This window comes from Mustelus asterias, chromosome 9, assembly GCF_964213995.1.
Source record: "Mustelus asterias chromosome 9, sMusAst1.hap1.1, whole genome shotgun sequence".
NCBI lineage: Eukaryota > Metazoa > Chordata > Chondrichthyes > Carcharhiniformes > Triakidae > Mustelus > Mustelus asterias.
In genome coordinates, this window is record NC_135809.1 from 114,260,062 (window position 1) to 114,404,240 (window position 144,179).

The window sequence follows — 144,179 nt, forward strand, 5'->3', positions numbered from 1 at the left end:
TGAGTGAGTGAGGGGTTAGTGAGTGAGTGCAGGGCTAGTGAGTGAGTGAGGGGTTAGTGAGTGAGTGAGGGGTTAGTGAGTGAGTGCAGGGCTAGTGAGTGAGTGCAGGGCTAGTGAGTGAGTGAGGGGCTAGTGAGTGAGTGAGGGGTTAGTGAGTGAGTGCAGGGCTAGTGAGTGAGTGAGGGGCTAGCGAATGAGTGCAGGGCTAGTGAGTGAGTGAAGGGTTAGTGAGTGAGTGAGGGGTTAGTCAGTGAGTGAAGGGTTAGTGAGTGAGTGAGGGGTTAGTGAGTGAGTGGGGTTTAGTGAGTGAGTGGGGGGCTTGTGAGTGAGTGAGGGGCTAGTGAATGAGTGGGGGGCTAGTGAGTGAGTGTGGGGCTAGTGAGTGAGTGAGGGGTTAGTGAATGAGTGAGGGGTTAGTGAGTGAGTGAGGGGTTAGTGAGTGAGTGAAGGGTTAGTGAGTGAGTGAGGGGTTAGTGAGTGAGTGAGGGGCTAGTGAATGAGTGGGGGGCTTGTGAGTGAGTGAGGGGTTAGTGAATGAGCGAGGGGTTAGTGAGTGAGTGAAGGGTTAGTGAGTGAGTGAGGGGTTAGTGAGTGAGTGAGGGGTTAGTGAGTGAGTGAGGGGTTAGTCAGTGAGTGAGTGATGGTGTTTGTGAGTGAGTGAGGAGATTCTGAATGAGTCAGGTGTTTGTGAGTGAGTGAGGGGCTAGTGAATAAGTGAGGGGCTAGTGAGTGAGTGAGGGGCTAGTGAGTGAGTGAGGGGTTTGTGGGGGGGTGGTGAGGGGTTTGTGGGGGGGTGAGGGGTTTGTGGGGGAGTGAGGGGTTTGTGGGGGAGTGAGGGGCTAGTGAGTGAGTGAGTGGCGAGTGAGTGAGTGAGGGGCTAGTGAGTGAGTGGGGTGCTAGTGAGTGAGTGGGGTGCTACTGAGTGAGTGAAGGGCTAGTGAGTGAGCGAGGGGTTAGTGAATGAGTGAGGGATTAGTGAGTGAGTGAGGGGTTAGTGAGTGAGTGGGGGGCTGGTGATTGAGTGAGGGGTTAGTGGGGGAGTGAGGGGTTAGTGAGTGAATGAGGGGTTAGTGAGTGAGTGAGGGGTTAGTGAGTGAGTGAGGGGTTAGTGAATGAGTGAAAGGCTAGTGAGTGAGTGAGGGGTTTGTGGGGGTGTGGGGGGTTTGTGAGTGAGTGAGGGGCTAGTGAGTGAGTGAGGGGTTAGTGAGTGAGTGAGGGGTTAGTCAGTGAGTGAGTGATGGTGTTTGTGAGTGAGTGAGGAGATTCTGAATGAGTCAGGTGTTTGTGAGTGAGTGAGGGGTTTGTGGGGGAGTGAGCGGTTAGTGAGTGAGTGAGGGGTCAGTGAGTGAGGGGTCAGTGAGTGAGTGAGAGGTCAGTGAGTGAGTGAATGGTTTGTGAGTGAGTGAGTGAAGAATTTGTGAGCGAGGGGTTAGTGAGTGAGTGAGGGGTTAGTGTGGGAGTGAAGGGTTAGTGAGGGAGCGAAGGATTAGTGAGCGAGGGGTTTGAGTGAGTGAGTGAGGGGCTATTGAGTGAGTGAGGGGCTAGTGAGTGAGTGAGGGGCTAGTGAGTGAGTGAGGGGTTTGTGGGGGGGTGGTGAGGGGTTTGTGGGGGGGTGAGGGGTTTGTGGGGGAGTGAGGGGTTTGTGGGGGAGTGAGGGGCTAGTGAGTGAGTGAGTGGCGAGTGAGTGAGTGAGGGGCTAGTGAGTGAGTGGGGTGCTAGTGAGTGAGTGAAGGGCTACTGAGTGAGTGAAGGGCTAGTGAGTGAGCGAGGGGTTAGTGAATGAGTGAGGGGTTAGTGAGTGAGTGAGGGGTTAGTGAGTGAGTGGGGGGCTGGTGATTGAGTGAGGGGTTAGTGGGGGAGTGAGGGGTTAGTGAGTGAATGAGGGGTTAGTGAGTGAGTGAGGGGTTAGTGAGTGAGTGAGGGGTTAGTGAATGAGTGAAAGGCTAGTGAGTGAGTGAGGGGTTTGTGGGGGTGTGGGGGGTTTGTGAGTGAGCGAGGGGCTAGTGAGTGAGTGAGGGGTTAGTGAATGAGTGAGGGGTTAGTGAATGAGTGAGTGGTTAGTGGGGGAGTGAGGGGTGAGTGGGGGAGTGAGGGGTTCGTGAATGAGTGAAGGGTTAGTGGGGGAGTGAGGTGTTAGTGGGGGAATGAGGGGCTAGTGGGAGAGTCAGGGGCTAGTGAGTGAGTGAGGGGCTAGTGAGTGAGTGAGGGGTTAGTGAGTGAGTGAGGGGTTAGTGAGTGAGTGAGGGGTCAGTAAGTGAGTGAGGGGTCAGTAAGTGAGTGAGGGGTCAGTAAGTGAGTGAGGGGTCAGTAAGTGAGTGAGGGGTCAGTGGGGGAGTGAGGGGTTAGTGAGGGAGTGAAGGGTTGGTGAGTGAGTGAGGGTTTAGTGAGTGAGGGTTTAGTGAGTGAGTGAGGAATTAGTGAGTGAGTGAGGAGTTAGTGAGTGAGTGAGGGGTTAGTGAGTGAAGGAGGGATTAGTGAGTGAAGGAGGGGTTAGTGAGTGAGGGTTTAGTGAGTGAGGGTTTAGTGAGTGAGTGAGGAATTAGTGAGTGAGTGAGGAGTTAGTGAGTGAGTGAGGGGTTAGTGAGTGAAGGAGGGGTTAGTGAGTGAAGGAGGGGTTAGTGAGTGAGGGGTTTGTGGGGGAATGGTGGGTTAGTGAGTGAGTGGCGGGTTAGTGAGTGAGCGAGGGGTGAGTGAGTGAGTGAGGGGTGAGTGAGTGAGTGAGGGGTGAGTGAGTGAGTGAGGGGTCTGTGAGTGAGTGAGGGGTCAGTGAGTGAGTGAGGGGTTAGTGAGTGAAGGAGGGGTTAGTGAGTGAGGGGTTTGTAGGGGAGTGGGGGGGTTAGTGAGTGAGTGGGGGGTTAGTGAGTGACTGAGGAGTTAGTGAGTGAAGGAGGGGTTAGTGATTGAGTGAGTAGTTAGTGAGTGAGTGGGGGGTTAGTGAGTGAAGGAGGGATTAGTGAGTGAAGGAGGGGTTTGTGGGGGAGTGGAGGGGTTAGTGAGTGAGTGAGGGGTTTGTGAGTGAGGGGTTAGTGGGGTAGTGAGTTTGGAGTGCTGAGGTGGTTATTTACCCCTGCAGCACTGATCATCAACCCTCTTTTCCCATTGGGTGTCTGTCCTCAGGGTCAGAGCTGACCTCTGCTGCCACCACCTCCCAAGTCGGAGTGGTGAAGTCAGTGGGCCTCCTGCGGCCAGAGCAAAGGTACAGGGCATCGCACGGGGCCTCCACAACATCGAGCATGCGTTCGGGGAAAGTGTGACAGAACCCGGGTACTGCTGTCTTCTTGGTCTTTGGGGCAATGTCTTCAGTGAAGTAGCCCTGGGCTGTGAGCATTGAGAAGGCCGTGCGCTGCTGATGTTTAAATATGGCGGCTGGAGTGAGGAAGCATTGAGGTCAGGGCTGGGCGGGAGAATCTGAGGCCACCCCATCCACGATCTGCCGTGTCTCCCGTGCATACGTAATTAGTGAGGCGGGAACGGACAAAATGGTTCGAAAACCCACCATAGCAGCCGGCAAGGAAAACACTGACCGGAATTCTCCCATCCCGTCTGCCACTGGAATTTTAGCAGGCGGGTTGTGGAGAATGCGAAACGCCATTGATGGTCGTGGAGGAATTTCCAGCTTTTATGCCAGCGCGGCTGGAGAATTCCGTCCACCGTTTTTCACCCTCACTCCCACACTCAGGGCAATGTGGGGGGGATAATACCACCCATGGTCTTGTGCCTATATCATCCCAGGGGAATATTTTATGCCACCTAAATTCCAGACAAGTTATTTACATTGGCATCACTTATAGAGTATGCCTTTAAACTACACATGTTGTTAAATAGTTTTCAAATTGTTAATCATTTTAAAGCACTTTGAACACAGGATGATCCATCGATCACAAGTAGGGAAAGACCTCATACATAGTGTCTTCGTGCAGGAGTCGGCAACATATGAAGACATTTCCGTCTCAAAATTGAGTTGTTCGAGACTGGCATCAATTCTGTATTGCTCCTTCTGATTGACATAATCAGCAACTGCCCCCTGTTGGATATCAATGGAACATCCCACTCTGCACAATCAGCTTCATTGCCCATTCTTCGGGGCCTGTCTGCAAGGATTGGCAGACACGCAGGATTCCTGACAACTATTGGCACACTTCTGGGACCTCGTTTAAGTATTGGGATACTCCCGGTGACTCCCTGCAAATTCTGACACATGCCCAGAGACACCCTGAAAATATTAATACACACCCAATGGACTCCCTGCATGTGTTAACGCAGAGACTAACTGCAATTAACAATTATACACCCCGGGATTCCTGCACCTATCAACACAGCGCTGGGGAGCCCCTGGGAATATTGACACACTGCCAGGGCCACCCCCCCACCGTGAAAATATCCCAGGGCTGATCTAATCATAGCATCACTTAAAGTGATATATAGCACGTAATAAGGGTAAGTGTGTGTGTGAGTGTGCATGTGAGAGATGAGTATGTGTGTGAGCAAGAGTCAATGAGTGTGTACATGAGCACAAGCAAGTGTCAGCATGAGTGCGTGCGTGTGTGATCGAATATGAACATGAGTGAGTGACAGTGTGCATCAGTGAGAGTGAGCGCAGAAACAAGAGTATGAGTGTGTGCGTGCGAGAGTGTGCGCGTTTGTGTGCGCGAGCGAGCGTGCACGCGAGCGATTGCACGAGCAAGAGCCCGAGCGAGAGCATGCGCGTCAACATGAATGAGGATGTGTGTGTGAGCGAGCAAGAGCGTGTGTGTTTGTGTGCGTGCGAGCGAGCGTGTGTGTACATGAATGAAGTTTCATAAAGAAAAATCATTACTCCAAACTTGGGGCCTCGCTCTGGACCACTCCAAGCTACCCACAATTCCACATAGTTCCTTATTTATAGTGAATCAGCTGGTCAGCTGACTATTACATCTTGTCCCCATTGGTCACATTACATCCAATACAAAGTTGTCACTGGTTACATTCTAACAAATTCCCTTTGTTTTAAAGAAAAATATTTTCAAAATAATTTAAGACAACCATCCTCCAGTGTTCTCAATAACTTTCCAGTACCTGCACCCCCTTTTGTAAAAAATCGGATACCTCTAGATTAGCACCGACCCAGTTAAGTTTGGAAACTTCCTTGTTTTCCAGCATTTGCTTAATGCTGACCAAATCAATTCTTAATCTTAGAACATAGAACATAGAACAGTACAGCACAGAACAGGCCCTTCGGCCTATGATGTTATGCCGAGCTTTATCTGAAACCAAGATCAAGCTATCCCACTCCCTATCATCCTGGTGTGCTCCATGTGCCTATCCAATAACCGCTTAAATGTTCCAAAAGTGTCTGACTCCACTATCACTGCAGGCAGTCCATTCCACACCCCAACCACTCTCTGCGTAAAGAACCTACCTCTGATATCCTTCCTGTATCTCCCACCATGAACCCTATAGTTATGCCCCCTTGTAATAGCTCCATCCACCCGAGGAAATAGTCTTTGCTACACTTTTTGTTGAGTGAACATTGTCCACATAACACTCAATTGGTACTTTCTTACTTGATGTGCCCATAAAAAATAATCCTGTTGATGTGTCTGACAAATATACCCTCATATCCAAATCCTCCACTAATGCTTGGGTTTCCACCGCCAATGTGCTTTTGACTACACTTCTTGCTTTCTTTGCTTTCCAGGCCAAGGGGCAACATTTTCCTTCCTTACCTACCAGGAATATTATGAATCCAGCACTGCTTGAATGTCCATCTGGTGGATTGGCATGTGAAGCATCACTAAGCACAACCAATTTCATATCTTCCGGTTCTCCTAGTGCTGGGAATTTAATTACACATTCCTCTAATTTTAACTTTTTAAATGCTTTATTAGCCTGTAAGATCTCTCTGACTGTGGCGCACTTTAACATATTACTGAGCTCGAGGACATTATAGCTCCCATCTGGTCTTGTCTGTGCATAGCCAATTTAGCTGTCCTATCATACTCCTCAACAACTCCATTTCTTTTTCATTGGCCCCATTCCTCTTTTTCCATTGACCTCTCTCTGGTGATGGGAATGGGATAAATATTGTTTGGATTTCCCTGTTGATTCATCGTTACCCCAAATGTGCTTTGTCAAATATCGAAACCAAGATATCGAAAAGCACCAGCTGCTTGAGTTCCTACTTTACATTCTGTTTTCAGCTTCTCAATTATTCTTTTTTCAAATTCTTCTGTGCATTATAAAAATTCCAGCTAATTTTCCTTTAGTCTTCCAGTAAAACATTGCTGGATCTGCTTTTAACTGGACACAGCCAGTCTTCAGTAACACAGATCGTACAGAGAAATACCAAACCCTTGATGCATCACTTAACCCATATACACATTTATTTAATTTTCACAAATATCCCTGTGTATTACCTGCTTCTTTGGGTGGCCTCAAAAAAACTTTTCTCTGAAATGTTTCGCCCTGCAGAAATGCTGCTTTGATATCAACTGATTTACAATCCAATTATGAGATGCTGGAACAGCAGAAAAAAATTTCAGTGTCACTTTCCCTGCTGTGGGTGAATCAACCCTAATGTCTCTCCCATCCAAACGTTCCTCATACCCAAGGGTTACTAATCTGGCTTTAGCTTTATACGTTCCATCTTGCAAAACCTTCTCTGTGCAAACCCACCTATGGGACAAAGCAGGCTGCCCTTCATCTGCTACCTTAGTGTACACCCCACTCCTTCCAACTGTCCAGCTCCCTTTGTTTGGCCTCTCTTACTTCCGCAAGCTCCATTTTGTTTGCAGCTGTCAATGCTTCCTTATCATGGGGACTTCTACTCCAATTCCTATCATTGGTTTGATTCCTAGTCTCTCTCGTTAAACTCCGGCCTCTACTGCCGTGTCTGTTTCTGTCAGGGCTGCTACTCTCAGACTGCTGTTCTCTGTTGACACACCTTTGGTCACCGATTCGTAACTTTTTTCTGGGTTCACGAATGCTTACTGTCTCATTCTCAGGACTTAGGTCTCACACAAACACACACTCTCGCTCACACAGAAATTTTTTTTCCCGCCCCCCCCATCATTTGTAACAAATGTTTCGCGTGCACTGCCCATGCTAATGCAACCTACAATTTACAGCCCGGTTGATCCACCAAAATGTTATGCAACATGTCATCTATAACTGCGTGATTCCTTTCACAGAGACCATTGCTGAATGGGCTCTCTGCTGCATTATTACAATATTTAAATTTTCACACATATCTTGAAACTCATCATTTGCGAATTTGCCTCCATTGTCCGTCAAAAATTTAGACGATTGGTGCCCCCAATCCTGCTCCAATCCAGTGGGTCATAATTTTATTTATAATGGTCTTTTTATCTATGCTGTAAATCACCGTGGATACGCTAAACCGGGTGGCCATGTCCACAAAGTGCAATAGATAGACGCTTTTGTCCTTGTCCCATATCTTTAGATCCATCGCCACTACATCATTGAAATCTTGTGCTAATGGTAGACTCACGACTGGACGCGGAGGTGTCCTTCTATATTTTATGCAAATTTCACACTGGGCTGACATTTGTTCTATGAGATCATTATATTCTTTGTCCAGCACACCTGCATCCTGCAGCACTGCTCTCAGTCTCTGTGGTGCTGGATGACCAAACCGCTTATGGAGTTTCAGAATAATCTTCTTTTTGTCCACCGTGCTGTTGTCTGTTAGCCTCATGAATCCTTTGGTCGGATAATTTTGGTTCACTTAAAGGAAGACAATAATGGCCAGACCCTGTAAAATGTAGGTCCACAGCTTTCCCAAGTACCACAGCTTTATCCTTTTTCAAATCGATGGCCATCTGAGCTTTCTTCATTCCAGACCTGCTTGACAACAATGGTATATCACTGGAAACTACATCTGTACTTATAAATAAACTGATTCCCACAATCTCACAGGAAAGTATCACCTTTTGGAGGATGTTAGACTGTTGTCATCTCCAAATCTAAAGCAGGTGGAACTATCATGCTCTTTTACTTTCTTTCAGTCTTTATGATCAAGAGACCTTAAATAACAATCTAGCCAATCTTGGCCGCAGACAGTGGATGTACATCCACTATCTAAAACAGCACAGTTGAAAGAGTCTATCATCAGGACACTCATTATGGAACTCAACATTTCTGCCACCAAAACAATGCCTTCCTGGTCCTTATCCTCGTCACTGTTGGTTTCCACGTCTCTGTGTCACACGTGCAAAGACCCAATTTCTCCTTTTCGGACAGTTTACAATGTATTGGTTTGGGGAATCGTATTGGAAACAGCGATTCACAATCTCTCTAGCATTCCTTCGATTTAAACGTCTTTTATCCATATCCCAGGTGCGTCCCCATTTTCAAATCGGTTATAACCATTTTCGACACAAGGTTTGTTATTAACATAACTGTCTCTGTTTAAAGGCCTTTGTGCACCATTTGGTCTGGCACACAGTTGAGTCATCATTAACTCCTCTGTTCTGGGCGCTATGGCATTCCGGTCTGTATTGAACAAGGTGGCGGGGAAGGATTGTTTCCCAAAAACTTTTTTAATGCTGCTGCCATTTGATCAAAGAGAGGCTCTGTTCCCTTTAACTGTATTCCAGTCATTACTAAAAGAGTATCCGTATACGACAGACATGCGCAGTCCAACAACTTAAAGGCCAATACTGCATCTGGAATCTCCAAACTAAATTTCATTAGCCCCTATCAAAATTCATGATATAATCTTCCATGGGCTGGGTGTCTTGTCTCCTAATCCTGTCAAACATCACCCATCCTTCATAATTCTCCAAGAACTCATCTTTCTGGTGAAACTTATCTAAGCATTGTAGCAGGAGCTGTAGCCCTTCTTCTCTATTCAGGGCATCTACTGTCCAATCTGAAAATACTTTTCTTCTTTTCTTACTCCTAATTGGAAGCGACAAAGCTAATGCCATACATTGCTTTTTTTCGGTATTGTGGTGACAAGGGTCCACATTTCCACCTCTGCTTCCATTGCCCATATGGTTTGGCATCTGAAAAGACAGGGGGACAATCCAATCCCACTGGTTTACTTCTACCATCTGCCATGGTTGTTTCTTCAAAAACAAACACCAAGTTACAATGGGTTTTCCTCTGCTATCAATGTTTCATCAGAAGTAACTCTTCACAATGCAGCTAATGAAAATACAACTAAACTTACTCCAACTTATAAATCAAAGAAAGGGTTTAATTGAGAAACATCATTACTCCAAACTTGGGGCCTTGCCCTGGGCCACTCCAAGCTACCCACAATTCCACATAGTTCCTTATTTATAGTGAATCAGCTGGTCAGCTGACTATTACATCACTCTGTAATTGGTTCCATGTTTTACTGGGTCAGCTGACCCTTACATCGTGTTCCCATTGGTCACATTACATCCAATATAAAGTTGTCACTGGTTACATTCCAATAAGTGCGTGTGAGTGAGAGCGTGTGTGTGTGTGCGTGAGTGAGAGTGTGTGCATGTTGCAAACTGCATTTTGGTAGGACTAATTTAAATGTGGATTACAGGGTCAAAGGTAGGGTTCTGAAGACTGTGGAGGAACAGAGAGATCTTGGGGTCCATATCCACAGATCTCTAAAGGTTGCCACTCAAGTGGATAGAGCTGTGAAGAAGGCCTATAGTGTGTTAGCTTTTATTAACAGGGGGTTGGAGTTTAAGAGCCGTGGGGTTATGCTGCAACTGTACAGGACCTTGGTGAGACCACATTTGGAATATTGTGTGCAGTTCTGGTCACCTCACTATAAGAAGGATGTGGAAGCGCTGGAAAGAGTGCAGAGGAGATTTACCAGGATGCTGCCTGGTTTGGAGGGTAGGTCTTATGAGGAAAGGTTGAGGGAGCTCGGGCTGTTCTCTCTGGAGCGGAGGAGGCTGAGGGGAGACTTGATAGAGGTTTATAAAATGATGAAGGGGATAGATAGAGTGAACGTTGAAAGACTATTTCCTTGGGTGGATGGAGCTATTACAAGGGGGCATAACTATAGGGTTCGTGGTGGGAGATATAGGAAGGATATCAGAGGTAGGTTCTTTACGCAGAGTGGTTGGGGTGTGGAATGGACTGCCTGCAGTGATAGTGGAGTCAGACACTTTTGGAACATTTAAGCGGTTATTGGATAGGCACATGGAGCACACAAGGATGATAGGGAGTGGGATAGCTTGATCTTGGTTTCAGATAAAGCTCGGCACAACATCGTGGGCCGAAGGGCCTGTTCTGTGCTGTACTGTTCTATGTTCTATGTGTGAGTGTTTGTGTGTGAGTGAGAGTGTGTGTGTGTGAATGAGAGTGTGTGTGTGTGAATGAGAGTGTGTGTGTGTGAATGAGAGTGTGTGTGTGTGAATGAGAGTGTGTGTGTGTGAGTGAGTGTGTGTGTGTGAGTGAGTGTGTGTGTGTGAGTGAGAGTGTGTGTGTGAGTGAGAGTGTGTGTGTGAGTGAGAGTGTGTGTGTGAGTGAGAGTGTGTGTGTGAGTGAGAGTGTGTGTGTGAGTGAGAGTGTGTGTGTGAGTGAGAGTGTGTGCGAGTGTGTGTTTGTGTGTGTGAGAATGTGTGTTTGTGTGTGAGCAAGAGCGTGTGTGTTTGTGTGAGCGAGAGTGTGTGTTTGTGTGAGCGAGAGTGTGTGTGTTTGTGTGTGAGTGAGAGTGTGTTTGTGTCTGTGAGCGAGAGTGTGAGCGAGAGTGTGTTTGTGTGTGTGAGTGAGAGTGTGTGTTTGTGTGAGCGAGAGTGTGTGTTTGTCTGTGTGAGCGAGAGTGTGTGTTTGTCTGTGTGAGCGAGAGTGTGTGTGTTTATCTGTGTGAGCGAGAGTGTGTGTGTTTGTCTGTGTGAGCGAGAGTGTGTGTGTGTGTGAGCGGGAGTGTGTGTGTTTGTCTGTGTGAGCGAGAGTGTGTGTGTTTGTGCGTGTGAGTGAGAGCGTGTGTGTTTGTGTGAGTGAGCGTGTGTGTTTGTGTGTGTGAGCGAGAGTGTGTGTGTTTGTGTGAGCGAGTGTTTGTGTTTGTGTGTGTGAGTGAGAGCGTGTGTGTTTGTGTGAGTGAGCATGTGTGTTTGTGTGTGTGAGCGAGAGCGTGTGTGTTTGTGTGAGCGAGAGTGTGTGTTTGTGTGAGTGAGCGAGAGCATGTGTGTTTGTGTGAGCGAGAGTGTGTGTGTTTGTGTGAGTGAGCGAGAGCATGTGTGTTTGTGTGAGCGAGAGTGTGTGTGTTTGTGTGTGTGAGCGAGAGTGTGTGTGTTTGTGTGAGCGAGAGTGTGTGTGTTTGTGTGTGTGAGCGAGAGTGTGTGTGTCTGTGTGAGCGAGAGTGTGTGTGTTTGTGTGTGTGAGCGAGAGTGCGTGTGTTTGTGTGAGTGAGAGTGTGTGTGTTTGTGTGTGTGAGCGAGAGTGTGTGTGTTTGTGTGTGTGAGCGAGAGCGTGTGTGTTTGTGAGTGAGCGTGTGTGTTTGTGTGTGTGAGCGAGAGCGTGTGTGTTTGTGTGAGCGAGAGTGTGTGTGTTTGTGTATGTGAGCGAGAGTGTGTGTGTTTGTGTGAGCGAGAGTGTGTGTTTGTGTGAGTGAGCGAGAGCATGTGTGTTTGTGTGAGCGAGAGTGTGTGTGTTTGTGTGAGTGAGCGAGAGCATGTGTGTTTGTGTGAGCGAGAGTGTGTGTGTTTGTGTGTGTGAGCGAGAGTGTGTGTGTTTGTGTGAGCGAGAGTGTGTGTGTTTGTGTGTGTGAGCGAGAGCGTGTGTGTTTGTGTGAGCGAGAGCGTGTGTGTTTGTGTGAGTGAGCGAGAGCATGTGTGTTTGTGTGAGCGAGAGTGTGTGTGTTTGTGTGTGTGAGCGAGAGTGTGTGTGTCTGTGTGAGCGAGAGTGTGTGTGTTTGTGTGTGTGAGCGAGAGTGTGTGTGTTTGTGTGAGTGAGAGTGTGTGTGTTTGTGTGTGTGAGCGAGAGTGTGTGTGTTTGTGTGTGTGAGCGAGAGCGTATGTGTTTGTGAGTGAGCGTGTGTGTTTGTGTGTGTGAGCGAGAGCGTGTGTGTTTGTGTGAGCGAGAGTGTGTGTGTTTGTGTATGTGAGCGAGAGTGTGTGTGTTTGTGTGAGCGAGAGTGTGTGTTTGTGTGAGTGAGCGAGAGCATGTGTGTTTGTGTGAGCGAGAGTGTGTGTGTTTGTGTGTGTGAGCGAGAGTGTGTGTGTTTGTGTGTGTGAGCGAGAGTGTGTGTGTCTGTGTGAGCGAGAGTGTGTGTGTTTGTGTGTGTGAGCGAGAGTGTGTGTGTTTGTGTGAGTGAGAGTGTGTGTGTTTGTGTGTGTGAGCGAGAGTGTGTGTGTTTGTGTGTGTGAGCGAGAGCGTATGTGTTTGTGAGTGAGCGTGTGTGTTTGTGTGTGTGAGCGAGAGCGTGTGTGTTTGTGTGAGCGAGAGTGTGTGTGTTTGTGTATGTGAGCGAGAGTGTGTGTGTTTGTGTGAGCGAGAGTGTGTGTTTGTGTGAGTGAGCGAGAGCATGTGTGTTTGTGTGAGCGAGAGTGTGTGTGTTTGTGTGTGTGAGCGAGAGTGTGTGTGTTTGTGTGTGTGAGCGAGAGTGTGTGTGTCTGTGTGAGCGAGAGTGTGTGTGTTTGTGTGTGTGAGCGAGAGTGTGTGTGTTTGTGTGAGTGAGAGTGTGTGTGTTTGTGTGTGTGAGCGAGAGTGTGTGTGTTTGTGTGTGTGAGCGAGAGCGTATGTGTTTGTGAGTGAGCGTGTGTGTTTGTGTGTGTGAGCGAGAGCGTGTGTGTTTGTGTGAGCGAGAGTGTGTGTGTTTGTGTATGTGAGCGAGAGTGTGTGTGTTTGTGTGAGCGAGAGTGTGTGTTTGTGTGAGTGAGCGAGAGCATGTGTGTTTGTGTGAGCGAGAGTGTGTGTGTTTGTGTGTGTGAGCGAGAGTGTGTGTGTTTGTGTGAGCGAGAGTGTGTGTGTTTGTGTGTGTGAGCGAGAGTGTGTGTGTTTGTGTGAGCGAGAGCGTGTGTGTTTGTGTGAGTGAGCGAGAGCATGTGTGTTTGTGTGAGCGAGAGTGTGTGTGTTTGTGTGTGTGAGCGAGAGTGTGTGTGTCTGTGTGAGCGAGAGTGTGTGTGTTTGTGTGTGTGAGCGAGAGTGTGTGTGTTTGTGTGAGTGAGAGTGTGTGTGTTTGTGTGTGTGAGCGAGAGTGTGTGTGTTTGTGTGTGTGAGCGAGAGCGTGTGTGTTTGTGAGTGAGCGTGTGTGTTTGTGTGTGTGAGCGAGAGCGTGTGTGTTTGTGTGAGCGAGAGTGTGTGTGTTTGTGTATGTGAGCGAGAGTGTGTGTGTTTGTGTGAGCGAGAGTGTGTGTTTGTGTGAGTGAGCGAGAGCATGTGTGTTTGTGTGAGCGAGAGTGTGTGTGTTTGTGTGTGTGAGCGAGAGTGTGTGTGTTTGTGTGAGCGAGAGTGTGTGTGTTTGTGTGTGTGAGCGAGAGTGTGTGTGTTTGTGTGAGCGAGAGTGTGTGTGTTTGTGTGAGTGAGCGAGAGCATGTGTGTTTGTGTGAGCGAGAGTGTGTGTGTTTGTGTGTGTGAGCGAGAGTGTGTGTGTCTGTGTGAGCGAGAGTGTGTGTGTTTGTGTGTGTGAGCGAGAGTGTGTGTGTTTGTGTGAGTGAGAGTGTGTGTGTTTGTGTGTGTGAGCGAGAGTGTGTGTGTTTGTGTGAGTGAGAGTGTGTGTGTTTGTGTGTGTGAGCGAGAGTGTGTGTGTTTGTGTGTGTGAGCGAGAGCGTATGTGTTTGTGAGTGAGCGTGTGTGTTTGTGTGTGTGAGCGAGAGCGTGTGTGTTTGTGTGAGCGAGAGTGTGTGTGTTTGTGTATGTGAGCGAGAGTGTGTGTGTTTGTGTGAGCGAGAGTGTGTGTTTGTGTGAGTGAGCGAGAGCATGTGTGTTTGTGTGAGCGAGAGTGTGTGTGTTTGTGTGTGTGAGCGAGAGTGTGTGTGTTTGTGTGTGTGAGCGAGAGTGTGTGTGTCTGTGTGAGCGAGAGTGTGTGTGTTTGTGTGTGTGAGCGAGAGTGTGTGTGTTTGTGTGAGTGAGAGTGTGTGTGTTTGTGTGTGTGAGCGAGAGTGTGTGTGTTTGTGTGTGTGAGCGAGAGCGTATGTGTTTGTGAGTGAGCGTGTGTGTTTGTGTGTGTGAGCGAGAGCGTGTGTGTTTGTGTGAGCGAGAGTGTGTGTGTTTGTGTATGTGAGCGAGAGTGTGTGTGTTTGTGTGAGCGAGAGTGTGTGTTTGTGTGAGTGAGCGAGAGCATGTGTGTTTGTGTGAGCGAGAGTGTGTGTGTTTGTGTGTGTGAGCGAGAGTGTGTGTGTTTGTGTGAGCGAGAGTGTGTGTGTTTGTGTGTGTGAGCGAGAGTGTGTGTGTTTGTGTGAGCGAGAGCGTGTGTGTTTGTGTGAGTGAGCGAGAGCATGTGTGTTTGTGTGAGCGAGAGTGTGTGTGTTTGTGTGTGTGAGCGAGAGTGTGTGTGTCTGTGTGAGCGAGAGTGTGTGTGTTTGTGTGTGTGAGCGAGAGTGTGTGTGTTTGTGTGAGTGAGAGTGTGTGTGTTTGTGTGTGTGAGCGAGAGTGTGTGTGTTTGTGTGTGTGAGCGAGAGCGTGTGTGTTTGTGAGTGAGCGTGTGTGTTTGTGTGTGTGAGCGAGAGCGTGTGTGTTTGTGTGAGCGAGAGTGTGTGTGTTTGTGTATGTGAGCGAGAGTGTGTGTGTTTGTGTGAGCGAGAGTGTGTGTTTGTGTGAGTGAGCGAGAGCATGTGTGTTTGTGTGAGCGAGAGTGTGTGTGTTTGTGTGTGTGAGCGAGAGTGTGTGTGTTTGTGTGAGCGAGAGTGTGTGTGTTTGTGTGTGTGAGCGAGAGTGTGTGTGTTTGTGTGAGCGAGAGTGTGTGTGTTTGTGTGAGTGAGCGAGAGCATGTGTGTTTGTGTGAGCGAGAGTGTGTGTGTTTGTGTGTGTGAGCGAGAGTGTGTGTGTCTGTGTGAGCGAGAGTGTGTGTGTTTGTGTGTGTGAGCGAGAGTGTGTGTGTTTGTGTGAGTGAGAGTGTGTGTGTTTGTGTGTGTGAGCGAGAGTGTGTGTGTTTGTGTGTGTGAGCGAGAGCGTGTGTGTTTGTGAGTGAGCGTGTGTGTTTGTGTGTGTGAGCGAGAGCGTGTGTGTTTGTGTGAGCGAGAGTGTGTGTGTTTGTGTATGTGAGCGAGAGTGTGTGTGTTTGTGTGAGCGAGAGTGTGTGTTTGTGTGAGTGAGCGAGAGCATGTGTGTTTGTGTGAGTGAGCGAGAGTGTGTGTGTTTGTGTGAGTGAGCGAGAGCATGTGTGTTTGTGTGAGCGAGAGTGTGTGTGTGTGTTTGTGTGAGCGAGAGTGTGTGTGTTTGTGTGAGCGAGAGTGTGTGTGTTTGTGTGTGTGAGCGAGAGTGTGTGTGTTTGTGTGAGCGAGAGTGTGTGTGTTTGTGTGTGTGAGCGAGAGTGTGTGTGTCTGTGTGAGCGAGAGTGTGTGTGTTTGTGTGTGTGAGCGAGAGTGTGTGTGTTTGTGTGAGTGAGAGTGTGTGTGTTTGTGTGTGTGAGCGAGAGTGTGTGTGTTTGTGTGTGTGAGCGAGAGCGTGTGTGTTTGTGTGAGTGAGCGAGAGCGTGTGTGTTTGTGTGAGTGAGCGTGTGTGTTTGTGTGAGTGAGCGTGTGTGTTTGTGTGCGTGAGCGAGAGTGTGTGTGTGTGTTGTCTGTGAGAGCGAGAGTGTGTGTGTGTTTATGTGTGTGAGCGAGAGCGTGTGTGTTTGTGTGAGTGAGAGTGTGTGTGTGTTTGTGTGAGTGAGAGTGTGTGTTTGTGTGCGTGAGCGAGAGTGTGTGTGTGTTTGTCTGTGAGAGCGAGAGTGTGTGTGTGTTTATGTGTGTGAGCGAGAGCGTGTGTGTTTGTGTGAGTGAGAGTGTGTGTGTGTTTGTGTGAGTGAGAGTGTGTGTGTGTTTGTGTGAGTGAGAGTGTGTGTGTGTGTGTTTGTGTGAGTGAGCGTGTGTGTTTGTGTGCGTGAGCGAGAGTGTGTGTGTGTTTGTCTGTGAGAGCGAGAGTGTGTGTGTGTTTATGTGTGTGAGCGAGAGCGTGTGTGTTTGTGTGAGCGAGAGTGTGTGTGTGTTTGTCTGTGAGAGAGTGTGTGTTTGTCTGTGTGAGCGAGAGTGTGTGTGTTTCTATGTGTGTGAGCGAGAGCGTGTGTGTTTGTGTGAGTGAGAGTGTGCGTGTTTGTGTGAGTGAGAATGTGTGTGTTTGTCTGTGTGAGCGAGAGCGTGTGTGAACATGAATAAGTGTGAGTGTATATGTCAGCTGCCCCGTGAACGCAGTTTTGTGGCCATTCGCCTCAACTACACCCTGTGGTGGCAAGTTGCACATGCTCATCGCTCGTAAAGAAGCTTCTCCTGATGTGATGTGGGAAACGTAACAGTCAATCTCTGCACAACAAGATTCCCTCAAACACATATGTGGTAAAGATCAGATTATCTGAAATGAGGATGAGTATTAATCAGGTCACCAGGGAGAGGAAATCTCCCCAACTCTACTTTAAATAGCGCGATGGAATCAGTTACATCCGGAGTGGGTATTGAACCTGGAAAACGATTTGAAGATGACTTCAGTATCGCTTCCTCCAGTTGAACGCACCATCCACTTTCTGCACATGCTCTTTCCCTTCAGAAGAGTCTGAGGCTGTGTGCTCGAACCTCATTTCTGAAAGGGAAATTTATAATCCAGGTTGACACAGTAATGAAGCTGAGGGAGCTCTGCACTGTCGAAGGTAGTGAACTTGTAAACTGGTGCCATGTCTCGACATAATGTGGCCCTATTCTGAAGACATCGCAAAGGGGCCTGGACAGAGTAGATTGTGAGCAACTGTTCCCATTGGTGGAAGGACGGAGAACCAGAAGGCCCAGATTTAAAGCAATTGGCAAAAGAAGCAATGGCGACATGAGGAGAACCGTTTTCACGCAGCCAGTGGTTAGGATAAGGAAGGCACTGCCCCAGACTGTGGTGGAAGTCAATTCAAATGAGACATTCCAGAGGGAATTGGATTGCTATCTGAAAAGGAAGGATGTGCAGGGTTACAAAGAGAAGGTGGGGGAATGACATGAGGAGAATCGTTCCTTCAGAGAGCTGGTCCAGTCATGATGGGCTGAATGGCCTCTCCACGTGGTGGAATGTATGATTCTTATAGAACAGGCAGGACAGTCCCACCTAGTGTCCTGACTTATAGTTATCTCTCAAACAACCTCACTGAAACCGAGGTGATCTGGCTATTAGTATTTTGCTGTGTTTGGGATCTTGCTGTGTACAAATTGTTTCCTGTATTGCGACTACACCTTCAAAAAGTACTTCATTGGCTGTGAAGTGCTTTGGGATGTCCCAAGGCTGTGATGGCACTTTAGAAATGCAAGTCTTCTTTGACTGTTTTAAAGTTTTTTTCATTTATTACTTACAGGTAGGGCTAACATTAACACTGCAATGAAGTTACTGTTAAATACCCCGAGTCGCCACACTCCGGCCCCTGTTCGGGTCAATACATCCAACCAGCACGTCTTTCAGACCGTGGGAGGAAACCGGAGCACCCGGAGGAAACCCACGTAGACACAGGGAGGGCATGCAAACTGTGCACGGACAGTGACCCGAGCCGGGAATCGAACCCGGGTCCCTGGCACTGTGAGGCAGCAGTGCTAACCACTGTGCCACCGCGCCGCTCGTATCTTGGCAACACACAAGGGTAAGCACAGAGGCCCCTGGTACTAGGATTCCAGGGTGCTCCTGAGGAGTGAATTAGTGAACATTTCAGACTCTCTTGGTCATGCACTACCACAGTATTTCCTCTTGGAGGCAGTGTTTGCTCTGTTAGAGTTTGCCAATGATGTACATGTAGCAGACAAACTGCAAACTACCCTCTCCGGGAGCAGCTGCACTTTCGCTTTTTATCCAGTGTGATGTAAATGACTGTGTTGGGTCTGATGGGAAAACTAAGGAGTGGGTGCGATGGTTTAACTCACCTCTTCCCAGGAAAAAATAGACGGCGCCTGTGCGAGGCGACTTCTTGCATGCTGTCCCCAGCATAGTCTCCATCTTCTACTCTCATTCTACATTCTTCAAATTTGACTCCAACTCTTTTAAACTTTTCTGGGGTGGCCCGGTAGCACAGTGGTTAGCACTGCTGCCTCACAGCGCCAGGGACCCGGGTTCGATTCCCGGCTTGGGTCACTGTGTGGAGTTTGCACATTCTCCCCGTGTCTGCGTGGGTTTCCTCCGGGTGCTCCGGTTTCCTCCCACAGTCCAAAGATGTGCGTGTTAGGTGGATTTGCCATGCTAAATTGCCCCTTAGTGTCAGGGGGACTGGCTAGGGTAAATGCATGGAGTTGTGGGGGTAGGTGGGATTGCGACTGGTGCAGACTCAATGGTCCGAATGGGCTCTTTCTGCACTGTAGGGTTCTAGGATTCTATGATTCTCTGATCTTTCTCTTCACCCTATCTGTAAGTGCAACACTATGGGGGCGATTCTCCCAGCCCGCTGAGCTGCTCGAGTAGCACAGCTGGCTGGGAGTTAACAGCGGCAGCCGTTCTGCAGGATTCCCACTGGGCATCACGGCACTGACTATCAGAGAGAAATGTCATTCAAATTGGCATTTCCATATGATTAGCGGGCCTGGGACACAATTCTCCGGGCCCGCTAGTGTCTCCCCGCCCCTTCCTCCACCCTCGCCAGGAGTGATTGTTAACCCTTCCAGTGGGATTAACAACTCCTCCCCACTAATGGGGAACAGGCACCCTGACCCCACTGGAGGGAAGAGTGGCCATTGAGGCTCCCCCGGGAAGTCGAGGATAAGGAGGGGTGCCCTTTGGGCAGTACCAGCCTGGCATTGCCAGCCTGGCACCCTGGCACTGCTCAAGGGGCACAATTGCACTGCCAACTGGGCAAATTGGCACTCCCCAGGGCCAGAGGGGGTTGGGGCCTATTGGGAAGGGTGATCGGTCGGTTAGTGGGGGGGCCCGCTGCCACTTTGCAATTGGGATCGCTGGGAGAGGGACAGAGCAAGAGTGATCGGGACTGACCATCCAGGTGGGGGTGGGGCGGGGGGGGGGGGGGGGGGGGGGTGGGGGGAGGGTGAGGGGGGGGGGTGGGGGGAGGGTGAGGGTGGTGGGGTGGTAGGGGGGAGGGGAGGGGCTGCCGTGGTGGGGGCGGCTCATAATTGGGGCAGGGAGGGACTGTCGGGAGGGAGATTGGGGCTGGTTGGGGGGGGAGGGAGGGAGACATCAGGGCTGGCTATTGGGATCGGCGCAAATGTTTGGTACAGTTGGTGGTGGTGGGGGGGCACGGTCGTGGAGATCGGAGCTGGCTGGTGGAGGGGGGGGTGGGAAACATCAGGACTGGCTATCGGGATCGGCGCGAGGGTTTAGTACTGTTGGTATGGGGGCACGGTCGGGGAGATTGAGGCTGGCCGGTAGAAGGGGACACAGGAGCTGGTCTGGGGTGGTCTGGGAGGCTTGCGATCAGGGGGTGGGGGTGTCGGAAAGCCAGTGATAGGGGGTTGCGGGGCTGGTCAGCAATCGGGAGGCAGCAATCGGGAGGCAAGCAATGGTGGGGGCGGCCACTGCACATGCCAGTCTTGGTGCTGACAGATCGGTGCACGTGCAGTGGCGCCCTCAGCACTATGCTGCCGGCCTCTCGGGCGGGAATAGGCCCCATCCACCACTTTTCAGTCGCAATCACGCTAGCGCACGTTGTGATGCGCAGAGTGTTGGAGAGTCTCTCTGGTATTTACACTAACAGGCAGGATTTACTCCCGTTTTCCCACACGTTGGGAACTTGGAATTTTTTTGGGAGCATCCCGGCCTATATTCTGCACTCTCTCCTTTCCTTCTACCTTATGTACTCTATGAACGGTATGTTGTGTCTGTATAGCGCACAGCAAACACTACTTTTCACTGTATCCCAATACATGTGACAATAATAAATCAAATCAGATCAAGAGGGAAACAGATAGTCTGAAGCATTTTCCCAGGGTGGAAGAGTCAATTACTAGGGGGCACAGGTTTAAGGTACGAGGGGCAAGATTTAAAGGAGATGTACGAGGCAAGTTTTTTACCCAGAGGGTGGTGGGTGCCTGGAAATCACTGCCGGGGGAAATAGTGGAAGCGGATACGTTGTGACTTTTGAGGAGCATCTGGACAAATACATGAATAGGATGGGGATAGAGGGATATGGTCCCCGGAAGGGTAGGGGTTTTAGTTCAGTCGGGCAGCATGGTCGGTGGAGGCTTGGAGGGCCGAAGGGCCTGTTCCTGTGCTGTAATTTTCTTTGTTCTTTGTTCAGACAGTACTGGATCAGATGCCTGTTCCAGGCTTTGCAAAATCAAGCAGGATATACACTTCAGAAGAACCTCATTGACATGAAAGAGCCCTGAGATCGCCAGCGGTTATGAAAGGTGCTTTAGAAATTTAACTATTTCTTTTCTTTTTTCTAATTGGGGGCAGCCAATTGCTCCCTAAGCCCGATCATTGAAGGATGTTGGTTGTGAAATGTTCATAGTTTGCAAATTACAGCTGTTGAGGGCAAGGGTGGGCAAACTCTCCCCGTGGCATCCATCTGCCATCCATTTGAATGGAGGTGGGACACAGCAGACAATTTGTGCACAGCAAGGTTCCTCAACCAACACTGTCGACAACTGTGGCTCAGTGAGATGTACTCCTGCTTCTGAGTCAGAGAGTTGTGGGCTCAAACACTTCATCTTCCACCTGAGAGGGCAGATGAGGATCTCGGTTTAACATCTCATCTGAAGGACGGCACATCTGACAGTGCAGCACTCCTTCAGTACTGCACCGGGAGTGTCAGTTTGGGTGACATTTCCATTCTAGGGCTGGATCCCAGATGTTGCAGTCTCTTCCAAATGCTGATCCCGCACTGCGGCAACAATGTGTACGGCATTGCAATTTCACGAACAAAAGAGCTAATTGATCGAGAGTTACATTCTGGGAATGCCCCTAAAAAGGGGCTAGGAATATAATCCACCACATAATCACTTGGTGAAACTGCAATTTGATAAATTGGATTTGATGAAACAATAATAATATCGATCTCCACTGCATCGGAGGGGGGTATCCCAAAGAGGTGATGGGTCACCTCACATCCCCCTGAGGGTCCCCTTATAGAGAATGCACCACAATTGCCTGGGACGTTCTAGCTTCCGGTGGGTAATTGTTCCCCAATTGAAACTATCCAAAACTCAGATTGAAATCACAAACTTCGGATGGTTCTTTCAACAATAGAAGTTGGAAGGATTAAAACCACTTTTATCTGCTGGGTAACTATAATGTTGGCACGTCTCCCTCCCACTGGACCTCCCGACTACCCTCAAATCCTGACTAATCCCCCAAACACACTCCCCTCACTACACTCCCCATCCCCAATGGAACTTTCCCCAGCTTCGAGTTCCCCAGGACCCCAGACAATCCCCCACGTTCCAGACAGCCCTCCCCAATCCCTGACTACACCCCGCATCCGTTCTCTGGAAAAACAACAGACTCTGGAAATGTTGGGGACTGTTGTTTCAAGTTTCCATGTTGACATTCCAATGTTGATGGAATGGTGCCTTGTAGAATAGAATAGAAACCCTACAGTGCAGAAAGAGGCCATTCGGCCCATCGAGTCTGCACCGACAACAATCCCACCCAGGCCCTATCCCCGTATCCCTCCATATTTTACCTGCTAACCCCTTTAACCCTCATATTTACCCACTAATCCCTCTAATCTACGCACCCCGGGACACTAAGGGGCAATTTAGCACAACCAATGAACCTAACCCGCCCATCTTTGGACTGTGGGAGGAAACCGGAGCACCCGGAGGAAACCCACGCAGACACGGGGAGAATGTGCAAACTCCGCACAGACAGTGACCCGAGCCGGGAATCGAACCCAGGTCTCTGGAGCTGTGAAGCAGCAGTGCTAACCACTGTGCTACCGTGCCGCTACTGTGTACCAGTTAAACTGTGCAAAGTGCTGGAAAATGGCCCTCCATATCAGTTAACTAAAAAAAAATGGCCTAAAGGTTCAAACAAGTGGGTGGCACGGTGGCACAGTGGTTAGCACTGCTGCCTCACAGTGCCAGGGACCCGGGTTTGATTCCCGGCTTGGGTCACTATCAGTGTGGAGTCTGCTCATTCTCCCCATGTCTGCGTGGGTTTCCTCCGGGCGCTCCAATTTCCTCCCACAGTCCAAAAATGTGCGGGTTATGTGGATTGGCCAGGCTAAATCGCCTCTTAGTGTCAGGGGGACTAGCTAGGGTAAATGCATGGGGTTATAGGGATAGGGCCTGTGTGGGATTGTGGTCGGTGCCGATTCGATGGGTCGAATGGCCTCCTTCTGCACTGTGGGATTCTATGATTCTAAGCGATTGACACAGGGCAAACTGCCAGCCCCTAGAAAGAAAGATTTTGAACAATGATTGGAGTCAAGTCCTTATTAGGCAGTCGCCTTCTTCAGAAAGTAGATGGACCAAAGAAGGTAGAGGAAGACCAGGGTGGGGAGTTCCCAAGCACTTCAGCTAGAGAGGCGGCATGGTGGCACAGTGGTTAGCACTGCTGCCTCACAGCTCCAGGGACCTGGGTTCGATCGCGGCTTAGGTCACTGTCTGTGTGGAGTCTGCACATTCTCCCCATGTCTGTGTGGGTTTCCTCCGGGTGCTCCGGTTTCCTCCCACAGTCCAAAAGATGTGCTGGTTAGGGTGCATTGGCCATGCTAAATTCTCCCTCAGTGCACCTGAACAGGTGCCTGAGTGTGACGACTAGGGGATTTTCACAGTAACTTCATTGCGCTGTTGATGTAAGCCTACTTGTGACGTTAATAAATAAACTTTACTTCAGAGAGCAGAATGTTGCTATCACAAGCTAATGAGATCAATATAATCTGTGCTGATCGTCCATTCAGCTTCTGGGGTCAGTGAAGCGCTCTTATCTGTATAATTTTCCTGCTATTTAGCCAATGCATCATATCTAAAGTGTTGTAAAGGGACAAAGCAGACTGTCTTTCAGACAGTGCTGACCTTTATTCTGCTTTTAACGCCTACTCTTCGCCAATGCCTTGTTTCTTTACGACTCTCAATCTCATTCTCTTTGCCTTTCGTTCCATGACATTTTTGTAATTTAACCTCCCCCCCCCCGCCCTCTAATCTATCGCTGACCTTCCCGTTCTTCTCCACCTCACCCTCCCTCACGTTTTCAACAATATAAAATCAATCACATCAAACAGTATAAAATCATCAGACTCATCTGATGAAGGGGCAGCGCTCTGAAGGTTTGTGATTCCACATAAACCTATTGGACTTTAACCTGGCGTTGTGAGGCTTCTTACTATGAGTGAGGAGAATAGTGTGTGGAAGTGAGGGTGTGGGGTTGAAGAGGGGAGAGTGTGGGGATGAGGGAGGGGAGAGTGTGGGGATGAGGGAGGGGAGTGTGTGGGGATGAGGGAGGGGAGTGTGTGGGGGTGAGGGAGGGGAGAGTGTAGGGGTGAGGGAGGGGAGAGTGTAGGGGTGAGGGAGGGGAGAGTGTAGGGGTGAGGGAGGGGAGAGTGTAGGGGTGAGGGAGGGGAGACTGTGGGCGTGTGGGAGGGGAGAGTGTGGGGATGAGGGAGGGGAGAGTGTGGGGGTGTGGGAGGGGAGAGTGTGGGGATGAGGGAGGGGAGAATGTGGGGGTGAGGGAGGGGAGTGTGTGGGGATGAGGGAGGGGAGAGTGTGGGGGTGAGGGAGGGGAGAGTGTAGGAGTGAGGGAGGGGAGAGTGTAGGGGTGAGGGAGGGGAGAGTGTAGGGGTGAGGGAGGGGAGACTGTGGGCGTGTGGGAGGGGAGAGTGTGGGGATGAGGGAGGGGAGAGTGTGGGGGTGTGGGAGGGGAGAGTGTGGGGATGAGGGAGAGGAGAATGTGGGGGTGAGGGAGGGGAGTGTGTGGGGATGAGGGAGGGGAGAGTGTGGGGGTGAGGGAGGGGAGAGTGTAGGAGTGAGGGAGGGGAGACTGTGGGCGTGTGGGAGGGGAGAGTGTGCGACGAGGGAGGGGAGTGTGTGGAGATGATGGAGGGGAGAGTGTGGGGGTGTGGGAGGGGAGAGTGTGGGGATGAGGGAGGGGAGAGTGTGGGGGTGAGGGAAGGGTAGGGAGGGGATGAGGGAGGGGTGAGGGAGGGGAGAGTGTGGGGATGAGGGAGGGGAGAGTGTGGGGATGAGGGAGGGGAGAGTGAGAGGATGAGGGAGGGGAGAGTGTTGGGGTGAGGGAGGGAAGAGTGTGGGAGTGAGGGAGGGGAGAGTGAGGGGATGAGGGAAGGGAGTGTGTGGGGATGAGGTAGGAGAGGGGGAGGGGATGAGGGAAGGGAGTGAGTGGGGATGAGGTAGGAGAGGGGGAGGGGATGAGGGAAGGGAGTGAGTGGGGATGAGGTAGGAGAGGGAGAGGGGATGAGGGAAGGGAGTGAGTGGGGATGGGGAGGGGAAGGGTGGGATGAGGGAAGGGATTGAGTGGGGACGAGGGAGGGGAGCGGGAGGGGATGAGGGAGGGGAGTGGATGGGGAGGGGAGTGTGTGGGGATGAGGGAGGGGAGTGTGTGGGAGGGTGCGGGGAGGAGGATAGAGGATGTAAATGATCATAGTTGTCAGTGAGAGGAGAATGTTTGCAGAAAGACATCTGGGTGAAATGAGCTTGGAGTTTTCTTTCATTCCTGCGTCCTTCCGGTTTAGTCTAGTTTTATGAAACTATTCAATGAAATCCTGCGGCTCGGAAGGATTTTAGTGCCAGTGACCGAGGAGACAGACATCACTGTCATTCATAATAGCCAGAAATTCGAATGTACTAAAAATCATCGGCTCTTCCAGCTGAATGTAACTCCTGGCTTTGTATTTTTGTTCGCCTGCCCGTCCTGCGGTTATTCTGACATCATCATTTCATGTTTTTAAATTTTATTTAGTCGCTTAATTACGTACATATAACGATTCCTGTCGTGAGAGTGGCAAATATGGATTTCATCAGCTCTCACACCAGGTGGCGAAAATGCAGCAGACATTTTATTGTCAATTAAATATAGAAAAACCCTTTTGTAAAATTTTCCACTCACTATAACAGTCTGCCTACATGTGGAAAATTAGAAAACCCTTGTAAATTTTAATTAGTTCTTAAAATAAAATTTTACTTTGAATTCCTCTGGCATGAGCCCAGGTTATATTATAGCCCAGGTGTCTCAGAACTATTTCACAGCTCCAGCCAGCATCACACTGTATGGGATATCAGTCAATGAGCAAAGAGGGATGGTAGACGCCTGGTCAGCAAGTTTGCGTGTCACATCTACCTTTTTGTCTGGAGCTGAGGACTTTAACTACATTCTAATTACTGGATACTATGAATGACAGTGTATAAGTATCTCCTTCGTCACTGACTCTACACTCCCCAATAGCTCCAGACAAAAAGGTGCTGACGATTTTACAATATTTGTGACAGCTTAACCAAATACGCATTTTTGGAATGATGTTTGTGAGGGAACAACTTTTCTTCACTCATTTCAATAAGTTTGTTTTTCCAAGCTCCGACATTGCCTCGAAAGAAGGTTTTGCCTTCTAAAGGCATACTTTGTGATAGAAACATAGAAACATCGAAGTTAGGAGCAGGAGGAGGCCATTCGGCCCTTCGAGCCTGCTCCGCCATTCATCAGGATCATGGCTGATCATCCAATTCAATAGCCTAATCCTGCTTTTTTCCCCATAACCTTTGATCCCATTCGCCCCAAGTGCTATATCCAGCCGCCTCTTGAATACATTCAATATTTTGGCATCAACTACTTCTTGTGCTAATGAATACCACAGGTCACCACTCTTTGGGTGAAGAAATGTCTCCTCACCTCCGTCCTAAATGGTCTACCCTGAATCCCCAGACTGTGACAGCTGGTGCTGGACTCCCCCACCATTGGGAATATCCTCCCTGCATCTACCCTCTCTAGTCCTGTTAGAATTTTATAAATCTCTATGAGATTCGCCCATCATTCATCTGAACTCCAGCAAAAACAATCCTAATCTAGTCAATCTCTCCTCATACATCAGTCCCACCAACCCCGGAATCAGCCTGGTAAACCTTCACTGCACTCCCTCGAGAGCAAGAACATCCTTCCTCAGAAAAGGGAGTATCCTTCCTCAGAAAAAGATCTCAGGACGTCCCAAAGCCCTTCCCAGTCACTACTGTAATACAGGAAATACAGCAACCAATTCACGCTCAGCAAGCTCCCACAGCTATAAAACAAATAGCCAGTGAATTTGGTTTTTACTGAAGTTGATTGAGGGATAATCATTGGTCCACGAATACCAGGAAGAACTCCATTGCTTTTCTTTGTAATAGTGACACTGCATTCTTTGCATCCACCTGAGTGGGCCTTGGGTTAATTTTTTTAAATTCATTCGGGGGACATGGGCGTCGCTGGCTGGCCAGCATTTAGTGCCCATCCCTAGTCACCCTTGGAGGGCAGTTAAGAGTCAACCACATTGCTGTGCCTCTGGAGTCACATGTAGGCCAGACCAGGTAAGGACGGCAGATTTCCTCCCCTAAAGGGACATTAGTGAACCAGATGGGTTTTTCCAACAATCTACAATCGATTCATGGTCACCAGTAGATTCTTAATTCCGGATTTTATCTCATCCAGGTCATCCATCTCCGGTGCCGTTGCAGTGAATGGAGTTTCGACTCAGAGCCAAATTCCCCATTCCCCAATGGCAGCGGGGCAGCCACGGAAGAGATCGGAGAAACCCATCCATAAATTTTTTAAGGGCTTGACAGATTAAGGGTAGAAGCTGAGAGGCTGTTTCTCCCGGCTGGAGAATTTTGACCACAGTCAGGATAAGAGGTCAGTCATTTAGGACAGAGGATGCGGAGAAACTCTTCATTCAAAAGATTGGGCTTATTAGAATTCTCTATGGATGGCACAGTGCTTCGCACTGCTACCTAACAGTGCCAGGGACCTGGGTTTGGGTCACTCTCTGTGCGGAATTTGCACATTCTCCCCACGTCTGCGCGGGTTTCCCCTGGGTGCTCCGGTTTCCTCCCCACAGTTCCTCCCCAGTCATACAGAATGTACAAATTCCGCACAGACAGTGGCCCAAACTGGGAATCGAACCTAGGTCCCTGGCACTGTGAGGCAGCAGTGCTGGTTAGGTGCATTGGCCATGCTAAATTCTCCCTCCTTTTAAAGTTTATTTATTAGTGTCACAAGTAGGCTCACACTAACACTGCAGTGAAGTTACTGTGAAAATCTCCGAGTCGCCATACTCCAGCACCTGTTCGGGTACACTGAGGGGGAATTTAGCTTGGCCAATGCACCTAACCAGCACATCTTTCGGGCTGTGGGAGGAAACCAGAGCACCCGGAGGAAACCCATGCAGACACGAGGAGAACGTGCAGACTCCGCATAGACAGTCACCCAAGCTGCGAATCGAACTCGGGCCGCTGGCGCTGAGGCAGCAGTGCTAACCACTGTGCCGCCATGCCGCCCTAACAGGCGCCGGAGTGTGGCGACTAGGGGATTTTCACAGTCGCTTCATTGCAGTGTTAATGTAAGCCTACTTGTGACACTAATAGAACATAGAACATAGAAAGCCACAGCACAAACAGGCCCTTCGGCCCACAGGTTGCGCCGATCACATCCCCACCTCTAGGCCTATCTATAGCCCTCAATCCCATTAAATCCCATGTACTCATCCAGAAGTCTCTTAAAAGACCCCAACGAGTTTGCCTCCACCACCACCGACGTCAGCCGATTCCACTCACCCACCATAAATAAACATTTTAAACAGAGGGCATCCAACTCCCTTGATACAACACTGAAGTGCATTATTAAGCAGTGGGGAGGAGAAAAGAGACTGAAAAGGGTTATGTGGCAGGTTACGTGAGGAGGAAAGAATTTGGCCGATGGAATCCAATGTGAAGGAATGTGAAGTTAGCCACTTTGGAAGGAAATATAGGAATATGGAATATTTGTTAAATGGTCAGAGACTGCGTGTTCAGAGTACCTGGATGTCCTTGTACATGAATTAAAGAAAATTAGCATACCAGTGCAACAATGTTAGCCTTTTTTATAAAGGGATTGGAGTATAAGAATGAATGAGCATTAGATTAGGGTCGTGGTTAAACAACACCTGAGTACTGTGTACAGTTTTCATCTCTTAACCTAAGGAAGGACATGCTTGCATTGGAGAGGGCGATTAAGGAACTCACCAAGGTTCCTTTGACAGCATCTTCCAAACTCATGAACACTTCTATCTAGAAGGACAAGAGCAGCAGATACTTGGGAACATAACCATCTTGAGGTTCCCCTTCAAGTCATTCACATCCTGACTTGGAAATATGTCACCATTCCTTGATTGTCGCTGGGTCAAAATCCTGGAATTCCCTCCCTAACAGCACTGTAGGTCCACCTACACCACATGCACTGCAGCGGTTCAAGAAGGCAGCTCATCACTACCTTCTGAAGATCAACTAGGGATGGGCAATAAAGAGTGGCCTAGTCAGCGACACCCGCATCCCGTAAATAAATTAAAAAAACACTTGGTTTACTTTTGGGCTGAGGAGATTGAGTAGACAAGGTTTACATACCCCTGAGTTTAGAAGAATAAGAGATGATCTCATTGAAACACAGACCTCTGACCTGGTCCGCGGCTGGCATTATCCGGTGCCGCTGCAATGAATGGAGTTTTGGCTGAGAGTCAAATTGCCCATTCTGATTGGCAGCAGGGTGGCCACAGACAAGATTGGTGAATCCTGCCCATAACATTTTTTTAAGGGTTTGACAGATTAAGGGTAGAAGCTGAGAGGTTTTTGCCCTGGCTGGAGAATTTTGACCACAGTCCCAGAATAAGAGGTCAATTATTTAGGATGGAGGATGAGGAGAAACTCTTCATTTAAAAGATTGCCCTCATTAGAATTCTTTACCACATGGAGCTCTGAGCTTGATTACTAAGGGGATTAAGGGATTAGGTGGGAAAGTGGTCGATGGTCATCCGCCTGGAATGTCAGAATTGATCATGTGAAGTGGTGTTTGAACCCAGAATATCCTAATTCAAAGACAGGTTCTATCAAGTAAGGTAGCTGAGACCCGCAGTGGAATTTGGTTGAATGTCCTCATAGAACCAAAAGGCTTATAAAACCAAAGGAGAGATTTCAGCACATTTAGTTTGTACTGGCTCATTGCTGGAGATACTAATTCTGCTGTACAAGTGTCTTCCCACAGCCCAATGCTTCTAATAATTATCAAATTTTCCTTTAAAGATTGTGGTGGTCACTGCTTTAAGTATTCCCTTTGGCAAAATATTCTACGCTCCAGCAATCCACTGTGCAAAGGCAATTCTACATTCTCTCTCCTTACTCTTAGCACAATTTTAAATTCATAGAATCCCTACAGTGCAGAAAGAGGCCATTTGACCCATCGAGTCTGCGCTGACTGTCCGACAGATCATCCTACCCAGGTCCACCCCCTGCATCATTCCCTCATTTACCCTGGCAATACCCCTGACCTACACATCTTAGGACACGATGGGACAATTTAGCATGGCCAATTCACCTAACCTGCACATAGAAACATAGAAAAACTACAGCACAATACAGGCCCTTCAGCCCATAAAGTTGTGCCGAACATGTCCCTACCTTAGCGATTACTAGGCTTACCTATAACCCTCTATCTTACTAAGTTCCATGTACTTATCTAAAAATCTCTTAAAAGACTCTATGGAATCTGCCTCCACCACCGTTGCTGCCAGCCCATTCCAAGCACCCACCACCCTCTGTACCTACTCCCCAGCACCTTAAACCTGTGTCCTCTTGTGGCAACCATTTCAGCCCTAGGAAAGAGCCTCTGACTGTCCACTCGATCAATACCTCTCAACATCTTATACACCTCTATCAGGTCACCCCTCATCCTTCGTCTCTCCAAGGAGAAAAGGCCGAGCTCACTCAACCTATCCTCATAAGGCATGCTCCTCAACCCAGGCAACATCCTTGTAAATCTCCTCTGCACCCTTTCTATGGCTTCCACATCCTTCCTGTAATGAGGCGACCAGAACTGAGCACAAGTACTCCAAGTGGGGTCTGACCAGGGTCCTATATCTTTGGACTGTGGGAGGAATTCGGAGCACGGGAAGAAGGTGCAAACTCCACACAGTTACCCAAGGCTGGAACTGAACCCAGATCCCTGGTGCTGCAAGGCAGCAGTGATAACCACTGTGCCGCCCTGACACCTGTGATCATTCATCACAGGCTTTCCAAGCTGAGGAAATAGTCTTTTCTACATTTGTTCGATCTGTCTCCCACTGTCTTGATGTTTGACTGATATGTCTGTGTGACAGGAGGAGGCAATTCAGCCCCTCAAACCTGTTTGTCCCTTCAATGGAATCATGAATGATCCAACTCCAAATCCTCCCTGGTTGCACATCCCGTAGCTCATAACAATCTATCAATCACTGACTTGAAATTATAAACTGAGGTGGCATCTATTGCTTTTTGTGGGACAGAGTTCCATTTTTGTAGCCTACACCTGACTCATGTCCAACACTGTACCCATAAGTCTTTGTGAATACCCACTGAACAGCTGATGAGCCACCTATATTCATAAACAATTGCTGAGGCCCCATAGTGAAGGACAATAAATTCCCAAGAACAAATTGAAACAGAAACAAGATATTTTGGTGTTCTGTCATTTATTTCTACTTACATAGCATAACTTACTGAAATCTGAAAAATAGAGCTCAGTCATAGGATACGATATGGCTTACAGTACAGACTGGTGATGCACACTGGATGTGCTATAGTGCCACCATTGGTAGGAGGGTATAATTACAGTGTGACATTTTCATGTAGACGTTTCCATTGAAGATGTGGAAGTTCGCAGAGACATAGGTCACGATCTAGTGGCTGCGCTGGCCGTGGGCGCAAATCCTGTAATGGCTGCCAAATTTACGAGAGGGCCAAAACAGGATTTGCGCTAATGAGGTCTTGGAACGAGGTCTTCCCAGTCCCCACCCACTGCCGATGATGCGCAGCCCTGATTAGCATATTTTAACATAAATTTAAACCTATTTATAGGGTTTTAACACCACTACTTCAGCCCTCTCCGCATGATCCCACCCGATTTTTTTATTTTTTGCATTATTTTTAAAGCAGCAGCTGGCAAGGGCTGGGCTTGCAGTGGACAGTTACAACCATGAAGTAGCACCTTAAAACAACCACGAGGTGTGTCAAAGCGCTTCACAATAAAGTGTAGCCGGTGTAGTAATGTAGAAAAGGCAGCAACCAATTTGCGCACAGCACGTTCTCACAAACAGCCTTGAGCTGATAATCCGTTTGTGTGATTTTGATTTGTAATAGTGCCGTGAGATTGAGAAGGCAGTCAGGACCTTGGTTTAAATGCCGCATCCAAAAGCCAATTCATGTCTGTGTTTCTTGTGCTGTGGAATTGGATTTATTGTCACTACTGCCCAACAGACTGATCTCCAAAAAGAAGAAAGCTTAGGCCATTTTGCCTTCCTGATTTTCCGGCCGCGCGCCACAAAAACCAGAAAATCCCGCCCGAGATCAATGGGCTTTGTATGGTCCGTCCCCTGCCCGCTGCGATTCCGGTGGTGGGCAGGATGGGAAAATTCCCCCTAGTATCTGCAACGGCGCAGCACTCCCTCAGCAGTGCATTTGATTTTTGTGCTTAAGCCCTGAAGCCGGACTTGAATCCATAACAGTCGGACGCAGATGGATATTATCCACTGAGTCACAGCTACGTGGCTAGCATTGCACAAAAGTATTTCTATATCGTTGGAGTCACTTCACACTTGTGCCTTTTGAGAGGAAAAACACCGTTCATGAATGACAGGGCTTATTACAATGACTGTGCAAATAAACTGTGTGAAACAAAATCAGTAATGCAGATATTGTCGCTGTATATTTTGATTTTATAATTTTGTAGGTGAATTTACAGGGGTGAGAAAATTGCAGTTGTGTTACAGTCTGCTGAATGATTGGGAATTGGAATTCAGTCCTGCCCCATATTTACACATCATGAGCATTGTATGAAATGCTTGATTCAGTCACAAAGAACTCGCAAGTTGGGAGAAAAATTGTGTGAGGCGCCAGCGTGTATTTGGAGTGTGGAGAAAAAAGACAAGCTCAACCCTGAGAAGGGGGGAAGACTGGAAGACTGGGCGGCACGGTGGCACAGTGGTTAGGGACCCGGGTTCAATTCCGGCCTCGGGTCACTGTCTGTGTGGAGTTTGCACATTCACCCCGTGTCTGCGTGGGTTTCCTCCGGGTACTCCGGTTTCCTCCCACAGTCCGAAGATATGCAAGTTAGGTTGATTGGCCGTGCTAAATTGACACTAATGTCAGAGGGTTAGCAGGGTAAATATGTGGGCTTATGGGGATAGGGTCTGGGTGGGATTGTGGTTGATGCAGACTCGATGGGCTGAATGGCCTCCTTCTGCACTGTAGGGATTCTATGATTCTATGATAGCAGTCAAAACGTAAGTAAAACACAATTAATGATAAATATATTTGTTTAATTGTATAACTCATTTTTATACAGAAAAAATAGTTGCGTTACAGTGGGTCCCTGGAACTTTATAACATGGGAGGAGACCTTCACAGTTAGGCCGCACTTGGAATATAGTGTTCAATTCTGGTCGCTGCACTACCAGAAGGATGTGGAGGCTTTGGAGAGGGTACAGAAATGGTTTACCAGGATGTTGCCTGGTATGGAGGGCATTAGCTATGAGGAGAGGTTGGAGAAACTTGGTTTGTTCTCACTGGAACGAAGGAGGTTGAGGGGGTGACCTGATAGAAGTCTACAAGATTATGAGGGGCATGGACAGAGTGGATAGTCAGAAGCTTTTTCCCAGGGTGGAAGAGTCAATTATTAGGGGGCATAGGTTTAAAGTGTGAGGGGCAAGGTTTAAAGGAGATGTATGAGGCAGATTTTTTACGCAGAGGGTGATGGGTGCCTGGAACTCTCTGCTGGGGGAGGTAGTGGAAGTAGATACGATAGTGACTTTTAAGGGGCGTCTGGACAAATACATGAATATAACAGGAATAGAGGGATATGGTCCCTGGAAGGTAGGGAGCTTTAGTTCAGATGGGCAGTATGGTCAGTGCAGGCTTGGCGGGCCAAAGGGCCTGTTCCTGTGCTGTAATTTTCTTTGTTCTTTCTTCTTTGTTCACCCCAGATTTAATAGATGCTTCAATTTGCTTGAAATCGGATGAGCTTTGAAAATGGTGAGTGGAGAGGGTTAAGCAATGGAATTAGTCACACTTTAATGAGGCATAAAAAGCTCACTGATTGCCCACAAAAGCCAGCGTGCTGAATGCATTGAAAGCAGCGCCTTTGTCATTGAACCGTTCAGCAATGGAAAATGGTTATGGTTAATTGCCTGCTACAGATGGTTACCTATTCTAAACATGGTGGTGGGGACTTCAACATCTTTATAAATGAGAAACAACTTCACTAGATTTTTAAGCAGGAAACTGCAGAGACCTAAAGAAAAATTAGCCTCCAGAAGATAGAAATGCAAAATTAGAGGTAAAGGGGGCTTAATCATCCTCAGGACCAGGAACTGGAAAATCAGGAAATCTCTTAACAGGACATGATTAATTTTGAGAGGAGATGATGGGGTGCGCAGAGGGAAGAGCGAAAGATATAAAAGAATCTGCTCTTTTAGTGCCCTCTCGCTAACTCGTGGACATGACCTTGGAAATCACCCTGTCCCCATCACCACTGACCAGCCACTCAATGCAAAAAATCGCAACCAGCTCACTGGCCATTTGACTCAGAAGCTGCCCTTCGTAACAGGAGCCACCTGTCCTGCTCTTGTCTGTGGAGCAGAAAATGTACAGCAGAGCCACAAAACAACTGATATTTAATAAGTAGTGGCCCCAGGATGATCCTTCCCGTACCTGCTGATTGAGTTATTTCCTGGAGCGGTGAGGACAATGTCGTTAGAAGTTACAGCAGCAGATTAGGACAGTCTGCTGCGGAAATGTAAATGATATACTGCAGATCTGTCAATGATTGGAAACAACAAGGACACTGTCCTCTTGACTTGAGCTGTATCCTTATCCCACCTGTCAATACCTCCCTTTTCTCATGACAGATATGATTAGTCCGACTGTGTATTAGCAATTTCAGTTTGTTATCTGTCCTTTTTTTTTATCCATTCACGGAATGTGAGCATCACTGGCTAGGCCAGCATTCATTGCCCATCCCTAATTGCCCTTGTGAAGGTGGTAGTGAGTTGCCTTCTTCAACCGCTGAGGTCCATGTAGTGTAAGTGGACCCGCAATACTGTTAGGGAGGGAGTTCCAGGATTTTAACCCAGCAACAATGAAGGAACAATAATGGAGTTCCAAGTGGCTTGGAGGGGAACTGCCAGGTGGTTATGTTCGCATGTATCTGCCTTGTCCTCCTAGATAGAAGTGGTTGTGGGTTTAGAAGGTGCTGTTTCATCAGAACTAATTAGTGAAATAGTGGGGAAGTGAACATCTCTGGCAAGGTCTAGCATTTTTTGCCGTTCCTAATTTCCCTTTAGAAGATGGTCCAGAAGATGGTACAGAACCGCCTACATGAATCATTACATTCCCTGTGGTGTAGGTACACCCACAGTGCTGTTAGGGAAGGATAACAAAGGGAAGGCAATATACTTCCGAATCAGGATGGTGTGTGTGACTTAGAGGGAATCTTGCAGGTGGTGGTATTCCCAAGTGCCTGCTGCCCTTGTCCTCCTAGCCGGTAGATAGTTCTAGGTGGATTTGGAAGGTGCTACAGATGGAGCCTGGGTGAATTATTGCACTGCATCTTGTAGATGGCACACACAGCTGCCACTGTGCATTGGTGGTGGAGGGAGTGAATGTTTAAAGTGGTGGATGGGATACCATACAAGTGGGCTACTTTATCCTGGATGGTGTGGATTTTCTTTGAGAGTTTGGAGCTGCACTCTTCCAGGTAAGTGGAGAGTATTCCATCACACTCCTGACTTGTGCTGTGTCAGTGAGGGAGAGTGAGGGTGAATTTTTTTAAAAAGCCAGTCGTTCATTTTGCACGTTATATGAATTGAGCTGCAGGTACGATAACCATTGGTCAGCAATTTAGGCCACTTTATAATAATGCGCGTAACTATAAAAAGGTGGAAAATGATTAGAAAGTAGGCCGACTTTCCAGTTTCTTTTTTGTGATGAGTTTGTAGATTGTCTGATAGCCTTCATCCCAGGCATAGAGCTGGCGCTCCCGGTGGTTGTAGTGGATCATGGAATGTCTACCGTAGCGCTTAGGGAAGTACAGGACTGGCAGATCGCTGCTGGTGACTATGTCGGTGACATCGTAGATGCATTGGACATGAGAGCGACTGCCGTGATGGGTGTTGTAGACAACGTAAAGGGTGCCGCAGACCATGAAAGCCGCCTCAGCCCCCTTGCTGGAGCAGGAGGTGTCCCAGGAGTGCTCCACCGCTAGGCTGCCATGGTCAATCTTGGTGATCACAATGGTGCCACCACCATCGTCCGGCTCGGCATGGATGGCCCAGAGGCCCTGTTCATCCACGGCCATGTCGATGAAGGTGTACGGCGAGAGTTGGTAGACCGGCGTGCGGCCCGCCCCCTGCAGCAGCATGCGGTCTTTGACCGTCCCGTTCCGGATGTCAACCTTGACGATCTGATTGAGGGTTCCATTGCGGTGGTAGTACAGGAAGCCGTTGTATGCCACATGGCCCGTCCCCTGCCAAGCGAAAGGGAGGACCACTCTTTTAGCCGCTTGTCTGCCCGCGCTCTCTGTGAAAGACCTGATGCCCCCAAATTCAGCGAGAACATTGCCGCTGGTTCCACTCAAGAAATAAATCTTCTGAAAATCTCGGGCTGGGTCCTTTATCCAAGAGCCCTGGGTATCACCCGCTTTCTTAACGATTTTCAGTGATTTGATGCCAGTGAGCAAGAGGTCACAATCTGCAAGAGAGAGGGATGGAGGCAGGGGAAATAAAAGAAAATAGAGAGAATTCTTTTATAAAAACAAGATTAAAAATCTGAAGAATTTGCTTTGTAGCGATTACTGATGCAAACATTTTTTTGATTGGACCATGCAGGAACAGAGGAACAGGGGGAGGCCATTTAATCTCTTAAGTATGTCCTGCCATTCAATGAGATCACGGCTGATGTGTGACCTTTCACCACATACCCACCTTTGCCCCATATTCCTTAATACCATTTGTTCACCAAAGCCTATCTAACCAGGTTTTAAGATGGTAGAGATAATGGATGGTGTCAACATTGGCTGGCTTCATGTAGAGTGGATAAATCAACTGGTCTGGATGGCTTTGTGGAATCCTAGAATCCCTACAGTGTCGAAGGAGTTTGAGCCTGCACCGACTCTCCCACAGAGCATCTTACCCAGGCCTACCCCCCACTCCATTCCCTTAACCCTGTGCATTTACCCCACTAATCCCACTAACCTACACCTCTTGAGACACTAAGGGGCAGTTTCAGCATGGCAAATCCACCTAACTTGCACACCTTTGGACTGTGGGAGGACACCAGAGCACCTGGAGAAAGCCCACGCAGACACGCGGAGAATATGCAAACTCTGCTCAAAGCCGGAACTGAAGTCGGGTCCCTGGCACTGTGAGGCAGCAGTGCTAACTGCTCTGCCATCAAGATAAGCAAGGGTGAAGATAAAGAAAGGGCTTAGCAGAATCTTCCGACCTTCTCTTGATATGGCAAAGACGCCAGAGCTGTGGAGAATGGCAAATGTGACACCATTATGCAAGACAGGTTATTCGGACAAGATCTAGTGGCAACACACTGGTCAGTTTAACATCAATGGTGGCTGAGTTTTTAGAAACAATATTCAGGCAAGAAGTGAACAGCTACTTGGGTGATTTGAGTGAATTAAGGAGAGCCAACATGGATCTATAAAAGACAGATTGTATTTGACTAATCTAATTGCATTTTTGAGGAACAGGAAAGTTTATTTATTAGTCACAAGTAGGCTTACATTAACACTGCAATGAAGTTACTGTGAAAATCCCCTAGTTGCCACATTCCGGCGCCTGTTCGGGTACACTGAGGGAGAATTTAGCATGGCCAATACACCTAACTAGCACGTCTTTCAGACTGTGGGAGGAAACCAGAGCATCTGGAGGAAACCCACGCAGAACATGCAGACTCCACACAGACAGTGGCCCGAGGCCGGGAATCGAACCCGGGTCCCTGGCGCTGTGAGGCATAATGTTAGGCTGGAGACCTGGGACTGTTCTCTTTGGACCAAAGAAGATTAAGGGGAGATCTCATAAGTGGTGTACAAGATTTTGACAGGTTTAGATAAGGTGGACAAAGGAAACCTGTCCCCATGACTTTATGGTAAAAGGACTAGGGGACACAGGTGTTTGACTTTTGTGCAGAGGTATGGAAGGTCATTCAGAAAGACTTTTTTACGCAGCAAATGGGAGTGACCTGGAACTCGCTGCTTATGGTGGAGGGGATGGAAGTGGAGACTGCTAACCACTGTGTCACCGGCCGCCCCGTGAAGGGTAGACAAAGGAAATGAAAGGAGGTGGTATATTTGTGATAGGATGGCATCAATGTCAGCTTGGATTTAAAAAAAATTGACTTTTGGACAGAAAGCGGCGAGTCATGGTAAATTGTTGTTTTCAGACCGGAGGATGCAGACAGTGGCGTTCCCAAGGGTCAGTGTCAGAACCACTGCATATTTTTGATTTTTTAATATAAGTGACATGGATATTGGAACACAGAGTAAAATTTCAAATGTTGTTGATGATACAAAACTTGGACAAATGGCTGACAGCGAAGAGGGTGTTAACTGATTGAAACAATATATAAATAGGCTAGCAGAATGTGGCAGGTGGAATTGAATACAGGGAACTGTGAGGTGATGCATTTAGGCAGAAGAGAGAGAGAGGGGGTACGCACTCAACGGCACAGTTCTAAAGAGTGTATAGAGAGACCTGGGGATTCGTGTACATAAATCTTTGAAGATGGCAGGGATAATGAGAGAATGGTTGGCAAAGCATATAAATCCTGAGCTTCATAAAGAAAGTGCCAAAGTAAGGAAGTTATGCTGAACATTTATGAAGCCCTGCTTAAGGAGCAACTAGAGTACTGTGTCCAGTTCTGGTCACCACACTTCAGGAAGGACGTGACTGTCCTTGGGAGGCTGCAAAAGAGGTCTATCAGAATGACTCCAGGGATGAGGGAATTTGGCTATAATGTTAGACTGGAGATTTGGGACTGTTCTCCTTGGACCAAAGGAGATTAAGGGGAGATCCCATAAGTGGTGTACAAGATTTTAACAGGTTTAGATAAGGTTGATAAAAGAAACCTGTTCCCATGACTTTATGGTAAAAGGACTAGGGGACATAAGTGTTCGGCTTTTGGGCAGAGATACAGAGGGGTGTTCGGAAAGACTATTTTAGGCAGCAAGTGGGAATGACCTGGAAGCTGCTGCCTATGCCATGGAAGTGGGGACAATCACTGACTTCAGAAGGAAATTGGGTCGGCACTTGATGGAAATAAACTTGAAGGCTGTGGGGATAGACCGGGACTGACTGGATCTCTCTGTAGAGAGCCGACACAATCTTAATGGGCTGTATGGCCTCCTTCTGTGCTGTGATAACTGCAAGACGCTGTGATCTAGCAACAACCACCATTTGCAAAAGAGAGCTCTGAGCTTCCATCACCCTTTCCTAAGAAGAAAAACCAAATACTTCAAATACTGGAAATCTGAAATAAAAGCAGAAAATGCTGGGAATACTCGGCTGGCCTGGCCTGGCAGCGTCTGTGGAGAGAAAAACAGAGTTAATGTTTCATGTCAAGGACCTTTCTTCAATTGTGCAAAGACCTGAACCTGGAATGTTAACTTTGTTTCTCTCTCCACAGATGCTGCCAGATCCTGCTGAGTATTTTCAGCCTGTTCTATTTTTATTTCACTACCGAAAGGTCTGGTTCTAATACTTAGACAATGTCGCACAAACCTTAGACTTCTCAACTAGAGGAAATTGTTTCTCTCTCTATATATCAATTTCCCTTAATATCTTGAAGACTTTGACATATTTGATACCAATATGTATCGCTGATAAAAGAGACATGCTGTTGAAGTTTTTGTCTTGCACTCATCGGATGACAAATGTAAAAATATCAAATTTCAAACGGAAGAACAATTTATACTGCATGTGAAAAGGAATGCTGGTTGATGGCAAGTCAGCTCCAATTCATTGAGTTGCGACCATCGCAAACGCACTACAGAGCTATTGTCCCCCATGCTTTTGTTTATTCAAAAGAGGTGCAACATTTGTACATATTCCTTTTGCCTGCAGGTTCCTGCATATGAATCTGTGTAGCTTCTATCAAACATAGGTTAGCTACATTGTGAGCCTGACTGATAATTTTACTTTGGTTGTTAGTATATTTCTTAGCACATTCGGGATAGTTCAGTAAGTGCTACCTAATTGCAGTCACATCAAACGTTTGACATAATGTTCTGGATTTTTGACATTCTTGCCTCTGTCCTGATGAGTTCTGACAAAAGGTTTTGACAACATGTTTCTATTTTTTCAGCAGTACTCAAGTTGTGACAGCAATAGTTCTTCTTTGCATTCGTCATCCTGTTTAAGAATACAAGAACATAATGAGATAAGAGGAGGTGTAGCCATTACCACTGCTTGATCCTGCTCTACCATTCAAAATGCTAATGGTGGATCTTCTACCTCAACTGCACTTTCCCCAAATCCCCTTAGTACCCAACGATCTGTCAATCTCTGTTTTGATTTTACTCTATACCTGAGCATTCACAACTCTTTGGGATACAGAATTCCAAAGATTTACCGCTTTCTAAGGGAAGAGGCACGGTGGCACAATGGTTAGCACTGCCACCTCACAGCACTGGGGACCCGGGTTTGATTCCTGGCTTGGGCCACTGTCTGTGCGGAGTTTGCATGTTCTCCCTGTATCTGTGTGGGCTTCCTCTGGGTGCTCTGGTTTCCTCCCGCAGTCTGAAAGACGTGCTGGTTAGCTGCATTGGCCATGCTAAATTCTCCCTCAGTGTACCCGAACAGGCTACGGAGTATGGCGACTAGGGGATTTTCACAGTAACTTCATTGCAGTGTTAATGTAAGCCAACTTGTGACACTAATAAATAAAGTTTAAACTTTAAGAAATTTCTTTTCCTCTCTAAATGGCTGACCCCTTATCCTGAAATTAAGTCCCATAATTCTAAGTGTTCCAGCCAGGGAAAAAAGCTTCTTAGCCTCTGCTCTGCTGTGCCTAGATTTCAATGGAATGACCTCTCATTCTTCTAAACTTCAGGATGTATCGGCCTGGACTCCCCATTTCCTCCTAATAGGACAACTCTCTCATCCCAGGAATCACTCTCGCGAACTTTCATTACACCCTCTCTAAGACAACTAAGTCCTGTCTTAGGTACTGAGAGCAAAAGTGTACACAGTCTAGGATGGCTAGTAATGACTGAAGCAATTGTGAATACATCTGCCTCCCACTGAGAGTAAAAGCACTGAGCAAATTATCCTCTCGGAACAGCTTTTATTGCAGTGAAATTTGAAAGGAAAACAATACTTTAATACTTACTGCAGAACTGATACAGGCAAAAAAATAATGCATTTGCCAATTTTGTAAGTGAACTGGGTGAAAAGAAAGACTTGTATTCATACAGAAAAGAGAACTTTGAGGGATGGCCTGATGGAAATTTACAGGATTAGCAAAGGATTTTGATACTGTAACCAAAAGAGAAAATGCTGGAAAATCTCAGCAGGTCTGGCAGCATCTGTAAGGAGAGAAAAGAGCTGACATTTCTAGTCTGGATGACCCTTTTGATACTGTGTTGCTGCTGCTCTTCCCACATCAAATGGTGAACAAGACAGGCTTTCATCTGGTGCCATTGCTAGTTCTACCTGGAACAGGTCACCAGTCTGTCGCCAGGGGCTTATAGCTTGAGGGTACCACTCCACATCAAACATGGCTGACGAAGAGTCACTCTTACTACCTGCCATTGACATGTTTTGGAATGATTTGCTGACTGCATTATAAACGTACATTCCTTGGCCATCAAGTCCTGGGGTAGGACTTGAGCCTGGAGCTTCTGGCTCAGAGGTAGGTACGCTCCCTACTGCGCCACAAGACCTCCCACCTTTGATGCGGCAGATGTAGATAAGATGTTTCCATTTTTTTATTCATTGAAATGCTGGCCATCGCTGGCTGGGCCAGCGTTTATTGCCCATCCCTACTTGCCCGAGGGCAGTTGAGAATCAACCACGTTGCTGTGGCTCTGGAGTCACATATAGGCCAGACCTGGTAAAGATGGCAGCTTTCCTTCCCTAAGAGACATTAGTGAACCAGATGGGTTTGTCTAACAATTGACAATGGTTTCATGGTCATCAGTAGATTCTTAATTCCAGATATTTTTTATTGAATTCAAATTTCACCATTTGCCATGGTGGGATTCGAACCCAAATCCCTCAAACATTAACTGAGCTTCTGGATTAATAGTCTGGCGATAATGCCATGAGGCCATCACCTCCCTCAATATCCTGATATGAAGGGCCCAACTTTAGCATTGTATGTGCCCATTTTCGGGTGCGAAAACTTGGTAAAGTCGGGTGTGAGGGTTTAGGGCGATCCATGCTCACCTCCGCGCCGATTCCCATTTTACCAAGGCCGAAAATGGCCGCGATCAGCACCGCACCTGAAACGGATGCAACGTCAATTTAAATGCATTTTCATGGCATTTAAATTGACTTAATGAGCTGGACGCCCAAACTTACCGGCATTTCGTTCTCTGGTGGTGGGGGCGGAGAGGAGGAGGGAGGCCAGATTATTCTCTGGTGGAGAGTGGGAGGCGGGCCAGATCATTCTCTGGTATAGGGGGGAGGCGGGCCAGATCATTCTCTGGTATAGGGGGGAGGCGGGCCAGATCATTCTCTGGTATAGGGGGGAGGTGGGCCAGATCATTTTCTGGTGGCTGGGGGGGGGGAGGGGGAGCAGGGAGGCCCGATCGTTCTCTGGTGGGTGGGTGGGGGGGGGGGGGGGGGGGGGTGGGGGAGGCCAGGTCATTCTCTGGTGGCGGGGGGCGGATGAATGGTGAGCCAGATCATTCTCTGGTGGGGGGCGGGTGCGGGGGGTGGTGTCCGCTGCCACTCTGCGGGCAACTAGTGGGGAGAAAGGGGGGCAGGGAGTCGCGATCGGTCTGGGTAGTGGGGTGGATAAGGGAGACAGTTATGTTGTGGGGGTGGGGCAATATCTGTGGGGGTTATCGCTCCCGGGCCGCTTTATCTGCTTTTTGCGGCCGGGTAGTGATGTGATAAGGGAGCATCTTTCAAAGTTTATTTTTTTACTGCGCATGTGCAGTTTAAGGCTCCGATCGGAGCTGCAGTGTTTTGGGCGCGATAAGCCCCACCCAAAGCGCGATTCAGACTCGCGACTTTTTCTTCAGGCAGAATGCGTATGGGGGCGCCTGAGAGCAACTTTACAAGTCGGATCTGAATTGTGCCCAGATTCAGGACTTCGAATCAAAATGGTGAAATAGGGCCCAAAGTGTCTGAAATTACTGACCAGCAAAACTAAGGACCACAAACCGATTGTCATTCATAAATTGAACAGGGAATTCAGGAATACCGTGTTTATTCAGAGTGGTTCGAATATGGAACTTGCTACCACAAGGAATAGTTGAGTCTTTAAAAAATTGGTATGTTTGGGAAGCGGTGATAGTTTGATGTTGAGGGTAAAGTTCCATTCAATGGCTTCGTCGGCGTGGTGGGTGTGAGTGGTTGTGATGCCATCAAAAAAGTAGTTAAGGTGAATGGCAAAGTTGGATAAACATAAGGAAACATAGAAAGATATGCTATTAAAATGAGATGGGGAGTGGTGGGTGTGGGCTCCTGTGGAGCATAAACATTGGTGTAGCAGTTAGAATCATAGAATCCCTACAGTGCAGAAGAAGGCCATTTGGCCCATCAAGTCTGCACTGACAACTATCCCACCAGGGCCCAATCCCCGTAACCCCATGTATTTACCCTACTTATCCCTCTAACCTACGCATCCCGGGACAATAAGGGGCAATTTAGCATGGCCAATGCACCTAACCCACACATCTTTGGAGCGTGGGAGGAAACCGGAGCACCCGGAGGAAACATACGCAGAAACAGGGAGAACACGCAAACTCCATACAGACGGTGACCCAAGCCAGGAATTGTACCCAGGTCGACTGGAGCTGTGAGGCAGCAGTGCTATCCACTGTGCCACTGTTCCTTCCCATTCAGTTCGACTGAATGATGTATCTCTGTGTTGTAACCTCTACGTACACAGCACATTTCCTGACCCCAGAACACCCCAAAGCACTTTCCAATCATTGTGATGTTGTCACTGTTGTAATGTGGGAAACAAAAGCAGAGAGCTTGTGCACAGCAAGCTCCCACAACTAACAATAAAATAATTGCCCCTTAATGTCCCCAAGGTTATGGGGAGAGGGTGGGATGCTGTCGGAGTGTCAGTGCAGACCCGATGGGCCCAATGGCCTCCTCCTGCACTGTAGGGATTCTATGATTCTATAATAAATCATCTGTTTCAGTGATGCTTGTTGGGAGTTGGTTATTTGTCCAATAATTCAGAATTCCCCTGTTCTTCTTTGAAGTAGTGCGCATGGAGTTTTATGCATCTACCTGAAGGCCCTTATTTCAATTTCTTATCCAAAAGATGGCATCACAGTACTTCGCCAGGGCTGTCAGACTGGATTATGTGTCTCTGGAGTGAGTCCTGTACCCAGGATGTACTGATTCATAGGTGAGAGATCTACCCACTGAGCTACAGCTGATGCACCAGCTAGACATAAAGAGATGCCTCCCTGACAAAAATCACTGAAATAAATAGGCCGTGAAATAATTTGAAATAGGTTAAACTGTCTGCTAAATAAGGAAGGGACAGAAATTGGCTCAATGCATTAAATGGTTTGACGTCAATGTCACACAGCATACCTGCGGAGAATGGGTCGCACGGTGGCACAGTGGTTAGCACTGCTGCCTCACAACGCCAGGGACTCAGGTTCGATTCCCAGCTTGGGTCACTGTCTGTGTGAAGTTTGCACATTCTCCCCGTGCCTGCATGGGTTTCCTCCAGGTGCTCCAGTTTCCTCTCACAGTCCAAAGATGTGTGGATTAGGTTGATTGGCCATAGTAAATTGATCCTTAGTGTCAGGGGAACTCGCTAGGGTAAATGCATGCGGTTAAGTGGATAGGGCCTGGGTAGGATTGTGGTCGGTGTGGACTGAATAGCCTCCTTCTGTACTGTAGGATTCTATGGTTCTAATGGTGCCTTACACCTGTTGCAGGCTGGAGGAGGTTACAGGAACCACAAAAGATCGTGAAAGAGGCCCAATCCATCAGGCAAACCAGCCTCCCGTCCATTGACTCTGTCTACACTTCCCGCTGCCTTGGCAAAACAGCCAACATAATTAAGGACCCCACGCACCCCGGACATTCCCTCTTCCACCTTCTTCTGTCGGGAAAAAGATACAAAAGTCTGAGGTCACGCACCAACCAACTCAAGAACAGCTTCTTCCCTGCTGCTGTCAGACTTTTGAGTGGACTTACCTTGCGTTATGTTGATCTTTCTCTACACCCTAACTATGACTGTAACACTACATTTTTCACTCTCTCCTTTCCTTCTCTATGAATGGTATGTTTTGTCTGTATAACGCGCAAGAAACAATACTTTTCACTGTATGTTAATACATGTGACAATAATAAATCAAATCAACTCAACATCAAAATCAACAAAGAAAGGGAGGCCATTGTGGGATTCGAAAACAAGGCTGGGAATTTTAAAATCAAGCCATTCACTGAGACTTACCGGTGCTGCTGTGGTAGGTTTTCCCACAGCAGATACAATGATCCATTTAAATCCTTTTTGACCTTGGCATGACTGGAAGATCCCGCCAGTGGGAAGGGCTGGAAATTCCCTCCCATTGTTTAACTGGAAGCCAATGTGGCTCACAGAGACCTAGGGCATCAATGGACCATCTCAGGTGCTCCTACTGGCCATCAGTTATTCAGGCACTAAGCAGATCCCTGTGAGTTGACCTCCTCCTCCACAGTCCTGAGATCAATTATTGGAACCATAGTTTGAGCTTCTTTCTGGATACCCTGGGCCTTAAACAATGACACATGAGTGTAATATTTTAATCAGCTGCTGTCCTATTCATGTTCGGCAGAGTGGGGAACAACGCTGCTATCTGTATTAAGATTAATTCAGTTACTGATTACATCCAACGCAATAATGTGAGACTCTTTGTCTTGATAAAGCAGCAGAGTAACTTGACACGAGTCATTATCTCAATCTTTAACAGCCAAACACAACTATAAAAAAGCAACAGAGTACAACAGAGTATCATGGCCATATGCATTTTACAGACATCATTAAAACCACGAAATTTGCTCATGTGGCAAAAATAAATCATGGCTAACAAGTGCTGTGATGAACTATAAATAAAATCCTCACATGATAGTGCTTTCCCTCTTTTCACCCTCTAAAGAAGCCATCTGGTCCAATTACCTCTTTCAAGGTTCCAGACAGATTACTGAATTGTAGAAGACAGGCTGATTAAAAATAATCAAAATGGCTCTGATGAATTTAAAGGCAGAGATTGTGGCGTCAAGTCTTGATCCAGAAATCTGAGCACATAATTCAGGCTGACACGGCCAGTGTTGGAATGCAGCAGTGTCAGAGGTGCACCTCTGACACTGCTGCATTCCAACACTGGCCGTGTCAGCCTGAATTATGTGCTCAGATTTCTGGATCAAGACTTGACGCCACAATCTCTGCCTTTAAATTCATCAGAGCCATTTTTGGATGAGACCCCAGCTATTCACAATGTATATCGATGATTTAGATGAGGGAACTGAATATAATATCTCCAAATTTGCAGATGACACAAAGCCTGGTGGGAGGGTGAGTTGTGAGGAGGATGCAGAGATGCTTCAGTGTGATTTGGACAAGTTGAGTGAATGGGCAACTGCATGGCAGATGCAGCATGATGTGGATAAATGTGAGGTTATTTACTTTGGTAGCAAAAACTGGAAGGTTGTTTTTTACCCGACTGGCTATAGATTGAGAGAGAGGAATCTGTAATGAGACCTGGGAGTCCTTGCACACCAGTCGCTGAATTTAAACATGCAGATGCAGCAGGTGGTGAAGCAGGCAAATGGTATGTTGGCCTTCAGAGCAAGAGGATTTGAATACAGGAGCAGGGATGTCTTGCTGCTGTTATACAAGACCTTGGTGAGACCGCACCTGGAATATTACTGAGTTGCATGATCAGCCATGATCATAATGAATGGTGGGGCAGGCTCAATGTCCGAAATGGCAAACTCCTGCTCCTATTTTCTACATTTCTATTATCTGCTAAAATCCTTGGAGTGGAGCTTGTACTCACAAGTAACTAATTGCGAGGCATGAGTTTTGGGCGGCACGGTAGCACAGTGGTTAGCACTGCTGCCTCACAGCACCAAGGACCCGGGTTCAATTCTGGCCTTGAGTGACTGTCTGTGTGGAGTTTGCACATTCTCCCCATGTCTGCATGAGTTTCCTCCGGGCGTTCCAGTTTCCTCCCACAGTCTAAAGATGTGCGGGTTAGGTTGATTGGCTATGCTAAATTGACCCTAGTGTCAGGGGGATGAGCAAAGTCAATGAAGGTTGAGGGAGTAGGGCTGAGGTGGGATTGTGGTCGGTGCAGACTCAATGGGCCGAATGGCTTCCTTCTATACTGTGGAGATTCTATGATTACCCATTGTGCCAAGGTTGTCACCTAATGATAATGTCCGGAAATAACCCATCCCTCCTGCCCCAGGAATCTTAGGGGCCAGGGCAGGACATTCGTTGGACCATAGAAATCATAGAAGTCATAGAAACCCTACAGTGCAGAAGGAGGCCATTCGGCCCATCGAGTCTGTACCGACCACAATCCCACCCAGACCCTACCCCCACCTATTTACCCGCTAATCCCTCTAACCTACGCATTTTAGGATTCTAAGGGGCAATTTTTAACCTGGCCAATCAACCTAACCCGCACATCTTTGGACTGTGGGAGGAAACCGGAGCACCCGGAGGAAACCCACGCAGGCACGAGGAGAATGTGCAAACTCCACACAGACAGTGACCCGAGCCGGGGATCGAACCCGGGACCCTGGAGCTGTGAAGCAGCAGTGCTAACCACTGCGCTACCACTGCGCTACCGTGCCGCCCATGTAAAGGTCCGTTGACCTCAGGCAGGAATTTCTGGTTTTTGGGCATGCGCGACTGGAAAATCCTGCCCAATATTTTAGATTTGTTCAATAAATTTGTTCAATAAATAACAATGAAGCTGGCTTTAATGAGTAGATAGCCCAGTAACTTGTGGCAAGGAAGCAATTTCCTGTGAATTGACACAAGATTTGCATTACTGTGCTGCTGGCTTCAGAGAAATTGGATCTAATAGAGGAAATGAATAGATTTAGTAAAAGAGGGTGGGTGTTGGTTTGTGCTAGAGTCCCTGCATTAGAGTAAAATCACATGCTGAATGATTGCTTATATCCAGAGTGAGCTTTACACACCCCAAGGATCTGGGATCAGCAAGTACCCTCCAGTAAGGCTGTGGTTGTTTACATCAGAGGAAATAGTCTCTAGCTAGGAGATAACAGTCCTGCTTTAGGGGAAAATATTTAATAATACAAGACTGGCAATTAAACAATGTTCTGTCTACTGATTAAACAGTGTGTATCTGTGACTTAGAAGAGGGAACTGTATTGAAGTTCTCTGCCTGTGAGAGCTGTGTTAGAGGGATGAGTGCTGCTTGGGGAGAATGCTGCTTTGGAGGTTTCCCTGGGGCAGTGCCCCCCCATGCTTGAAACCATGAATAAATAATTGTAACCTGTTCCTGTGTCTCCTGTGGTTAGTTGGAAGAAGTCCACCACAACACATCTTAAAACCTCCGTGAGTTTCATAAAATTGCTGGATTTACGCATTAGTTGCCCATTAAGCTGGCCCCAGAAAGGTCAATCTAGTAACTAACGATGTAAATTTTTAAATTTTATTTATTAGTGTCACAAGTAGGCTCGCATTAACATTGCAGTGAGGTTACTGTGAAAATCCCCCAGTCGCCAAACTCCGGCGCCTGTTCAGGCACACTGAGGGAGAATGTTAATCATGTGATTATTGTTAATGACTGCCAGAAGTGAGTACTAAAAATATGTAGGGCGGGGGATTCTCCGGCCGCTACAAAACCGGAGAATCCCGCCCGAGGTTAATGGACCTTTGCATGCCCCACCCCCCGCCAGCTACAATTCCCGTGGTGGGCGGGAAAGGAGAATTCAGTCCGTAGGCTCATTCCATCATGTAATGAATTGTTGTTGGAGATTTCAAAAATGCCAATATTAAATGTATTTTTTATTTGTTTTATTTCCCTCTCTGGATCTAATTTGATTCCAATCATCTGATTTCCTTCTCTGCCATTGCTCTGTTTCTTTCTCAATCCTAAAACCTCACTTGCTGAGGGGATAGACTGTTGGTCCCATCGCTCATTGGAATTCTGGATGCCTTGTTGCCCTCACTGCGTCACAATCAGTTTGCATTCCCAGCAACTTGGCGGGCAAAATCTTTCAAGCTGATGTGTGGAGGAAAAAGTTTAACTAATGGGGCCACGTGTAGGATGTCCCACTCCATCAAACTCGATCTCACTACGACCCAACAAATGATGTTAATGTTTCAAAATCTGTATAACACCAGGATTACAATCCGAGCGACTAATGTCAATATTTTGCAAAGTGAATTTGTTTTGTCTTGCAGAATGTTGGATGAGATTGTGCTTCACTTCCAGGAACTGCTATGGACTCCAGCTGTTAGTAATTGCTGGAACCATGTCATGAATGTTTGACTGGGACTGGAAATTGGAAACAGACCGCAACTAGCATTACAATTGGGAAAGTAACCTCGAACTGTATGAGTTGAAACTTCCCAGCTCTCTACATGTCTAATGATTTACTTTAGAGAAGTTTATCTACATAGAAGCAGGAGGAGGCTATTCAGTCCATCAAGCCTGCTCTAACATTCAATTAGATAATGGCTCACCTGTATCTTGTCTCCATCAGCCAACCTTGTTTTCCGTAACTCTCAATACCCTTACTCAACAAAAATCTACTAATACCAGTTTTGAACTTTTCAGATGACTTCCAGCCTGGAAAGAGTGGACGTGAAGAAGATGTTTCCAATAGTCGGAGAGGCTAGGGTCCGAGGTCACAGCCTCAGAGTAAAGGGATTACCCATTAGAACCAAGAAGAGGAGAAATTTCTTCAGCCAGAGGGTGGTGAATTTATGGAATTCATTGCCACAGAAGGCTGGAGAGGCCACGTCATTAAGTGTGTTTAAGACAGAGATAGATAAGTTCTTGATTGGTAAGGGGATCAAAGGTTATGGGGAAAAGGTGGGAGAATGGGGTTGAGAAACATGTCAGCCATGATCGAATGGCAGTGCAGACTCAATGGGCCGAATGGCCTAATTCTGTTCCTATATCTTATGGTCTAACGTCTTCTTTGACGGCGAAAGTTCCAGCTTTCCACTCCTCTTTGTGTGAACAAGTGCTTCCAGACATCACCCTTGAATGACCTAATGCTAATTTGAGGGTCATTTAAGACTTTTTTTTCACAGGAATGGGGGTCGCTGGCAAGGCCAACGTTTGTTGCCCATCTATAATTGCTGTTGGGAAAGTGGTGGTGAGTCGCCTTCCAGAACCGCTGCAGTCCATGTGGTGTGGGTACATCCACAGTGCTGTTAGGAAGAGAGTTCAAGGATTTTGACCCAGCGACAGTGAAGGAGCGATGATATAGTTCCAAGATAGTGTGTGGCTTGGAGGGAATCTTCCAGTTGGTTGTGTTCTCATGTGTCTGCTGACCTTGTCCTTCTAGGTGATAGAGGCTGTGGGTTTGGAAAGTGGTGTTGAAGATTCTCTGCCAGTTATAGAATCATAGAATCCCATAGAATAGCCCAGAAGGGGGCCATTTGGCCTATCAAGTCTGCACCAGCCTCAGTCCCTCCCAAGCCTTATTCCCGTAACCTGTAACCCGTATTTACCCTGCTAATCCCCCTGACACTAGGGTCAATTTAGCATGGCCAATCAACCTAACCTGCACATCTTTGGACTGTGGGAGGAAACCGGAGCACCCAGAGGAAACTCACGCAGACATGGGGAGAATGTGCAAACTCCACACAGACAGTCACCCCAGGCTGGGATTGAACCCTGCTCCCTGGCGCTGTGAGGCAAAAGTGCTGACCACTGTGCTGCCCTTGTTTTAGATTCCTCCATTAGAGGAAAATAGTATCATTCCATGAAACCGAACAACTCCTTCACCTGTCTTAAACACTTTAATTTCTTCTTAATCTATGTTCAAATTGCTTCACCAATGATCTTCCCTCCATTATGACTGGACATTGTTTGGTACCATTCATGACTCTGCAAATATTGAAGCAGTTTGTGTTTATTTGGGTTTATTTAGCTGGGCAATATTCAGGCTTGGGTTGATAAGTGGTAATTAACATTCATGCCACACAATCACCAAGCAATCCAACAAGAGAGAATTTAACCATATCCCCTTGACCTTCAATGGCATTGTCATTGTGAATCCTCATCATCAACACCCTGGAGTTACCACTGACCAGACAATGAACTGGACCAGCCATATAAATACCGTGGCGACAAGAGCGGGTTGGGTGCTGGGAATTATGCAGAGAGTAACTCACCTCTTGACTCCCCAATCCTATCCAAGGCACAAATCAGGAATGTGGTGGATTATCCTTCACTTGCCCGGATGAGTGCAGCTCCAGCAATGCTCAAGAAACTTGACACCATCGAGGTCAAAGCGGCCAACTTGATTGGCAGCCTATCCATACACATTCACTCCCTCCGCCACCAACGCTCAGCAGCAGCAGTGTGTACCATCTTTAAGATGCACTTCAGAAGCTCACCAAACCTCCTTCGACAGCACTTTCCACACTCACAAGCTCTATTGGAACTCCCTCCCCAATAGCACTTTAGGTGTAATTACATCATTAAGACTGCAGCAGTTCAAGAAGGCAACTCACCACCACCTTCTGAAGGGCAATTAGGGATAGGTGATAAATGATGGCCAACCAGTGATGCCTAAAGTTTTTTTTTAAAGCTTATTTATTAGTCACAAGTAGGCTTACATTCGCACTGCAAAGAAGTTACTGTGAACATCTCCTAGTCGCCATACTCCGATGCCTGTTCGGGTACACTGAGGGAGAATTTAGCATGACCAATGCACCTAACCGGCACGTCTTTCAGATTGTGGGAGGAAACTGGAGCACCCGGAGGAAACCCACACAGACACGGGAGAACGTGCAAGCTCCACACAGGCAGTGAGCCAAGCCGGGAATCGAACCTGAGTCCCTGGCGTGTGAGGCAGTAGTGCTAACCATTGTGCAACCGTGCCACCTATCTCCTGGAATGAATAAGAAAAAACCCACAAGAATACAAACCTAGTTTATAAACTTAGTTTAAGTTAAATCTTTTGGCCTCAGTATCATTTTGGTGAATCAGTGCAGCATCGTTTTCAAAAACAACATAATCTTTTCAAGATGCACGCTTAGAATGGAACAAGGTAGTTCAGATGAGGTCGAGGCAAAGTTTTATATAACTGTAAGTTAACTTTCAACGCTTTTAATGCTGTCCCCTTGTGATAATAGCATACAAGTATGAGGTAATATCTAATGATTTACACATGGAGATTAAAGGCCAACTCTTTCTTTATGATGAGGCTGGATTGAGGAGTTCCTCAGTTTCCTTAATGAAAATCAGGAGAGGTGTATAGCAGGCTGCCAATCTGCATTTTACACTATGGCCAGAACTTTATACTTCCCCATCGACAGATTTTCAGGCGGTTTGGGTGGAGGGTGGGGCAGATGGAAATTGAAGGAACGGGATTCCCATTGGGTTCCTGACCATCTTGACCACACAACAATTTTACACTGGCGCAGGCAAAGCCTCAGACAGGAAGCCCGCCCTTGCCCTGGTTGATAGCCCGAAGGGGTCAATTATTGGTCACTTCAGGGCTTTTTCAAATTCATCCTTAATTTTTGGAATGGTGGGAGGTTTTGAATGGTGGGGGAAGCTGGGAAATCAACAGAGTTGCATCTCGGGGTCCAGTTCCTTCCAGACCTCCCTCTCTCCTCCAGCCTCTCCCGCGGGACCCCAATTGCACCTCCCCATCCCCAATACCCTCTCCGCCCTGGGACTCCTTGAACTGACCTGTGCTTCTTGTTCCCAGACTTCAGCTTTGACATCGTCCTGCACTTCCTCATGAAGAAAGATTGAACAGATTGGGCCCATACCCATTGGAGATTAGAAGAATGAGAGGTGACCTTATTGAAACATTGAAGATCCTGAAGCGACTTGATAGGGTGGACACAGGGAGGATGCTTCCTCTCGTGGGCTGGGGAGTCTAGAACTAGGGGGCACAGTTTAATGTGTCTCCATTTTATGAAGGAGACGCAGAGAATATTTCCTCTCACGGGTTCATTAATCAGTTGAATTCTCTTCCCTGGGGAATTGAATTCATTCAAGGCTGCGTTAGATAGGTTTTTGATAGAGGAGGGGGTTATGGAGGCGAATGGGGGGAGCAAACAGCAATGTGGAGTTGAGACCACCAGATCACCATGATCTTATCGAATGGCAGAGAAGGCTCGAAGGGCTGAATGGCCCACCCTTGCTCTTAAGTCCGATGTTCCAAGTGATGATGAGCATTTTAGCCACAATTTACACCATTGCTTTTCTCTTAATCTGAAATATTTTTCTTCACAACACATTTCTTAAACACAACTCTTCCTTCTAAATCCGGTGAGGAAAAAGAAATGACAGGATGTGACTGGTTTACAGCAGTGCAAAGTATTCGGGGTGTTACGGTGGTCCAGTGGTTATCACTGCTGTCTCACAGCGCCAGGGACCCGGGTTCGATTCCCGGCTCAGGTCACTGTCTGTGTGGAGTTTGCACATTCTCCCCGTGTCTGCGTGGGTTTCCCCCGGGTGCTCTGGTTTCCTCCCACAGTCCAAAGATGTGCGGGTTAGGTTGATTGGCCATGTTAAATTGACGCTGAGTGTCAGGGGGATTAGTAGGGTAAATATGTGGGGTTACAGGAATAGGGCCTGGGTGAGATTGTGGTCGGTGCAGCCTCGATGGGCCAAATGGCCTCCTTCTGCACTGTAGGGATTCTATGATTAGGATTTTTGGTACTGTAATCCTGAATAAGAATGGTCAGTGCGTGATTCAGGTCAATTCATTGTGTATGAAGCACTTTGTGATGTTTCATGATAACAAGAATCGATAACAAAATCAACAACAACTTATGTTTGTATTGCGCCTTTAATGTGGTGAACCTCCCATGGCACACACAGGAGCATTATAAAATAAAAGATGATACTGAGACAGATAAGGAGATATTAGATCAGCTGACCAACAAATTGACCAGATAGGTTTTAAGGAGCAGCTTAAGTTTAAGTTTATTTATTAGCGTCACAGGTAGACTTACATTAACACTGCAATGATGTTACTGTGAAAATCCCCCAGTCGCCACACTCCTGTGCCTGTTCGGCTACACTGAGGGAGAATTTAGCATGACCAATGCATCTAACCAGCATGTCTTTCGGACTGTGGGAGGAAACTGGAGCACCCGGAGGAAACCCACACAGACATGTGGAGAACGTGCAAACTCCACACAGACAGTCACCTAAGCTGGGAATTGAACGCGGCCCCTGGCGCTGTGAGGCAGTGATGTCACTGTGCTGCCCAAGGAGGAGAGCGGGATAGAAAGGCAGGGATGTAAAGGGAGGGAATTCCAGAGCTTTGGGAGGAGTAAAATGAAGGCACGCTCAGCAGAGGGATTAAACCAGGAACCCTCAAGATGACCAGAATTAGAGGAGAGGAGATATCTCGAAGGGTTATCTTGAAGACTGAATGAGATCACAGAGTTAAGGAGTGGCGAGGCCGTGGAGGGATTTTAAAACAAGGATGTGCAAGTTAAGATGTTGCTTGAAAGGTAGCCAGTGGAGGACAGTTGAAGGATGAACAGAGATCAGTGTGAACTTAGACATGGGCTACTGAGTTTTGGATGACTTCAAGTTTACGGAAGTAGGATGTGGGAGAGCAGCCAGGAGTTTGTTGCAATAGTCAAGTCTCGAGGTCACAAAGGCTTCTTTGAGGATTTCAGCATCAGATGAGCCAAGACAGAAGCAGTGTTATAGAGGTCGAAATAGGCCGTCTTAGTGACCTTGAGGACATGAGGTCGGAAGCTCAACTTGGCAATTTGCATTTCTATATCACCTTTCATGACCTCGGGATGTCCCAAAGTGCTTTGCAACCAATGAAGTTCTTTTGAAGCGTGATCATTGTTGTAATGTAGGCAATGCATTTGCCAAATTTCCACACAGCAAGCTCCCACAAATGAGATAATGACTGGATAATCTATTTTATCAATGTTGTTGGGATGATAAATATTGGCCCAGGAAACTGGGAAGAAATCCCGGCTTTTCTTCCAAAAGCTGCCTTGGGATCTTATACATCTATCGGAGAGAGCAGGCAGAACCTCAGTTTAATATTTAGTCATAGAATCATAGAATTCTGCAGTGCAAAAGGAGGCCATTCGGCCCATCGAGTCTGCACCGACCACAATCCCACCCAGGCCCTATTCCCATAACCCCATGCATTTACCCTAGCTAGTCTCCCTGACACTGAGGGGCAATTTAGCATGGCCAATCCACCTAACCCGCACATCTTTGGACTGTGGGAGGAAACCGGAGCACCCGGAGGAAACCCACGCAGACACGGGGAGAATGAGCAAACTCCACGCAGACAGTGACCCAAGCCAGGAATCGAACCCGGGTCCCTGGCGCTGTGAGGCAGCAGTGCTAACCACTGTGCCATCCTACGTCCAAAAGATGGCATTTATAACAGTCAGTCCTCTTCCAACAGTACATTTCCTCAGTACTGAACTGAGCATTAGCCTGGAATTTGCTCTCACGTCTTTGGAGTGGGATTTGAACCCATGACCCTCTGACTCAGCAGCGTGAGTGCTACCCACAGAGTCACAGCTGACACCTAAATGCATGTGTTATTTTACTGCGAACAGGATGAGAAAGTCAAAAGAACGAGTTCAGCTCTTCTGACGAAAATGTTGATTAATTGTTTAACAGGAGGTCACACGTCTAAATGAGGAAAGTGCGCCTTGGATTTCAGTCTTCACTTCCCACCTCGCCAGTTTGACTGTGTGGAAGATTTGCTACATCAGAATATCGTGATGTCTGCGTGGAAAAATGTTGCTGGAGTGAAAGCTGGAAACCAGACAGGGGGTCCCAGTTTTAAAGTTGGTCTTGGTGAGGTAAATGTCGGCGTCTCTCAATAATTCTGCAGCACCTGGACAATCTGGCCTAGTTCTCTCTGCTTGGGCACAATGCCTGCTGACTAAAGACTTTAAAAAAAGAGACTGTGGGCTGACAGTGTGTCTGGGATAACAGAGGTGTGCTGAATGTCCTCCTGGTAATTCAATTATATCATAATGTCACCAGCTAAAGATGCTATGATAAAGTTTTAAAGTTTGATGCAAGACCAGACAAAAATAAAAGCCAGCTAATAAGAAAGACTTGAACTTGAATAGTGCCTGTCAGGACTTCAAGTTTATTTATTAGTGTCACAAGTAGGCTTACATTAACACTGTAATGAAGTTATTGTGAAAATCCCCTCGTCGCCACACTCCGGCGCCTGTTCGGGTACACTGAGGGAGAATTTACCATGGCCAATGCACCTAAACAGCACGTCTTTCAGACTGTGGGAGGAAACCGGAGCACCCGGAGGAAACCCACGCAGACACAGGGAGAATGTTCAGACTCCCCACAGACAGTGATCCAAGCCAGGAATTGGACCCTAACCCCTGGCACTGTGAGGCAGCAGTGCTAATCGCTGTGCCACTGTGCCGCCTAGGAAGTTCCGTGGTACTTTACAACCGACGAAGCACTTTTGAAGTTTAAACACTATCGTATGCAGGAAACATGGCAGCCAATGTTTATCACAGCAAGATCCCACAAACAGCAATGAGCTAATAAAAACAGAAAATGCTGGAAAAACTCAGCAGATCTTAGAACATAGAACATAGAACATTACAGCGCAGAACAGGCCCTTCGGCCCACGATGTTGCACCGACCAGTTAAAAAAAAACTGTGACCCTCCAACCTAAACCAATTTCTTTTCGTCCATGAACCTATCTACGGATCTCTTAAACGCCCCCAAACTAGGCGCATTTACTACTGATGCTGGCAGGGCATTCCAATCCCTCACCACCCTCTGGGTAAAGAACCTACCCCTGACATCGGTTCTATAACTACCCCCCCTCAATTTAAAGCCATGCCCCCTCGTGCTGGATTTCTCCATCAGAGGAAAAAGGCTATCACTATCCACCCTATCTAAACCTCTAATCATCTTATATGTTTCAATAAGATCCCCTCTTAGCCGCCGCCTTTCCAGCGAAAACAATCCCAAATCCCTCAGCCTCTCCTCATAGGATCTCCCCTCCATACCAGGCAACATCCTGGTAAACCTCCTCTGCACCCTCTCCAAAGCCTCCACATCCTTCCTGTAATGTGGGGACCAGAACTGCACACAGTACTCCAAGTGCGGCCGCACCAGAGTTGTGTACAGTTGCAACATAACGCTACGACGACTCCTAAATTCAATCCCCCTACCAATAAACGCCAAGACACCATATGCCTTCTTAACAACCTTATCTACTTGATTCCCAACTTTCAGGGATCTATGCACACATATACCTAGATCCCTCTGCTCCTCCACACTATTCAAAGTCCTCCCGTTAGCCCTATACTCAACACATCTGTTATTCCTACCAAAGTGAATTACCTCACACTTCTCCGCATTAAACTCCATCCGCCACCTCTCGGCCCAACTTTGCAACCTGTCTAAGTCTTCCTGCAAACTACGACACCCTTCCTCACTGTCTACCACACCACCGACTTTGGTGTCATCAGCAAATTTGCTAATCCACCCAACTATACCCTCATCCAGATCATTAATAAATATTACAAACAGCAGTGGCCCCAAAACAGATCCCTGAGGTACACCACTTGTAACCGCACTCCATGATGAATATTTACTATCAACCACCACCCTCTGTTTCCTATCCGCTAGCCAATTCCTGATCCAATTTCCTAGATCACCCCCAATCCCATACATCTGCATTTTCTGCAGAAGCCTACCATGGTGAACCTTATCAAACGCCTTACTAAAATCCATATATACCACGTCCACTGCCCTGCCCCCATCCACCTCCTTGGTCACTTTCTCAAAAAACTCAATAAGGTTAGTAAGGCACGACCTACCTGCCACAAAACCATGCTGACTATCACCTATCAATTCATTACTCTCCAAATAACTATAAATCCTATCCCTTATAATTTTTTCCAACATCTTGCCGACAACAGAAGTGAGACTCACCGGTCTATAATTCCCGGGGAAGTCTCTGTTCCCCTTCTTAAACAATGGGACAACATTCGCTAACCTCCAATCTTCTGGTACTATACCAGAGGCCAACGACGACCTGAAGATCAGAGCCAGAGGCTCTGCAATCACTTCTCTTGCCTCCCAGAGAATCCTTGGATAAATCCCATCCGGACCAGGGGATTTATCTATTTTCAGACCCTCCAGAATATCCTGCACATCCTCCTTATCAACTGTAATACTGTCTATTCTACTCCCTTGCAACCCAGTGTCCTCCTCAGCTATATTCATGTCCCCTTGCGTGAACACCGAAGAGAAATATTGGTTCAATGCTTCACCAATCTCCTCCGGTTCCACACATAACTTCCCTCTGCCATCTATAACTGGCCCTAAACTTGCCCTAACCAACCTTCTGTTCTTGACAGATCTGGCAGCATCTATGGAGAGAGAAACCGAGTTAAAGGACTCAAAGTGTTAACGCTGTTTTCCACTTATCATCACTTATGTCTTTAACAGGTCAATCAAGTACTTTGGTGCTTACGGGTTCAAAAACATTTCTTGATGGGACACTGACTGCTGGAGTGTCTCTCTACTCCTCATGTTTATGAATGATTCCTTAAAGGGACAATTACCACATCCCTTTTTCCATTAAATATCTCTGCCTTCCATCCTATCACAGACCTTCCCTTTTGTTCTTTCCTTTTTTCGCTGGGACTGGAAGCAGACTCGAGGTTTGCTGAGTATCTGCTGCATCTCGAATGTTCAGATAAAAGGCATCGACCTGAAATGTTAACCCTGTTTCGCGTTCCACAGCTGCTGCCCAATCTGCTTAGTATTTCCAGCACTTTCTGTTTTCATCCCTTCACTGCACTCCTTCGAAACAGCGTCAAGGGATCTTTTACCTCCTGTCAAGGGACTTGGTTTAACCTGCCATCCAAAAGGTGGCACATCCAACAGTGAAACATTGCCTCAGTGCTGTACTGGGAGTGTCAGGCAACACTTGTGTGTTCAAGTCCCTGGAGCAGGATTCAAAACCGCGATCATCGACGAGGCAAGAGTGATACTGAGCCATAACTAATAATGATAGTACAGCAATATAACATACCAGAACATTGTAGGTTACACGTTGTAACTGCGGTGCATTGTTCAGACAAAACAAAAGAAGATTACTTTATATCCCTTCATTTGTAGCCATGAAAATTAACTGGCTGGCTAAGCCACTTCATATGACATGAAGAATTAAGTATTAGCCACGGCTTAGTGGGTTGCACTCTCCTCCTTGAGTTACAAGGTTGGGTCCAAGCCCTCCTCCAGAGTCTTGAGCACATAATCCAGACAGACTCTCTGTGAAGGAACACTGCTCTCTGGGCAATGCTGCCTTTTAGATGAGAAATTAAACTCAGGCCCTATTTGCCCTCTCGGTGGGGGAGGGGTGGATGTGAAATCTTTTTGACATTGTCCAAAGACAAACACGGAAGTTCTCCCCAATTATCTGTCCAACATTTATTTCGTAACCACCATCACCAAAACAGATTATCTGGTCATTATCACTTTGCTACTGTGGGAGCTTGCTGTGCATAAATTGGCTGCTGCATTCCTGCTTTACCATAATAATTACACTTTAAAGCACTTCATTAGCTGTAAAGCACTTTGGGATATCCCAATGCAATGAAAGGCGCTATATATATTGCAAGTTCTTTCTTGTTGAAATGCCACATGCCAGTCTGACAGGGTAGGGCAGGCATGTTCCCCTGTCTGGAGAACATTGGCAAACCAGCTGGATTTGTACAGTAGCTTTCATTGGTTATTTATTTTCTGCTGACCTTGAGCCCACAAATTACCAACATTATTGAATTCAATTTCACAACTTGGCATGGGAGGAGTCAAGACATAGATTTCAATGTTACCGATCCAGCGCCATAACATCTACTATATCCGAGTGTCTCACTTCTACCTTTAGGAAATGTTGGAAGGCACTATATAAAATCTGGGTGCTTCCCTACAGGCGGAAGGGTAAAACCAACCCGTCCTCAATTGTTAGCTGCACTACTGCACCTCTTAGTGTCCAACAGAAGAACAGAGGGAACTAGCTCCAAGCTAGCACCATAGATCATTTAAAAAAAAATTCATTTGTGGGACATGGGTAACGTTGGCTGTCCAGCATTTATTGCCAATCCCTAGTTGGCCGAGGGCAGTTGAGAGGCCACCACATTGCTGTGGCTCGGGAGTCACAAACAGGCCAGACTGGGTAAGGACGGCAGATTTCCTTCCTGAAAGGACATTAATGAACCAGATGGGTTTTTCTGACAATTGACAATCATAGCCATCAGTGGATTCTTAAATCCAGATTTTCTTTTAATTGAATTCAAATTCCACCATCTGCTGTGGCGGGATTCGAACCCCCCAGAACATTTGCTGAGTTTCTGGATTAATACAGAACCATAATCATAGAACCTTGCAGCAAAGAAAGAGGGCATTCAGCCCATTGAATCAGCCAGCTCTTTGAAAGAACAACCCAATTGAGTCTTACACCCAAGCATTTTCCCCATACCCATGCAAGCACCTTCTCCCCAACTACATGATCAATTTCCTTTTGAAAGTTCCAATGAAATCTGCTTCCATTACTCTTTCTGGTGGTGTGTTCCAGACCTTAATCATCCCCAAATTCTCCTCATTTCCCATCCAGTTCTTTTGCTAAACCTGTGGTCAGTGAATGCTCATTTCCAAAAAAATCATTTTATGGGACATGGGTGTTGTTGGTTGGCCAACATTTATTGCCCATCCCTAGTTACCCTTAGGAAGATGGTTTTGGTGAGGTGCCTTCTTGAACTGCTGCAGTCTCAGAATGTAGGTACACCCACAGTGCTGTTAGGGAGGGCATTCCAGGATTTTGACCCAGTGACAGCGAAGAAACGACGATATATTTCTCAGTCAGGATGGTGAGTGACTTGGAGGGGAACATCCAGGTGGTGGTGTTCCCATGTATCTGCTGCCCTTGCCCTTCTAGATGACAGTGTTTATGGGTTTGGAAGGTGTTGCCTCAGGAAACTTGGTGAGTTCCTGCAGTGCATCTGGTAGATGGCAGACACTGCTGTTCATCCTTGGTGGAAGGATTGAATGTTTTGTGGAAGGGATACCAATCAAGTGGGTTTTTTTGTCCTGGATGGCGTCAAACTTCTTGAGCGTTGTTGAAGTTGCACCCTTCCAGGCAAGGGGAGAGTATTCCATCACACTCCTGACTTGTGCCTTGTAGATAATGGAAAGGCTTTGGGAAGTCAGGAGGTGAGTTACTCACCACAGGATTCCTAGCCTTTCATAGAATCATAGAATCTCTACAGTGCAGAAGGTGGCCATTCAGCCCATTGAACCTGCAGCGACAATAATCCTACTAGCCCCTATTCCTGTAGCCCCACGTATTTACTCTGCCAGTCCCTCTAACCTACACATCTTGGTAAACTAAGGGGCAATTAACTACGGCCAATCAAGCTAATCTTCACATCTTTGGACTGTGAAAGGAAACCCACGCAGACACGGGGAGAATTTGCAAACTCCGCACAGTCACCCAATGCTGGAATTGAACCTGGGTCCCTGGCGCTGTGAGCCAGCAGTACTAACCACTGCGCCACTGTGCAGTCTTTGACCTATTCTGGTAGCCACCGTATTTATATGGCTAGTCCAGTTGAGTTTCTGGTCAATGGTAATCCCCAAGATGTTGATAGTGGGGGATTCAGAGATGGTAATGCCATTTGTTGGACTTGATCCTATTTCACAACTACATGCTGCTCCTTGATGATACCATCCAAAAACAGAGTCAATTTTCACCTGTACTTGAATAACACCCAGCTCTACCTCACCAGCATCTCTCTCAACTTGTCCAGCATTCAGTACTGGATAAGCTGAAATTTCCTCCAATCCAATAGTAAGAAGACAGAAGCCATTTTCGGCACTCCACTGCAAAACCTGTTCCCTAGCTACTGTCTCCGTGGGGACTGTCTGGCAGTCATAGCAATCTTGGTGTCATATTTGACCCCAAGATGAGCTGCCAACCATATATCCACGTCATCGCTAAGACCATCTATTTCTGCCTTTGTAACATTGCCGGACTTCATCCCTGTCTCAGTTCGCCTGCTGCTGTAATCATAGTATTTTACAGCACATAAGGAGGCCATTTGGCCCATCATGCCTGCATCGGCTCCCGAAAGAGCTACCCAGCTAGTCCCATTCTCCAGCCCTACCTCCTTAGCCCTCTAAATTCATCACGCTGAAATATGTATCTAGCTCACTTTTGAAATCTCCTATGAAATCCGCCTCCACCACTCTCCCAGATAGCGCATTCCAAACCCCAAAACCTCTCTCAGTAAAGAAGTTTCTCCCCATCTCACTCCTAGCTCTCTTGCTGACCATCTTGACATTGTGACCCCCCTAGTCACTGACATGCCAACTAGTGAAAACAGAATATCCTTCTTTACCCTGTCAATTGTTCATAATTCCGAACACCTCAAGAAGATCACCTCTCAAATTTCTCTGCTCCAAGGAGAATAAGTCCAATTTCTCTAATCTTTCCTTATTCCTGGTATCATTCTAGTAAATCTCCTTTGCACTCTTTCCAGGGCTTTAACTTCCTTCCAGTGCCCAGAACTATATGCAATATTCCAAATGTGGTCTGACCAATGATTCGTAGAGGTGTAACATCATTTCCTTGATTTTATACTCTAGGGCCCGACTTTACCATTTTGATTCTAAGTGCTGAATCTGGGCGTGATTCAGATCCGACTTGTAAACTTGTTCTCAGGCGCCCCCATACGCACTCAGCCTGAAAAAAAATTGCAAGTCTGAATCGCGCTGTGGCGGGGCTGGTTGCGCCCGAAAGGCTGCAGCTCCGATCGGAGCTTTCAACTGCACACGAGCAGTGAGAAAAAAAATTGAAAAACGCGCCCCTGTCACATCGCCCCCGGGCCGCAAAAAGCGGATAAAGTGGCCCGGGAGCGATGGCCCCCACAGACATCACCCCACCCCCACAACATTACTGTCCCCCTTATCCACTCACCCCCTGCTACCCAGACCAATCGCGATCCCCTGTCCCACCTCCTCTCCACCGATCGCCCGCAAAGTGGCAGCAGACCCCCTCTGCCCCTGCACCCCCCCCACCAGAGATCCATTGAGCCTCCCTCCCCTCCCACTGCCCGAGATACATCTGACCTGCCTCCCTTCTCCCTCCCCCCCACCAGAGAACGATTGGGCCTCCCTCCTCCCCCCTCCCCTCACCAGAGAATGATCTGACCCGCCTCCCTTCTCCCTCCCCCCCCACCAGTGAACGATCAGGCCACCCTCCCCCCCCCCCCAACTGCCAGAGATACATCTGACCCGCCTCCTTTCTCCCTCCCCACCACCAGAGAACGATTGGGCCGCCCTCCTGCTTCCCTCACCAGAGAATGATCTGGCCCACCTCCCTCCCCCTCCCACCACCGATCTGAGTTAGAGAGCTGCTGGAAGCTCTGAACTTACCTCTTCAAAAGCTGGAGCGCCCGAAACAGACCTTTGCCGAGCATGTCTGTTTCATGCCAAATCTGGACGCGTGAACACGATGGTAAAGGGGGAAATACTGGTAAAGGTGGGGGGGCAGCCCATTAATTCAATTTAAATGCATGCAAATGCATTTAAATCGCCGTTGCGCCCGTTTCGGGTGCGGTTCAGATCACGGTCATTTTTGGGCCTTGGTAAAGTGGGCATCTACATGGGCGCGGATCGCGCTAACCACCTCACGCCTGACTTTACCAAGTTTTCGTGCCCAAAAACGGGTGCGACGCAATGATAAAATCAGGTGCTATGTCTCTATTTATAACCCAAAGATACTATAAGCCTTCTTAACAACTGTTTCAGCTTGCCTGACAACCTTCAGAGAATGATGCATTTGAACCCTGAGATCCCTCTGCTCCTGTCCTCCCCTCATAATTGTACCATTGAGCCTGTATTGTCTCCCCAAATTTCTTCTACCAAAATGCATTACCCTGGTTGGCCAGGCCTCAGCTGTCAAGGCCCTAAGCTCTGAGATATCCTCCCTATAGCTCCTTTAAGACACTCTTTAGAACCTACCTCTCTTGACCAAGCATTTAGCCATCTGCCTTAATTTTGCTTTATGTGACTCAGTGTCAGGTTTTGTTTGATAACTCTCCTCTAGGCACCTAAAGATGGTACATGAATGCAAGTCATTGCTGTTTTTGGTGGGATGCTGAAGTGTGAATCAGACTGTGGTGGGTGTTGTAACAACTCCTTTCTGAGGTTTGCCCTTTTGGCAAGTTGGATGGGATTAGGATTTGCTGCTTTAAAACAATATGAAAGCAAGTGGATAATCTGTTGTTGCTGCTGGAATACTTTTAAATACCTGTATAGGCTGCTGACTCTCACCAGTCTAGTTAACTGGACATTAGGCCATTGGCCCAATGGGTGAGGTATTCACTTCATTACAATGGTGTGACTTTCATACATTACCACAATGATTATACTCCACAAGAGGACTTAATTCGCAATTATAAAAAACATGTAATCATAGAGTCATAGAGGTTTACAGCATGGAAACAGGCCCTTCGGCCCAACTTGTCCATGCCACCCTTTTTTTAGCCTCTAGGCGAGTCCCAATTGCCCGTGCTTGGCCCATATCCATCTATATCCATTTTACCTATGTAACTGTCTAAATGTTTTTTAAAAGACAAAATGGTACCCACCTCTACTACTATCTCTGGCAGCTTGTTCCAGACACTCACCACCCTCTGTGTGAAAAAACTGCCCCTCTGCACCCCTTTGTATCTCTCCCCACTCACCTTAAACCTATGCCCTCTAGTTTTAGACTCCCCTATCTTTGGGAAAAGATGTTGACTATCTTGACTTTGGGATGTCCTGAGGTGGTGAAAAGCATTGGATAAATGAAAGTCTTTCTTTCCATATTGGAAAGCTGACAACACACTGGAAGCATGACCCAGTCGTAATGTAGTCTTGGAAATGGCAGTGTTACTGAGCTAGCAACCCAACAGTCACAAACCTAATTGTGAACAAAATAACAACCATGAAAACTGCAAAACTCAACTGTTCCTTTCAAGGTATGGAATGCGTGGATTTTGTACGTTCTCCCTGTGTCTGAGTAGGTTTCCTCTGGGTGCTCCAGTTTCCTCCCACAGTCCAAGAATGTACAGGATAGGTGGATTGGCCATGCTAAGTTGCCCTTTAAGTATCCAAAAATGTGTAGGTTAGGGGGATTGATGTGATACATATGTGGGGTTATAGGTATGGGGCCTGGGTAAGATGCTCTTTTGGAGAGTCAGTGCAGACTCGATGGACCAAATGGCCTCCTTCTGCACTGCAGTGTTCTTTGATTCTAACCTCTTTTGACTTTCTAATTAACCCTCAAAACCTCTCCAAAGTGGCCATTTATTTCATTGTACAAGATAATTTACCTCAAGATGTAATAGTAAGACTAGTGGTGCAAGAAGATGGCCGCCAGTACTTTCTTGAGACAAGGAAGAGTGGGTGATACGTGGGATCTGGCTGGAATCACCCACACCCTGCCAAGTTAAAAGGAGAGAGGCTGTTCCTTCAGGGGAAAAAATGGGGCAGGTTGCAAAATGGGGCCTCGAGAGAAGTAAATATAGAGTTTTCACCTGAAACCATCCGGAGCTTGGCCTTTTTCTTCTCCTCCGCTTGCTGGATCTGCTCTTCAATCAGTTTTTCATCGACTTCCACGCACGGCTGAGTGGGCTGCTGCGCCTCCAGATAGTCAATGTCTTTTTCAATCCTCTCAATTCTGGATCCCATAACCTCCACCTCGTTCTTAAACTCAGTTTTGTAAATGTTCAACCCATCCAAGCGGACTGTGATTTCTTTCCGGAAGTCTCGGAACTCCCTCACGTACTTGTTCATGTCTTGGTTACATTTCTCCAGCCGGTCCTGTTATCAAAGTGAATTCAGTGAAGAGATAACCTTGGTGTTAAGTGTTGAAGACTTCCGATCGAAAGGATTGGATAAGGTTGCCAATGTACAAATGACATTTTTGTGCAAGAATTAAGCATTGTCATGAAAGGAAACATGCCACGAATTAAACATTACCTGAAATATCCGCAGCTAGAATGATTCAGAAGTGGATGGAGGGTCAGCAAAGAAATGGTGTAGATTTAAGGGAACAGGCAGTAAAATCAGATGAGGAGATTTTTTTTTAAACACAGTGAGTTGTTGTGATCTGGAATGCACCGACTGAACGCTTTGATGGAAGCAGATTCAATAACAACTTCAATAGCAACTCATTTAAGTAATTGGCTAATTGCTTAAATAAGAGAAAATTACAGGGCTATGGTAAAAGAGCAGGGGAGTGTGACTAATTGCATCGCTCTGACAAAGAGCTGGCACAGACTTGTTGGCAGAATGGCCTCCTTTTGTGCTGTAAGATTCTATAATTCTGTGTATAATGGAGAGGCATTATTGATGTAGGCTGGTCCCTGATACCTTGCTTACAATTGTAACACTGGGAGAGTTATATAACTGCGTGCCTTGTCTATTGACATTTGTTATTTGCATTCCATACGTTCTATTTTTAGCAGATGTCTCCACATCTGGAACTTTCATAAGAACATAGGAAGAGGAATGGGTCATTCATCCTCTTGAGCCTGTTCTACCATTCAATTAGACCAGGGCTGATCTGTAGCTTAACTTCATTTACCTGCCTTAGTTCTGTAACCCTTAATGACCTTTAATGACCAAAAATTATCAAACTCAGTTTGAAATTTTCATTCGACATCCCCCACCCCTCAACAGCTTTTGGGGTGTTTAAGTTTATTTATTAGTGTCACAGGTAGGCTTACATTAACACTTGCAATGAAGTTACTGTGAAAATCCCCAGTCGCGGCCTGTTTGGGTACACTAAGGGAGAATTTAGCATGGACCTAATGCACCTAACCAGTGCATTTTTGTGCGGTGGGGTGTGGTGGTGTGTTCCAGATTTCCATGATCCTTCATGCAAAGAAATGCTTTCTGACATTGGCCCACCAGGGCCTGACTCTAATTTTTAGGTTTTGCCCCCACGTTTTGGGCAAACCCACTGGAGATAATATTTTCTCTCTTTCCTATCAAATCCTTTAATCATGGCAAAGACCTCAATTATTGTGGGGTGGCGCGGTGGCACAGTGGTTAGCACTGCTGCCTCACAGCGCCAGGGACCGGTGTTCGATTCCCGGCTTGGGTCACTGTCTATGTGGGGTCTGCACGTTCTCCTTGTGTTTGCATGGGTTTCCTCTGCATGCTCCGGTTTCCTCCCACAGTCCGAAAGGTGCATTATCCATGCTAAATTCTCCCTCAGTGTACCCGAACAGGCGCCGGAATGTGGCGACTGGGGGATTTTCACAGTAACTTCATTGTAGTATTAATGTAAGCCTACTTGTGACTAATAACTAAATAAACTTTTACTTTATATCAATCCTGAATCTAAGGCCCAGTCTATGCAACCTGTCCTCATAATTTAACCCATTCTCGGCTAGAAATTAAGAAGTAAAACACTGAGCAATGTTAGGGAGACCCAGCTTCAAAACACTGCTCCAACAAATAATTTGGCAAGCTATTTTATAAGTGTTCTGCTGCTCCGAACTTGACGTAATAATAACAATGTTAATAAAAACATAGCCCTCTGGTGAGAACATCATCGTACTTCAATATTACTTGAATAAATAACAGGAAACATTTAGCTTCTTGAGATAAAACTTCATGACCATTGGGAGCATTTGTTGATGATTTCCCCGCAGTGTTAGCTCACTGTTTTAGATACGGTCGAACATTTTTCAGAGTGAGTGTTTTCACGACCATCGCATAAGGTAGATCTGGATTTGCAGACGGAGACAGGATTGTAGGACTTCGTAGGACAGAAATTGTCTGACTGTTTTCTGTTGGTGTGCCAGCCATATGGTTGGAAATTATTGTCCCAACACCAGTCCTGCTAAAATCTGATTACAGGAGGAGAAATGAGCAAAGACGAGATGGCTAGAACTTCCTCCCATGGAGGAGCAATGTCACCTTGGTTCAGGCTAGTGCCTATGCATGTCCTACATGAGGCTGCAATGTGCAACTATCATACAAGGCGGCTCATGTGGAGTGGAAACGCCAACATGGACCTGTTGGGCTGAATGGTCTGTTTCTATGCTGTAAATACTTAGTATTTAGTGCCACAGATGCAGTCTTCTCAGTAGCACGGTAGTACAGTGGTCAGCACTGCTGCCTCACAGCACCAGGGACCCGGGTTCGATTCCAGCCTGTGTGGAGTTCCTATGTCTGCCTGGGTTTCCTTCGGGTGCTCCTGTTTCCTCCCACAGTCCAAAGACGTGCAGGTGAGGTGGATTGGTCATATTAAATTGTCCCTTAGTGTCCCATGATGTGTAGGTCAAGGGGATGAGGGGGTAACGGGGATAGGGCCTGGGTGCTGGATGCTCTGTTGGAGAGTTGGCGCAGACTCAATGGGCTGAATGGCCTCCTTCTGCACTGTAGGCATGCTATGGTATTGAGTAGAATTTTTTCCCTGATCATTAATTATTCTACCAATGTGTCATTTATTGTCCATCCCTTGTTGTCCTGCAGAGGAAGTGGTGAGTTGTCTTCTATGAACATTATTTTTCACCTAGAGGGTGGTCGTGGTATGGAACTGACCACCTGAAAGGATGATGAAGATATAAACCCTCATCACATTAATAATGGAACATTTGGATATGCACTTGCAATGCCATAACCCACAGGGCTATGAACTGGGGCCTGGAAAGTATGGTTAGGCATGACTTGATGGGCCAAATGGTCTCATACGTTATATGCTTCTAACTGCTGTGGTCTACATTCTTTCTAGCATTCCTAACAGTGACAGGAAGTAAAGGATAATAGTCAATGGGTGTTAGTGTGACTGGAAGTCTGTTTCCAGTGAGGTTCCGTGGGGCCCAGCACTGGATCCCTGGCTTTTCATGGTACATATCAATGATTTAAACTTAATAGCAGGGGGCGTGATGAAGAAGTTTGCAGATGATATAAAAATTGACCATGTGGTTGATAGTGAGGAAAAAATCTGCAGACTGGAGGAAGATGTCACAGACTGGCCAGGTGGGCGGAACAGAGGCAAATACAGTTCAATCCGGAGGGTTCTGAGGTAATGTATTTTGGGGAGGACAAATAATTAAGGTAAAGAAATAGAAAATAAATAAGAAATGTAGAGGGACAGAGGGAAGTTGGAGTGTATTTCCACAGCAGGAGGCCATTCAGCCCATTGTGTCCCTGCAAGCTCTTTGAAAGAGCTAGCCAATTCAATCCCACTTGCTCTTTCCCTGTAATGTTTTTTAAAAATTCATTTAATTTGCTTTGGAAAATTACAATTCAATCAGCTTCCACCTCCCTTTCAGGAATTTGGAGCATAAAACGCACCAAAGAAAATTATTTCTCCTTATCTTATCTTTTTTTCAATCAATGACCGCTGATTGCTGACTCTTTGTCCAGTGGAAAACATTCCCCTTATCAAATCCACTTATAATTTAATTAAAAAAGGCCAGTTTTCTGCTCGCTGAATAGAATGAATGCCATTGCTGAAATATTTAATCGCCATTGAATATCACAATTAAATAACCGATTAAGGAATGCCCAGGTACAAATTAACAATGCAATATTGATTCAAGTTATCGATGTTAGTAATTTGATAGGTTTTCTTTCAGTCTGAGTTCTAAGGTACATGAGGCATGCACGGCGTTGATGGTGTCACTTACCTCGAGTAGCATGATGCGTCTCTCAATGTATTGCATGAGTAAAGCATCTTGAGTCATCCGCTGGGCTTGTCCAAAGGTTTGGGTTAAAAGGAGAAACACCAACAGCCTTGGTAACAGGACCCAATCCAGCATGATTGGGAATCGGATCCCAGTAGTTCAATGGGACGAAATGAAATACCAAGCCCTGCTGCCTTTTTTTGTCCGAGGTCTTTAGTTTTGTCCTGCAACCAGGTAGCAACATACAATCGTTTGAAATTTCGATGGAGAGGTTAAGAAAACGAGTTCATTTAAACCGCTCGTTGCCAAGAGCTGGTAAGTCAGCACTTGAAAGCTTAAACAGACACAAGACTCTGGCTGTGTCTGAAGGGTGCATTTGTGTGTGGAGTCAGGATATTTTTTTCCCCCAGATCCTAATTGTTTCCATGTGCTTTGGAATGACTCATGCAGGCTCCGAACCAGCCAAATAAAACAGCAAAAGGCAATGAAAAGAAATAAAGCCATTTTAATTACATAACAAATCCTACACTATGCTTACATTGAGGAAACTTGGAGCGAAATAATTAAACGTGGGACAAATTTAGTCTCAGAATATACCAAGCGATCAACATCAGATAATTGCTTTGCAAATCTCTCCTGATTTCTGTTGTGTCAAATTTTCTGGGATGGCTAAAGAGGGTATATTTAACAATACTCAGTTCTCAATGCTTGTATTCTCATTAGTCGCAAAGATTAAGAGGTCATCTAATTGAAGGATTTGATAGGGTAAATAGAGAGAAATTCTTTCATCAGTCGGGGGACTAGATCAAAGAGGTGTGACCTTAAAGTTAGAGCGAGGCCGTTCAGGGTGATGTCTGGAAGCATTTCTTTGCATAGGGGGTGGTGGAAATCTGAAACTCTCTTCCCCCCACACCCCAAAATATTAAAAAATATAATAACTGCTGGTGATAGATTTTTGTTAGGCAAGATTATTCAAGGTTACAGAACCAAGACTGTAAATGGAGTTAAGATACGGATCAGTTCTGATTTCAGGACAGGCTTGAGGGGCTGAATGGCCTTCTCTGTTCCTATGTTCCTATCCTTGACTGGTGGAAATGCAAATGCGCAATGGGTGGCATAGCATCAGGAGGCCTGTCTGCGGCTTCTCAATTCCCAGTGATGAATATTCCAGCCCAAGACTCCCTCTGAACGTACCCTGACAATCCAATTCTTCGCCATTTGCTGCTGGGGTTTCATTTTTTGTTATTTCTCTTGGAGTTTTTCTGCCAGTGTTTCTGGATGCTTTGAGAAAGAGGGGCTGAACAAATGAACTGCATGCAATGTTTTAGAGCTGGCTGCTTATGAAAGGACAGACTTGTAGTTATATTGCACTGCCTAGGAATACATAGCAAGTATCGCACAGAAACACTCCTTTCAGTCCAGGCAGCCCTTGTTGGTATTTATGGACCACTCGAACCTCCTCCTGTCTTTCCCTATCTAATTTTATCAGCATAACCCACAATTCCTTTCTCCCTCGTGGATTTATTGAGCCTCTCCATAAATGCAGCTATACTATTGAAGGGGTTAACGTCATTGAACGAGGTAGACTTCCCCTGTGAATTAAGTACAGCACAGTTCCCAGGGAAGCTGCTGCGAAGATGCAGTTCCCACACTTACAGATGGGCAGTTCAAACAAGCTGACCAAGGGACAAGAGGGTGAGAACTCTGAAGACCACAAGGTGGTAGCCATAATAGCTGGTGTGTATGTAGCTATGTAGGCGTACCTCATTAGTAATTAATCATTATAATTAGACAGGCATATGGAGACTTTAACTGTTTAACTATATTCACCTGACATAAACAAAATAATCCGAACTAGTAATTGTAATTGGATATCAATGACTTCAGAACAATTGTATACTTGTGATTGGTATAAGCAAATGACTTATAAGATAAGCAAAGGTATAATTGTTCATGCCATGTATCACTCAGACAGTTTACACGCCACCTTGTGGAAGGCAGACTTCCTCACTATAGCTTGAATAAAGACTGATTTAAACTTCCGAAAGCTTTGTCTAGTCTGTCGGTGGTGTGAAGTATAAATCTCACTGAATAGCGGTGAAATTCCGTATCACCGGGGAACTCTGCTGTACTTAATTCACAGCGGAACTCTACTCAATGATTTTAACCCCTTCATTATTGACCTCAACTACTCCCTGTGCTAACCAGTTCCAAAGTCTGAGAGAAAAAGGACAACCGTCAGATGTCTCAAAGCGTTTAACACCCGATGAAGTACCTTTTGAAATGCAGTAGCTATTGTAATGTGGAAAATGCAATAGCCAATAAGTGCTCATCAAACCCCCCCCATAAACAGCAATGTGATGACCAGATAATCCATTTTTTTGTGATGTTCATTGGGGGAATAAGAATTGACCTGGGACACTGAGGATAACTAAACGCAAAATACTGCAGATGTTTGAAATCTGGAATGAAAGCAAAGTGCTGAAAATATTCAGCAGGTCTGTCAGCATCCGTGGAGAGAGGAAAACAGAGTTAATGTCTTGACTTCAATATGACTCTTCTTCAAAACTTTAATTCACAGCTGCACAGCTCCCACTACAGCACTTGGTGGAATTCAAATTCAAACTAATTTGGAATATAAGGGTAATTGTGATCATGAAACCATAGAAACCCAGTCCATCATGCAAACCAGCCTCCCATCCAATCACTCTGTCTATATTTCCCACTGCCTTGGAAAAGCAGCCAACGTAATCAAGGACCCCACGCACCCTGGACGTACTCTCTTCCACCTTCTTCCATCAGGAAAAAGATACAAAAGTCTGAAGTCACGTACCAACCGACTAAAGAACTGCTTCTTTCCGGCTGCCATCAGACTTTTGAATGGACCTACTTCGTATTAAGTTGATCTTTCTCTACACCCTAGCTATGACTGTAACATTACGTTCTGCACTCTCTCCTTTCCTTCTCTTTGTCTGTATAGTGTGCAAGAAACAATACTTTTCACTGTATACTAATACATATGACAATAATAAATCAAATCAAATCATCAATTGTCTTAAAAACCCATCTAGTTCGCTGAGGTCCTTTAGGGAAGTAAATCTCCCACCCTGACCTGGTTGGATCTGCATGTGACTCCAGATCCACTACAATGGGGTTGACTCTTAATTGTCCTCTGAAATGGCCCACTCAGTTCAAGGGCAATTAGGGATGGGGCAACAAATGCAGTCCTTGCCAGTGCCACCACAGCACATGGAAGAATAAAGATAAACTGTCCTGGGGTAAAGTTGCTTCTTCTGAATTCCCTGGTGGATTTCTTGGTGATTATCCTATGCATTGGCGCCCTCTAGTTTTGCTCTTTCCCATGAGAAGAAACATTCTCTCTTCTGTCCACTCTATCAAATCTTATATGCATTTTAAAAACCTCTATTAGTTCACCTCTCCCAACCCCCAGCTGACTATTTTTCCAGCCTGTTCGTCCTCTTTTGATAGGTATACTGTGACTATTTACAGTATACTTTGGGGACTGACCCAAAGTACTTCACAGTCGACTAATGGGCTTCGATGCACAGTCACTTTTGTCTTGTGAACAAGATCCATGAGAGGAATAAACAGTTATTATGGTAGTTTTCTTGGAAACCTGCAGCACAGGGGCGGCAGGGTGGCACAGTGGTTAGCACTGCTGCCTCACAGTGCCAGGGACCCAGGTTCAATTCCAGCCTTGGGTGACTGTCTGTGTGGAGTTTGCACATTCTCCCCGTATTTGCGTGATTTCCTCTGGGTGCTCCAGTTTCCTCCCACAGTCCAAAGGTGTGTAGGTTGGGTTGATTGGCCATGCTAAATTGCCCTTTCGTGTCAGGGGGATTAGGAGGGTAAATACATGGGGTTACAGGGATAGGACCTGGGTGGGATTGTTGTCAGTGCAGCTTTGATGGGCCAAATGGCCTCCTTCTGCACTGTAGATTCCATGATTCAGAAAGAGGCTATTGTGCCATTGCTGGCTCTTTCAAAGAACGATGGTGCTTAGCCCCACATCCTCACTTTTTTTGTCTTTAAATCCTGTCAGCTCCTTATCCTCAAGTACCTGTACAACTCTTTTCTCAAATTATTTGTTGAATCTGCTTCCACGACCTTTTTGAGTAGAACATTCTGGCCCCTGACAAAGCTCTGAATGAAAACATCCTCATCTCCATTCTAGGTTGGCTCACAATATTTTTAAATCAATGACCTCTGGTTATTGACCCACATGCCAGAGGGAATAATTTTTCTCTATCAAAACCTCATCGCCCTGAATAACTCTTACCCTTCTCACTTCTAAGGGGAACAGTCCTAATGTTTCTGACCCCTTCTCATAACTGAAGTGCCTTATCCCTGGTAACATTCTAGCAAACCTCAACTGTGCCCTTCCACAGAGTTATAGTTATTTACAGCACAGAAGGAGGCCATTTGGCCCATTGAGTCCATGCTGGCACTCTGTGGAAAATTCAATCAAGTTTGTGAGACATGGCCTCCCCTGCATAAAGGCATGCAGCCTGTTGCTAAAAGTCCATATTTTTCCAAATGTGGGTAAATCCTGTCCCTAAGAATCTTGTGCAATAATTTCCCTGCCATTTCCCTAATGTAAGACTCACCGGCCTGTATTTTCTCGGATTATCCCTATTGCCCTTCTTAAACAAAGGAACAACATTGGTTATTCTCCAGTCTTCTAGGACCTCTCCTGTGACTAAAGAGGATACAAAGATTTTGTACAAGGATACTCCTTTGTCCTTGATTGGACCTACACTTTCTCTAGCTACCACCTTGCTCCTTATATACAGATAAAATGCCTTCGGGTTTTCCTTAATCCTGTTTGCCATGGACATTTCATGGCCCTTTTAACCCTCTTAAATCCGAGTTTAAGTTCTTTCTTGCTTTCTTTTTATTCTTCGAGGATTCTGTCTGTCTTCAGTTTCCTAAACCTTACGTTTACCTCCTTTTTCTTTTTGACTAAGCTCATAATTTCTTCTATCATCCAAGGTTCCTGAATCTTGCCATCCTTATCCTTCATTGTCACAGTCACATGCTAGTCCTGAACTCTAATCAGCTGGCTTTTAAAAGATTTCCACATGACAGATGTGGATGTACCCTTAAACGGCTGCTTCCAATCTACATTCCCCAGTTCCTGCCCAATATTGTCATAGTTAGCCTTCCCCCAGTTTAATACTTCCACCCCAAGAACTACTCTTATCCTTATCCACAAGTAACTTAAAACTTATGGAATTAGGGTCAATGTTCCTGAAATTCTCTCCCACTGAAAATTTGGTCACCTGGCTGGGCTCATTCACCAATATCGGATCTCGTATTGCCACTTCCACAGTTGGACAATTTACTGTGCCACCATGCCACCTAGTAGCCACTGTGCCACCATGCCGCCTAGTTGGTACGTCAGTGACTAGGGGGTCACAATTTCAAGATGGTCAGCAAGAGAGCTAGGAATGAGATGAGGAGAAACCTCTTTACTCAGAGAGTTGCTGGGATTTGGAATGCGCTGCCTCGGAGAGTAGTAGAGGCAGATTCCATGAGGGGTTTCAAAAGAGAACTGGGTACATATGGATACCAGTGATGAATTTAGAGGGCTATAGAGATAGGGCTGGAGAATGGGATTAGACCGGTAGCTCTTTCAGGAGCCGGTGCAGGCATGATGGGCCAAATAGCCTCCTTCTGTGCTGTAAAAGTCTATGGTCAAACATATTGCTTCAAGAAACCCTCCTGGACACACATATCAAATCCCGCACCCTCCACCTCCCCCCCCCCCCCCCCGACACCCCCCCCCCCACCCCCCCCCACCCCCCCCCCCCCTCCCACCACCCTCATCAAAGTCTTAGAGAGCAACATTGTCTACTAGTCTAAAAAAAGAACCATTTACTGTGACTCGCTGTTTTCTGTCCTTGAACCAATTTTAGTACCCAGTTGGACACTGGCCTTCCTGTTTCATGAGCCTCAATATTATCGAGTGATGGGGCAGCCCTGAGGTGCCCTATGACCTACATCGAAACAATTATGTTCTTAGAGGAGGGAGTGGGCACTGAACACTTTACATTAATCCATGGAAAGGAGCACAGGAAAATTTCCCAGCTACTTTCTCAGGCCTTTGCATCTTTCCCTAAGTGTACTGCCCAGAGTTACCGACAGTGCATCAGCTGAAGTCTAACCAGTGATTTATAAAGTTCCAGCACAATCTCTTTGCTTTTGTATCCTTGTCTTCTATTTGTGAATGCAAATGGTTCAGATGATTTTTAACCGCTTTGTCAACCAGCCCTGCCACCTTCAAGGATTTGAGAATATGGTTATTTCACGGCTCATCTGCATTTTCAAAATCACGCCATTTACAAGATACTGTCTTTCCTTGTTAGCCCTCCCACTTCACACTTCTCCACATTGAACTCTGTCAACGTTGCTCGAGACATGCCTGTTGGGCAGGACACATATGTCAGATGTTGATTCACATATTTAACCATTAATCGAGGGCTGCGACTCTTCACTAGACAGTTGGCACTCTTAAGTATAGGCTATAAAAAGAGGCTTTGTAAGTAAGGAATGAGGAATGTAGGAACAGGAGGAGGACATTTAGCCTCTAAAGGCTGTTCTGTCATTCAGCGAGGCAATGGTCTGTACTGAAGAAGAATCTGAGTCTGATGTTGTGTAGCTTGATTTCCAAACCCTTTTAGAATCACCTAAATTTTAAGCTGGATGTTGAATTCCCTGTCATTATTTGGGATAAAGGTTAATTTATAAAATGGTAGCAGTTTAACCAACTGCCAGAACTTAAGGAGGTCCCTCAGGGATTTGTGTTATGACTCTTGTCCTTCACAACCTCAATCAATGAATTTGTGTTTCCCTCCCTCCCTCCCCCAACCTTCTCTGCTCTCCCTTATGCTACCAAACCGCCCCCCCCCCCACCGCCCCCCCCCATACCCTCTCTTGCCCTCCCCTATATTCCTCCCCAGGATCCTTTGCATTTCTTGTGCCCTTCCCACCCTCTCCATACTTGGCTGCAATCCTCCAGTCTTTGCCTGATTCTCTATTCTCCTCCTGCACTTCCTCCTACCTCCCCGTACCCTTCTCTGTCATTCCTCACACTTCCTCTCTTCTCTTTGCATTCACCCTCTCTCCAGAGACCCCTATATTCTCCTGTGCTCCCTACTCTCCCCAAGCCTCTCCACAAGCTCCCTGATCTCCCTAATCTTTCCCATTGCTTCCCATTCTCCCCATGTTTCCCTGTGGGTTCCTCCTCCCATCCCACCCATTTCACACATATGACCGGCCTACACCTTTCCAGATAGGAGCCAACCAAGAGGAACTCGGGCTCGGATTTTGTCAAAGATGTTGTTCCCAAAGGTGGAACTGGAATTATACCACTTATGCTTCCTTGCCTTTTCCCACTTTCCATGCGGTTACAATTAAAATTTAAAATGCCAACAATGTGGAAGGGAAAAATGTACGACTTAGCTCCGGGGCGGGGTGGGGCTCCCTCATCCCAAAACGTAAAATCCCACCCGAGGTCAATGGACCTTTCTATGGTGCGCCTCTTGCCCGCACCAATTCCAGTGATGGGCGGGACGGGGAAATTCCGGCCTTCATGTCCTAAGTCAGGCCACATTTCCTGCTCTTGGGGCTCAATAGAATCCGCCCCCTAAATGTAGAGAAAATGGGCGGGATTCTCTGGCCGCTCACACCCCAAGACCAGAAAGTCCCGCCTCAGCTCAATGGATCTTTAAATGGTCCATTGAATTTTTTGTCTCACCTGCTATGGTTCCTGCGGCGGGCGAGATGGGAGAATTTCGGTCTTAGGGTGTGATTTTCCAGCTGGGATCATCTGGTCCCATCTCAAGTTGATGGCGGAATCTCCTGCGATGACTCCCGCCATGATGGGGCCAGGAACTCCTATCTTTAGTCTTCTCCTAGTGGACTGTGAATAAAATTAAATATTTACTAGTCATGTAGGATCATGAAATTAATCTGCAGCACAGAACAGGCTATTTGGCCCAACTGATCTGTGCTTGCATTCCTTGAGCCTCCACTTTATCTAATCCTATCTACATGTTCTTTGATTCCTTTCTCCCTCGTGAATTTAGCAAGCTTTCCCTTAAATGTATGTATGCAGTTCCCTTTAACCACTCCTTATGGTAGCGAACACCACTTTCAACTAGGATTAAAGAATCATTGTACCTTACAGAACTAGAAATCCTTAATTTATTGAATGTGGCATTTGTTTTGGACAGTAAGGCAAAGTGGGCATTGCGTGCACTCTCTCTCTATCGATATGCGCTGACACTCTACTCTGCCGATTTGTGCCCTGCTTGTTGCTGTTGCGCTTTCAATCTGATCCCAACACATTAATTAGGGTAAGCGCTGAGACAAAACGAGCTCCTGTTGATAAGTTCTCAATTAACAACACGTGCGCTTTTATTTCACCATACCTTAAGAATTCCAAGTGGTGGTAATGTGAACCAGAAGCCGATGTTGTTTAATTTGAATTGTGTAAGAGTTCACATCAAGCTAATGAGCCATCAAGTTCTGAATCTATCTGTGCTCACAGTGTACAATTATTCTGAACAGCTAGGAACTTGAGGGCAAAAACCCAGCCATCCTGTATTTAACCTTCTCCCAAAGGCTTTTATGGATGTCCAAACAGCAGTGTGTAGAAGCAGAGTGATTAACAGGATATGTACCAATAGGGGTTATTACATAGGCTCATAACCGAACATAACTATGGCTTTGACACTCAACATTTTTTTAAAGTTAGGAAACAAAGTGTTAAGACCCAGGCCAGAAACTCCAAGGTGTTTTGTGAAGTTAGCCTAGACCTTAAGTTTTGCATTTGATTGTGGCATTTGGTGAGCATAAGGTGCGTCACTCCAGGTATGATTCAAGTGATCCGCTGGGAAGCTTTTATCAAACAAAGTTTATTTAAGAACACAGTTAGAATATAAACAAAAAGAATTAGCATAACTTTTACCAGTTACAAGACTTGTATATGACACCTAACTCCTAACAGCTAGCTTTCTCTGTTGTTCCAATGTAAAGCAATATCCCATAGACGTACACCTTTCTTCAGCATTAGTTAGCACAAAATAAGTATGCTCATGTGATGCTGGATTTCCAGCTTTTTAACACTTCTGGACAGCAAACCCGACAGCAGGTTTCAGAGAAGAATATATTCTCCAAACTGCAAAACCTCAGAGAGGTAAACCCAGCCTCTGGCAGCTTTCAAAAACAGCCACCCAGACAACAGAGTTTCCAACTCCAGAGAGGGGGAAAGCACTGCTGTCTCACTTAGTTTCAAGCAGCTTCTGAACAATGAAAATAAAACTGGACTTCTATGTGACAATAGCTGTCCCCAATCACATGACATGCCCTGTCAATCACCCCCAATGAAGCTCTAACTGCAATCCCAGGGGAACAACAGAACCCTGCATTAGTTCAGATTAAAACCAACATGATGTCAATTGTACTGCTTCAGTAACAAAATAGGACACCGTCTAAAGACAACACAGTGCCGACAAAATCCCAGGCATTGTGCAGAGAAACATGATTAAAATACATTTCTTAAAGGCACAGTACCATCACGGAAGCTAGACACAAAGTTGGTTCCTTGTGGGTCTGCCTGCTGATGTCTGTATGTACTCAATGTGAGTCTCCTTGTTTTGGCAAAGCACAGAAACAGAAGAATTCTGCTTTCTTCAGTGTCAGCCTCAGCTCAGCAGTTAACACACTCACCAAAAAGGCTGCTTTTACCGTGGACTTTGGGACCTTGAAATTGGGGAAAAGTCAGTCCTAAGCCTCCGCTTGCCGGACTGGCTTGATGATTTTACAGCAGGTGGTCTCCTGATAGGTGGCCGGGGGCACTGATTGTCCAATTGCTACAGGCCCGATCAGAGGCCCAGCATCCCTGAAGCTTCCGCAATGCCACCAGGAGAGGCGATTGCTGTTGGACCCAGGATGGTGACCATCCCAAAATGGAAGGAGCCACGAATAGGTGTTTGAGAATTAAAAGTCAGATGGCTGAGGGAGATGAGGTGGAGGGGAAAAGGGCTTTTGTTGAGACCATGGGTGTTGCTTTTCTCCACCCTTCTTTGGGTCATGAAGCTGCTGGTCCACCTTGGCCCGTTGCCGAGAGACCATCTTTAGGTCACTGTCTGAGTCACTCGACCACTGGCAAAATGTGGCTTGGAAAATAGCCTTGAAATAGACTCTTACTTATTCAACTTATTAAAACATCCTGGAATTGGACACTTAATTATTCAAATTGTCCGGTTGTCTCTACAGTGTGGGTGGGCAATCTGCCACACAGCATGCCTCCACCCATGCCCACCCTTCCCTCAGGAAATCTTTCCAGCAGTGGGGAGCCATCACAATGAAGCTCCCCCTTATTTTGCTGGCATCCCCTGCCTCCATTCCCACCACCCAAGGGCTAGTACAACGCAACCCATTGAGTCAGAATTCACACATTGCGTGTGAATTCAAAACTCACCCCAAGGGTTGGATTATTTGCTTCTCTGTTGGTGAGTTTGAGGGTACCCAGGAAATGTAACATCCAGTGGCCCATGCCCCTTACCCTACTGCAGTTAGATTGGGGAGCCATTGGGTGGCTCGCCTGCCACTGGGGCCTCTTGAATGCAGCCCCCTCAACCTGTTCATCCAGTCGTCATCAGCCTGTCGCTGGTGAGAGGTAAGGCCCCAGCGTGCCTGGGCCCCTCTTCATCGGGACTGCCTGTAGTCCCAGCAATGGCCACTGCTCCTGGTGGCACTGTGGGGACTACACAGTGGTGACCAATCGATTGGACAACAGAAATTCCTCCAACCTCCAACCACTTAACTCAGCTCCCAGCATTAAATGGCTGCAGGGTAGTTGTCAGGATCGTGACATTTTAAATGGGGTGCTAGGAAGGGCGGGGGGGGGGGGAGGCGGAGGGGAGGAGGTGTGCAGTGATTATATCCTCCCCATTAAGTCCAGCTTCATGGCTTTTTGGTGCCCCATCCAAGTGACCACTCTTTGAAAAGTTGACAACTCAGTTGGTAGCTCTCTCATCTTCAGCTCGAAGTTAGAAGAACATTGAGGGAGTGCTGTACTGTCAAAGGTGCTGTCTTTCAGATAAGATGTTAAACTGAAGTCCTCTCTGCCCTTTCAGCTGGATGTAGAAGATGCCTTAATGGATAGATTGACAGTACAGCTCGCCCTCAATAGGCGACACTAAACGTAGGTGTCAAAGCCACCAGCTTATGTTGGCTTTGGCAGTTTTACTGGCCATGATACTGGACTGTTAGTCTAGAGAATGTGAGTAAAAATTGCATCATGGCAGTTCATGAATCCCAATGTGTTATTATTTTTAAAAAGCCTGGCGTCGTAAGTATAATAAAAATATATCGCCATTCCTTCACAGTTGCTGGGTCAAAATCCTGAAATTCCCTCCCTAACAGCATTGTGGGTCAACTCACAGAACATGGACTGCAGCGATTCAAGAAGGCAGCTCACCACCATCTTCTCAACGGCAACTAGGGATGAGCAATAAATGCTGGCCAGCCAGCAACGCCCATGTCCCACTAAAAAAATAAGTGACACCAAAGTTGTCAGATTATTTATAAGAGCTGTTTCTATTAGAGTGGAAAACATGCCCTCTTTACCTGGTCTGGCCTTTGTGTTATTCCAGTCCAGTGACTAGTCCAGAGGACTATCAAGCCTCTCGGTCGGATCAAACCACCACAACTGCAGCAGTTCAAGAAGAAGGCCCACCGGCGCCTTCTTGGGGTAACCAGGGACAGGCAGTAAATTGGTTAGGATGTCCAGAGCCTGAGAATGAGTTAAAAAGAAGTCAGCTAGGCTCTGGTGACTCTCCCCCTCTCTCTCTCTTTCACTCTCTCTCTCTCTCTGTGGGAACGTGGCAATCTGTAAAACATCATTACATTTTCTGAACAGTCAAGTCTGCCAAATTCAAGAAAATGAACCCAGTAGGATCAGAAAGATGATTCCAGAAATTGGACCTGCAGTCTCACAGCACTCGCTGCAGCAATTGGAACAAATGAATTTGATAGGATAGGGTTACAGAGAAGAGACAGCACACGACAAAAATCATTTGGTCCCACTTGTGTGTCTATACACCACACAAGTCTCCTCCCATTCCTTATACCCTGTCTCAGCCTCTCAAGCATATCTTTCTGTTCCATTTTGCTTCATGTAAACTGACCTTTCACACCAGTTAAACAAATTAAGAGTCATGTATTGTAATAGCACCCTGCAAATTGAATTTGAATCATAATTAAGATCACCCATCGTTGCTGACTGCACATGTTTGCAAGTCACCTTGTCAATCCCAAACTCTGTAACTCCCTCCACACCCACAACAATATGAGATCTCTGCATTCCTCCAATTCTGGCTCCTGCTCCGTTCCAGTGTTAATAGATCCATCACTGGGAGCCATGCCGTCAGCTGACTGTGCCCTATGCTCTAGAATTTCCTCCCTAAACCTCTCCACTTCTCCCTGCTCCTTTGAGTTGTTCCTTAAACCCTATATCTCCTACCAAGTTTTTGGTTACCTGTCTAATATCTCCGTACAAGAACACAAGAAGTAGGAACAGGAATTTGGTCCCTCTGGTCTTCTCTGCCATTCATGGCTAATCTGATTGTGGCCTCAATTCCACTTTCCTGCCTGCCCCCCACATAATTCCTGGCTCCCTCATGGATGGGTAATCTACCCAACTTAACCTTGAACATATTCAATGACCCAGCCTTCAACTCTTGTTGGGAAAATATTCCACAGACTAAGAACCCTCCAAGAGAGAAAAATTCACCACCTCTCAGTCCTAAGTGGGAGTCCCTAATTTTTAAACTCTGTCCCCTAGCTCTAGACTCCCTGGCAAGGAAAAACATCATGAAGTGGAGATGCCAGCGTTGGACTGGGGTAAACACAGTAAAAGTTTTAACAACACCAAGTTAAAGTCCAACAGGTTTATTTGGTAGCAAATACCATTAGCTTTCGGAGCGCTGCTCCTTCGTCAGATGGAGTGGAAATCTGCTCTCAAACAGGATACAGAGACACAAAATCAAGTTACAGAATACTGATTAGAATGTGAATCTCTACAGCCAACCAGGTCTTAAAGATACAGACAATGTGAGTGGAGGGAGCATTAAGCACAGGTTAAAGAGATGTGTATTGTCTCCAGACAAGACAGCCAGTGAGATTCTGCAAGTCCAGAAGGCAAGATGTGGGGGTTACTGATAGTGTGACATAAACCCAACATCCCGGTTTAGGCCGTCCTCATGTGTGCGGAACTTGGCTATCAGTTTCTGCTCAGTGACTCTGCGCTGTCGTGTGTCGTGAAGGCCGCCTTGGAGAACGCTTACCCGAAGATCAGAGGCTGAATGCCCATGACCGTGAACATCCCCAGCATCCACCCTATCAAGTCCCCTCAGAATCTTGCATAGAGTCATAGAGCTTTACAGCATGGAAACAGGCCCTTCGACCCTACTTGTTCATGCCACCCAGTTTTTACCATTAAGTTAGTCCCAATTGCCCACCTTTGGCCGATATCCCTCTATACAAATTTTACCCATGTAACATTTGGAGTACTGCATCCAGTTCTGGTCGCTGCACTACCAGAAGGACGTGGAGGTGTTAGAGACAGTGCAGAGAAGGTTTACCAGGATGTTGCCTGGTAGGGAGGGTCTTAACTATGAGGAGAGATTGGGTAAACTGGGGTTGTTCTCCCTGGAAAGACAGAGAATGAGGGGAGATCTAATAGAGGTGTGCAGGATTATGAAGGGGATAGATAAGGTGAACGGTGGGAAGCTTTTTCCCAGATCAGAAGTGATGATCACGAGGGGTCACGGGCTCAAGGTGAGAGGGGCGAAGTATAACTCAGATATCAGAGGGATGTTTTTTACACAGAGGGTGGTGGGGGCCTGGAATGCGCTGCCAAGTAGGGTGGTGGAGGCAGACACGCTGACATCATTTAAGACTTACCTGGATAGTCACATGAGCAGCCTGGGAATGGAGGGATACAGACGATTGGTCTAGTTGGACCAAGGAGCGGCACAGGCTTAGAGGGCCAAAGGGCATGTTTCCTGTGCTGTACTGTTCTTTGTTCTTTGTAACAGCCTGAATGTTTTTTAAAAGACAAAATTGTACCCGCCTTTACTCGTTCCAGATACTCGCCACCATCTGTGTGAAAAAATTGCCCCTCTGGACACTTTTGTATCTCTCCCCTTTCATCTTAAACCAATGCCCTCCAGTTTTAGATTCCCCTACCTTTGGGGAGTCTACCTTTCATCTAGCTGATCTATGCCCCTCATTATTTTATAGACCTCTATAAGATTACCCCTAAGCCTCTTGCGCTCCAGGGAAAAAAGTCCCAGTCTATCTGACCTCTTCTTATAACAATGAAGTCCTGGTAGCATCCTGGTAAATCTTTTCAGCACTGTTTCTAGTTTAATAATATCCTTTCTATAATAGAACTGGGACATGTTTTAATGGGATCACCTCTCATTTTTCTAAACTGCAAAGGGTATAAGCCTAGCCTGTTCAACCTTTCTTTGTGAGATAATCGCTTCATCCCAGGAATCGGTTGTGTTGCTCTGAACTGCTTCGACTGCAATTATATCATTTCTTAAGTAAGGAGACTGAACTGTCAAGCCTCAGTGTCAAATTTTGTTTTATAATTGCGCCTGTGCAGTGACTTGAGGCTTTTTCCAAATTAAATGTGCTATATAAATGCAAGTTGTAGCTGCTGTTGTATGTAGAGATGAGAATGTGCAATCGATTCCCTCATCCGTAAAGATTTTAAGGTTGAAAGCCTTTTTCTGGCCGGCTTTACATCTCAAATTATGTATTCACTACTCATGGGTGCTCTGTGTCTGAGACAGATGATACCTTAGGCAATGGTTTTCAAACCTTTCTGAGTGGAGCAGCTTCCGTAAGTACTGGCACAGTCCAGAGGACCCTGGATCCCTTTCCCAAGTTGAATCATAGAACCATACAGGACAGCAAGAGGCCATTTGGCCCATAGCACCTATGCTAATATTTCAAAAGAGCTTTCCAATTACTCCAACTCCCCTTGCTCTTTTCCCAGGGCCCTGCTAATGTCCCAATCAAATATTTATCCAATTTTCTTTGAAAAATTACTATGGAATCTGCTTTCACTGCTCTTTTAGTCAGCATGTTCCAGATCACAACGCCTCACAGTAGAAAATAAATAATCCTTATCTTCTCCCCCCACCCCCTCAATCAGTTCTTACACCAATTTATCTTAAATCTGTGTCCTCCATTTTCTTACCCTCCTGCCAGTTTCTCCATGTCTACTCGATCAAAAACCTGTGCAGAAGGAGGCCATTCAGCCCATTGAGTCAACACCAACAACGATCCCACCCAGCTCCTATCCCCGTAACGCTGAGTATTTACTCCATAAATCTCCCTGACACTAAGGGATAATTGAGCACGTCCATTCAACCTGACCCGCACATGTTTGGACTGTGGGAGGAAACTGGAGCATTGGGAGGAAACCCACACAGACATGGGGAGAACGTGCGAACTTCATACAGTCACCTGAGGCTGGAATTGAACCCGGGTCCCTGGCGTTGTGAGGCAGCAGTGCTGACCACTGTGCCGCCCTTATTTGGTGTATATAAATTTTGGTACATGCATTGAGCAGTGTGTGGGATTAACACACAATGAGATAAAACAGACTGAGCATGGAATGCACTGCAGAAGGCCAGGGTGTCCTCCTAGATAAAGAAACTGATGGTATGTGTGAAATCTGCTCATTGATGTCTTCGATTATCTGGTAGATGTTAATCTGGTATCTTGTGCTTAAAGTAATAAAATGATCTGAAGAGTTTGTGGAGGGTAGGAGAACCATGGAGCTTAAGAGCTTCATGGTCGCTATGGTAACAGCGTGATTAGAAGAGATGGAAAGGAGTTCCATGCATTTTGTTGGTTCCATGTTGTTATACTGATGTGACTTATGTACCTTTGATGTATAGGGAATTTGTGGGCACATGTATGGAATGCAGAGATCAAAGACAAAAATGGTATAAGAATCGTCAGCGAAGGGCTGTACAGAATGTTTATAAAGTCCTTGTTTTTTTTATATTCATTCACAGGAAGTTGGCATCAAGCCAATATTTATTGTTCCATCTCTACTTGCTCGTGGGAAGGTGAGGGTGAACCATTTTATAGAACCACTGCGGTCCATGTAGCATTGATCTCTCCACAATGCCGGTTGGGAAGAATTTCCAGGATTTTGGCCCAGCAACAGTGAAGGAACAGTTTCTAAGCTGAGGATGGTGTGTGACTTGGAGATTGTGGTGATCTTCCCATGCACCTGCTGCCTTTGTTTTTCTAGGGGTGGCAGAAGTGGTAGGTTTGTAACTTTAAACCTTTCTGGCTATGGATGTCCACATTTTATTACCTCTCTCTCTCTCTCTCTTCAGGTACCATATCCTGGAAAGACATGGGCAACCATGGACTTTCGTGATTGGTCCATGGTTATACTTGGCAAAGTACTTTAGTTTTAGGTTAATTTTATTAGTGTCACAAATGGGCTTACATTAACACTGCAGTGAAGTTACTGTGAAAATCCCCGAGTCACCTGTTTGGGTACACTGAAGAAGAATTTAGCATGGCCAATGCACCTAACCTTTCAGACTGTGGGAGGAAACCGGAGGACCTGGAGGAAACCATGCAGACACGGGGAGAGCGTGCAGACTCTGCACAGACAGTGACCCAAGCCGGGAATCGAATCAGGTCCCTGGCGCTGTGAGCAAGCTGTGTGCCACCGTGCCGAGCTTCAGTTGTTCGCCATTGCCTTCTGCAGGTGACCGAACACGAAACAATCTTGCTTTCCCCACCTGCTGTTGGCTTACTGCAGGCACGACGAGCAGCCTGCTTGGTCACAATATGCACACACCTCCCATGGCTATCAAGTCCTGAAGTGTGACTTGAACCCAGAGCTTCAGGCACAGAGGTAGAGACACTACCACGACACCACAAGATCCCTGAACAGCCAATTGTAAATAGCATAATTCAGAAAGCTTTTTAAAAATGACAGTCTTATGTTTATATGTTTTCATTTTATTTCAGATGCTATGGACCAAATGCTGGTAAATGGGATTAGTATAGATTGGTATTTGATGGTCAGCATGGACATGTTGGGCCAAAGGGCCTGTTTCTGAGCAGTGTGATTCTATGCTGAAACTGATTGAAAATGGCAACAGCAGAAGAAAAGTTGAGACTTAGGTTATATTAAGCAGAACTAGTATTAACATAAAAAAACTTATGAATTATGCTTTCATCTATTGTATACCTACTGGACAGTGGATTGTGGTGTACCAGTCGTCATACTGGAATTTTGAAGTGAAACCTGATATACATATTGGATCATGTAGTATTACCCTTAATTAAAGACCTGATTCCACATTGTTATAACTTGACTTGGGCAGCACCGTAGTACAGTGGTTTGCATTGCTGCCTCACAGCGCCAGGGACCCGGGTTCAATTCCAACTTTGCGTGGCTGTCTGTGTGGAGTTTGCACATTCTCCCTGTGTCTGCGTGGGTGTTCCGGTTTCCTCCCACAGTCGAAACATGTGTGGATTAGGTGGATTGGCCATGCTAAATTGCCCCTTAGTGTCCCAAGATGTGTAGGTTAAGGGTGTTACTGGGGTATATGCGTAGTAGTTACAGGGATGGGGTGGGTTTGGGAAAGATGCTCTCTCGGAGAGTCAGTGCAGACTTGGTGGGCTGAGTGGACTCCTTCTGCACTGTAGTGGTTCTATGATTAACGTGTGAGTACTTTGATGTTTGAAGTAACAAGATAAATTAGAACTAAGAAATAGTTTAACACAATTTGGTAACAATGTTACCCTTGCCTGCGTGGGTTTCTTCCGAGTTTCCTCCCATGGTCCAGGTTAAGTGGTTTGGCCATGCTGAATTGTCCCTCAGTGTCCCAAGATGTGTAGGTTAGATGGATTAGCCATGGTAAGTGTGTAGGGTCACGGGAATAAGGCGAGAGAAGAGGACATGGATAAGATACCCTGTCAGAGAGTTGGGGCAGACTCAATGGGCTGAATGGCCTCCTTCTGCACTATAGGGATTCTATGATTCTATGAATGTGCTTTTGCATGACATACGAGACTGTAAAGAAAGAGATTTCCATTACCAAAGCAATCAGATCTTTCTAACTTGGAGTTGTTACATTATGCCTTTCACACGCCCTCAGTAAGTATCTGTGGCTGTTGACCAAATATCTATTTATAACTGTTTATTTTAGTAAGTTATTCTTATCAAGTATCCCTATCTCCAAAGACCATTAATCTATAACACATCAATGTGCCACGTAAGCAGATGGCTGTTCAGTGCATTAATCCTTATCATGTCCATGTGTTGCAGTTAGTGAGGGACATTGTGGTTCCATTTAGCCAGCTGTGACTTGTTGGTTATTAGCTTCTAACTGGCATTATTGGGTAAATGTTCCTTCCTCCTACGCTTGAACAAAACAGCTACGCTCTTCATCAAGCATCAGCTGCACTCAGAAATGTTGTTTCTCGTCTTCTATATTGGACTTAACTTTTTTTGGACAGCTCCCAAAGTTTTGACGGCTCCCTTACGGTGCGAAAAATGATTTTTACTGAAAGCTCACCAGCTCATTGCCAGAGAACAATGCATCATACAGCCCAGATGGAGGCCAGGTCGGGAAGGGGCAGGATAGAGAAAGTGAGAGTCGGTCTGACTACTCCTGATTGCTTTTCCAATAACTTCCACTTTAACGTATTTACTTATGAATTGTGAGTGAGAATATGAATGGGGTTGACAGTTCTGCCCATCATAAGTTGGATAGCCTGCTAGCATTAATTGTTTGGGTTTACAGATGAAACAATGGCTGTTTAGGTGGGATACCAAATAGAAAGAAAATTAAACTTACACTTTTCAAACCACTTTCATGACCACAGGATGTCCCAAAATCCTTAACAGCCAATCACGCAGTTTAGGAATGTGGCCACTGTTGAAATGTAGGCCAGGGTATTGCCGTGGATGGAAATGGCATCAGGGTGTAAAATATCACGAGAGCTGAAGAATGGGATTTCTGACGGCTAGATATCCCTGAACGATTGTCTCCCCACCCCCATTCCCTCCCACCGCCCCCAACCGTGCCAGTGATGTAACATGGTTCCTGCTTAGAAATGTCGGGAACTTCATTATCACTCATTATCATCTCATTAATACAGTCCTGGCCTCCAGCAGTCCTCCGAGTGCCAGATCCCTGGGAAGTCCCTGTCTCCGCCTGGTGTGGATCATTAGTTTGTGACCCCAAAGCCTCTCTACCATTAAGTGTCACTGAGGTGTGTGTCTGCGGTGGTGAAGGGCATAGGTGAAAACTGTGACACAATCGTCTATCTGGATGTCCAAGAACTCATTGGAGCTGCAGTCTGGGCTGGTGCCTGGAGCCTGGCTGAGCTGGTGCCTGGGCTGGTGTTTGGGCTAATGTCTGGAACATGGCTCGGCTAGTGTCTGGGCTAGTGTCTGGAGCCTGGCTGGGCTGGTGTCTGGGCTGTGGTCTGGGCTAATGTCTGGAACCTGGCTGGGCTGGTGTCTGAGCTAATCTCTGGGCTAGTGTCTGGAACCTGGCTGGGCTGGTGGCTGGGCTAGTGTCTGGAATCTGGCTGGGCTGGTGTCTGGGCTGGTGTCTGGAACCTGGCTGGGCTGGTGTCTGGGCTGGTGTCTGGAACCTGGCTGGACTGGTGTTTGGGCTGGTGTCTGGAACCTGGCTGGGCTGGTGTCTGGAACCTGGCTGGGCTGGTGTTTGGGCTGGTGTCTGGAGCCTGACTGGTGGAGGCTGTGCGCTGTTCCCCTGATGTGCTGGCAAGAAAGGGAGATGCCATTAGTGTATGAGGGACATAAGAATATAAGAGACAGAACTCAAACAAGGTTGGTGAGATGTATGATGGTGTTGTGGGTCCTCACTTTTATTTGTGCCTATTTCGCCCTGGGCGCGGGAGTGGAGAATCTATGGATAGTTGTAGAGCTACAGACAGCACCTCTAACAGTGCAGCATTCCCTCAGTACTGCACTGGGAATGTTAGCCTATGTTATATAGGGAATGTTCAAATCTTTGGAGTGGGTTTGAACACACAACCTGCTGCCTCAAAGGCCCAGAGTGGTACTCACTGAACACCTAAGTGCAATTAATTTGAAGTAGCTGGCATTTTTCACTCAAGTGAAAATTTGTCACAGCGACATCCTGGAAATATTATCCGTGACCAAGCAACTACCTTGTTTTGTGCTTATCTTTTTCTTCTCAGAGTGCGCCTATTGAAATCTCCTGGTTCTGACTACAGCTTGATTAAAAAGGCCATCACACAATCTATTGGGAGCTGCATTCAATCCTATGGCCCATCAGCCTGCAAATATTAGGCCTCAGAAGCAGGCGGATGAATGACATTTAGCATAAATTTAATAAAAAAGAAAATTGTTGGCCCAGTGACAGATCAACTATTGAATGCAGTGGAATTTAACAGCTGAGAAGGTTGACATTCTACAGAAGGAATCTGTCACGTGATGCTGTTAACTTCATATCTCAATTTTATGGAACAATATTTTGAAAATATTGCAACTCTTACGTCATTTTGCTAACACAGATGTGAGAGCATTTGTCATTTAATGATGTTTTGGAATTTTGTCACCCTGCAATTTATTTTCTCCATGAAACTTAAAAAGATGGACTTGCTGAAGCTGAATTACAATTTTGTTTTTTTATTCACTCATGGGCATCGCTAGCTAGGCCAGCGTTTATTGCCCATTCCTAGTTGCCCTTGAGAAGGTGGTGGTGAGCTGCCTTCTTGAATCGCTGCAGTCCATGTGCTGTGGGTTGACCCACAATGTTATTAGGGAGGAAATTCCAGGATTTTGACCCAGCAACTATGAAGGAATTTTGATGATATGTTGCCAAGTGGCTTGGAGGGGAACTTGCAGGACGTGGTGATCCCATGTATCTGCTGCGCTTGTCCTTCTAGATGAAAGTGGCTATGGGTTTGGAAGGTGCCGTCTAAGGATAGAACGAACAAAGAACAAAGAACAGTACAGCACAGGAAACAGGCCCTTCGGCCCTCCAAGCCTGTGCCGCTCCTTGGTCCAACTAGACCAATCGTTTGTATCCCCCCATTCCCAGGCTGCTCATGTGACTATCCAGGTAAGTCTTAAACGATGTCAGCGTGCCTGCCTCCACCACCCTACTTGGCAGCGCATTCCAGGCCCCCACCACCCTCTGTGTAAAAAACGTCCCTCTGATATCCGAGTTATACTTCGCCCCTCTCAGCTTGAGCCCGTGACCCCTCGTGATCGTCACCTCCGACCTGGGAAAAAGCTTCCCACTGTTCACCCTATCTATACCCTTCATAATCTTGTACACCTCTATTAGATCTCCCCTCATTCTCCGTCTTTCCAAGGAGAACAACCCCAGTCTACCCAATCTCTCCTCATACCTAAGACCCTCCATACTTTGGTGAATTTCTGCAGTGTATCTTGTAGATAGTACACTCTGCTGCTACTGAGCGTCAGTGGTGGAGGGAGTGGATATTTGTGGATGTGGTGTCAATCAAGCGGGCTGCTTTGTCCTGGATGATGTCAAGCTTCATGGGTGTTGTTGGAGCTGCACCCATCCAGGCAAGTGAGGAGTATTCTATCACATTTCTGACTTGTAGATGGTGGATAGGCTTTGGGGAGTCAGGAAGTGAGTTACTCGTTGTAGTATTTCGAGCCTCTGATCTGCTCTTGTAGCCATTGTGTTTATGTGGTGAGTCCAGTTGCGTTTCTGGTCGATGGTAATCCCAAGGATGTTGACAGTGGGGGATTCAGTGATGGTTACACCATTGAATGTCAAGAGGCGGTGGTTAGGGTGTCTCTTATTGGTGATGGTTATTGCCCGGCAATGTAAGGTAAACTCAGCACTCTCACGAAAAGCAAAATACTGATGATGCTGAAAATATGAAATAAAAACAGAAAATGCTGGATAAACTTAGCAGGTCTGGCAGCATCTGTGGAGCATCTGCAATTTCTGTTTTTATTTCAGCGCTCTCACTCCTCAGTCAGGAGACATTGGTTCAAGCACCACTCCAGAAAACTGAGCACAAAATCCAGGCTGATGCTCCCAGTGCTGAGGGGCTGCTACGCTGTCAGATGTTCCGTCCTTCAGAAGAGATATTAAACTGAAGCCCTGTCTGCCCTTCTTAGATGGACGTGAGAAATTCCATGGCACTATTAGAAACAGAACATGGCGGTTCACCCTTAAAGTTTAAAGTTTGTTTATTAGTGTCACAAGTAGGCTTACATTAACACTGCAATGAGATTACTGTGAAATTCTCCTAGTTGCCACACTCTGGTGCCTGTTCGGGTACACTAAGGGAGAATTTAGCATGGCCAGTGCACCTAACCAGCATCTCCTTTGGAGTGTGGGAGGAAACCGGAGCACCCGGAGGAAACCCACGCAGACACAGAGAGAACGTGCAGATCCACACAGACAGTGGCACAAGCGAGGAATCAAACCCGAGTGCCTGGCACTGTGAGACAGCAGTGCTAACTACTGTGCCACTGTGCTACAGTAAGAAGTCTCACAACACCAGGTTAAAGTCCAACAGGTTTATTTGGTAGCAGAAGCTTTCAGAGTGTCACTCCTTCTTCAGGTGAGTGAGGAGTTGTGTTCACAAACAGGGCATATACAGACACAAACTCAATTTACAAAATAATGGTTGGAATGCGAGTCTTTACAGGTAATCAAGTCTTAAAGGTACAGACAATGTGAGTGGAGAGAGGGTTAAGCACAGGTTAAAGAGATGTGTATTGTCTCCCGTCAGGACAGTTAGTGAGATTTTGCAAGCCCAGGCAAGTTGTGGAGGTTACAGATAGTGTGACATGAACTCAAGATCCCGGTTGAGGCCGTCCTCATGTGTGCGGAACTTGGCTATCAGTTTCTGCTCAGCGATTCTGCGTTGTCATGTGTCATGAAGGCTGCCTTGGAGAACGCTTACCCGAAGATCAGAGGCTGAATGGCCGTGACCACTGAAGTGTTCCCCAACAGGAAGAGAACACTCCTGCCTGGTGATTGTCGAGCGGTGTTCATTCATCTGTTGTCGTAGCGTCTGCATGGTCTCCCCAATGTACCATGCCTCGGGACATCCTTTCCTGCAGCGTATCAGGTAGACAACGTTGGCCGAGTCGCAAGAGTATGTACCGTGTACCTGGTGGATGGTGTTCTCACGTGAGATGATGGCATCCATGTCGATGACCCGACATGTCTTGGAAAGGTTGCTGTGGCAGGGTTGTGTGATGTTGTGGTCACTGTTCTCCTGAATGCTGGGTAGTTTGCTGCAGACAATGGTCTGTTTGAGGTTGTGTGGTTGTTTGAAGGCAAGATTCAAGTTGTGTGACAACTTACAGTGCTTACTGCAGTCCAACGCTGGCATCTCTACATCATGGCTACCACTGTGCTACCCCAGGACCCTGGCATCGTGGCTAATATCTATCCTTTAACTTACAACTGAGGTGGCAGAGTAGCACAAAGGTTAGTACTGCTGCCTCACAACACCATGGACCCAGGTTCAATTCCGGCCTTGGTTGACTGTCTGTGTGGAGTTTGCACTTGTCTGTGTGGGTTGCCTCCAGGTGCTCTGGTTTCCTCCCACAGTCCAAAGATGTGAAGGTTAGGTGGATCGGCCATCCTAAATTGCCCCTTAGTGTCAGGGGGATTAGCAGGCGACAGGGGTAAGGTCTGGGTGGGATTGTTGTTGGTGCGGGATTGATGGGCTGAATGGCCTCCTTCTGTCCTGTAGATATTCTATGATTAAAACAGGTCACCTCATCATGGGCAAAATATTACTGTTCTGCCCGCCAAAGAAATTGTAGTGGGCGGGACACAGACCACGTAAAGGTTCATTGACCTCGGGCAGGATTTTACGACCGTGGAGTGAGCACGCCTGGAAAATCCTGCCCAATGTATTGTCTTACTTTTTGTAAATCTTGCTGCGTGCAAATTAGATGCTTCGGTTTTCTACAATACAAATTGACTACATGCTAAAAGTATTTATTTAGTTGCAAAGCAATAAGAACTGTATAATTGCAAGTTATTCATTTTGTAAACGATGTTTTCGACACTTGGTAATGATTATGAACAGATGTGATTGTAATCTGATTGTGTAACTATATTAACTTCCTAATGTAGGCCATGGGAACACTGTAGAACACTTGAGCAGTCAACGTCCTCCTGATTCCTGTACGCACTGAAACAGCAAATGAGCTACACATGAACTTGTTGCAAATGAAGTTACTGGTGAGGATGCTGCCTACAAACAAGAAGCAGAGTGAGGGGGAACTCTCCGAGGTGAAAGATGGATAACTGCTTCATGGAAATTGTGAAGCTCACCGCATATACCCAGCAGTGAGTCAGACAAGACCATGAGTGCTCTTAAAGAAATCAGTTTATCGAAAAGTGGACTGTTAAAGAGCATGGGGAGTTAGAGGAGAGTGACGCGACGGAATGATTAAAAGATAAGGGAAGTAAGCGGTTGAGTCTGATTAGACTGAGTGGAATATTAAAGGATAGGGAAGTGAGTAGGACAGTGGGTTCGGATTCCTTCATCATCACCTCCAGGCATGTCTTGTCCAACTGGCAGGTCGGACTCACCAGTTGTCAAGGTACAGTGGTACACAGTTAGTTTAGAATCATAACAGCACAGAAGGCTAGTCAGCCTATTGTGCCTGTGATGGCTCTTTGACGGAGCAATTCACCTACTGCCACTGCCCTTCCTTTTCCTATGTCGCCTTGTACATTCTTACTTTTCAAATAATAATCCAATTTCCCCATAAATACATCAACTGATCCTGCCTCCCACATATTCTCAGACTGCACATTCCAGACCCTAACCACACGCTGTGTGAAATACATTTTCCTCATGTTGTTCTTTCTTTTGCCAATTACCTTAAATCTGTACCCTCTGCTTCTCAATCTTTATACCAATGGGAACAGTTTCTCCCTATCTACTCTGTCCATACTTCTCATGATTTTGAATACTTCTATCAAATTTCCGAAACTCTCAAAGTCTCCCCACTACCAACATCAGTCTGACTGGACTATAATTCCCTGTGTTCTCTCTATCTCTCTTTTTAGATAGTAGTATTCACTACCTACCAATCTGTACAAACTGTTCCAGAGTCTATAGAATCTTGAAAGATGACCACCGATGCATCCTCTATTTCTAATCAATTAGATCAATTTGTTCCTGTATACCCTTTTGGAACACACATTGAATTTTAAATGATTAATATATCCTTGACTTTTTGGGAGGCAAGATGAGAAAGATGATTAATATCCACAATTATGTCTGGTAGCCTGGAGCCATTTTGAGCACAGCTTTAGCCTCAATCCAAGGTTTTATTTTTTTTTAAATGTAACTTTCAGAACAGTTTATCTAAAAAATAGTAATTCCATAACTGTGCACTGTTATAGTAACTGACAGCTAATGGTATATAAACTGCTTCTGAAAGAACACTTGGGAGATCAGAAGGCAGCATTCTTCTGGCCTGTTAGCGATAGGTTATTCAGCGCCTCAAGTTTGATTCCCCCTTCAATTACATTGTGGCTGACTTCCTTAGTTCTGTAATCCTTAAATACCTTTCCTGAACAAAAATCTCAGCTTTGACATTTTCTCAGCTTTTTTTCAGGGTAGAGTTCCAGATTTCCCGAACCCTCTGTGTGCTGAAGTCCCTCTGGGCATCATCGCTGACTGGCCTAGTTAATGACTTCAACGAGGTCCATGAGGTTGGTCTCTTGGAGTATGAGCTCCCTGATTGAGGCCATAATTGCCTGTGTAATCAGGAAGCCTCACCTGTATATAAAAATGTCAGGTGTCAGGTCCACTGGCACTCCAGATTCTGACTTTGTACCTGAAGCACTCTTAGGAGTGGAGATAAATTTGTAAATAAAGGGAATCTGGTGAAGGGATACCGGCCCCTGAGGAGTTACTTCACCTAGTTCTGATTTTAAAATTTTGTCCCTTATTCCTTCCACAGCAGAGGAAATAGTTTCTCTATCCATCCTCTCAACTTCAGTAATCATCTTGAACCAATATTTGAAATGACAGATTATAAGCACAAAGTATTAAAACTCAACAATATCACCAAATGCATCCATTCCTAGCCTTATTGCTCCCTGTGTCAAAATGGGAGAAAATTATATTTTTGTCATTATGAAACAAAACTTGTAGTTTGGAAGGTCCATGAGACCCTCGGGAGTTGTTTATCCTGCGTAATTATTGGATGAGGATTCAACAGCTGTTGAGACATCATTACATGAAATGCGTGTGTACTCACATTAGCATTCGAGATGAGAATCACTAGTCGGCTAACTGCTCGTTCCTTTCCCTCAGTGTATCATGTCATTTAAACAACAGTGGGGTAATTTGACATATATTACAATAAGGGGCCTTCTTCAGATATAACAAAACCTATGATATTGTCTCCAATTCACAAATCACTGCTGGTCTCAATTTAGTTAGCTGATATTTCCCAGTCTGTCACATCAATGGGGATATTAACTCATTCAAAATTAACAGAACAAGAAAGTGTAGGATTGATATGGAGAATCAGTATTGTCCTTTTCTGTAACTTTTAAATGGTCGGCCATCATTCTGCTCCAGTTGATCCACCCAATTTAATCCTGCACTCTTGCTCATACCCTTTAATACATAATCCAGTCTAACCCCACTCTCTTGTTCTTCCTCTGCTCGCTCCTATTTAATTAGTTCACTGGTGTAGCTGATGAGGCCAGCATTATTGGTGAGTGATTCTCGAACCATTGCAGTTGATGAGGTGCTGGCATACTCACGGTGTGGTTGTGGGTAGGGGGCTGGGGGAGGTGGGGAGGGATAGGGGGTGAAGGGTGAATCCAAGGTTTGCGACACAGAGACAGTGGAGGAACGGTGATATAGATCCAAGTTGGGATGATGTGTGACTTGGAGGGGAGCTTGCAGATGCTGGTGTTCCCATGCTTCTTCTGCCCTTGTCCTTTTTAGTTAGTAGAGTTTGTAGGTTTGGGAGGAACCTTCAAAGAAACGTTGGTGAATTGCTGCAGTGCATCTTGTAGATAGTATACACTGCAGTCAGTGTGGTGTGGTGGGAGAAATGAATATTTAATAAAGTGCCAATCAAATGGGCTATGTTGACTGGGATGGTGTTGAGTGTCTTGAGCTGCCCTCATCCAGGTAAGTGGAGAAAATTCTATCTCGCTCCTGACTTTTGCAGTGCCTACTGGATGGTGGATAGGCTAGGGAGTCAGGAGGTGAGTTACTCACCACAGAGTTCCCAACCCTTGACCTACTCTTGCAGCCATACCATTTATCAGCTGATCCAGTTAAGTTTCTGATCAATGGCAACCTACACAATGTTAAATGAGGGAGGATTTATTAATGTCTTTGAATGTCATGGGAAGGTGGTCAGATTCTCCCACCCCCCCTCTCCCGAGCCATTGCAATGGTGTCCCAGGGTTGCTGGCGGCCTCCATCCCGAACTCCGGAGGCAGCCCAGGCATTGTTCCGGTGAGTCCCGACATCTTCACACCACGTTGTCCCAGATGTGTTTCACACCGGCATGTTTTCCTGCTGGCGTCGTGGAGAATCGGGCGTGGATGGTCAGGTCTTCATCTGCATCTCATTAGTGGAATGGAAATGTGTTTCACACCAGCCTCCAGCGGGTTTTCCGTGGTCAACGACGGCAGAAGATCCCGTGTGAAATTCCCGTCGGTGTAAACTCAATCATCGGGCCTCCCACCAAATTCTCCCTTCCCCTCCCTATCACTGAACCCACTGATGGGGGCATGGGAGAATTCTGCCCACAGTTGCAACACTTAACCCCACGGTAGCACAGTGGTTAGCACTGCTGCCTCACAGCACCAGGGACCCGGGTTTGATTCCTGGCTTGGGTCACTGTCTGTGTGGAGTTTGCACATTCTCCCCGTGTCTGCGTGGGTTTCCTCCGGGTGCTTCGGTTTCCTCCAACAGTCTGAAAGACGTGTTGGTTATGTGCATTGGCCATGCTAAATTCGCCCTCAGTGTATCCAAACAGATGCTGAAGTGTGGCGACTGGGGGATTTTCACAGTAACTTCATTGCAGTGTTAAGCTTATTTGTGATACTAATAAATAAATGTAAGTTTCAAACTTACTCTGTTTACCTGTAAATGAAACCCACCATATGACCTCATTACAAATGAAAAGGGGTATCATCTCTACTCCTTCTTCCCTGAAACTCAACAGAGAATTCGACTCTAAAAAACCTCCTTTGATTAACACTGGTCACACACAGGCACAGATTTCCTTATCCACACAGAATATAAGCATTACACACAAAAAATATAAAGTATTATCGCAAGCAGATCACCTGGGTGGGATTGTGGGTGGTGCAGACTTGATGGGCCGAATGGCCTCCTTCTGCACTGTTGGGATTCTATGATCTATATTTTTCAGTGATGTTGGTTGAGGAATATATGTTGGTCAGGGTACTGGGGAAAATTCCCCTGCTCTTCTTGAAAATAGTAGCCTAAAATGGGATCCTTCTGTCCATTTGAGAGCGCAGGCAGGACATTGGTTTAGCATCTTGTCCAAAGATGACACCTCCAACAGAGCAGCACTCTCTCAGCACTGCACCGAGAGGTTTAGCCTGGATATTTGCTCTCTTGAGAGTGACTTGGATCCACAACTTTTGGACTCAATGGGCAGAATTGTACGCTCCTCCCCAGCAAACGTGGGTTTTGAGGCAGTGTGTAAAATTGAATGGACGGGATTTCCCTCAGGAACCAACCTACCACTTAAGGACCTTTTCCCACCCAGTCTCAATTCTTACGCAGATGGGAGTGGGTGTGGATCGGATGGAAAAGTGACACAAATGTCGGGGTGGGCGAGGCTTGTAGAACGGCATTCTCTGTTGGCCTCGGGTGGGATCTTATGAGCCTCGGGCGGGCGATGCGGTAAAATTCAGGCAAAAGTCTTCCTCCCATTTCAGGCAGGAAGGATGAGGGTGCGCCTCACTCTGAAGACCTCCTCAGAGTCGGGGCACTCTCCCTTCTGGCATCTTGGAGTTTCCATCCCCCCGCTGCTCTACACTTCTTGACACAACAATCACCCCATTCCCAATCCTCCAGAGCGTCCCCTACCCTCCTGTCCCCGGGATCCCTGCGCTTACCTTTCCACTGCTCAAGTGAGCGTTAAATGGCGGTGGGATTTTGAGAGTCGGCAGTAATGTGTCACGTGCCGACTCGGAATGGTGAACACCAATCACTCACCATCCTTCAAGTCCTACTTAGTATTTCACTGGCTATGAAAGACTTTGGGATGTCCTGAGATGACGGACGGTGCTATATTAAGGCCAGTTCTTTTCCCTTTCACTGTTTACTGGGGAAACACATTAAAAGTGTTAGTTATCCATGTGAATTATTTACAGGCATCAAAGATTGCCGTCCAAATTTTAGAAAATAATCACCACCTACACGAATAGTTGTGGACTGCAGCCACCAATTAAATTAAGCCCAGTAACAATGCTGCAACTCTTCTTACTCATTGAACTTGTGTCTGTCTCATTAAGGCTCTATTTCTTTTTGGAATAGAATTACTCAGTGACATATCTCCCATAAACCTAATATTGCTCATCAACGTACATTAATTTATATTGGCTTTCAATCGCTGTGATTCATCCCTGGGGAATTATACAGGTTGGAAGCAATCCATGATGTATGTTTTTAACAGACTAGTTACAATGATGAGAATCTATTTAGCAGTATGTTTAATAAGGAATATTGTGCCGAGTATTTCACCTCCTGACTCCCCAAAGCCTGTCCACCATCTACAAGGGACAAGTCAGGAGTGTAATGGAATACTCTCCACTTGCCTGGATGAGTGCAGCTCCACCAACACTCAAGAAGCTTGACACTATCCAGGATAAAACAGCCCGCTTGATTGGCACTACATCCACAAATATCCACTCCCTCCACCACTGACACTCAGTAGCAACAGTGTGTACTATCTACAAGATACACTCCAGCAGGACATCAAAGATCCTTACACAGCACCTTCCAAGCTCACGACCACTTCCATCTAGAAGGATAAGGGCAGCAGATACATGGCAAGTTCCCGTCCAAGCCATTCACTCTCCTGATTTGCAAATGTATCGCCGTTCCTTCACAGTCACTGGGTCAAAATCCTGGAATTCCTTCCCTAATGGCATTGTGGGTCAACTCATAGCACATGGACCGCAGCGATTCAAGAAGGCAGCTCACCACCATCTTCTCAAGGCCAACTAGGGATGGGCAATGAATGCTGGCTAGCCACAACATTAATGTCCCACGAATGAATAAAGGAAAATATTTAACGGGTGAGAAGGGCACTCTATTCAATTGGTAGGAGCTAAAATATCCTAACCTGGGTTATCTTCTCCATCTTGTAGGGCAAAAAAAAAAATTTTGGGGCAGAGATCTCAAATGTGACATTCAACCAGCATGCTTTAGGAAGTTGGAAACAGTTTTGATGGAAGAAATGCTTGTTCAGTCTTTTTAAAATTAGACCCGCCAAACTTTCTAAGCTGAGAGATGTAAACAAATACCATCTAGAGAAATATCAGAGATAATAGGGGCCAGCAAGAACACAACACATTGGATCGAGATAAGATGAAGCAGTGTTCCAGCAACATCCAAACATCGTTTTTTTTTTCCAGAAAAAGACTATAAGGGCCTTCGCAATATGGAAAATTACCGGAAAAAGTCAAAGAAAGATGGACAGTTTCCCAGGCAGATTCACGTCATGGTTTAAACACAAAATGCAGAAAAAATGGGTATTATTTTTTCTTTAAAAGAAGCTTTTTAGAATGGTGTGTGTGACCTGTCAATATAGTAAACTAACCCCACCCCCTGGAAAAGGTAGAAAAGATTGAGACATCAGGGCTCTTTACTGTAGGAGTGGGAGGGTGAGAGGAAAACACAAACAAGCATTGGTGGGAGGAATTCCGCTGTGTATCAAAAAACTGACCAAGGCCAGAAATCTCTGACCTCGCACGCGACTGGGATTCCTCAGACCCACTGCAGTGAATTTGGCTGAGCGCCAAATTTTCCGTTCTCACAGACAGTGCTGCCTCACAGCGCCAGGTACCCGGGTTTGAATCCCGGTTTGGATCACTGTATGTGCAGAGTTTGCACGTTCTCCCCGTGTCTGCATGGGTTTCCTCCGGGTACTCCGTTTTCCTCCCATAGTCCGAAGGATGTGCTGGTTATGTGCATTGACCATGTTATGTTCTCCCTCAGTGTACCCAAACAGGCACTGGAGTGTGGCGGCTAGGGCATTTTCACAGTAACTTCATTGCAGTGTTAATGTAAGCGTACTTGCGACACTAATAAAGATAAAAACTTAAAAACAGTGGTAACGGGGTGTATGAGACCGGAGAATTCTGGCCTAAGTCTTTGACATGCAATCACCAGGAATGGGTACCTTGGGTGATGATATGACTAGTTGGCAACACATACTTATGCCCACAACTTTCTGACTCAGTGGGCGGGATTTTCCGGCTGTGCTTGCCCTGAAACTGGAAAATCCGGCCCAAGGCCAATGGACTTTTCCATGGTCTGCCCCTTGCCCGCTACAACTCCCGTGGCGGGCGGACCAGGAAAATTCACCCCAGTATTCTTTTGGTTGTAAAGCCTCTTGGAACTTGCTGAGGTGTTGGAAGGTACTATTGAAATATTTTTTTGCTGAACGTAGAATAACATTGTTGAGGTATTTACTGGCTGTGAATAAAGTAACATAGCAACTCTTGTGTTTTACTTTATTATTTCATTCCTTTTCTCAACTTTTTAAATCTGTAATCAGTTTATTTTTCTGTAATCATTTCAAAGCTGTGCGTGTTTGAATTCTATAATTGTGGGTACAAATAAATTAACTCCCATTAATCATAGCAGCTTATTGAGTGAGTCATCAATTTGTTCTCTTGTAATTTGCAGGTCAAAATGAACTACAGTAGAGTGAGCATTTAACGAGAGTGAGGGAAAGTCTCCCAATTTCTAGCTGTGACACTACAAAGAGGTGATGCTCTCAAGGGGAAAACATTTGTCAGATCATGAGAGATGGGGTGGAACTTTGGGGCCCTTCCTGTCGATGGGATCTTCTGGGTTCCCTGGCAGTGAGGTGAGCGAGACATACAAAACGCCACAGGCATTGGCGGGACTGGAAGATCTCGCTGCTGGCCAATGATGAGCTACCTCTGCTGCCAGAAAACATGCTGTGGAGTGGGGGAGGGGTGGAAAATTCCACCCCATCTCTCACATTATGTGGACAAGTATCGGGTGGTCTAACGCTGAGGTAAACTTACTTCAGAGAGCCCGCCGACTGCTTATTAGCAAGAAAGAACTTGCATATTTCATAGGGCACCTTTCACCACCTTAGGATGTCCCAAAGTGCTTTACAACCAATGAGTCACATTTGAAGTGTAGTCACTTTTGTAATTTACGACAGCTGATTTATGCACAGCAAGCTCCCACAAACCGGAAGGACGTGTTGCCAGCAAAGCTCAGCTTTATTTCCCAACCCAAGATTCCCTTGAGAAGATGGTGATGAATCGCCTTTGTGACCACAGCTGAGAGCTTGGCCAGCCATTTCAGCGGGCAGTGAAAAGTCAACAGCATTGTTGTGAGTCTGGAGTCATAGAATCATCATAGAGCCATAGAATCCCTACAGTGCAGAAGGAAGACATTCGGCCCATCGAGTCTGCACCGACCACAATCCCACCCAGGCCCTATTCCTGTACCCCTCATATTTACCCTGCTAATCCCCATGACACTAGGGTTAATTTAGCATGGCCAATCAACCTAACCCGCACATCTTTGGACTGTGGGAGGAAACCGGCGCACCCAGAGGAAACCCACACAGATACGGGGAGAACGTGCAAACTCCACACAGACAGTGACCCAAGCCGGGAATTGAACCCGGGCCCCTGGTGCAGTGAGGCAGCAGTGTTGACCACTGTGCCACCATGCTGCCCAATATGAACAGTAAGAAGTTTAACAACACCAGGTTAAAGTCCAACAGGTTTATTTGGTAGCAAAAGCCACACAAGCTTTTGTGTGGCTTTTGCTACCAAATAAACCTGTTGGACTTTAACCTGGTGTTGTTAAACTTCTTACTGTGTTTACCCCAGTCCAACGCCGGCATCTCCACATCATGCCCAATATGAAGACAGAAAGACAAGTCAAAGTCAAGTTGCAAAACTTTCGGAGTCCCACCCAGACACGGGGAGAATGTACAAACTCCACATAGTCACCCGAGGCTGGAATTGAACCTGGATCCCTGGCGCTGTGAGGCAGCAGTGCTAACCACTGTGCCACCGTGTCACCCATACCAATCAAAGCACACAGTAGAGTTACATCCCTCGTGAATGAAATGGGTTCTTTTAATGACAATCCAGTAAATTTATAATCACCATTCCTGAGACCCGGGGCGGGATTTTCCAGCCCTGACACTGGTGGGCATTGTTGCAGGCAGGACAGGAAAATTTGGAAAGCCGTTCCTGGCATGACGATGCCCACTGATGTCAAGAGCAGAAAACCCCACCCTAGATCATGAGTCCAGATTTTATTTATAGATTTATAGAATCCCTACAGTGCAGAAGGAGCACATTTGGCCCATTGAGCCTGCACTGATAACAACCCCAGCCCAGCCCTATCCCCATAATCCCACATATTTATAATGCCATTCCCTCTGACACTAAGGGACAATTTAGCATGGCCAGTCAACCTAACCCGCACATCTTTGGACTGTGGGAGGAAACCAGAGCACCCGGAGGAAACCCACGCAGATATGGGGAGAATGTGCAAACTCCACACAGACAATCACCCAAGGCCAGAATCGAACCTGAGTCCCTAGAACTGTGGGGCAGCAGTGCTAACCACTGTGCCACCGTGCCGCCTCTAAATCCCAAAAACTAAATGCTGCTGTGGTGAGGGGATTTGAACTCATATTTAGGTGTCTTGAACGCTAGCCCCATAATAATATAATCCTGATACGATCATTACCTCAGCATTTTCTGTTTTTATCTGATTCGCAGTATGCTGCCTTAGTTTTCTCCATTATTAGTTCAGTCTGGCCATCCTGCTGGGAAAGTTCTGACAAGAAGTCAAGTTTAGCAGTAAATGAAAAGACCTTACTAACCCAGAGTGTCATTGTACATGTCTGAGAAGTCAATAACAAGTTTATATGGAAACTTTAGCATAATAACCTGTAAAGGCATTTCAGAGAAGAGGAACAGATGCCAAGATGTAAGCATTAAATTGCATAACATATACAGCCCAAAACAGGCCATTCAGTCCAAACACACTACATGAACTTCTTCCCACCCTACCTCATCTCACCCTATCTGCAAATTCTTATATTATTTTCTCTCTCATCTATTTATCAAGCTCCCCTCAATAAATGCTTAATCTAATCCCCCTCATCTATTTGTCTCCACTACTCTCAAATTCCACATTCGAATCACTCACTGTGTAAAGAAGAATAGAAGGGTCACTCTCATGCTTGTGTGGTGTGGGGCGGGGGGGGGGGGGGGGGGGGGGGGGTGGTGGTGAAGGGGGGGCATGATTACCCATTACTTGTGGGTGGGGGAGAGAAGATGACTCTATTTGATGAGGTCAGTGTGTGGCCACCATTTATTTGTTTGTGTGAGTGGGGGACTGTCTCCGAGTCTGGAGATCGGACCACCCTTTAAGAATGGCAGCCCAGTCTTGGAACAGTGGGGATGGCCGGCGGGTTGTCTGCTATGTATAATTTAGCATCGATCAGGTGGGAGAATCCCACCTGAAGGGCGCTGCTAATAGCAGCGGGAAACCCTCCACATTTCCCGCTGGTTTGGGCACTTCACCCCAATTCAGGAGAATCGCGGCCTCCATTTTTCACGCCATTGTCCGGTAGGATTATGCCCAGGGTAACAATGGGAAGAGGTTTAGGGAGGAGGACAGAAGGGTTGGGGTGGGGTGGTAGGGTGGTATAGTTGGGGTGAAGTACAAAAGGTCAGAGTGTGGGAACTGACACAACACTGGAGAAAATTATTATTTCAGCTAACTGGTCAGATATTTAATGGACAGGCGATAAACATACTCACAGGCCCTTTTAAAAATCGTTCTTCTTACCAAAGCGAGAGAGAGAAAAAAATCTGTTCTGAACTGTACTTTGCAAAACAGTGCGGAACAAAGTGCAGGATAAATCCATCCTTAAATTGTAAGGGGTGTTTTCATGAAGGAGTTAGATACAGCTCTTGGGGTGAAGGGGATCAAAGGATATGGGGTGGGGGGGGGGGGGGGGGCGGGTGTGGCAGGATCAGGTTATTGAGTTGGATGATCAACCATGATCATAATGAATGGTGGAGCAGGCTCAAAGGGCCGAATGGCCTATTCCTGCTCCAATTTTCTATGTTTCAATGTTGTTCAGATCATACGTGAAATACTGGCACCACAGCTGGTCACTGAGGCACAAGAGGAGACAATCAAGTGTTGGAGACAGTTTAGCGAAAAGCCCTAAGCCTGATCTCGAGTAGCAGAGGTCCAGATTCTAGATTAAAGTCTGCAAGAAATTTGGGAGATTTTAGTCTAAAAAGGAGGGGACTTTAGGTGGGTACATTTTCAGAAAGGAGAACTATTTTTCTGAGGAACTCGAAACTTTTATTTTGCTTCTACCCGACACTTCAAAGAAAACCAAAAATGGTTTTGATTTAGATATGCTGGCTAATGACTTTCAGGACAAAAGTTGAAGGAAGCAAATTTATTCCAAGTATTTATGTGAGGAAGTGTTCAGTTAAGAGTGCTTCGGGGTCGGAATCTGTAATATGAAAAGGAGGTATACAGTTGTAGTCCTGTAGGGCACAATTATACCGTACCTGTAACTTGTAGAACAACATTATTGATAACACCGAGACTCTCCAAATGGTCCCAGTGTGATCCAGCCATATATTTTGTGAGTCACATATGGCATTCATTAGTCTGCTATTTACCATATGCCCAGCTTTGGAAGCCTAGCAGGGTAGGATTTACGATTGGCGCTTGTCTGGTTATGAATGTTTGGCATGATGAGGGTTAATAAAGTTAATGTTTACCCTGTTCAGCCTGCACTGAATTAGTGTGGAGAAGAGCACAGGAAAATGTCGGGCGGAAGAAGACCAGCAGCCCCGCCAGACCTAACCCCACACATCAATGGAGCATCATCACAAAACATTAACTGTCCACTCCACACCCCTCAACCTCCACAACTACAACTGTGTGAACTCCCGAGAGAGCCAACAAACAAAACTCAAAGGAAAAACCCCCAAGAAAAAATACTCCTGAAAATTCCTCTCCAGCCCCTTCAGACAATTGAAACTAGCAGGACCAAGTACATGTATTTGGGGCGTTCCAGTCAGAAACCCGGTCAGTTCCACCTAGAAGGCGATGGAGAGAGTCACCACCCACCACACCACCTGGCAGCATGTTCCAGTGCCTGACTATCAACAGTAATTTTCCCCTCCAAGTCACTCAGCATCCTGACTTGGAACTTTATCACTGTTCTTTTACTGTCGCTGGGTCAATAACATTGGGTGGCACAGTGGCTAGCACTGCTGTCCCACAGCGCCAGCGACCCGGGTTCCATTCTAGCCTTGGGTGACTGTCTGTGTGGAGTTTACACGTTCTCCCCTGTGTCTGTGTGAGTTTCCCCCGGATGCTCTGGTTTTCTCCCACACTCCAAAGATGTGCAGGTTGGATTGATTGGCCATGCTAAATTGCCTCTTAGAATCCTACAGTGCAGAAGGAGGCCATTTGGCCCATCGAGTCTGCACCAACCACAATCCCAACCAGGCCCTATCATGGTAACCCACATATTTACCTTAGCTAGTCCCCCTGACACTAAGGGGCAATTTAGCATGGCCAATCCACCTAACCCACACATTTTTAGACTGTGGGAGGAAACCGGAGCACCCGGAGGAAACCCACGCAGACACGGGGAGAATGTGCAAACTCCACACAGAGAGTGACCCAAGCACCAAGCAGGGAATCGAACCCCAAGTCGCAGTGAGGCAGCAGTGCTAACCACTGTGCTACTGTGCCGCCCTTAGTGTCAGGAGGGTAAATATGTGGGGTTACTGGGATAGGGCCTGTATGAGATTGTTGTCAGTGCAGGCTCAATGGGCCAAATAGCCTCCTTCTGCACTGTAGGGATTTTATGAAGAGCCTAGGCTCTGGGTTTACCTACAGCCATCAACTGCAGTGTTGCAAATGATGGCTGACCATCACATTCCCAAGGAGCAATAGAGTCGGCTATAATTGCTGGCCTAGCCAGCAATGTTCACATGCTATGGAAAAAAGATGAACAACTTAATTCCAACTGTTACATAATTGAAAGTTTGGTCTGCCTCAATCTGCTAAACTGGAATAATTTATCTATAAGGAGGCTATCTTAATGAATAAATGAACAATTTTATAGATTTCTATCAGGTTGCCTCTAAGTCTTTGTTTTTATTAAGAAGATTGGCAAAGTTCTTTGAACCTTGCTGAATAATGATCCTTAAGGATTGTAAAGAACACTCAGGTTTGGAATTATATTTGGAGGCATCAAGTGGGTGCCTGTAATATCTGTCCCAGTGCTGTGGAATATGCAGGAAGGTTCCACACATTAGCACAGTGGGCATGTAACTTCACAGCATGGGAGGCATGCAGTGGGAATTTGGGTACTGGAAGACCATATGACTTGTTTAACTTTGTGTAGAGCTCCAAACTGGAAATCCTGATGTGTATCGCTCTGTGTAAATACATACTATCTACTGCATTAGCAGGATAGGGCAACTCCTGCCTCCAAAAAGTCATGGAACAAGAGCATAACTGAAATATAGTGTCCCTGTGTAAGCCATGAAAACATAGACTGCAACTTCCTTCTGCTTACTGCTCAGCCATTGCCCTTGTTTTGTCCCTGCTCAGCTGTGAGGTGGAAGGGCATATTAGTAGGTTGGTGAAAAAGGCATATGAGACACTTGCCTTTATTAATCGAGGCATAGGTTACAAAAACAGGAAAGTCATGGTGGCATTGTATAGACCGTTGGTGAGGTCACAGCTACAGTACTGTGTGCTATTCTGGTTCACCACATAACAGGAAGGATGTGATTGCACTGGAGTGGGTGCAGGAGAGATTCACCAGGATGCTGCCTGGGATGGAACATTTAAATTATGAAGAGAGTTAGGATAGGCTTTGGTTGTTTTCATTGGAGCAGAGAAGACTGAGGGGAGGTCTGATCGAGGTGTACAAGATTAGTATAAGATGTGCAGGTTAGGTTGATGGGCTATGCTAAATTGCTCCTTAGTGTTAGGGTATGTCAGGTGGATTGGTGGGGTAAATGTGTGGGGTTATGGGGATAGGGCCTGGTGGGACTGTAGTGATTCTATGATTCTATATGAAAGATATGGACAGAGTGGATAAGGAGCAGCCGTTCCCCTTAGTTGAAGGGTCAGTCATGAGGGGACATAGGTTCAAGGTGAGGGGCAGGAGGTTTAGAGGGGATGTGAAGAAAAACCTTTTTACTCAGAGCGGTGACAGTCTGGAAGGTGCTGCCTGGGAGGGTGGTAGAGCCGGGTTACTTCACACCTTTTAAAAGTATCAGGATGAATACTTGCCATGTCATGACATTCAGGGCGATGGGTCAAGTGCTTGCCGATGGGATTCAGTGGAATTTGGGTGTTTCTAATGTGTCGGTGCGGACTCGATGGGACAAAGGGCCTCTTCTGCGCTGTATGATTCTATGATTCTATGATCCCATGATCCCTGCTGCACAGTCCTGCTCAGTCAGACTCTCTGCTGCACCCCCCCCCCCCCCCCCCCATTGAAACGTACTACTTTCTGTGATAGTGAATTCACACATTCACCATTCTCTGGGTGAAAAAAATTCTCTTCACCTCAGTCCTAAAAGGTTACCCCTTATCCTCAAACTATGACCCTTAGTTTTGGACTTCCCCGCCATTAGGAACATCCTTTCTGAATCCACTCTGTCTAATCCTGTTAGAATTTGATACCCTAACCCATTAGTCATTGAGGTACGCTGCCTGGCTTTCCTTTGGCACAGGGATGATGGTCGTCTTCTTGAATTAGGTAGGGACCTCAGATCAGAGTAAGGAGAGGTTAAAGATGTCTGTGAATACCCCCGCCAGCTGGTCCATGCAGGATCTGATTGCTCGACTGGGTACCCAATCTGGGCCAGTCACTTTCCGAGAGTTAACTTTCAAGAAGGTCGATCTAATGTCTGCGGTGGTGACCTCAGATATGGTTCGACTGAAATGGTGGTTGGCCTTCTTGAACAACTGCAGCCCGCATACTAAAAGCACACGCAATGCTATTAGGTAAGGAATTCCAGGATTTTGACCTACTGACAATGAATGAACGTTGATAAATAACTAGATGATTGCTCTTGAGGAAACCCTTTTGCATTGTTCCAGAGGTGTGTACTGCCAATGGTAAAGGGAGTAGATTTGTCAACTTTTGAGTGAAGAAGCTGGCTGCAATGCAAAACGTAATTATTCAAAGGTGAGTGTTGAATCTATGGTTCTCAAAGCTTTCACCACTGGGGGTCTTCCTCACTTCATGTCTGGGTCTGTTGTAGACTCATTACTGGAGATTAATCACTGTGATTGGTCAACAACTTCATTGCTGTTGTATCTGGATTATAGTAAGAGTTTTAGCAACACCAGGTTAAAGTCCAACAGGTTTATTTGGTAGCAAATACCATTAGCTTTTGGAGCGCTACTCCTTTGTCAGATGGAGTGGAAAGTCTTACTTCGGTGGTTGGTAAATTGATGGAAAAGGTCCTTAGGGATGGGATTTACGACCATTTAGAAAGATGCGGATTAATCCGGGATAGTCAGCACGGATTCGTGAAGGGCAAGTCGTGCCTCACAAATTTGATTGAATTTTTTGAGGAGATAACTAAGTGTGTTGATGAAGGTAGGGCAGTTGATGTCATATACATGGATTTTAGTAAGACGTTTGATAAGGTCCCCATGGTCGGCTTATGATGAAAGTAAGGAGGTGTGGGATAGAGGGAAAGTTGGCCGATTGGATAGGTAACTGGCTATCTGATCGAAGACAGAGGGTGGTGGTGGATGGAAAATTTTCGGACTGGAGGCAGGTTGCTAGCGGAGTGCCACAGGGATCAGTGCTTGGTCCTCTGCTCTTTGTGATTTTTATTAATGACTTAGAGGAGGGGGCTGAAGGGTGGATCAGTAAATTTGCTGATGACACCAAGATTGGTGGAGTAGTGGATGAGGTGGAGGGCTGTTGTAGGCTGCAAAGAGACATAGATAGGATGCAAAGCTGGGCTGAAAAATGGCAAATGGAGTTTAACCCTGATAAATGTGAGGTGATTCATTTTGGTAGGACTAATTTAAATGTGGATTACAGGGTCAAAGGTAGGGTTCTGAAGACTGTGGAGGAACAGAGAGATCTTGGGGTCCATATCCACAGATCTCTAAAGGTTGCCACTCAAGTGGATAGAGCTGTGAAGAAGGCCTACAGTGTGTTAGCTTTTATTAACAGGGGGTTGGAGTTTAAGAGCCGTGGGGTTATGCTGCAACTGTACAGGACCTTGGTGAGACCACATTTGGAATATTGTGTGCAGTTCTGGTCACCTCACTATAAGAAGGATGTGGAAGCGCTGGAAAGAGTGCAGAGGAGATTTACCAGGATGCTGCCTGTTTGGAGGGTAGGTCTTATGGGAAAGGTTGAGGGAGCTAGGGCTGTTCTCTCTGGAGCGGAGGAGGCTGAGGGGAGACTTAATAGAGGTTTATAAAATGATGAAGGGGATAGATAGAGTGAATGTTCAAAGACTATTTCCTCGTTGGATGGAGCTATTACAAGGGGGCATAACTATAGGGTTCGTGGTGGGAGATATAGGAAGGATATCAGAGGTAGGTTCTTTACGCAGAGAGTGGTTGGGGTGTGGATTGGACTGCCTGCAGTGATAGTGGAGTCAGACACTTTAGGAACATTTAAGCGGTTATTGGATAGGCACATGGAGCACACCAGGATGATAGGGAGTGGGATAGCTTGATCTTGGTTTCAGATAAAGCTCGGCACAACATCGTGGGCCGAAGGGCCTGTTCTGTGCTGTACTGTTCTATGTTCTATGTTCTATGTTCCACAAGAGTATAATCAAACAAAATGCGATACTGAGCCACAGCTGCAAACATTATTATTGACCAGATTCATGGTCAAAGAGGAAGGTTTTAAGGAGCATCAGCAAAGAGAAGTGAGAGGCAGGGAGGCAAAGAGGTTTCGGGAGTGAATTTCAGAGTTTAGGGCCCAGTCCTGTCTACCTATCACCCAACCCTACTCACGGACCACTGTGGGCTCGCGGTTATGTCATGACTTGACAATAATATTCTCATCCTCGATTACCAACCCCTCTTTGGCCTCATCCCTTCTTCCTGTGTAATCTCCTCCAGACTCACAACTTATTGAGATCTCTGGGCTAATTGATTCTGGCCTCTTTGCACATCCCCAATTTTAATCATGCCACTATTGGCACCTGTGCCTCACCGAAATGCTTGTAAGCTCTGGAATTCTCGCCACACTCCTCTCTGCCCCTTGTGCTAGCTCCCCTTCTTTGCATCACTCCTTAAACCATATCTTTTTGACCAAGCGTTTGGTCATTTGCCTACTGTGGCTTGGTGATAAAGTTTGCTTCATAATACTCCTGAAGTGCATTGGGATGTTTCAGGGTGTTGCTGTTAATAATGGAGTGAATAATATTGGGAATTTCCAAACTGCAGCATTAGATGAATGCGAAGATCGCGGAGGGTTTGGGGCTGGTGGAGTTTACTGGTAGGGATGACTGAAGCCATGGAGGGATTTGAAAACGAGTTTGAGATTTTTTCAATCAAAGAATCAAGGCACGGTAGCACAGTGGTTAGCACTGCTGCTTCACAGCTCCAGGGTCCTGGGTTCGATTCCCGGCTCGGGTCACTGTCTGTGTGGAGTTTGCACATTCTCCTCGTGTCTGCGTGGGTTTCCTCCGGGTGCTCCGGTTTCCTCCCACAGTCCAAAGATGTGCGGGTTAGGCTGATTGGCCAGGTTAAAAATTGTCCCTTAGAGTCCTGGGATGCGTAGGTTAGAGGGATTAGCGGGTAAAAATATGTGGGGGTAGGGCCTGGGTGGGATTGTGGTCGGTGCAGACTCGATGGGCCGAATGGCCTCCTTCTGCACTGTAGGGTTTCTATGTTTCAAGGCGGTGTTGGGCTAGAGACCGATATATATCAGTGTGCACTGGGGCTTGGGGCTGTGGGGGTGGAGGGGAGGGGGGGGGGTTAGTGTGAATGGCATTTGGTGTGGGTTAGGAATAGGGCAATAAGGTTTTGGGTGCAATGATTATATTACCATCCCCCTGTGATGTTAGTCGATGGGTTCACTTAATCTGAGACATTATTGCCAGCTAAAAAGTCAGTACTTGATGAGTGCAATTAAACAAATCCACAGAGACCTACCAACAGAGTAATAATCTTAATTAGATTTCAGGAAACTGGATAGATTCATGCTTTCGCCCAGTTTTTAACATCCGTCAAGATCAAAGTGGGACATGTAGAGTGAAGTTAGAGGTCTTCCTGTCTCTGGGCTGCGTTCCAAGAAGCCGTGTGCTATCTTTGTTTTTCTTCCTGTGAACTGTCCTTCAGAAAGGTTATCAGTAGAATCCAGCCAGATGCAGGGGGCACTGCTAATAGAAGAGTAATTTCACCAGCAGCCAAAGTAAGGCAACAGCTGTGCCCTGATACCTGAACTTTATGAATATCAAACAGTTTCTGTCCACTCAACCTTCAGAGGAGATTTGTTAAACCATTCTTTTTGCTGTGGAACGCTCTGACTTCTGACTTGGCAATTATTGGAACATTTACAATGCCTGCCCTGCATGTAAGCCATTCACAGCCTTACTTCTGATGTTTTGGTCTTAATTCCATAGCTGGGCCTCACTCTCACTGCCTGATAAGGTGGATACCGGGAGGATGTTTCCTCTGGTGTAGGGGACCAGAATTAGTGGGACACGGTCTAAATATAAGGGGTCTCCCTTTAAAACGGAGAAGAAGAGGAATTATTTTCTCTCAGAGAGTCATTAGTCTGTGGAAAGCAGTGTGGAAAACATCTACCCCAGTCCAACGCCGGCATCTCCACATCATGAAAGCAGTGGAGGCAGGGTTGAATTTATTCAAGGCTGAATTAGATAGATTTTGGATAGACAATGTGGGCGGGTGGGAGGGGGGGGGGGGGGGGGGGGGCAAAGGTGGGCAAAGGTGGGCAGACAAGAAAATGGAGCTGAGACCACAAAACAGATCAGTCACAATCTCATTGAATGGTGGAACAGGCTCGAAGCGCCAAAGAGTCTGTACCTTCTCCGAGCTCCCACGTTCATATACTCCGACATTCCAAAACCACCTGTAATGGCCTCACCCCCTTCCCTATCTGTATAACTTCCTCCAGCCCTACCACCCTCCAAGATTTCTGCACCCCTCTAATTCTGACCTCTTGCTCTGCCATTGGCAGTCGTGCCTTCAGCTGCCTGGATGCTAAGCTCTAGAATCCCCTATCTACACCTTTCCACCTGTCTATCCTCTTTTAGGGTATTCTTTAACATGTACCTTTTTGACCAAGTTTTTAATCACCTGTCCTATCCCCTTGTGCGGCAATAAAAATGTCTTTGATAATTGATCTGTGAAGCACCTTGGGACATTTTCTACAACGTTAAAAGCACTATACAAATAAGAGTTGTTGTCACGATGTTGCTCGTTGCAAAACTGGGGTGCAAGGTGTGGTTTTTGATGCTGACCACATTCCCGTGATACTTTATAGCAGCCAAAAGCCTTGTCCCTTACTACAATACAGCAAATTAAATTGAAGTCATGTATAGCACCTTACTGACACCTCACTGATATCCACTCATAGGAATGTAAGGGGCAAATTTAACTACCTTTTTGTCCAATGAGAAATGGGTGCGTGAGGAGGGAGGGTTGAAGTGAGGTCAGCCTCTTGCATTTGGTTTGGTTGCGCACTCACTCATTCCGGCTGAACATTTACCTTTTGGTGTCTTGGCACAACATACTTGGCACAGCCTGACAAGAAATTTATTAAAATGTCAGAACCTGGGGCTCTGATGATGTCCTCAGACAGGGTGAGCCACTGACCTTTGCCTTTCCAAGCATTGCTATAGGCTGCAAGAAAAAGTTTGGCTTACATTAACACTGCAATGAAGCTACTGTGAAAATCCCCTAGTCGCCACACTCCGGCAGCTGTTTGGGTACACTGAGGGAGAATTTAGCATGGCCAATGCACCTAACCTGCACGTCTTTCAAACTGTGGGAAGAAACCAGAGCATCCGCGCAGACATGGGGAGAATGTGTAGATTCCACACAGACAGTGATCCAAGCTGGGAATTGAACCTGGCGCTGTAAGGCAGCAGTGCTAACCAGTGCGCCACCGTGCCACCCAGTCATGCTAGATGGTTATAATCAATGGTTAGGCCTTAGCTGGCGTATGGAGTGGGATTTTCTAAACGCACCCGTCCAAAAACCTGAAAATCCCACCTGAGGTCAACGGACATTTGCATGGTTCCCCCCTCCCCCCCCGCCTGTTACGATTGCCATGGCGGGTGGGCTGGGAAAATTCCACCCATTGTGTCCAATTCTGAGCATGGCATTTTAGGGTGGACAGGAAGTCATTGGAGAGTATGCAGGGCAGATTTACTGGAATGGTACCAGGACTGAAGGCCTTCCAGTTTTGTGGAGAGACTAGAGTATCTGGGACTGTTCTCCTTAGAGCAGACAAGGTTAAGAGGAGATTTAAAAAAGGTGTTCAAAATCATGAGGGGTATAAGGTGCTGGTGAGGCCACACCTGGAGTACTGTGTACAGTTTTGGTCTCCTTACTTGAGAAAGGATATACTGGCACTGGAGGGGGTACAGAGGAGATTCACTAGGCTGATTCCAGAATTGAAAAGGTTGGCTTAGGAGGAGAGACTGAGTAGACTGGGGCTCCACTCATTGGAATTCAGAAGAATGAGGGGAGGTCTTATAGAAACATATAAGATTATGAAGGGAACAGATAAGATAGAAGCAGGGAAGTTGTTTCCACTGGCGGATGAAACTAGAACTAGGGGACATAGCCTCAAAATAAGGGGAAGCAGATTTAGGACTGAGTTGAGGAGGAACTTCTTCACACAAAGGGTTGTGAATGTTTTTAAGGCAAGGACAGATAAATTTTTGAACAGTAAAGGAATTAAGGGTTATGGTGAGCGGGCGGGTAAGTGGAGCTGAGTTCACGGAAAAATCAGCCATGATCTTATTGAATGGCGGAGCAGGCTCGAGGGGCCAGATGGCCTACTCCTGCTCCTAGTTCTTATGTTTTTATGTTTTGATGGAGTGGGCAGAGAGCGAAACTGTTTCTAAAGCCAGGAGAGTCAATAACCAGAGGACACATGTTTAACATAATTGGCAAAAATGCCAGCGGGGCAATAAGGAAAAACCTTTATTTATCCAGTGAATTGTTATGATCTGGGTGAATTGCCTCAAAGAGTGGTGGGAGGAGATTTAATAGCAACTTTTGTGATGTTAGTGTCCCTTTAAGAGATTTTTTAAAAAACCATGATCTCTGCAACTCACAGCCTTAGGTGATGTCATTGGAAAAATGGAAAACAAAACTGTATGCTCGTCATGTGACAAGGGTTGGTTTTAGTTTTGTTTTGGTCACAGTGTTAGAAGCATATGTGAAAGGGGTCTCTCTCTCTGTTTTTATCTTGGAAGTTTTACTGATTAGCTGAAAGCACATCTTGTTTACCAGTAAAGAATCTATGTTCTGGTGTTAGAAGACAACAAGCTGCTCTGAGTTTTCAAGATCATTTGAAATCAGCATTCAACACAAGGAGCTGGATTCCAGTATTAAGTGAGCTTTAGCCAGTGATAAACCTGTTTAAAGGGTTTTGTTTATTCAGTTTTGGTTTTATTTGGAACACATTAGAGATATTCATTAAGAGTGATACATTACAGTGCTTGTTTTGTTTCTTGTTTATAATTGATAAAGTTCTTGCTAATTTTCCTACTATACATATTGACTATGTTCTTAAAAGATGTACGAGGCAAGTTTTTTACACGGAGGGTGTTGGGTGCCTGGAACTTGCTGCCGGGGGAGGTCGTGAAAGCAGGTACGATTGTGACTTTTAAGGGGCGTCTTGACACATCCATGAATAGGATGGGAATAGAGGGATATGGTCCCTGGAAGGATAGGGGTTTTTAGTTCAGTCGGGCAGCATGGTCGGTGCAGGCTTGGAGGGCCGAATGGCCTGTTCCTGTGCTGTAATTTTCTTTATTTTTTTTCTTTGTTCTTTGTTCTTAAATAAACTTTGTTTGATAAAAGCTCCTTAGTGGGTCACTTGAATCATACCTGAAGTGAAACATCTCAAGCTTACCCTAGCCGAATTCAAGATGCAAAACTTATGATTCAGGCGGGCTTCAAAAACATTTGGAGTTTTTAACCTGAGCCATAACACTTTCAAAAGGAAAGTGGATAAATACTTGAAGAAGAAAACAAAATTATAGGTTCTATTTGGGAAAGAATGGTGGAGGAGTTGGACTAATTCTGCTCGTTCCTTAACCAGGATTCTTCCCTTTGGCTAACACTTTGGGGGATCTGGTTGTGCACAAAATGGCCGTTGCATTTTGGCAGCAAAAACAGCAATAATTGTACTGCTGGAAATCAATAGGTTCTGAAGCACTTTTGCAAATGTGAAAAGGTGATATAGAAATGAAAGTCTTTCTTATTTTGATTACTAATTTCACGTATCTAATGTCCATGAACATTTGTAACCATCAGCACTCTGCAAACAGCAAATAGCCTTTGTGTTTTCCTGCCAACTACTGTTTGCAAGACGTCTATTTCTACTTGACCATTCTGACCTTGAAGGAGTGAGTGTACCCAACAATGGAGATGTGCACATGACCTACTTTCATTGCTCGTGCTTTCAGGAGGGTGCATTGAAGAGAGAAAATCAGTGAAAGAATATTACATCCCTCCGAATCATTTTTAACAAGAAATGACCATTATTGTTACATCTATGTCTGTCAATGGTGCGATTGTGATTACTATGTTAGACTGTTCCATATTACCATCCACCGGATTGTTCACTTCAGTAATTTGTAGAAAAAAAAGTAAGTATGCCACAGCTATGCAGAACTCTGAACAGACCCCACGTGGGGTAACTGTGTTCAGTTCTGGGGAAGAATATGTTGACCTCAGGAAGAACATGTTGCCCTCAGAGGCAATACAGCTCAAATTTGCTGGAATGATACTGGTTGAGCCAGGAGACAGGAGGGCGACACGGTGACACAGTGGTTAGCACTGTGCCTCACAGCGCCAGGGTTCCGGGTTCGATTCCCAGCTTGGGTCACTGTCTATGTGGAGTCTGCACATTCTCCCCGTGTCTGCGTGGGTTTCCTCCAAATCCTCCGGTTTCCTCCCACAGTTCAAAGGTAGGTGGATTGGCCGTGCTAAATTGTCCCTTAGTGTCAGGGGGATTATCTATGGTAAATGCATGGGGTCATGGGGATAGGGCCTGGGTGGGATTGTGGTCAGTGCAAACATGATGGGCCAAATGGCCTCCTTTTGCATTGTAGGATTCTATGAATTTTATATTTCTCGTTCTTGTTTTCATATCCCTCCATGCCTTCACCCCTCCTGAGATCTATAACTTCCTTTAAGACTTCGACACACCTACAATCTTCCAATTCTGGCCTCTTGTGCACCAGCAATTTTAATCACTCCGCTATTTTCAGTGGTATTTTTGTCTGCCTGCGCCAAAGCTCTTCCACACAGAGCAGTGGAAGCTGGTTCACTGAATATGTTTAAGGCAGATTAGACAGAATTTTAATCAATAGGGGAGTCCAAGGTTGTATGGAACAGGCAGAAGGGTGCAGTTAACGTCACAGTCAGATCATCCATGATATTGTTGAATGGTGGAGCAGGCTCGATGGGCCAAATGGTTTACTCCTGCTTGAAGTACCATTGTAAACTGTTCCAGAGCATGTTAAAGAGACACTGCTGGAAACAAGACCGCTAGGAACTTTCAAACATTTATTAACTGTATACAACTACATACAAGGATTGATAAGGTGGCATGGTGGCACAGTGGCACTGCTGCCTCACAGCACCAGGATCCGGATTCAATTCCGGCCTTGAGTGACTGTCTGTGTGGAGTTTGCACATTCTCCTCATGTCTGTGTGGGTTTTCTCCGGGTTCTCCGGTTTCCTCCCACAGTCCAAAACTGTACGGGTTAGGTTGATTGGCCATGTTAAATTGACCCTAGTGTCAGGGATGTGGTAATATAATCAGGGCCCAGTTTTAAAGCTGATTAAATTGGATATCCTAATTAAAGAATTGGGCATATTCAAATCAAACACAGTCAGGCCAGTCTTGATGAAAGTCAAATATACAAAGACACAGGAACGTGTCTGGGCCCATCAAAGATCATTGCACTCTACTGAGACCCAGCAGGAGATCATCGCACCCCATTGAAATGCACCGGCCTATTGTTAGAAGCCCAGATTGGGCCAGACTTTCTGTCACCTAGAGTTCCTGCAGTTATCTTACATGGCAACAGGTTACATGTAAGCAACGGCATGGAAATGGACGTCTGGGGACGGGCCCCAGTGTCCTGTCAAGCAGACATCAAGAAACCCAGTGGGTATTGGGACCCCCCTCCTGAGACCTCATTGGCTGGAAGCCAGCGAAGTTTCTGGAAAGGCAGGCAGGCAGTGGGATAAAGGTACACATCTCAGACACACCAGCAGCGGAGACTCAACGAGGGAGGCGACCTTGACCATCTGGAAGACTGACCAGAGAAGGAAGGGAGGAAGAAGCTGCCATCGAGACTCAGCTTCGTGACGACAGACCGGAGGGACTCAGAGAATCGAACCTGCAATTTAACCAAACCATCTTTGCGGGTAGTATACTTGAATCTGGGGTATTCTCTTGTTGTGGATAATTTAAGGGTCAATTGTGTTATTATTAATAAACTTATTGAACCTATACTTGTGTTTGTCCTTTGTCCATCTTGCAAATAAGGACACTGGGGTAAAACTTTGAGTAAGTGAACTGATCGGAAGTATCTGAGAATTACAGGTACAACAGGGGGATTAGCAGGGTAAATATGAGGGGTTACAGGAATAGGGCCTGGGTGGGGTTGTGTTTGGTGCAGACTTGATGGGCCAAATGGCTTCCTTCTGCACTGTAGGGATTCTATGATGAGTATGAGGCTCCTGCCAGAATAATATCTCTCTGAGTCTTGGTCATACAATATCTTACATATGTTAGGAAAACAAAGGTAGTTTTTAGGAATTGATATTTGTATGGGTAGATATTAGAAAGAAGATATAATTTTGGGTGGATTTAATTTAATGTTTCTGTGTCTGGAAGGACCTATAGTTAGATTCATGCTGGACAAAGGTTTTTTGTATGTGAGGTGGTTGGTTAAGTTCCAATTGTGATTATATTGTGCTTGGAGAGGGTTATGGAGTGTAGAATACATAATAGCAGGAGCATTGCTTAGCAACAGGAGGCCCACTTTCCAGAGGGGAGAGCTTTCTTTTGTCCTTATTTTAACTGGAAGCTAGAGCAATTGGATATAGGCCACTGATGAATGAGCAGCTCTCAACTTTGTCAGTAGAAGCTGAACAGGACAAGGGAGTTGCAAAAATGCAGGTTTCCTAAGAAACAAGATAAAGTCCAGACAACTAGGGAACTGGGACAGAAAGAAGGTTTCAGACAACTGAAGTTAAGTGAACAGAGATTAAAATGTTGTGCAGAAGAATTAAAGGAAGAGTGAACAAAGTGCTTTGAGTTAAATAGACAATTGCATATCCTTGATTTAAAGTGGGAAGCAGACCGCAGAGGTAGCTAAAACACGATGTAATTTTAATAAGAATTTGGGAATTGAGAGAGTAAGCTGAGTTTTTAACGAGGTAGCAAAGATTCACTCACGAGGCTAATGTGACTGGTACAAAAGACAACTTTATTAAAACCAGAGGACAATGGGAGAAATTATCTCAATGGTCACAGACACATACGCGGACTTCTTGGATAAGTTCTGAAGTTATTAAAAACAGAACGGTTATACATTTTCTTTATCAGATTCTCCACCTTTCATTAGTTTAAAATTAATTTCATTTGGTTCACACACATCAATACAAATCTTTGTCAAGTACCTCAGCCAACCGAATTGTACCTGCCAGCATGATGGTATTTCATTCGTCCATACAACCCAGACGTTAGCCCCCTTCTTGGCTAGAGCTACTTTCCTGTTACCAGGTTATGGTAGACACTACTGTAGGTGTCAAAGTCGATGCTTCCACTGGCTCACTGCCAAGATGAATAGACATGTGTTCCTGCATCCAGGGCCATAGCTATTCTGTGTCTGGGCAGCGACTGAACCTATTCATTATGTTTCAAAATGTGTTCCCTCATAAGAATCTTCCAGATATGAGTTTTGCTAGCCAATGGGTTCCCAGGCCTTTGGCTCTCAACTATCTACCTTTCCCATCATGCCTTTTGGTAACTTGCTTTGGCCAAAGCGAACAATCACAGTAAAATACTTCAAATACATTTGAAAATACCAACTTACATGTTTTAAAATCATAGTTACTTGTTTAATTCTCTTACTGCGTGTAAGCTATCCTCTTGCTTTAAGAATTATTTAACACTACTGTTAGCTCTGTCATTGTCTTATGTACACTGTCTAAAAACTAAGAAAAATGTGTAAAATAATCGCTTTCAGAGAGTTAAAGCAATTGTGACTGTTTGGACAGCAGTCAAGACAAAGAAATCCCAAATTGGTTGGGGTAGTATAAAATCCTGGACTGGATTCACTGGTGGAAGTGTTCTACACGGGAAATCTGTTCAGAAGAGTCAATTATAAAATCTGGACTGAATTTCAGAATGCAAACTGCTAATGGAAAGCATTATTATGAAAGAAGGTTTAAAGCGTGCTTTCTGGGAGTGGAGTTTGTAAACTTATATATGATGATCATCTGGGGGAATTCTGGGGAGAAATCCACAGACAATGGCCGGAATTTTACTGTCCTTCTCATCACAGGAATCGGAGCGGGCAAGGGGTGGACAATGGAAAAGTCCATTGACCTCGGACAGGATTTTACGGTTTCAGGACGAGCGAGCCTAAAAATCCTGCCCAGTATCTTGGGTTCAGGGAGGTATGTGTATTTGACCACAGTCATCTTGTGTGCATCAAAGGGAATTTGTGCACGAATGAGACCATTATAACTTCATATGTACTGTGCCATCTGTGTTAATCTTAAAACCTGCATGTATTTGTTAATATTGTATTATAATCCAACTTCGTCATGTTTAATAAATGTTTTTATTCTTGATATTAAAACGAATTAGTAGTCCTGTGACTCTGTTCCTCTGCGTTTTATAAAAATAACTAAAAGTTACGGTTTTTCCGAGCCAGGATTCCATTCTGGGATCTTCCCGACCAGTTATAACATCAGCTGGAATTGTAGCATGTAACTAATTATTTATATTAGCTATTGGCATAAAAGCAATTAACCTTTATACTACATCTCCTCCAAGTCTTTCATTCTATTCATTAAATATTTATACATCCTGCTTCCCCCACCCACCTCCCAGAGTCAATGGGCTGGATTATCAGGCTGTTCCCGTCGATGGGATCTTCCATTCCCACAGATGGTAAGCAACCCCTCCCCCCCGCCCCCACCTCCAGTGGCGGCAGAAGGTGTGAACAACCGAAAACTCCCTTGACAATAGTGAGACCGGAAGATCCCAGCGCCAGCCAATAGTGGGCCATCTCTGCCGCCGCCGAACACGGCACAGGAGGTGTGGAAAATTGCATCCAGAGTCACCATCCTTGAGTCAGGAAAAAATGCCGGTTGCTTAACCAGTCTGTAAGACTGTGTTTATATTTCCTTTGGAGGAGGCTAAGGATCACCAAATTCCAGTGGGGGGAAATGTGAACCATCTGGTAATGTTTTCTCAGTGGTCTGGTATTCCTGTAAAGGCCATCTGCTTTGTGGATACCAGTACAAATCTGTTTTGTCTGAGCACGCCATAGTCAGTGTGAACATCCTGGGACTCTCCTGGTGGGAGTGTTGGCAGATCCTTGGCTTTGCGGCGATGGTTGTATGTCACGGTCTAGTTCGCATGGTACGGCTCCTCTTTTTCTCCCACATCTTTTCTATCTCTGCCACCTTGAGACAAGGTGAAAAGGTATGTGGGAGACTCAGGAGTTATTGTGTGATCTCCTAGCCATTAAGAGTCTGGATGGAGCCAGACCCCCATTTTGCAGTGGCGTAGACTGGAAACTCAGTAAAGCTAGGTCAATGTTGTTATTTTCTTAAGTAAAGATTTGACAGTGCAGTCTCCTTTCTCAGTCTCCCCATTGGCCTGTGGGTACTTGCGGGAGCTGGTGATGTGGATGAAACCATATGTCCCAGTGAAGCATTTGAAGCAGCTACTCACAAACTGCGGGGAGTGATCAGAGAGAATGAAATCAGGGGTGGAATGTGTAGCAAAGCTTTCTCGTGCATGGTAATAATCGCTGCCAAGTTTGACCGCGATCCACCGAGAGTAATTCATGGTGATGATAAGAAAGGTTTATCCTCGAAGACAAAAGGATCCATGCTGAGACACTCCCACGGAGGGGATGGGAAGAAGGGTGCCATCAACAGTTCCTTGTGGTCTTGTCTATGGATGGCACCAAGTGGTACAATCTGAAATCATGTCCCCAATGGCTTTGGAGCTACCTGGCCACTGGACTGAATTCTGGGCTCCAACTCTGCACTTGGTGATCGTCAGTTGTCCCTGGTGTAACCATTGGGGAATGTCCAACGTGAGGACCCAGGAAATGTCAATTTGGTCATTTTAGACTCACAGCTGATCCATAATTCTAAGGCGGTGATGCTGTTCAATGTACAACTTGATAGATTTGCTAGGAATATACACAGGCCAATAAGTTACACAGAACTTGTCTATTTGTGCATACTTGGCATCAGCCTTTCTGAGTTGCTCGGAAGTCTTCAGTCTTCTGGGTGGTGACCAGGAGGAACTTGGCAGACATGAACACATAGGACTGCACTTTCTCAACAAAGTGTACATTGTTCAGTGCAGCTTCCCCACAGGAATGTGATACAAAGCATCCGTTGTGGTTTGGTGTTAACCTTGGACATATTCTGTAGTGACGCCAAATCTCGTGAGCTATAATCTAAATCTTTGAAAATGCGGTGGAATCTTTAGTGTTAAGCAGTGTGATTACTGGTCTATGATCTGTATGGATGGTAGACCTATGGACTTCAAAGTCACTTATTTATTCAAATGTTCTGGCAGCTCTCTGTGTCCTGGGGCTAGGTACCTGATTCTGAGAAATAATCATTCTCCTCCCTGGGTGTTAGTGCGTGGGATCAGGCTGTGATGCTGCAATGCTGGAATAGAATTGTCCCACAACACAGATGTAGCAGGGTCACTTGAGGAAATGACAGGAGGCTGCACTACAGCCTTCAATCATAGCAAGGGATCAGTGGCTTTGGCAGGAGAGAAAAGAGGAAGAGAAGGAGAGATGTGAGGATGAGGCAGGATTTGGGAAAAGGGAGAAATGGACATAAAAATGGGGAAGATGGTGAGGAAAATGATAACAGGAATGGAATGGTGAAGAAGATAGGGAATGGAAAAGAGATACAGATTCGGGAAGAAAATGGGGAATAGGGGAGAGCTTGGGGAACGGACAAGAGGATGGGAACAGGGAAATCACATATAGGCCAAACCAGGTAGGGGTGACAGATTTCCTTCTCTAAAGGACATTAGTGAACCAGATGGGTTTTTCCGGCAATGGTTTAATGGTCATCAGTAGATTCTTAAGTCCATGTATTTTTTATTGATTTCAAATTCCACCATCTGCTTTGGAGAGTTTTGAACCCGGGTCACAGAACATTAGCTGAGTTTCTGGATTAATAGCCTAGTGATAATACCACTAGGCCATCACTTCCCCCTGTCAAAAGGTGAGAGGGGAGATGTGGAGGATGTGGCTTTCCTCCACACCCGTTGGGTGCTTTCCCTCTCCCTCCCTCTCCCCACTTCACCCCCACTTCCCCACCCCCATCACTGCCCTCAAAAGCATTCTGAAGTGTTTTAGTAAAGCAACTGAAAAGTTGATGGCAGGAGATTCAGTAACCACAGGACACGGCATAAATAACATTGTCAAAAGAACTAGGGGAGAAATGAAGAAAACTATTATTGCACAATGAGTTGTTTTGACCAGCAAGGGTGATGAAAGCAGGTTCAATGGAAACTTTCAAAACAGACAATTGAATAAATACTTCTAAATACATTTTTAAAAAGCAGGTCTATGTCATGAGTTACGACTCTCACTAACTTTTACAGATGCACCATCGAAAGCATTCCGTCGGGAAAAAGATACAAAATTGGCTAAGTTTCTGGATGAATTGTCTTGCGATAATACCACTAGTTCATCACCTCCCCATGTCAAAAGATTAGAGGGGAGATGTGGAGAATGTTGCTTTCCTCCACACTTGTCATGTGCTTTCCCTCCCCCTCTCTCCCCCCACTTCACCCCCACCCCCATTTTCCGTCAGGGAAAAGAACAAAAGTCTGAGGTCACATACCAACCGACTCAAGAACAGCTTCTTCCCTGCTGCCGTCAGACTTTTGAATGGACCTACCTCGCACTAAGTTAATCTTTCTCTACATCCTAGCTATGACTGTAACACTACATTCTGCACTCTCTCCTTTCCTTCTCTTTGAACGGTATGCTTTGTATAGCGTGCAAGAAACAATATTTTCACTGTATACTAATACATGTGACAATAATAAATCAAATCAAATCGAAGGAAGAGCAGGAGCAAATGACTAGGATTGTTTGTAGCATTTATTGGCTCAGGATTTCACTTTTAGTAATATATGTGGACGAGAGAGAGAGGGGGATATATTTATCATTGTTTAGACTCAAATTACAGATGGGTTGCATCATAAGTTTTAAAAGCTTTCGCGTGCTTTTCAATTCATTCCCATTTGATAAGCATCAATGAATAACGGACTACTCTCCCGGATGGTAAATGTATGAATAACTCTTAGTTATTTTTAGCAAGCATCATGTCAGGTGGAATATGTTTGGAAAGATCAGATTGTTAATGAATATTTTAAAGAAAGGGCAGTGCCCTTTGGGAGCCTGATGCTTCACTCCTTTGATTCATTATTTATGCTGTGATTTCTTCCTTCACCTACACCAGTGTGAGCTCGACCCTGACACTGTCACAATTCCCTGCCAAAGCTTCAAAGACCTGCATAGGCCTAGGATAGTGGAGTGGTTATATTGATAGGCTCATAATCCAGCAATATGTGAGTTTCAATCCCACTGTGGCTATTTGGAGAATTTGAGTTCATTTTAAAAAATCATCTGGAATTAGAATCAAAGAATCCTTACAGCACAGAAGGAGGCCAATCGGCCCATCGAGCCTGCACTGACAACTGTCCCACCCAGGCAACATCCCCTGCAACCCCACGTATTTACCCTGCTAATTCCCCTGACACTGAAGGGCAATTTAGCATGGCTAATTAACCTAATCTGTATAATTTTGGACCGTGGGAGGAAACTGGAGCACCTGGAGGAAACCCTCAAAGTCACAGGGAGAACATGCAGACTCCACACAGATAGTGACCCAAAGTTGAAATCAAACCTGTGAACTGTGAGGCAGCAGTGCTAACTACTGTGCCACCGTGCCGCCCAATTAAATCTGGTATGAGTGAAAGTTGCCATGAAGTTGGAAACACTCAATTGGGTCAACTTTAGAGAAGCAATTTTAGCCCAGTTCCTCAGACAGGAAGCCCACAGGACTGGGTAGAGTATTGTCATAGTGTCATAGCATGCGATTTTCTGGTTCAGGCACTGACAGGATCGTCGTGGGTAGGACAGGATAATTTGGAAAACCATTAAAAGTCAGAAAATGCCACTCAGACTCATTATAACACAGACAGAGGCGATTCATAGAATCATAGCATCCCTACAGTGCAGAAGGAGGCCATTCGGCCCATCGAGTCTGCACCGACCACAATCCCACCCAGGCCTTATCCTCACAACCCCACATATTTACCCTAGCTATTCCCCCTGACACCAAGGGGTAATTTAGCAAGGCCAATCCACCTCACCTGCACATCTTTGTGGAAGGAAATCAGAGCACCTGGAGGAAACCAACGCAGACACGGGGAGAATGTGCAAACTCCACATAGACAGTGACCAGAGGGAATCGAACCCGGTCCCAGGCACTGTGAGGCAGCAGTGCTAACCACTGTGCCACCGTACCGCCCTTCTGCCCATCAAATTCATGCTGGCTCTTCAGCCAGACCCAATCCACAATTCTTGCCACATAGTCCGACAGGTTTATTTCCCTCATGCCCTTCCTGTTTCCTTTTGAAATCATTGATTGTTTCCACTTCCACCACCCTCATAGTGAGGCAATGGGTGGGATTTATTAGCCTCCACACTGGCGGGCATTGCCACGGGTAGAACGAGAAAACTTTTAACAGTCTGCAACAATGTCTGCTGGTGTTGGGGCCTGAAGATCCTGCCCTATGACTCTATGGTGGTGTTGTACCCAACGCTGCGCAATTCCTTGGCTGGGCAATTGGAGTAAAATTGCTCCTCTAAAGTTGGAACATTAACCAGTCCCTGATCATTACCATTCGCTGTGTTCAAATGTTCTTCCTCTTATTCCCCCCCACCAGCATCTCTGGCCCAAAATCATAAATTGTCCCCTATTTCTTCTCCCATTAATTATGGGAGAAGCTTTTCTTTATCTACTTTACCTAAACCTGTCATCATCTTGGACACCTCAATCAAATCTCCCCTCAACTTCACATCTGACCTTATGATGGAAGGAAGGACAATAATAGGGGGCAGCGTATTGAGATGAATAGAAAACTGGCAGACATGAAACAAAGAGTAGGGATAAATGGGCTTTTTTCTGAATGGCAGGCAGTGGCTGGTGGGGTACCACAGAGACTGGTGCTAAGACCCCAGCTGTTCACAATGTATATTAATGATTTAGATCAGGGAACTAAATGTATTATCTCCAGTTTTGAAGATGATACAAAGTTGGTTGGGAAGGTGAGCTGTGAGGAGGACACAGAGATGCTTCAGTGTGATTTGGACAGGCTGAGTGAGTGTGAAAATGTATGGCAGATGAAGTATAATGTGGATAAATGTGAGGGTATTCACTTTGGCAGGAAAAACAGAAAGGCAGATTATTATCTAAATGGCTATAAATTAGAAGAGGGGAATGTGCAACGAGAGTTGGGTGTCCTCGAACACCAGTCACTGAAGGTATGCGTGTAGGTGCAAAAGGCAGCAAAGAAGGCAAATGGTATGTTGGACTTCATAGCGAGAGGATTTGAGTGCAGGGGAAGGAATGTCTTGCTAGATTAATACAGGGCCTTGGTGAGGCATACAGTTTTGGTCTCCTTATTTGAAGAAGGATGTTCTTGCTCCAGAGGGAATGCAGCGAAAGGTTAATAATTTCTTGAATGGCGAGACTGATGTATGAGGAAAGATTGAGTCGGTTAGGATTATATTTGCTGGAGTTCAGAAAAATGAGGGATCTCATAGAAACCTATTAAATTCCAGCAGAACTAAAGAGGGAAGATGCAGGAAGGATGTTCCCGATGGTGAGGGGTGTCCAGAACCAATGGTCATAGACGAGGAATACAGGGTAAACCTTTTAGGACTAAGGTGAGGGGAAATCGTTTCACTCAGAGAAAGGTAAGCCTGTAGAATTCACTTCCACAGGAAGCAGTTGAGGCCAAAAGATAGTCATTGGAATTCTACCGCCTCGTCCGCCATGGAATCAGAGCGGGCGAAGGACGGACAATGGAAATAAATGTTGAGCTTGGGCAGGATTTTCTGGTCTCGCTCGAGTGAGGCACTAAAATTCCATCCAGTATGTTTTCATGGAGAAGTTAGGCATAGCTCTTGGCTGATGGGGATCGAAGGAAATGGGGGGGGAAGGTGGGATCAGGATATTGAATTGGATGACAGCTGGATCATAATGAATGGTGGAGCAGGCTCAAAGGGCTGAATGGTTTACTTTTAGTCCTATTTTCTATGTTTCTACATTATTAAAGCTGTCCTGGGGCTGAGATGATTGACTCCAACAATCACAACCATCTTCCTTTGTGCCAGGTATGACTCCAACCAGTGGAGGGTTTTCTCGCTAATGTCCATTGACTTCATTTTGCTTGGGTTCCATGATGACACACTCGGTAAAATGCCGCCTTCATGTCCAGGTAAGTAATTCTTACCTTACCTCTGGAGTTCAGTTATTTTGTCCATGTTTGAATCAAGGCTATAATGAAGTCAGGAGCTGAGTGGCCCTGACAGAACCCAAACTGAGTATCAGTGGGCAGGTCATCACTGTGTAACTGCGGCTTGATAGCACTGTTGATAATCCTTTCCACCACTTTGCCAATGATTGAGAGTATGCTGATGGGGTGGTAATTAGCTGGATTGGATTTGTCCTGGAATAAAGTCAAGGATCCTCTCTGTTTTTTTTTTAGCCTTATCAATTTGGTATGATACCTTCAAAGATATATATGTGTGAACCCCCAGGTCTCTCTGTTCCTGACCCTCCCCTTCCCTTTAGCATTATATCATTAGCCATTGTATATTATTCATGGATTCACTCGAGCAAGATATTTCCTAGTTGGGAGCAATCACACAGAAACCAAATACCATGTTCTGAAAATAGACTGTACAGAACCAAAGGACTTGGTGGTTATTGATTATCGTCATGGAAACAATCAAAAGGAAGTTCACAAACTTTTGAGTCGTCTTGATATGGGCAATTGAACTAAAATGGGACAGAAGGGCTTATCTGGGCTTTCACGAGCTGTATCTGCTTTTGGCATTGTTGGGCTTGTCAGATTTTTAGAAGGATAATATATTTCATTGGTAACTCAAAGAAGAAAAGTTGCAGATATTGGTGGCCATTCAATTTATAAAATAGAGGACACCAACATTGTTTACATTCCAAATGACTCCGTTAGAATTGCCCATCCAGGTGAAGCCAGGTATGTGAAAAATTTCCGGAGTGTGGATCTTTGCAGCAATTTTTATTTTAGTTCTAGCTGCGATCTGACACATTGCATTCAGTTCAATCTTGCATGGTTGAAAATGCCAAGTGAAGGATTGAAAAGTGAAACCTTCGGACATGGTCGGCAGGAGAGCTTTGACATCTTTGAGGATGAGGGTGTCACTCCACAGGCTGGAAGTTCTCCTGGTTACTATGGCATTCTGAATGAGGAATATATCTCAAATATGCTTGGAGCAGTTACATTTTCAAAAAAGTCTAAGCTACTGTCCACCATAACTTGTTGTTGTATATTATTCATGGATTCAGTGGTCGATCAAAACTGTCGATCTATGGCCGACCAGTTTACGTTACTTCGATAGCTAGAAGATCTTGTAAGTTTGCTGGAACACAGTTCCTGAAAAGAGGTGCAAATTGTGAGGGTGATATGGCCAATGAAGCAGAGACTGAACAGGTAATCCATGATGCTTCTGTGATGTCCTTTTCTGCTGGAAGTTATTCTTCTTATTCGAGGTTCTGTTCCACTCTACTGGTGTCAGGACATTTCAACCATGATGTCCATGCCCCCCATTACACGTAAATGTTAAAGAATTCTATTAGTAGCTCACTTTGTGTGGTGAACCATCGTTGGTTCCCACTAGATAGTACTGAGCCAGGGTCTGGCCAGTACTACAAGTATGTATATATGTTGCTGTTGGGGTTAGGAATGGGTTGTTCTACTTGTTGCTGTTGGGGTTAGGGTTGGGCTGTTACACCTTGTATTATAGTTATTGTGGTACATCCCAGTCCGCCTCCTGGGAGAGGTATAAAGGTCTCTGCTCTGTCTGGGACTCCTCAGTCTGGGATCGTGGATATAATTAGTAGCTTCGTTGTAACAGCAAATAAAAGCCTTTATTTCCTGAGCATCTCAAGCCTCGTGTGTGATAACGCGCATCACTTTGCTAAACCAAACAATTTGACTTTACCTTTTTTCTAATTTGTTCTCCAAATATGGGAGATGTAGGCTAAGTTGCTATGGGCGGAATAATAGCTCGGTGGTTAGCACTGCTGTTTCACAGCAACAGGGATCCTGGTTCAATACCCGGCTTGGGATCACTGTCTGTGCAGAATCTGTATGTTCTCCCTGTATTTACATGGGTTTCCTCCGGGTGCTCCAGTTTCCCCTCACAGTCTGAAAGACGTGCTGGTTAGGTGCATTGGCTGCACTAAATTCTCCTTCAATGTACCTGAACAGATGCCGGAGTGTGGCGACTAGGCAATTTTCACAGTGACTTCATTGCAGTGTTAATGTAAGCCAACTTGTGACACTAATAAATAAACTAAATTTATTTAACTTATATTGCCTCGTTCTTCCTACAAAAATTTGCCCATTTTATCAGTCTGTGTTCTGATGTCTGTTGCCGTTCCCCACATTCTTTGCTTCAGTTCCAGGTTCCTTTGTAGTCTTGAGTCTTTTAAAACCCCATGCTTGGTGTCATACAATCATGCAGAAGAGGAAGGTTCTGGATGTTTTGCAACTTGGCTTTGACTTGTTTTTCTGTCTTCATATTGGGCAACATGGTTGTACAGTGATTAGCACTGCAGCCTCACTGCACCAGGAGCCCATGTTCGGTTCCCGGCTTGGGTGATTGTGTGGAGTTTGCACATTCTCCTCGTGTCTGCGTGGGTTTCCTCCGGGTGCTCCGATTTCCTCCAAAAATGTGCATGCTAGGTTGATTGGCCATGCTAAATTGCACCTTAGTGTCAGGGGGTTAGGAGTGTAAATAAGTGGGGTTATGGGGGATAGGGCCTGGGTAGGATTGTGATCGATGCAGACTCGATGGGCCAAATGGCCTCTTTTTGCGCGTAGTGATTCTATGATATTCTCTGCACGTTGACGCAATGCCAACCACTCTGCTTTCTAAATAAAATGCTGTGGTGTATTTTTCAGCAGAAAGGTTCCCAAAAACCATTAAAGAAAGAAGCATCAAGTCTCTTGCATATTAGCTACAATTCAGGATTCAGAAACAATGCTCATACCCCACATTAAATTGCTTTCCTTTCTTCCAGTTCCTGTGAAAGTAGTTTTTAACACTTCGGTAGACCAGCAATCAAAGTCTGGTCCATTAGCCAAATTGAATTGTTCACTGCACAATCAATCAAGGATCAAATCTGACTGGTTAGTGATAAATGGCGAGACCTTCTAGGGATGATGGACAAATTGCACTGAGGTGGAGGAGAAATAGCTTGAATTGGATCATGATCTGCACTGGTGTTACAAAAGGTTTCAATACAGTGCTCACCTTTGAACATGGGCATCACTAGCTAAGCCAGCATTGATTATCCATACCCAATGGGGGGAGGCGATGGCCTAGTGGTATTATCGCTAGACTATTAATCCAGAAATTCAGCCAATGTTCTGAAGACCGGGGTTCGAATCCTGCCACGGCAGATGGTGGAATTTGAATTCAATAAAAATATTTGGAATTAAGATGACCATGAAATGAATTTCAGGAAAAACCCATCTGGCTCAGTAATGCCCTTTAGGGAAGGAAATCTGCCATCCTTACCTGATCTGGCCTTCATGTGACTCCAAAACCACAGCAATGTGGTTGATTCTCAACTGCTCTACAAGGGCAACTAGGGATGGGCAATAAACGCTGGCCAGTCCACGACACCCATGTCCCACTAATGAGTAAGAAAAAGTTGTCTCTGAGAAAGTGGTGGTGAACTGTCTTCTTGAACTGCTGCAGTCCAACTGGTGGAGGTCCGCATACAGCGCTGTTAGAGGGAGTTCCAGAATTTTGACTCAGTGCAGGTGAAAGAACAGTGATATAATTTAAAGTCAGGGTGATATTTGGACTCGGAGTGTAATTTAGAGGAGATGGTGTCCCCATGTGTCTCCTTTTTGGGGGTAGAGGTTGTGGGTTTGCTGCCAAAGTAACCTTGTTGAGTTGCTGCAGTGCATCTTGTAGATGATACAAACTGCAGCTATGCTGCACCGATGGTGAATGTTTATGGAGGTGCCAATCAAGTGAGCTCCTTTGTCCAGGTTGATGAACTGCTTGAGTGTTGTTGGGGCTGCACTCCTCCAGGCAAGCGGAGACTCTGTTACTTGTAGATGGTGGAAAGGAGTGAAATTTGATTTTCCACTGCACAATTGCCATAAATCCTACAGTGACCTGTTGTGATGATGCACTTTCACAAACTTCATTAGTGAACACAAAGGGTATTTATTTATAAGAATTGTACAGCAGCTACTTGGTTGTAGCTAGCTCCCCAAAATGACTCTGCTTAGGAGCCTTTCCCACCACGGGGTGATTCCACATTCTGAGTTGCAATTGGTCACCAGACCAGGTGACCCTTACTCTGCTGTGTTTCCCTTAAAGGGACAATCATTACATCCCTCCCCTTCAAGTCTTTTATACAATCTTCAATAACTAACTCACTCTGTCCTAAATACTAACTGAACATTTTGTATATGAGTTAGACATCTCTTAGTTGAATCTTTGAGTGGGCTTCTTGTTTCTTGTAGAGCAGCGTAAGTCTGTTGTCTGAGATGCTTCCATAGGATCGACAAAACAGAAACTGCAAAAAAGGTACCTCTTCTGGCACAGGTTATTCATCGCCATTTGTTTTGGCAGAGTAAGAGGTCTCGCAACATCAGGTTAAAGTCCAACAGGTTTATTTGGAATCATGAGCTTTCGGAGTGCTGCTCCTTCATTAGGTCATCACTCACCTGATGAAGGAGCAGCGCTCCGAAAGCTTGTGATACCCAAATAAACCTGTTGGACTTTAACCTGGTGTTGTGAGACTTCTTATTGTGCCCACCTCAGTCCAACGCCAACATCTCCACATCATGCATCCACAGAGACATCAGCTAAACCAACAACAGGTTGAGCAAGTACTTTGGTACTTACGGGTTCGAAAACATCTCTTGACGGTCGACACTGTCTGTTGGAGCACCTCTCTATTCCTCAAGTGATCCACGTGTTTGCAAATGATCCGCCCCTCCGTGCCCACTTGGTATGAAAGAGATCCCATCTTCGAGACAATAATTCCACGGATCCAATTTGATCTACCACTGAATTCCTCAAGTATACAATTTCATTTACCACAAATGATCATGCTGTACTATATAAATCATGGCTTGTTTTCTGATTACTTTGACTGGCTTCTACCCTCACTGGCAAATTTGGAAACACAACGCTCCGTTTTGTTCTAAGACGATGTTTCACTCACAGTTCTGCTGATTGAAATCCCATTGTTGCATGTGGCGTGGTACGATGGTGTTTTGTCTCTCACTTTGGACAGAAGTGGATCTCAATTTGACCAGTTCCTGATTTGCTTCGCCGAGACAAGCAATATGCTTTCTCACATGTCCTCTTTTGTGACAATAAAAACAGTCCTTAAACCAATATGATTCAGGAGTGTGGTTACCTCCACATTAGTAACATTCCCCTTTAAGCATTACTGACTGATTGTCTTTCTGTAGCTTTTTGTTTTGTTAGTGGCTGGTATTGTTTCCCGCTTCTTGGCTGCTTTGATGTTTTTTGGTGCCATAGCTGGCTGTAGTTTCCTGCCCTAACTGGTGAACGGTGCCATTTTGTGCAATCGGCAGCTCTTGAGCAACTTTTTCAGCGCTTTCCAAAGCCAATGCTATCTCCATTGCTCGTTTAAAATCTATGTCAACCCTTGCAAGCAGTTTGCATTGAATAGTGTTGTTATTCATGCCGCCGACTAACCTACCCCTTAACATGTCATTTATGGTGGCGGCAAAAATCATAGTAATCACAGATAATTGATTCAGTTTAGCAATGTAAGTCACGACTGATTCACTTGGTGCTCTTGCCCTCAAAATACATTTGAATCTGTGGAGTATGACTGATTGTTGAGGTTGCAACTGAGCCTTCACTAAATCCTTTCATGAGCTCACTATTGATTTGGAGTCGGGTGACTATAAGACTGTGAATATGGTTTGGGTCTGAGTATTCACAAATACTTAGGAGAATTGCTTTGTGTTTTTCTTCCTCCCCCATTTTGTTTGCTTGGAAATGATATCCAAGCTGCTCAATGTATTGTGTCCAGTTCTCCATGAAGGTGTCAAATGGGTCTATTTGCCCAAGAGAGGCATTTTGGTGAGTACTTTTTTTTAAAGACTTCAATTAAAACAAGATACTCACAAATGTCGGGCCAGAGGCAGTGTCAGGATAGTTTTTCCTCATCACCAGATGTAATGATGCACTTTCATGGACTTCATTAATGAATATAAAAGGATTTCATTAATATGAATTGTATAGCAGCCACATGGCTGTAGCCAGGTCCCTTAAATGCCTCTGCCTAGGATCCTTCCTCACTATGGGATGATTCCACACTCTGAGTCCCGACAGGTCACCCAAGCCAAGTGACCCTTACTCTGCTGTGTTGCCCTTAAAGGTTTTTTAAAGTTTAAACTTTTAAAGTTAAGTTTAAAGTTTAAAGTTTTTAAAGTTAAAGTTTATTTATTAATGTCACAAGTAGGCTTACATTAACACTGCAATGAAGTTACTCTAATAATCCCCCAGTCGCCACACGCCGGTGCCTATTCAAGTACACTGAGGGAGAGTTTAGCATGGCCAATGCATCTAACCAGCATGTCCTTTGGATTGTGGGAGGAAACTGGAGCACCCGGAGGAAACCCATGCAGACACGGGGAGAACATGCAGACTCTGCACAGACAGTGACCCAAGCCAGGAATCGAACCCGGGTCCCTGCTGCTGTGAAGCAGAAATGCTAACCACTGTGCCACCATGTCGCCCCACAGGCACACATTATATCCACTTATTTCTGAGCAGTAGGGAGTTGCTACCAATGGTTGAGAAAATAATCAACAGATAGACCAACACAACAGAGCTAGCATTTAATGTGGTCAGATTCCATTTACATTAACTTCCAAAGAAAGAGACAGATAGTAAGTTCACCACAAAGTGGTTGAACAAGATGATGGAGCTAATCATTAGACGATCACTAATAGAAAAATGCTAATGTGAACATTCTGTCCATCTGTTGGAGTTCAGCCAATCTTTTCATTGTCTTTACCATTTACTGAGATAGAAAAACAGGAAAAGGAGGGGAGGCAAGGAGAGAAGCAAGGACCAAAGTTGTAGAGTAATGTTAGTTAGTGCTTTGTCCAGTTTTGCTTGACAGTTTGTGGAGTGGATTATAGCACTTCTGTCTAAGAGAATTAAAGTTCTTGGAGAAGAAAGGTCTGTTGGTGTCCAGGAGTGGGTATGTGACTAAGAGTGGGTGGAGGCATTACAGAGAATGATCTCACTGCCTCAACAGATAGACGTGTTGGGTATCTAACCTTGGGACTCAGTAACACTGAACCAGGAAGCTAATAGATGCAACCAGGAGGGAGGAGTGGGGGTCAGGAGAGAGGGTAACGATGGCTAGGATTGGATAGTGGGTGGGAAGAGTTGAGCTGAGGGATTGAGGTTGTGGTCAGAGAGGGTGAGGGTGATTGGTGGATGGCACTACCTTGAGTGGCCCTGTTGTCTGGACCCTGAGCTCTGGAATTCCTCCTCTAGACCTCTCTGCCTCTTCATCACTTGGCCTCTTGAAAAGACGCTCCTTAAAACCAAACCCTTTCACCAAACCTTTGGTCACCTGTCCTAATCCTCTCCTGTGGGTTGTTGTCAAATTCTGCTTGATAACATTCCTTTTTCTCTCATTCTACTATATTACAGATGCTATGTAAATACAAGTTATTGTTTCCAATTGTTGTGGGAAGGAGTGGATGCAATGAGAATGGATCTATTGTATAACAAATGGTGGCAATACAGAGGTGGGGTCATTGGAGATGTGAAGTCAAGGAATGAAACCTCGAAGAACAAATCCAATCACGAGAGGAGGTGATGGCCTAGTGGTACTATCGCTGGACTATTAATCCAGAAATTCAGCTAATGTTCTGGGGACCCGGGTTCGAATTCTGCCACGGCAAATGGTGGAATTTGAATTCAATAAAAAATATCTGGAATTAAGTGTCTATTGATGACCATGAAACCATTGTCGATTGTCAGTAAAAGCCATCTAGTTCATTAATGTCCTTTAGTGAAGGAAATCTGCCATCCTACATGTAACTCCAGAGCCACAGCAATGTGGTTGACTCTCAACTGCACTGTGAAATGGCCAAGTGAGCCTCTCAAGAGTAAGTAGGAATGGGCAATAAATGCTGGCTAGCCAGAGATGACCATGTCCTACGAATGATTAATAAGGGGATCAGGGGTTATGGGGAAAAGGCAGGAGAATGGGGATGAGAAAAATATCAGCCATGATTGAATGGCTGAGCAGACTCGATGGGCCTAGTGGCCTAATTCTGCTCCTATGTCTTATGGTCTTATGGAATGAATAAAAAAAACAATTGGTAGTCTGGGGGAGTTCAGAAACTGGAAGGTCAGGCACCAGCAGCTACTGAAGGAGGACGTCTAAGTTACATTGAAACTGGGGTCTTGATAAGCAATGGGGAATCTCGGCTCACTGCTCCTTAACAAAAGCTACCACACATTCAGCATCAGGCCTCCACCATCAATAATACTGACCTCTCATGCCAGAAGCAGTTTAAAGACTAAGACACCTTAAACTGATTTGCGCAAAATATCTGATATCAATAATTAAATTTCTTCCCATTTGTTATAATGAGACAGATGATGAAGTAGATCCTGAACAATGTATAAAACATATTCAGAAAAATTGTCAGAAGCTGCCCCGAGAATTCAGTATAGTTCAGTGGTGTGCTCCTCTGTGCACAACTGTTCAGGCAGTCAGAATCTGCAAGAAATAGCACTTGAATAATAGTTAAAAGTTGTACATTTTTGTCTTCCATCCATTTATTCAACTTCCAAAGATCATTAAAGCAGATTTATATTTATACCCTGTCTTTCACAATCTCATAAGTTTCAATGAGCTACTTTTGAAGTGTATTCCCTATTGTAGCGAAGGAAATGTGGAAATCAATTTACACACAGCAAACTCCAACAAACAGCAATGAGATAAATGATCAGATCATGTATTTTAGTTGGTTGGTTGAGGGATAGATATTGGCCAGGACACTGGGGTTAACTTCCTTGGTCTTTTTTGAAGTAGTGTCAGGGCTCTTTTGTGATTTTCTTTTATTATTCATTCATGGGACATGAGCGTCACTGGCTGGCCAGCAATTATTGCCAAAACCTAGTTGCCTGCGAACACAGTGGCTGGCTAGGCCATTTCAGAGGGCAGTTTAGAGTCAACCACATTTCTGTGGCTTTAGAGTCACATGTAGGCGTGACAGGTAAGGACAGCAGATTTCCTTCCCGCAAGGACATTAGTGAACCAGATGGGTTTTCCCCGACATGGTTTGATAGAGGATACAAGGGGGCGCTGCTTAACGTTTTATCTGAAAGGTGGTACCTCCAGCATTCACTCACTGTAGCACTGGGAAGGTCAGCTAAGATATGTGCCCTGGAGTGGTCCTTGATTGCACAGCCTTCTGAGTCAGTGGCAAGAGACATTCATCCAAGGCTGACACTCAACAGTAGGGGGTTGTTACGTCCCAAAACAGCAGCACCTTGAGAGAAATTGACAGCTCTTTAACAACTGCTTGTGCTCAAAACTCCTGGCCTGCTCACCCTCTCACGCCATGACCACCCAGACCTCTCCAATACATCGTAGCAGGATTACACCGCAAAAGTACCTAAAAAAATTTGCATCATTACATGCAGTCAACTAAGTGGCATCTTAGGTATATACAGTGCCTAGGAGCCTGCCACTACGGTTGCTGTGTAATTCATCTGAGAGCAACTTTGCGAGATAATCAAAGAAGGATGAAACCATTAGCCTTCAATTTGTAAGGCATGATTGCTTGATTCCCTGGTTATTAATGGCCTTGTCTAGACAGAATCGGATTTGATGTGGGAAAAGCTTTCAGTAATTAAATTCACAGCCGAGAGACACGGTGGCTACAAAGCTTTCAATGAGAAGACAAAGGAGAAGCTGAAAAAAGAATGCAGCCACTAAATGAAGATAAAAAAAATAGCAGTGATTGAAAAACCCGAGCTTTAAAGGGCAGCACGCTATTGTTGTCAGCTCCCGAGGCTCGCCCTGGAGTCTCTGGGAATTAATGACCATTCTCCAGTTGTAGGAGCAACATTCAGGAGAAAAGTTATTGAGGCATTATGAAAAAAGAAACAGCAATTTTGTTATTAAGCTACTAAAACAGCGCAGACGGAAACTGAAAGCTGTTTGAGTGCCAGCCAGGAATCATCTAATCAGATAATGACGAGACTGTTGGTTTCCAATTGGCAGGCTTTGGTCACATCAAACAACCAATGGGGTCAATTGGAGGAGGAAGTCATGTGATCAAATCTTCAGGAATCCAATCAGCCAGAGGTGGTAACTCTATAGCACAAGCCTGGAACAAATAATTGATAAGAAACTTGAATGAATTACTGTTAGCGATGGGGTATGTCAAGGTGCCAATTCGTAAACCCCCGCCTATATTATAAAGCCAGACTAGACTCCAAAATTTTTATATTTTGGCACAAATGTGAGGAAAGGATGTTTCACCTCAGGAGTGATTCCGCTGACAAATTAGGGACCTCTTTTTATCAATACAAGCTTTATTCATAACACGCTTTAAATATACCTCCAATAAAATGAAACAGTTTAATTATTAACCATTAAACAATCTTTAAACATGAAAAGAAACAAACACTTAACTTCTAACTTATTACAATTCAGTTCCAATTAAGCAGCATTTCTCTTATAGACTTACACCCCTCTTTAAAAATAATTAGAAAATCCAGGCATACTTGCCTTGGCTTGCATTAACAGCTTTGAAATTTCCAAAGAGGTGTTTTCAGAGAGAGAGCCTCCAGGCTTCTGTCTTTAACCAGTTGCAGTCAGCAACTGCCCTCCTTAAAATGAAAATAAAAATGAAACTGCTTTCCTGCTTCAAGCCTAGCTCTTCTCATTTCTGGTACCACACAATTCTGTCCCTGTATACCTAACTCACCTTATTACTTTAAACAAAGAAAACCCCATTATGCCTTCTGCGAAATGAAGACTTACATGGCTAAAATGAGTAATTATCCTACTTTCTCAATATCTGCTTTATTCCTCCCAGACAAACTGACTGCTTGTAACAAAATGCTGCCTCTTAAAACAGTCCCCCCGAAACATAAAATATATTAATAGCGCAGTATCATCACAGGCATTTAACCTTCTTTATCTTCCCTTTAATGAGGGCTTCAATTAACAATCTAAGAACTAACATGATACAGTTGGGAGTTAGAACAGGTGGCAACAAGGGCGAGTGAGTAGTTTAGGTGTAGGCTACATTTTATTGAAATCAATATCAGAGCAGACAATCCATCACCTTTCTCATCCCTGGTCACATTGTCAATCCTTGGCATTTAATTCCATGGGCTGAGTTGTTGTTGGGTTAGGGAGGTGGACCCAGGGGCTGGTGTGCCTACCATTTCATGCTGCAGGCTATTGTGTCGGCATGCCGGCCTGTTCCTGCCCCCGCCTATTTTCTTGGAGGTTGCTACCTGTGGTAGGTAGCCCATTGATCTAAATAAAGTGTCCATTGAGCACACTCACCAGACTAGAATTTTCAGACATCAAGTGGGCCCGCCACTGAGGCCAAAGCTCAAGCAATGGATGGAGGCAGTCTCTAGTCAGCAGACTGTGGGTCTGGGAGGCCAGCAATGCCTCATTTACTTTCCCCATTCACCTTGTGGGCAGTTGTGAATCTTAGAGGGCTACAGCTTCAGCTGCAGGCTGTCCCATGATGGAGGGGGCTCCACATTCCATCTTTAAATATATGAAAGTCTTCAGAAGGCACCCCCAACTTGAAACCTTCACAGTTTCCTACTTACGACAACAGCGCCTACTTCTTACTGTGGGAGCTGCCGATCTTTCAGTGCTGGACAACCTCCTAATGGATCCTCTAGCCTGGGGTGGAGTTTGTGATGTAGTTCTATTGGTGAAAACAAGGTTTTTGGATTTGTTTAAATGTTTATGATATCTAACCAGATTGTAACATCAGTTATAATAATTATGAGCAACAGGAGGTCGGGAGATCATTATCCTATTGGGATGGTTTTCAGTGACCATTGTTCTTTGCCTCGTTGCAAAAATTTTCTTTTCAAGTTGCAGATTCCCATTTGACTTCAGACGAGTTTTACTAATTTTGTTGCACCTTTTAGGTGGGATTTTTCAGTTCACCCCCAACACCCAATGGTGTGTTTTCTGGCTGGAGGAGGTAGTTCACCATTGGCCACTGATGGAATCTTCCATTCCTGGCAATGTCTATGGTGTTTGGCATGGCTCGACTATCAGAAAACCTGTCGTGGGGTGCTTGCCTTCGGCCATGGCAGGGTCATGACGGTGAGGTAGGGTCAGGGAGCTCTGTGGGGGGAGAGAAGGCGGCACTCTGCTTAGGGCATGGGGGGGGATGGGGATCAGCCAGAGCAATGATGGGGGAGATGGCGAACACCCAGGGTGGCGATTGGATGGGGTGATACCCGGTGATGTGTGATCGAGGGGATAGATGTTGGGGGGGGGGTCATCGGGGTGTGGGGGGGTGATGTCCGGAGTTGTTAGGGGGAGGTCTCTCAGTGCACTGTGTACACACTGTGCACAATGTACTGACAAATTGGGGCACCTGCGCAATGGTGCCCCTTGAGCTCAGCAGCCAGCTTCCCAGTGTGAATAAACTCCATCCACTCCCCCTGCTGGCGAGACTCACATTTGGGCCCATTTTATTTTCTAAGTGCTGTATGATTGCGATTGGGAGCTCACCCAAAAATGGGTACAATTCTCTCCTGTTTTCACGCTCATTTGGTACTTAGAATTTTTTTGGTAAGATCCTACCACCGCCCCCCGCCCCCCCATCCACCTCCAGGTGTTTGGTCCTATTATCTCCTAATATAGCTTGATGCCAAACTTAGTTTGATAACATTCCTTTGAAGCACTTTGGGGTGTTTTAATTTCAGTAAGGAGACTATATAAATGCAAGTTGCTCCATTGAAGGTCATTGATGAAGCAACTGAATATGCTTTGTCCTAAAATATTGGGTTGAGGGCCTCTTCCAGCGATGTCGTGGGACTGAGATGATTGGAAATGAATACTCTATTCAACATATTCCTTAGTGCTTGGTATAACTCGAGACAGTGGTATAACACCGCTCCACATCCCCCCTCCCACCCCACCCCCCCACCCCGCCAGCAACCCCCCCACCCCCGTCCCAATTTAGTTCTACTGACTTCAATTTTAGAAGGGCTCCATGATGTCACACAGGAACATTTAAGCGGTTATTGGATAGGCACATGGAGCACACCAGGATGATAGGGAGTGGGATAGCTTGATCTTGGTTTCAGATAAAGCTCGGCACAACATCGTGGGCCGAAGGGCCTGTTCTGTGCTGTACTGTTCTATGTTCTATGTTCTATGATCACTGATGTCAAGGGCAGACATGTCTCCTTAAAATTTCAACTCTTTTTTTCCCATGTTTGGAGGAAGGCTGCAATGAGGTCTGGAAATGATTGGTCCTGGTGGAACCTAAACTGAGCATCAATGAGCAGGGGATTGCGAAGTAACTGCTACTCAACAGCACTGTCGATGAAAGCTTCCATCATTTTGCTGATGATTGAGATTAGAATGATGTGACAGTAATTAGCCAGACTGTATTTGCCCTGTTTTTTTTGGATGGGACATTTCCAGGGAATTTTCTGTGTAATATGCCTTTAAGATATGGTAGCATGACATCACTAGAAGGGAAATGTGTCATGTGATCCAGTCTCAGTTTCACTTTGGCCTGTGAGCAGAACCCCGGACTCACAGCCCTGCTGCTGATTTTCTACCTTTTCTACCTTTGTATAAAGGTGTCTAGTCTCAATAAATGAATCCACAATGTGTTCACACAATCCCTTATGAGTGATTGGTGACTTTATAGCATTATAAAAACACAAAGTTGTGTTCAGCGGTTGTCAAGCAGCATGTCAGCAGGATTAAGTACAGGGGAACAACCTTGGATTGTACTACATGGAATAAAACCATAAGATGTAGAAGCAGAAGTGGTCCATTCAGCCCATTGAGTCTGCTCCACCGTTCAATGAGTTTTAAAGCTAAAGTTTATTTTATTAATCACATGTAGGCTTACATTAACACCACAATGAAGTTACTGTGAAAATCCCCTAGTCGCCATACTCCAGCGTACACTGGATACACTGAGAGAAAACTTAACATGGTCACGCAGACACAGGGAGAACATGCAGACTCTGCACAGATAGTGACCCAAGCCAGGAATCAAACCCAAGTCCCTGACGCTGTGAGGCAGCAGTGCTAACCATGTTGCCACCATGTGAGATCATGACTGATTTGGTGTGATAATCCTCAACTCCTCTTTCCTGCCTTATCCCCATTACCTTTGATTCGTGTACTGGTTAACAGTCTGATATCTCAGCCTTGAACATACCTAATGACCCAACGTTTACAGCCCTCTGTGGTAAAGAATTCCTCTACACCTCTGAGAGAAATAATTCCTCCTCATCTCTGTCTTAAATGGGTGACCTCTTACTCTGAGATTGTGCCCTCTGGTCCTCGACTCTCCCACATGGGGAAACAACCTCCCAGCATGGAACGACCCTTGATGTTTTGGTCAGACCACAACAAAGTCAAAATGTTGGAGAGTGTTGAGAACACAGCATGCTGATTGCACAGCAAAGCTTTGAAGCCATCAGCTGCAGAGTTGTGTGTGCTGTGTTCTGCTCTCATGCCAGAGTGAAACTTAGACTGGATGACATGACGCATTTCCCTTTAAGTGATGTCATGCTTCTATCCCTTAAAGGCATATTACAACATTCTCCACATTATTAGATGGATGACAGGAGCTGTGGTGGAGCAGCTTGGCTAGAGGCGCAGCTAATTGTGGAGAACAAGTCTTCAACATTCCATGTGGGATGTAATCAGGGCCCATAGCCTTTTTGTGCTTTTTCAGTGCTTTCAGCCATTTCTCCATATAATGTGGAGTGAATCAAATTGGCTGAAGACTGACTGTGATGTTGGGGACCACAGGAGCTGGCCGAGATGGATCATCCACTCAGTACTTCTTGCTAAAAATAGTTGCAAATGCATTAGCCTTGTCTTTTACGCAGATATCCTGGGCTTCATCATCATTGAGGATGGGAATGTTTGTGGGAGCCTCTTGCTCTGCTTAGTTATTTAATTATCCACAACTTATGGCTGGATGTGGAAGAACTCCAGAATTTTGATCTGTATTAGTTGTGGGATTGCTTAGCTCTGTCTATAGCATGCTGATCCTGCTGTTTAGTATGCACATAGTCGTATGTTGTAAAATTGTGTGTGATTCACTATTCTCTGTTACTGCTCAGTGACTGAATTGCACCCATATCAATCCTCACTGCTTGCTTTTGCATCGACAGATCAAGAGTCTCAAAACCGGCAATCTCAGGATTTATTTTAATTTTATTTATTTATTAGGCTAACATTAACACTGCAGTGAAGTTACTGTGAAAATCCCTGAGTCGCAAAACTCTGGCGCCTGTTCGGGTACACTGAGCGGGCATTTAGCATGGCCAATGCACCTAGCCAGTAGGTCTTTCAGACTGTAGGAGGAAACCGGAGCACCTGGAGGAAACCCACGCAGACACGGGGAGAATGTGCAGACTCCACACAGACAGTGACCCAAGCTGGGAATCAAACCCTGGTCCCTGGCGCTGAGGTAGCAGTGCTAACCACTGTGCCACCGTGCCGTCTGAGACTGTGCTGTGTTTTGGATCTAGTGGTTTTCAGTGGCAAAGTGATGTTTGGCTTCAGCCTAATGCCTATTGCAATATGTCTGCCTCTTTGTACGTATCCCTCCATGCAACCGTAGAATTCTTACCATGCATAAAGAGACCATTTGGCCCATTGAATCAGCACTGACTCTCCGATAGAGCATCCCACCCAGGCCTGCCCCTATGCCCCATCCCCGTGACCTTGCACATTTACCATTGCCAATCCACCTAACCTGCACATCCTTGGACTATGGGAGAAAACCAAGCACCCGGAGGAAACCCATGCAGACATGGGGAGAACGTGCAAACTCCACACAGACAGTCATCCAAGGCTGGACGTGAACACGGCTCCCTGTGCTGTTTAGCCCCAGAGTCTGGCTAGTTGCCTCAATGATGCATTGTTTCATCGCTCATGCAACATATTTTCCATGGATGTTTATAGGTACTGCTTACCTATAAGTAAGAAGTCTCACAACACCGGGTTAAAGTCCAACAGGACTTTAACCTGGTGTTGTGAGACTTCTTACTGTATTTACCCCAGTCCAACGCCGGCATCTCCACATCATACCTATAAGTAACAGAGGAAATTGCCTGTGTGTTCTTTAATTTGCTACTGATACCTGCAGTGGAGCACTTATGGTGAGATTATTGTTTGGGTCAGGTCAGGTTGAGCTAGGGCAAGGTTTGCTCCAACTACTTGGAATACAGAAAAAGACAGGTGCACAATACTGTATGGCAGTGTTTATTTTGTCCTTCATGTTACTTACTGGCCAGAGGGGACTTTTGGAATTTTGTATTCTACTGTGGATTTGTGGTGAATTA

The 144,179-nt window shown here is 45.9% G+C and overlaps 1 protein-coding gene across 1 annotated transcript; it reads right to left on the bottom strand.

The window, feature by feature from the left end:
• Window positions 1–30,645: 30,645 nt before the first annotated feature.
• Window positions 30,646–69,665, bottom strand: olfml1 (olfactomedin-like 1). The gene is made up of 3 exons (XM_078220909.1): window positions 69,304–69,665; window positions 65,191–65,476; window positions 30,646–35,924 (listed from the first exon to the last, which is right to left on the bottom strand). Exons 1-3 carry the CDS (start codon window positions 69,433–69,435, stop codon window positions 35,125–35,127), a joined length of 1,218 nt encoding a protein of 405 aa, XP_078077035.1. The 5' UTR covers window positions 69,436–69,665; the 3' UTR covers window positions 30,646–35,124.
• Window positions 69,666–144,179: the final 74,514 nt, after the last annotated feature.

Bases quoted from the DNA above. Each gene is read 5' to 3' on its own strand.
- olfml1 (XM_078220909.1), bottom strand. From the start codon at position 69,435: ATGCTGGATTGGGTCCTGTTACCAAGGCTGTTGGTGTTTCTCCTTTTA. The intron at 65,477-69,303 runs GTAAGTGACACC...CTTTGATAACAG, and splicing joins GACGCATCATGCTACTCGAG to GACCGGCTGGAGAAATGTAA. The intron at 35,925-65,190 runs GTGAAAACTCTA...TCTCTCTTGCAG, and splicing joins CAAGCTCCGGATGGTTTCAG to ATTGTGACCTCTTGCTCACT.